Below are 144,179 nucleotides of genomic sequence, written 5' to 3'. Positions count from 1 at the left end.
TTTGTTTTCCTGTCAACTCTTTTTATGTCCATGAGTCGGGAAGGTGAAAAATAAGCGCTCTTCACTTTTAACGGCTATTTCCAGTAAACACGCAATCTAGGTTCATGCAAATTCAATTGTATTAGATAGAGCCTGATTTGTAAAACCTTCCACAATCACATTTGGTCGCATTTGATTGCGACTTACTGCTGCACCAACATTGCCTTGTGTAGCCTTACAATATAGGCTGTGTATAATTCTAAAAACTGAGCACCTAGATGGGTCACAGTAAGCTCAAAAAAACCTTCATGATTTGTGAATTTTTTCACAGATCTGTTTTTGTCTCGTAACCCTTTTTTGAGTTCTGTTGTCAACAGTTTACCTGAAAAATCAGTGTTATAGGCTTTGAGAGGTCACATTTTGCAAACACATGACAATTATGATAGAAAAACACTAGTTTCATACAAAACTGGATTTGTGAAAATGGATTTGTAATGGAACCAAGTCTCCATCATTTCAAAATAGAAGTCCCTGGTGTATTTTGGGATTGTTTATAGTTAAAAGTCCTGCGTTATGCACCATTTTTTTCTTCTTCTTCTGGTTATTATAGAGATTTTAGTTGAACAATAAATTACATTTGGGATTTTATTCCTTTTGGACTCTTGTAGCCTCAATGGTCTGTACCTGTCATTATAAGGAAATTCATTCATTCATTCATTCATCAAGGAAAGATTTAAATTTTTTATATAAATTTTATTAACTAATTTTAAAAACTATCGGACGATTAATCAGTTATCTGCATTTCCCACCAAGTTATCAATAGGGTTACAAAATTCCAGGAATTTTCAAAGTTGGAAACTTTCCATGGTAATTAACGGGAATATATGGGAATTAATGGGAATAAACTGAAAATGTTCTAAATTGCAAGTTAGCCTATAACAGGGAACCTAAATGTAGTTGAAAAAAAACCAAAAAACATCTTGCAGCATAATCTTGGTTAAAACAACCAGATTTAATGCAAATTCAATTGAATTTCTACCCTGCGCATTCCTCAATCACGTGCACACAGCACACTACTTACTGCAGGCTACTTACTACAGCAGGACTATTGAAGCCACACTACTGCATTTGAGCCCAAGGACTACATCCAGTCAAGTATGTTTTGATGATATTGCTAGGGTAAATATATTTGATCTATGTTTTTAAATTTTAACTAGCAAATACTAAATCAAAATGTGTTGATACAGTAGCTAGCCAGCCAGTAAATCAGATATGCTAAATGTAAGCTAGCTAACACCATTTCATTGACAATTTAAGAGGCTAGCTATCATGGTGCTAGCTAGCTCAACTGTGATGCTGTTTCTTCTGCTAGCCAGTTTTCTGTTATCATACAAGAACGTAGGTTATAGTTTGATTTAGCATGCTGACTGAGGAGCGTTCATCTATTCATCTAGCCTATTTCTATTCATTCGTCCAGCATCAATTGTAAAATATTTTTACCATTCCAGAATATTTCAACTGTTTAGCTAACTATTTATATATCTGTGCATGGCATTGCATCAATGTTTTTTACAAGTTTTTTATAATCTTATTCTACAGAACAATGCCACATGCGCCATCTGATGTGTGGATACATTTCACCTCAGCCAATGTAGAAGGAAAGGCTGTGTACATTTGCAAATACTGTGCAAAGACCTATGTTAAGAATGCCACAAAGATGCAGCAGCATATAGCCAAGTGCCCAAAGTTTTTTCCAATATTTCCAAAATTCCCCAGCTTAACTTCCCATGGAAAGTTACTGGAAAGTTTCCGGAAATTTTCCAGCCCTTTGCAACCCTAGTTATCAATAATGGCAAAATCCACTATCGGACGACCTCTAGTAAGTTCCTTACTGTAACCGCGATTTCTGCTTTTATTTTTTTAAATAGGGGAGGGATGAGTTTAAATATTTTTTTTTTATGGAAACCAATTATATGCCATATGTTAGTTAAACTTCACTTGAATTAGACCCAGAATATTCCTTTAAATGTTACAGACTCTGGGGACCCCCCACCCCCCCCATCTTTAAACAGAAAATGCTGGATCAAAAAATTCAGCTGAAAAGGAATGTTTTCTTTGTGCTGTTTATTCTACACTTCTTTACATATTACTAAGATTGATATGTTGAAGATCTGTTACGGCTTTTTAGATTTTCTTCATAGACAATTTAATCATTTAAGTCTTAGTAACTTAATCGTTTACCATACCTTGGAGACATTAGGACTCTTGCTGAGATGATGGCAGGCAGACAGGCCCCCGATCCCCCCACCCAGCACCGCTACTATCTTCTGCATTCAGCCTCAACCACTTCCTCACCTGCAACAGAACGGACCACAGTCTGAAACAACAACAATGGATAAACATTTATCTTACAGGAAGAGCATGTGTCCATGAAAACATGCTCATTCTTACTGGTAAGAAATGAGTCCACGTCTGACAGTTGATTACACTTAAAAGATAAAGTAAAAGAAAAATATTGGGTAGGGGCCCTGCACTACGACTAAAGGGAGTAACAGTGTTGTGTCCCTGATAAGGTGATTGTGCTGTCATTTATCAGTCAAAAAAGGGAGGGAAATGCGTCTTCCCACGAAAACTGGCGAGTATCAAAAGTTTAACTTAAGTCTCACAATAACTTGTGCTAAGTATTAAAAGAGCTGCAAAGACAGCAGAACCAAGTGAGATCTGACAGCAACGATGATATAATAAATCATAACAAAGTATCACTTGTAGCTATCGAAAAAAGTATTACAAAATATCAAGATATTATTGTCATACATATGAATACATGTATATTAAACATTTTAATATGTATGACAATGTTCGCAGACTTCAACACTCTTGACTTTCACATCATAAACTATAGAAAGCAATGAAGACAGTGGCAAAGAACACATTTCCAAAGTTTATCCAGATCAGAGAAAGACTGCTAACTCATTAAGGGAAAATTACACTTATTATAATAGTGTAAAAACACATATTACCTGCATAAAACAGCTGAATTTGGATTGCGCGCACTCTGCCGTTACAAAATGACAATATGGTGTTGAGACGTGAAGCGAGTGAAAAACGGCTTGAGAATTTCAAAATAAAAGTCCGACGTGGGCGCGTTCCATTTAGAAGTATTCATCCCTATGCATTATATCCTCCAAAGTCTTACCATGCACTGTGAGAACATTGGAGGGCTGAAAGTTGTGGGGCGCTAAAATAACAATCATTCGGAACACACAAAGTCACACTCAAAGTACTGAATGTTATATTACTCTGGCATTAATAAATAATGCCACTGGTTACTAGCCTTTAGTGACCACTGCTGCGAAGGGGGTTCTTATACATCTGCATTTGACCACTGGCATCTTACTTTGTTCTGTTCAGACTGCCTTAATCTTATTTTTCCTCCTTTGGAAAGTCATGAAAACATAATTCAGGACATTTTCTTTTGCAATTGAAGCAAATGGTAACGCAAAAATAATATTTGCCAGGTTCTTTCCCATTCACCGCTATAGAAGTTTACCCTGCTATAGTTTACTTTCGCTCAAGCTAAATGTTTGTTTCCCAGAACGGTCTTGGAACATTAGGTTTTGGTTCCCAGAACAGAGCATTAAGGTGCGCTTTTGGTTTTCCAGGAAAGTTCTGCTTTTTCTTTCTTTTTTTTTCTTTTTTTGGGAAATAGAACGTTTGTTTTAGGTTGTACATAATGGTTCCCCTAACGTTCCCTTAATGCTACCTTAACCTCTTAATTTCCAGAACTCTTCTGTAACCATGCTGCAATCTGAATAAACAGACAAGCCATCAATTGATGAATCATTTATGATAAATGAATTGTAATTATTACAGTAATAATTAAAATCAGACACAAACACATTTTGGAAAACTAATATACTCTTTCTGCAACCATGCTGCACATCAGTACCACACTGAAAACTGAGCCTTGATTTTGCATTTCCTAAAACACTGTACCCCAGAACAAACAGACATACCGAGTTAAGCATGAGGACATACTGCTGCTCCTGCACAATTATATAAAATGCAAATCATGCTGCATTGAACATGTATTACATGCTGCTGCACAAATAGACATTAAAAACTATCCTCATGTAGCTGATCTAGACAAGTGGAGCTGTGGTGTAGGTGGGTTTCAGAGAAAAAACTCTTGCAGAGTGCTGCAATGATACTGTCTTATCTGCTAAACTGAACAATTTAAATAATAGACTTTAGCCCTATTCGGATGCAGGGGCGTAGCAGTCATTTAAAAGTGGGGGGACACAGCTGTCAGTAGGTGGCTAGCACAGACCCAACACTTACAGTGCAGTATTTATATATGACAGTATATATTAATATACAAGTATGATATAAGTTTTATATTAATATATGAGTATTATATACAGTGCTGGGCGGATTACTTGTGAATTATATTCCGGTACTTATACAAATTACATGACAAAAAATGCAATCAGTAACGTAATCTCGCATATTACATTTTGGGATTACATTTTACAATTCTATTTTTATTTTATGTCACATGCATTTGATTAGAATAATCATTTTAACATAAAAGTACAAAGAGGAAGAAAATGTATTCCATTCTTTATTACTAACAAAAAGAGCCTTACAAAATGAGCTCCTTATGACATTTTTAAAAAGTGCATTAAACATTACATGAATGAGATAAACATTAAATCTAAATGCAATGACAGTACATGGCCAAAGTTTAGAATTCAAAACAGTGAGACATCAAGTTCATTTTAAGTGCATAAAACAATAGCAACATTACGAACCTTAATGACCATAAAATCAACAGAAAATGATCATAAAATGAACGAAAAAGAATGACCATATAATCAACAGCAACGACGTTGCTAGGTCAAAGCTTTCATCTAAAAACACTGAAACACTTTTAGCCCTTACTGCTTACTGATGGTCCATCACCTATTCCAAAACTGAGGTGCAATATATTATCTTTTGAACAGCAAGAATATTCTAAAAGAGCAGAATATTTTAAAACAGCAGAGTTCCACTGATTCACACAAAGAACAATTGTGTCAAGTTTTATGCAATGGGCTTTGTTCCATATTGCTACACATTTTGCAGCTGAACTATTGCGTACCCTGCGGGCAGGACCCTTAGAGATGGCATCCACTAGATCCTTTGAAGCAATTAAGTTCAATGTGTGAGCTACACACCATTTGTGTAATTTTATTCTTAAAAATGAAATTATCTTTATAGATTCCGTGGTTAAATGCTGAGGTAGACCGCTCCATCTTCACCTGGCTGGCAATTAGTGAGTTTCAGTTCTGAGTGCAATACACACAACCCCCTTCCAAAAACACTTGAAGATTTATCGGACATATATCAGCAGTGTGCTGATTTAGAATGAAAAATGTAAAAGATTGAAAAAAGAGAATAAGAATGATCAATAAATTATAAACAATTTACTGTCATTGCCTTGTTAGTATGTAATCATGTAATCTATAAAAAGTAACTGTAATCTGATTATGAGTATTTAAAAATTTAATTTAATCCAATTACAAGTAATTGACTTTTGTAATCTGATTATGTAATACAGATTACATGTAATCCGTAACTACCCAGCACTGATTATTTACTATTTGTGTTTGTAGTGTTTTAAAGATTCAAGTATTGCAAATTAAGTGAAAAATTTAGCAAAATTAGCTGCAAAAATAAAGGGCATCTTGTGGAGCACTTGCTTCTGTTTCACACATTACAATAAAGACTGAGCACTAGCTGGTCCTTGAATAAATTATTGAATCAATTACAACAGTGCCAATTGTGCATGTGCACAATTGTATTTTTTACTCTGTGCTTGTGCATTGTGGGATTTAAATGTAATCCAAGTGGTTCGAATGTTTAGAATGTTCACCAAAATTTGTTCAGATCCATTTAATGATTCGTTCAGTGACCATTTCTGGTGATGCCACCTGGTGATGTCTTGTGTGAAATGAGTTAGTCAATGAATTGATCAAAAGAATATTTTAATCCTTTAAAATTTGCATGTCTACAGACCTACAAAGAGATTTTATTTTAGGTTTTATGCATTATAAGAAGAAAGCAAATCTATAATTTCACTTCAGTTTGTGAGCTGCTGAGCATGACTTTTATCATAAGACAACAATAATAGTCTTATAATGATTATAATGAGTTTCAATAATGTCCATATTTTTTCATGTATAAAAAAACGTGTCTACATATTCACTTCAGTAAAATGCATAAGTGTTCTAAGAACACAGATCTTTCTTTTTTCCTACACTTTGTCGACTGCACACCAACATAGAGGTAAAAAACAGGAACTGATATTAAAAATAGCTTTACATATTTAACACAGATCTAGTAATCTGCTTAAATTGGCTAAAAGAACAATAATGTGAAAAGCATAACTTAATGAAGACTAAGGCGCTGATATAAACTCCACTTACAATGTGTGCTTAAAAGAAGGATGGTCCTTTGTTTTGTTTTTCTGCAGTGCATTTCAGGTAATGCTGCCAATCAAGTACAATATACCGATAAACAACTCACGTTTGTGTGTTCCTCATCTCTAGATTATTAATTTAGAGCAACATCAATGCCGATAAAAAACATCTATAAATGAGCATTGTTGAAAGCATCTTTGTAGAAATGAATGGAGCTGCATTGATTAGACTGTCTGACTGACGGCCTATTACGAAAGGGTTGTTTCGGCTCATGAAACTCACTGTGATTGGCTGGATGGTCGCTCAATCAGCCCAAAGAAACAAATGCAAAGAATACTGTATACAAATCCACCATTTGGACTCGTTATGGGTTTAGCTTGGAAAAGTGCGGTGGACAAAAATCACCTATTTAAAGAGTGTGGGGGACGTGTCTGCTTTTCAGTAGGCCACAATTATTTATGTGCATTAAAAGATGAAGATCTACTGTAACAGAGGGAGAATGAAGAAAGGTCCACAGAGATATATGTCCATTATGTCCTTTTCTTATTTAGTGTGGTGTTAAAACTTTGTTGTCTTGTCCCCTTAAAGGCCATGGCTGGGTATTCCGATGTAGAGGAGGTTCCATCTGCTGTCAGACAGCAACTTGTTACTGAATGAATGACTAGCCTATACATAATGGGAAAAGTAACTCTAATCTCTTCATAGTTATAAAAGAAGCTGTAAAAGGTCCATATTGAAAGGCACATTAAAAATGTAATTTGGAGAAAGACCATACAGCTCCAAACGGAGTAGAGGAGGCTGGGCATCACAAAGAAACATTTTTCATTGAATTACTTGACCACCAGATAAAAGGAAGCACTATAAGTTACTCTAAATGACAGCATGTCTTATTTATATTTCAGATAATAAAAAGAGTTCATGTCAAGACAGTGAGAGCGAAACAAAGAGACCCAAGAGCAGAGGAACAGTTCAAAGGATTTATTAAAAATAAATATTCACTTCAACTGTGCTGGCGAAGACTGATGATCCCGGTGTTGTGTCGAAGTCTGTTCCCCCTATGTTTCCCCAGTTAGTGTTCTCCTTAATGGCATTAAACATTAAACATAGGGGGAACAGACTTCGACAAAGGGGAAACAGACTTCTACAAAGGGGAAACATATGGGGAACAGACTTCGACACAACCCCCTATGTTTCCCCAATTAGTGTTCCCCTTAGTGCCGTTAAACATCAATCATAAGGGGAACAGTCTAATCCCCCTATGTTTAATTTTTAACAGTGCTGGCGAAGTCTGTTCCCACTATGTTTCCACTTAGGTTAGTGTCGAAGTCTGTTACCCCCTATGTTTAATGTTTAACGACAATACGGGGAACACTAACCTGGGAAACATAGGGGGTTGTGTCGAAGTCTGTTCCCCCTATGTTTAATGTTTAATGGCGCTATGGGGAACACTATCCAAGGAAACATAAGGGGAAAAGACTTCGACACAACACCAGCACAGGCTGTAGTAAAGGGAAGAAGTTTGTGGATGTGCGTGCCATGGCCGCGCAATGGACAGATCCGTGAATAGTGTGTTCATAGGCAAGTGTATGCATCATCGAAGTCAGGAACAGATTCGTAGGAATCCTCAGTTGAAGCGTAGTGAGGTGCAGAGAACAGCGCACAGCAGACTGGAAGGCAATCACTCTCCCGACATGTGAGCAGAGACGAGGAATCCTCTGTTGAAGATTCGTGAGCGCAGAGAACAAGCGTACAGCAAACTGGACGGTAACCACACTCCCGACACGCAGGCAGAGATGAGCAACCAAACAGATATACGAGACAGGACCAACTAGGCAGAGAGAGACGTAAGTTACTTCACACCAAACAACAATCTAGCAAAGATACGTAGAACATGAAGGGATTAAGTAGGGAGTGAATCAGTGGAGAATAGGGGTGTAACGGTACACGTATTCGTACCTAAAATTTTCGGTACGGGTCTTTTGGATCGGCACGCATGTGTACCGAATGAATTCAGTGTTGTTTTAACCACTGCACGTGTGGAAATTCTGTGTGTGCGGAAATTAATTTGAAACTCCGAGTTTCCCCCTAGCAACTTTCGCAAAGGACCAGATGTTGTTGGTTCAGCTACCCAACAAAGTATGCATGAGTAGTTATGGTGAACGCAGTTAAACCAGAACTTGAAGATCCTCCACTATCATTAAAGTCTCCTGTTTGGGAACATTATGGTTTCTCAGTTAACTACAATGACGACGGAGAAAGGCAGGTGGATTGGACAAAAGCTATTTGCCGTCATTGTTCAACTGCAATCGGGTATGTAGCTGGCTGTACATCGAACTTGCTCACTCATTTGATATGACATCACCTGAATGTGAACATCACTGGTACAAGGAAAAACTGAGTGGAGTGCAAACCCAGCTCACCATGGCATTTATGCAGCCTCTCGCTAACAATTCTGGCCAGCCAAAGCTATAACAAAAATTTTATATTCTAAATGCTGCACCTTATTGGATATTTATTTTATTGTATTTTTATTTATTTGAGAGAATATTTATTTTGATTTTATTTAAGTAAATTTTACTTTTTTATTAGTAGATTGCAGTCGGTTGCAGCAGTATTGACAGACTTTATATTTATTTAAGAAAGACAGAGCCATAGTTTGTTCAGTAAACCACTGTTTAATAAAAAAGAAAAAAAGAAGCAATTTTATGTTTAGTTTTTCTCCCCTGCTGTACCGAAAACATACCGAACCATGACTTCAAAACCAAGGTACATACTGAACTGTCATTTCTGTGTACCGTTACACCCCTAGTGGATAACCAGGTGCTAATTAATGGCATGGTGGCTGCGCCTGCGAAACATGAACACACAGAGCAAACCGACATACTCACCTGAGCCATGACAGTTCAATGAACACTGTGCATTTCTTCGTGTCAATTAATTAAAGTGATAAGAAATCAAATCTCTAAACCCTATGCTATACAGTATCTGTGGTCCATGAGATGATTGTAACATCCAAGGTTGTTACCCCTTCTACCAACCAACAGGGGGAGCCCTCTCCTGAATACTAACTCTGTACTGTTTCTTCTTTGGTGATTTCCTGTTTGAACTATATAAATACCATGCTGTTCCATTTTGACTCTGCGAAGTATTGCCAGTTTACCCTACTTTACCAAGTGGTTTTCCCCATTGCTGATTGTTCTCTTGTTATGACCATTGCCTATTTTCTTGGATTTACAGCCTTTGGATACCCCTTTGTTTTGTTTGCCTTGTTGGACTGTATTTTTCGTTTATTGGATTATACTGCCTGTTTAACAACTACTTCTATTTGCCTGCCGATTTGGATTGTTTGCTTGTGTATTTTAATAAACTTCCTGCACATGGATCCTAACACCGTCTCCATGGCCAGTTCATTACAGAATACTTCGCCTAACATGGATCCAACAGAAGTTTCACAGCTCCAGGCCACATTTGCGCACCAGTGCGAGGTATTAAGGGGTTACCAAGACCAGCTGAACAACCTACGAGCTGCCAACGAATGTTTGACACAATACATTCACTCACTGCCAGCTCCCAATGCTAAACCGGTAAGCTTTGCTCTACCTGATAAATTTGATGGTTCTGCTGAAAAATGCTGGGGTTTTTTACGACAATGCAAGGTATTTTTCTCAAATCAGCCTGAATCATTTGATCAAGATGCCAGGAAATGTTTTTATTATGTCACTGCTTACCGGCAAAGCTCTCGATTGGGCCGCTGCTGTTTGGAATAAAGATACTCAAATCTAGGTTTCATTTGATTACTTCGTTCAACAAATCCAAGAAGTCTTTGAGTATCCAGCAGGTGGCCAAGATATCTCTGTTCAGCTACTTCATCTACGCCAGGGTCATCGATCAGCAGTGGATTATGCTGTTCTGTCCAGGACACTAGCGGCTCAGAGTGGGTGGAATGATGTCGCTCTGAAGACTGTTTTCCATGAAAGGCTTAACCTGAAACTCAGGACGGAACAGACCTGCAAGGGTGAAGGTACGAATCTTTCTGAATACATAACTATGGCCATCAAGATTGATAACCTGCTTCAGAATGCTTCACGGCCTCAGTTTCACTTCACCTCGAATTCTACAGTCTTCGTACAGGCCCAGGCATCCACTGTATCACCCGAACCCATGCAAGTTACATTCAATCGTGTTTCCATGGAAGAACGCCAACATCAACGCAACGAAAACCTTTGCTTTTACTGTGGTTCAACAAGTCATTTCAATGCTGCGTGTCCACACAAGAAATCAAGTTCCCCTGAGTCAAGGCAGCACGTGAGTACCATGAACAGTATATCACCCATCTCACATAATTTTCTGTTGCCTGTAGAGATCTCCATTGTTGATCATGTAAGATGTGTTACAGCATTAGTGGATTCTGGGGCTGCTGTTAATCTCATTAATCAGGAGATTGTTCAAGAACTCAACATACCCATCATTGAATGCTTTCCTAAGATTAACGTCACCATTGTTGACAACGCACCTATTGGTACTGGCATAACACAACAGACTGTTCCTATAACCATCAAGATTGGACTTTCATGTAGAGAATATCTCACTATATGTCAAACTCACCCAAGCACGCTCTTATCCTGGGTCATCCCTGGCTGGCCATCCACGACCCATCGATATCCTGGAACCAAGGTGAGCTCACACATTGGTCAAGTTTCTGTCATAAATATTGTCTCCATGTTGCTGTTTCCAGGCCTTGCCTTATCACCAGTATTGAGAGTCCTGAATCACAGAAGGAGACCACAACTCCCAAGGAGTATGCAGAGTTCAGTGAAGTGTTTAGTAAGATTAAAGCTACACAACATCCTCCTCATCGTCCATGGGACTGTGCCATTGAAATTCTGTCCAATACAGCTCCACCGAGAAGCAAGACCTATGCATTGTCACGCCCCGAAACCCTCGTCATGGAGAATTACATTGAGGAAGCCCTTGCCTCCGGTTACATCCATCCCTCCACCTCCCCAGCTGCTGCAGGTTTCTTTTTCATAGAGAAGAGGGATGGAGGTCTATGTGCCTGTATCGACTATCGAGGCCTGAACTGTCACCATAAAATATTGTTACTCATTACCACTTATTCCCTCAGTCCTTGAACAACTCCGTGAAGCCAAGATCTATACCAAACTTGATCTAAGGAGTGCTTATAACCTCGTTAGGATTCGAGAAGGGGATGAGTGGAAGACTGCTTTCATCACCACCGGGGGGACTATGAATGTTTGGTCATGCCGTATGGACTTGCTAATGCCCCCTCAGTTTTCCAGTCCTTTTATCAATGAAATATTCAGAGACTTATTGAATCATTGTGTGGTGGCCTACATTGACGACATCCTCATCTACTCATAAAACATGGAACAACATATCCAGCAGGTCAAGACAGTCTTATCCTGTCTCCAGGAACCCCAACTATTTGTCAAAGCAGAAAAGTGTGAGTTCCATACATCTCATACCACTTTCCTGGACTTTGCCAACTTCTATCGCTGTTTCATTAGGAATTACTGTACCATTGCAGCACCACTCATGTCGTTGCACAAGGGAAAGCCAAGCAAGTTGCCATGGAACGATGCCGCATACCAAGCCTTCATCTCCAAGTCAAGCTTCACGACCGCTCCGATACTGAAACATCCTGACCCCAAACTTCCATTCATCGTTGAGGTAGACACTTCAGATTGTGGGATTGGAGCGGTCCTGTCACAACATCACGGAACACCAGGCAAGCTTTACCCTTGTGCCTTCTTCTCCAGGAAGTTGAACTCCGCTGAACGTAACTTTGATGTGGGGTATAAAGAATTTCCATGAAAGCGGCATTCAAGGAATGGCGTCACTGGTTAGAGGGGGCAGTCCACCTATTCCAAGTTATCACCGATCACAAGAATCTTGAATATATCAAGGCAGCCAAGAGATTGACCATCGTGCTTGACGTGGGTTCATTGTTTTTCACCAGGTTCATTTTTACAGTCACTTACTGTCCTGGTAGCAAGAACAGCAAGGCAGATGCACTATCACGCAGACATGATCCACCTCACCCTGGGTCCATCCTGCCACCATCTGTCATCATAGCACCGATTAGCTGGGACATCATGGAGGAGATACAATGAGCACAACAGCATGAACCGTCACCACCTAACTGCCCCCCTACCGAGCATTATGTACCCCAAGCCCTACGTCAGAGGACTATCCAATGGGTCCACACTTCCCTGAGCACAGGGCACCCTGGTATCCAAAGAACTGTTACCCTGGTACGTAATTCTTTCTGGTGGCCATCGCTGATTCATGATGTGACTAAATATGTGAAGTCTTGTCAGGTGTGTGTGTGCCCAATCCAAGACCCCCAGAGAACTGCCCACAGGGTTGCTTCAACCACTGCCCATACCACACAGACCATGGTCTCACCTGTCCATCGACTTTGTCACAGACCTGACAATCTCCCATGGATATACTACCATTCTGGTAATAATTGATCGATTTTCTAAATCATGTAGACTTGCCCTCTCGAGGGTTTACCCACTGCCATGGAAACCGCTAATGCTTTGTTCCACCAAGTGTTTGGGATCTATGGATTACCAGAGGACATCATGTCCGATCGAGGTCCACAGTTCACGTCCCGAGTTTGGCAGGCGTTCTGCAAACAACTGGACATTAATGTGAGTCTCACCTCTGGTTATCACCCTCAGGCCAATGGACAGGTGGAACATCTAAACCAAGAGATTGGCAGATATCTTCAGAGCTATTGTAGCCGTGAATCGGAGAAGTGGAGCGACTTCCTGCCCTGGGCCGAATATGCACAGAATTCCCTCACTCATACCTCTATGGGTTTAACCTCCTTCCAATGCGTGCTGGGCTACCAACCCCCGATGTTCCCTTGGTCAGGAGAACCTTCTATGGTGCCAGCGGTAGACGATTGGATTAGGCGAAGCGAGAGGGTGTGGGACAGGGCACATTTCCAGATACAGCGAGCGGTCAGAGCACAACGCTTCCAGGCTGACCGATGGAGGTGCCCCCATCTCAACTATCAGCCAGGACAGAGGGTCTGGTTGTCCCCAAAGGATCTCAAGTTGCAGCTACCCTGCAGGAAGCTCAGTCCAAGGTGTCCTTGCTGAAACCCATCCACCCGGGGTCTGGCTCTGGAACCACGGATTCTGAGCCTCCACCTCCATTGGAGGTAGATGGAGCCCCAGCGTATATGGTCAGAGAGATCATTGACTCAAGACGACGAGGGAGCCAGATGCAATACTTGGTGGACTGGGAGGGCTACGGACCAGAGGAGAGATCATGGGTAGCCACCAAGGACATATTGGACCTGTCCCTGATCCAAGAATTTCATCATGCCCATCCTAATCGTCCAGCACCACGACGAAGGAAACGTCCCAGTAGAAGAACACCAGGAGTTGTTCGTAGAGGGGGAGTGTTCTGTAACATCCGAGGTCGTTACCCCTCCTACCAACCACCAGAGGGAGCCCTCTCCCGAATACTAACTCTGTACTGCTTCTTTGGTGATTTCCTGTTTGAACTATATAAATACCATGCTGTTCCATTTTGACTCTGCGAAGTATTGCCAGTTTACCCTGCCTTACCAAGTGTTTTTCCATTGCCATTTGCTGATTGTTCTCTTGTTATGACCATTGCCTATTTTCCTGGATTTACTGCCTTTGGATACCCCTATGTTTTGTTTTCCTTGTTGGACTGTCTTTTTTGGTTTATTGGTTTATACCACCTGCTTAACAACTACCTCTATTTGCCTGCTGATTTGGATTGTTTGCTTGTGTACTTTAATAAACTTCCTGCACATGGATCCTAACACCGTCTCCATGGCCAGTTCATTACAATGATCACATACTATCAAGTTAGTGAAGAATGAGTGATGAATCTTATTGCTTAAACTTTGTATTGGCAGGCATTACCTGCATATTGATACTATGGAACATAATTTAATAATTAACATTAACATTCATTAAAGGAACTGTGAAAATAATTTGAGTTGTTTAATTTCATTATATTTGTAGATATATTAATAATTTTAATGTAATAAAATTATTTATTAGTAGGGCTAAATAAAAACAAACCCTCTCTCCACAGTGATGAGTATGGAGGCCTTTCCAATATTTTGGCAATTTTACAGTATAAAAATATTCCATTTAAAAAAAAAAAAAAAGCACAATTTACTTAATTTGTTCACTTTTGATTGCAAATCGGTGGTGTGTGAAACTGGACAGGCCGGGCAGAAGAAGATTTGTGAGGTAAAGTAGGCTAAAGATTGCTATATATCATAATGCTTTAAAATTATAATATTGTGCATTATCTGAATTTTACACACAATCTGAGTTTTCGCTATCAAAAGGGCACGCAGGTGCCGACAACATCGGGAACTTAATGACATTTAGCCTGTCCACCTTTTTCCTGAACGCGGAAGTGTTCCACGATTCGACTGTTTTTAATTTCCGGTCTCCAGTGTTTTCACTCGCTTCGGCGTATATTCTTAGCGGGTAATGTTTAAGGTATTACATTTGTAAAAATTGTAAAAAAAAAAAAAACATGCCGGTACTTCACAGAGTACAGATGACCATTTTTTTTTATAGACAGTGCCTTACCTGAGTGTGTAGATGACATGAGATGGTCCAAGGTTAGTTACGTTGATATCAATAATTATGATAGCCTTCAATTACACAAGTTGAGCCTGAAATTCATTTTTACACTAAGCAACACTTAAATGGTTGTTGTTCTCCTCTGGATCGCTTGTTTTGGCAGTTTTTACTTGGCGTCTTGAGACCAGAAATACAAAACAGGCAATTAGAATCAACATGGCACCGGCCAGTGGTTGCTCAGGAAAACTGTGGATACCTGAAGTAAAAATAGGTACTTAACCTATTTCGAAACAAGTTATGTTCATAGAGTGTGTTGCTATGGTTAATAACATACTCTGAAAGATAAACCAAAAGTTGAGGTTAACTGCTTACTCTGAGTAAACTTACCCGGTTTAGTCACTAAACATGCTTTCTAGAACAGACCCTTTACGTCAATCAATAGGTTAAACTTACCTGGTTTAGTTGTTAAACCTGCTTTGTTGAACAGACCCTTAATTAATAGGTTATAGTTTAAATGACAAATGGACTGCACTAATAAAGTGAGAGTCTCCTCGCTTCTCTCACTCTAGCACTAGACATTTTTAAATCATTCTTTATATTTAAATACACGTTAAGAAAAAAATTACTTTAACATATGTAATAAACCTTGAGTTAAGAACCTGCATTTTAAATATCTAAAATTATCGAACTAAAGTGCACTGTTTTGACATTTTATTCAGTGTACAAAAGGTAGTGGACAATTATTGTATAAAACTGTATAAAATGAGAGTAGTGTTCATATCCATCAATTCCAAAATCAGGAATCGTAGTCAATTATAATATTTCTGGAAATAATTAAATAAAATGCAAGCAATCACTATATGGCAGGCAGGGGCAGGTTTATGATTTCTGAGGCCCCAAGCAACCGACCAACCCAGGGCCCCATTTTGAATATTTTGCTTAAAAAAATTACATAAAATTGATTTTAAATCATAATTTCGAAATCATAAATCAGCCGAAGTACATTCAAAATGTTTAATGAAATAAAATTCTAGTTCAAAATATTTAATATATATTTTCCAGTTTTTTCGACAATACAGTGATCAAAAAGAAATATATACATATATTTTTACAAAACCTTTTTTTATTTTTTATTTTTTATGAACAGGGTGTGCAAAACCTACTACTTCACTCACTAACATTTTGAAATTCAATTGTTATTTATTATTATTATAACCCAATAATTATTACAAATTGAAACAGAACGCAGGTGTCTCAGCGTGCGTTTTTGAGACCTGAAGTTATTTTTAACTTTAACTAAAAATGTGACGGTCCTGCGTGAGACACTGAAGAAACAGTGAGACGCGGTGCAGCAATCAAGAACATTTGTCCAGCGTGTGTTTACATAGGAAAACAATGGGAAAACAGAGTAGATGCATGAATGCATTCGGTGTGAACGGCCCCTAACTCATGGACGAAACAAGTTCGGATGTCCTGTATATTTTTTTTGTAATTAAAAACCCGAACCCAAAGTCATACTTGAAAAACTGACCCGAACCCGGTGAACCTCTAACGTGAACTGCTGTAAGAGCACTGACAACAGCATGTTCGCATGTGTACCCAGAACATCATGTCACCCCTCAAGCAGTTTTTGCAGAGCATTCCTGCCGGGGGCGGGGGCCCCCCCGATGTCTGGGGCCCTGTGCAATTGCGTGGTTTGTGTAGTGGTTAAAACCGCTTTGGATGGCAGGACCACTCCGTTCACTTGCACTAAAATACATTTTACAGTGCTGGCTTTCACATTCTACATTTCTGAAACAGATGTGTTGCATCTTTATCATATTTAAAAGTATTAAAAAAAAAAAAAAAAGAAAATCCTGAAAGGGATGTCTATCATCCTTTTGTCTGTAATCCCTTGTGCATGTGTAACATGAATTATAATTAACTGGGTGATTTCACCTTGCCAATTACTGTGCCAATATTTGTCACCTTGCCAAATACTAACACTTTATATTTTGACACTTGTATAGTAATAGATAATTAAAACTATTAATAGTATAGAAAATAAGACTATCAGATTTTTTTCTCACCATGGTGTGTGTGTGTGTGTGTGAAAGTTTTGCTTGCAGTCCACTGTGTCTTTTGTGTCACCAATAAGCTAAGAGGCAGCTAACTTAATCCCATGTGGCACAAAAGGGCACTGGAGCTCGCTGTAGTTCAAGACCATCTCCATGGCGTGTGCTTTTGGTGTTGCAGGGCCCCCCTTTGACCACACATCGCTGTTCGCACACACCCTGGCTCTGGGCTTTAAGGGCAGTCAAGGGATAAGTTCAATTATTTGACTATACAGATCTTATTTTCTCAGTTGCAAACCTGTGTACCATCCCTGTTGCTATGCAAAAACAAGAAGAGAACTGTTTCAAAGTTTGATTTATTGTTTATAGAAAAGGGTTTTCCTAAACAATCTGGTAATAAGTTCCCAAGTGACATTCTGAGATATTCTGTTTTCTTAGCTGAGCAATTTCAGAAACGGTGTCATTTTGGAAAACACATTTTTGTGTTTTTTATGCATTATGCCACAGTGCATTTAATTCACATTTTGAGTATGTTATTTCAACAATGTAAAGGGGCCAACTTTATGATATCACTGTTACAATAGATTCAGCTGATATACCTGTACATTTCATAAATTTCATAATTGCCATGTATTTGAACACGTTTCCTACAATACCTCTTGTTTGCTGACTCTGAGAACCATTTTATTAAGCCAGTCTGTATGAAAGTCTCCACTTTAGTGTTGACTAACCACCATGAGTATAAAGAGACCATATGTGTTGGTGGGTGACCCCTTTGGCTTGTCAGAGACTCTGCCTAGAGGGCACTCATGGGGTGCATGGCATGCCCTTGCCCAGTCCTCCTGTGGATGATCGCAGGCAGTGAATGTGTGCTGACGGGGCTGTAAGCCGGACAGCAGGAAAAGGGAGACTCATAAACACAGTATGTACAGTCCTCCCACCTCTCCCTGTGCTTTGCCCTGCCCTGGTGATTTGGCCACTTTATAGAGGAACACGTCATAGTGGATTAACGGAGTGGGGTGGGGTAAGATTTGGCATATTTAGGAAGGGGGAGCTCCACATCAATTGTCTTTTGGCCCTACAAAGAGAACACACTCAAAGACAGGAACACAAAGCACATTTCCATTGGCACACACTGAAAAATTGCACACTCATAAAATTTGTTCTAATAGACGTGAATGTCTTTGGTGCTACATTATTTTCCAACCAAAATGGTGTGTATTGTGAGAGCATGGTTGAATCTCATGAAACCTGTCATGAAAACATTTTTATATACATATACAGTATATATACTGTATATACACTTTGCATATAAATTGTGTATACTATATATATATATAGTATACACAGTTTATATGCAAAGTAAAAACTTTGCATGTGTTTTTATTTTGATACAGTAAAAAATACTCTATAACAATATAAATAATTACTATAAAGAATAATTGTGATTAGAAAAAAATACAAAAAACTTGGATGCATCATGGTAATAAGAATTTTCATGACAATTAATCCTCTCAATTATCAATACTGTAAAGCAAAAAAATAAATAAAAAAAATCTCAATGCAATAATTCAAAGTAAATATACTGTAAAAAATAAATCATATATTAAACAAAATATACATAAAACATCTGGCTGCATTATAGTAATAAAATTAGGTGGGAAATGTGCTTTATTGTTATTACAAGAATGACAATAATAATAACAACAAAAAAGTAAACCAAAACATTCTTAAACAGTAATCATTTTCTTGATTCAAAATAAAATCCTTATTTTTTTATTTTGGATGTGAAATGTGACCTGGATATGTTTTCGTGACATTCACCCTCATACTGTTTCACATTCTTACTGCCTCTTTCTTGCCACTGCACCTGCTACTCATGTGCTGTTCAACATCAAAAAGACATGCCAAACTCAGCAGGACAAATCACACTTTGGGAAAAGGGGGTGTAGGGGTATTTTTAGCTTTTGGGCCATAATCTATTGGGCACATTTCCATTAGAAAGGCTTCTCAGTCCACATTCAAAAGGCCTCATTAATAATCTTAAGCATTCCGCATGTTATGAATTACTCACACAATCCAAATCTCCTAAACCAATGTGTTATTGTGTGTGTGTGAGCTCACATGTGTTGTATATGAAATGACCAATGGTTGAACTCTGTTTGTGATCTGTATGTCATCGTTCCACCGTAACAGTAGCCAATAAGGAAGCAGGGATGCAGCATCCATGTACCCATATAGTAGAGGTGGATGTTGCCACACCTCTATATTCTTTCTCCCTTATGCACAGATGGCAGAGATGAACAGTTTAAAATATAAATATCTTCATTAAATATCACATTGAGGTTGACTTTTCTGGGTTTAAAGTGAAATTCAGAATCAGGGAAAATTGGTGGTCATGGGACAAATGAATTTAGGTGGTGCATTTCAGAGTCTTGAAAGTAACGAAAACTACAGACTGTTTTTTGTTTAGTTTTTTTTTTACATTTGGTGACATGCAAATGAGGGTTTTGCAAATGTAGAATCTCCTTTATATTCTATCTTAAGCTGTTCCACTTCAGTGACGGAAAATGAAAGAGCGGAGAAACTTGCCTCTCCTCAATCTAGCTATAACCCATAGTACCAGACGATTACACCCCTCGAATTGCATTTGCATTAAAGCCAACACACCAGAAAAAGGAATGGGAGGGAAAGCAGTGAAAAATGAGGGAGAGAAGAAAGCAAGAGAGGAAGAGAGATAGGTGAAGGAATCGAGCTGGTTCTGGACAAAAACTTGTTGAGACAAGAGTGCCTGGGGACATTAGCACTATGTCCTTTCTCTTCAGCCAGAAAAATTCACAATGTCTGTGAGACTCAGGGCAACCTCAGGGTACTAATGTTTTTTTTTGTTTTTTTTTTATGTGTGTGTGTGTGTGGGTGGGTGTATACAGGTTTGGCTACACTTGTTAATGCCAAATAGTTGAAAGCTGTCTTGTGAGGACATTTAAAGTGGTCCTCACTATTTGAATGGCTCATAAATTGGCCAAATCATGTATCTAGTTAAATCTAATAATGTCAACAGGTTTCATTGAGGGTTATGGGCAGGAGTAGAGTATATAGTAAATATCAGAATATTCAAAATGTCTCTTTGTGTATTCAGTTAGGGACAAAATTGACTCCAAAAGTGAGCTAAATCTGACAAAACTCCCCTTTGCAGATATCAGTTGGAAAATCAATTTTTATTTGAAGTGTGAAAATTCTAAATGGTTTCATAGGGGTAGAGTTAGGGTTTGGATTAGTCTATAGCTCAATTGGATATAATTATACAATTATACAAAAAATGAACTACATAGAAAATGAATTAACCATTAACAAAAGCCTTCATTGGCCAAAATCAAAGGACAATGCATTTATGTGTATTTCCTCAGCTAATTCGGGATGACTTAAAGGAATTTAACACTAAAACTTAAAGTTCATACAAAATCATTTTGTTTAACCATTGACCCACAACACTTACTTAGTTTACTCATTTTAACCACTAATAGTTCTAAACATAAATAACTAAAATTGGCATTATATTCATTCATTTTCTGTTATAGTATAATTTCATGTACAGCTGCTTTGAAACAACACCTGTTGTGAAAAGCGCTATACAAATAAATTTGACTTGATTTGAATTATCATAAGATTTATATACAAACAATAGAAGTCTGTGTTCTGTGCCCATTGTAAATGGTACTTCGGCTAAATAAACAGTTCTATGCATGAGTGTAACATTCAGACCGTAGGGTTGCACACTTTGTGGACTCTCCCTTGTTTTTGATACTCATGCATATGTGGTTGTCATAGTACCAGGCAGGAATTAGATTAGGAAAAATGCTGTAATAAGTGTAGCTGTCAGATTTGGCCAAAGCTAACCAAAGTGCTCTTGAGTTTTGAAGTAGAAACTAGTGTGCTCTGACTGGAATTGGGCTCCATGTACAAGCAGACTCACATGATTGTGTGGTCTATATGTACCCAGGTCTGATTTCATAGGCATCTGTTGTGCATTGAGAAAGGACTCATGTCTCTGTCTATAAGAGGATGAAGTGGCCTTATTCTTCACTATAATACCAATTCACACAAAGAGACATACCAACCAGGGGCCCTTGTTGTACTGAAAACACAGGATGGGGCCAGATGAAGACAAAGAAATAATAAAATAAAATAGAAAATTACATTAAAATACATTTAAAAATAAAAATAATGGATGACTATGCTATAAGTCAAAATTGTCTCAGCTGTGTGTCTGCTGCCTTTTCGCCTGCGGTCTCATTTGAGCTTGTTATCTATTAGTGTGGTCTAGAGATGAGAAATTCTGTGGCTGTAACTGAAACAAGCCACATTCCCAAAACCCATAAGAGAAAGCCACAATGAAAACCTGTGATCCATTTAATCAAGAAAGAAATCTTGGTGGGTCAGTTTAGTCTTGTAAAGATTAAGAACTGAAGATAAGGAATTATACATTTTAAATCAGAAAGAAGCAAACCTGTATGTTTGGTTAAACAATGTAAGAAAAGCAGCGAATTTTGTTAAAGGAATGAGATGTGTGAAGTGTACCTGAATTCATGTGTTGTACAGTGTTGAGTTTAAAGTCAATATGAAATGGCATTCGCAACCAGGACATTTACTGGGAAAAGAATATGGGGTTGGACTTTTTATCCTTTGGGAATTGATTGGAATATGAAAATTGGTCTCTATAAGGGATGCAAGTTATTATTTTATATATTTATTTTCTTTGAATAATGTGCATCAATGATTCGTAAACAAGAAGCGGAGGAATATGTATTAAGAAAGTATAAAGTAATTTAATTTTGATTTCATGTGGACTTTAAGAGACAAAAACAAGGAGTAAGTGAGTCTCTGGAGCTAAGTGTAAGATATATGGACTAAAAAAAATACAAAATAACTTTGGGTAAAGTTGATTCAATCATGGACAGTGGTTCCTTAAAATAAAATCACCATGCAATTTCAACTTTAATACTCCAAGTAGAGGGAAACTAACTGAATCAAGTAAGCCTAACAAAATGTATTATGTCAAATTAACTTAAATGAAACTCTTAGTAATGTTTTAGCTAGCACATAAAAAGTTAGCATGCTGAACACAACCAAGTAAGAAGCATTACTGAATGCAACCTAATCACTATGCTATACTTAGCAAATCAATTGTCCAATGGTTTATGCAATAATAAAATACACAGAGTACTGATCCTCAAACTAGGCTCAAGCTCCACTCTTCACCATGATGGTAACCCCAAAACTACAAAACAACAGAAATTCTTCTAATTCCTAACAAGTCTCCCCCTTTATATTCATCTTGCACAAAGACCCATAAAATGACACTTAATTTAAACATTCACTCTCCCTGTCAAGTCCCATGCAAAGCATGCTGGGAACTAGAAATTCTCTGCCCAGTTACATTTAACCAAACAAAACATATTTATTTTGTCCCAATGCACATGGATTAAGCTACTTCCGTAGAAGTTCTTCTTTGTTCTTCGTTCAGGGGTAAAAACAAGTTCTAAACAGCCGAGCAATGGTATACTATTCCCAAACATTCAGACACTGGTCACATCGCTGTGGGAAGCATTTAGAAGTACATTTAAATATACTACATGTAAAAATTTATGTAAAAACCTTACAAATGTGTTATCAATGACTTTATGCCTCATTCTGGGTAGAATTCACATGAGGTCAGTAAAAGAAGCTGTTTTAACCACTCGATGATGATTTAAAGTAATAAATATGCAGTAGAAAATGTTTAATTTGTCTTGTTTACATTATGAATTCATGACGCTAATGCGCTAACATGCTACATGTGGCCATATTATGCACTGGCAGAACAAAGATAAAACAATGATGATAGAGGCATATCTTACTTTAGACAGGTGTGTGAATGGCTTTTGCTGCAGATGGCACATGAGTGAATGGGCACTTGAGAGTATTTGAGAAGATTTGATTTCTTTAGTAGACTAAAATAAAATCACATAACTTGGTCTTGGAAAATGTCCCTAAGTGAACGATCATACAGATGTAGGTACATTTGCAAAAGCTCGCTAATAACTCTACATATGGATGTTTTCACGTTGACTGATTTTGACTCAAACCAGCTTGCAGGTGCATTACCGCCACCTACCGGACTGGAGTGTGGAACAGTAGATTAGCAGGACGTAATTTTCCTTACATTTACATCTGGATTCTGTGCTAGAGTATAGAGCTCTTACTGATAAATTTTCAGAACTGTGAATTTTCACTAATGTTTCTGCCAAAAGCTCTGCTTTTTTTATATTACTTACAGCTGATTTGTTGCTGCTTAGCAACACTGGTATTGTATTGTTTCTCTTAATTCCACTCATTCTTCTGATCATTCCCCATATGTCTGACAGCTGTGTCTCTCTCCCTATCCTATTACAATATTGCCTCCAGAATGCATGTTTAGTTGTTCTTATAGCCTTCCGAAATACTGCCTGTGATCTTTTGTACTGAATTAATGTTTCTAAAGAATGGTGTTTCTTTAACTGTCTAAATGCCCTGTTCCTTCTTTTTACAGCTTGCCTACAATTTTCATCCCACCATGGTACACTCTTTTTACCTCTGTTCCCTGATCTCTTTGGTATTGTTTCCTCTGCTGACTGTATAATGACTGCAACCAATTCTGATTTTGACTGAACAATGTAAACAAAATTAGCCATCGGCCTCAAGGTGGGTGGAGCTCCAGGTCACACCTATCGATGACGTGGACCAATGGCAGTGAGAAGGTGTTTAGCAGCCGATAAGAATTTTTCCTAAAAGTTCGCCCCAGCGAGCTGTTACGAACCACCGAAAGGAATGCAAAAACACCTTCTTTTTGGCCAGATTTTGTTCTAAATTACGTCACACCCATTTGTTCTTTGATTTCGTAGGAAATATATCGAGGCCTTAAAGCTGACAAGAATTCACTTTTTAATTGAATCAACTCAGTTAATTAAAGTTCCCTTGGTTACATGATTTTTTTTAGTAATATGAACAAGGGTGGATTGAGTAAAAATTACAATGATTTAGACTGACGATAGTGAAAGTTCAGTTTTTTGAGTGTGGGTCCAATTAAAGTCTTACTTTATCCCTAACACCTCAAAAATCTATGCACATTCCAAGGACTGTTCAAATTCATATTTGTCAGTTATTTAAATGGAGCCAAGGGAAACAGCAGTAAGATAAGTGTAAGCAGTAAGTCTGGGTCACCCACCTGGAATGCATGAGTAATAGGCTTCCCAACTCTTGCAAAGCTTTGTCAGTGCAAAGGTATAAACTGATGCAGAATTCAGTGCACTAAATGGGAATCAAAAAGCCATGCACAATATCAAGCAAAGCAAGAAATGAGTGAGTGAATGCAAGAAAGTAATTGGCTGGAAAGAAGCACAGGCTAGGAAAACACAGGGACAAGGACTTTAATGTTAAAAAGGTTTATTTCAACAGCTGTCAGAATTTTTTCTGTTTGTAGTATATATTTCCAAAAAAGTACAAAATAAAACAAGTACATCAAAGGATTAGAAATCACATCAAAACAAAGACACATTGTTTTTTTTTTCTTCTTAATATCAATCCAAGTTTTTTTTTCATATATTTATACATACTCACTGAATTAGTCAGACAAACATCAAAACCTCTCAGTAGCTTTTTCTTTAATGACAAAGTTTTACATTTTAAACCCGAATATTTTTTTCTTCTTTTTACAATATACACCAACGCATGCCATAATTCAGTTAGGCAGGGGCAGGTGTGTGTGAATATATAAGGGCCGGGTCAGGGGTGGGTCGACTACAGGGCAAAAAGACTGCAACAAGGGGCAGGGTAGGAGGCGGAGGCTGAGTGGGGCGAGGGCGGGGTTTTCAAAGTTTTCTGTCATGTGGTGATGGTGTGTGGTGAAAGTGGCTGCTCGTAGCATCTGTTGATCGATGCTTTAAGTGATTGTGGACGTGGTTGCATGGGGTGTTTTTTCTGCTGTTCTACATCATGTTGTTCTGTAGCGAGTTTACCTCCGAGGAGTTCTCCTCGCCCGGCACCTTATGGTTCTCGTGCTTAGGGGTGAGCGAGTTCTGGATGTTCAGCGACTCGTCCTCTTTGGGCGGGGGGGCCTTCACGGGGTCCTCCAGCTTGTTCTGGGCATTAGGATCATCCTGAGAAATTACAGTGCCATGTTAGCTTCTTGCAACAACCTCTTATTGCTCAGTACTTTATGAAAGCACCTACTATATCAATTTAGAAGAGAAATATCTGCTAGTAATCTTATTTATGGCCTTTTTTCTTTTTTAGAAATGTGTAATTTTGTGGTGTCATTGACAAATAAGGTTGTGTGAGGAGATAAAAATAAGAAATCATTTAAAAGTTTGTAGAAATGTAATCTTTGTGTTCAGTTTGGTTTCATAATTTTTTTTTTTTTTTTTGTAAAAAAAAAAAAGAAAAATATTTAAGGACTTTAAAAATATCACGTGGTGCGACCATCAAGTAAAAGGTATTAAAATATTTATAAAAAATACCTGGGGGAAAACCCCACAACCCCAAATTTCCTATTACCTCAGGATTTCACTATGCAATTACCATAAAAAACAAAAACAAAATTTTGATACATTGTAGGATAAAACCAGAAACAAAATGTATACTTGCCATTCAGTTTAGCAAAGAATGAACAATAGTAATTGTTTACATACACGTAAATTTAAATAATAAAATACATTTATATTAAGGCTGCAACGGTACATGTATCTGCACCGAACCGAAAGGATACACGGCCTTCGGTATGGTACACACAGTCACACAAATAATTACATATCTTAGCTTGCGTGAAACCAATATTAAAACAACATATAACAAACAACACAATCCGCATAGAACTATACTGAAAAAAGATTGCAGAGCAACGCAGGACTGCACGGAACCAAAACTTAACAACAGATCGCCACACGGTACACTAGAAACTGCAGATCAGATAAATGGATGTGAAGTTTATACTAGCTTGCTCGCTATTTTTCCCAACTGTGATGGAACTAAACAAAATATAAATATGTCGTACTTAAACCAGAGATTGAAGAGCCACCACCGTCTATAAAATCTGTTGTTTGAGAGCATTATGGTTTTGCAGTAAACTACAGTGATACTGGGCAATGAGTAGTGAACAGGACGAAGGCTGTGTGTCGGCTCTGTTTCACCAAAGTCAGGTATGTCTCCATGTGTCATAAATCATCCACATGTGTCACTTCAGCTTACGGGAGCAAAGCATAAACAGCCTGTGCAAGTCAGTCTCACCACGGCGTTCAAGCAGCCACTCGCTGCAAGCGACAATGAACGCCATATGAGTATTTATTGCACCAGATATGAGACCATACTCATTCGTCGAGAACACAGGATTTAAGCATCTGCTTAACATGCTTGAGCCCCGTTATAAAGTTCCTATAAGAAAACATTTCAGCAGTTGTGTAGTACCCGCTCTATATAAACAAGCATACGCTGTAATTGTCCAGCAGTGGACATTGTCAATGCTAACAGATCTGCCCTTTCCTCTGATTATGTGGATATTCTGATTTTACTAAAAAAAAAAAAACAAACGTGAAAATTGAGTGATAAGTACAGGTGGTGACCTGAATGGCAAAAGACAGAAATCTGCACTTCTTATGTATTAATTTTGTTACAGTTATTATAATTGCACTTTTTTAAAAACCTTTTATTATTATTTATGTTTTTATACAATGTGCATGTAAGAGGCTCTTAAGTTCTGTATTGTAATTTCGATGAAGAAATATGCATAGTGCAGTCATGTATAAATGAGCCTTCACAATAAGAATTGTTGCCCATCAGCCACTGTGTTTTCAAAATAAATAATTTAAAAAAGATTCTTTGTTTTCCCTGCTGTACCGAAACCGTATCGAACCGTGACCCCAAAACCAAGGTATGTACGTACCGAACCGTGAATTTTGTGTACCGTTGCAGCCCTAATTTATACTGTAGTAAAATGTAATAGAAATTATAACTACAACACTTTAGTGTCACATCCAGATATCTGGAGTGTGATGGCACTGCAGGAAAAGATATTGCAATACATATTTCGATTGAATTCAATCAATGTCAAATCAACGATTGAGGCTGTTTATTCCTCTGGGCAGGGCAGAGGCTGTATGATCCACCCGTCCCGATACACATGCATACATGCAAACCTATAAAAGCTCATACAGCCCCATCCCACACTCCTTTCCCATCACTGAACAGGAGAAGCCATGGACTGAAACAAGAGCTTTGGCAAGATGAGCTCATCTGCCATATCAATTAAGCTTAGGACTCTCTCTGTGGAATAACCATTCAGCGGCCTTTAATTAGTGCAGTAATTGAAAAAATACCTTTGATCATCTCAAGGGAATATTCCTAGTTAAATACAAGTTAAGCTCTATCATCAGCATCTGTGACATGTTGTCGATTACCATTGAACATAATTTTGACTCATTCCTTAGTGTATAAAAGCATACACCAATCAACCACAACATTAAAACCACCTGCCTAATATTGTGTAGGTCCCCCTCTTGCCACCAAAATAGCGCCAACCAGCATCTTAGAATAGCATTCTGAGATGATATTCTCCTCACCACAATTGTACAGAGTGGTTATCTGAGTTACCGTAGACTACCGTAGGCCATTCTCTGCTGATCTCTCTCATCAACATCAAAAAGGCATTTCCGTCCACAGAACTGATGCTCACTGGATGTTTTTTGTTTTTGGCACCATTCGGAGTAAAGTCTAGAGACTGTTGTGTGTGAAAATCCCAGGAGATCAGCAGTTACAGAAATACTCAAACCAGCCCATCTGGCACCAACAATCATGCCAGGGTCCAAATCACTGAGATCAAATTTTTCCCCATTCTGATGGTTGATGTGAACATTAACTGAAGCTCCTGACCTGTATCTGCATGATTTTATGCACTGCACTGCTGCCACACGATTGGCTGATTAGATAATAGCATGGATTATTGTTGGTGCCAGATGGGCTGGTTTGAGTATTTCTGTAACTGCTGATCTCCTGGGATTTTCACATGCAACAGTTTCTAGAATTTACTCCGAATGGTGCCAAAAACAAAAAAACATCCAGTGAGTGGCAGTTCTGTGGATGGAAATGCCTTGTTGATGAGAGAGGTCAACAGAGAATGGCCAGACTGGTTAGAACTGACGAAGTCTATGGTAACTCAGATAACCCTGAGGGGGACCTACACAATATTAGACAGGTGGTTTTAATGTTGTGGCTGATCGGTGTATATAAAAACATGTTTACAGTAATACACTTACAGTACAAGTCTATGGGGCAAGTGTACTGGAGGATTTCAAATAAAAAATCTCGAGCACATATTTTTTGTGAAAGCACTTGCATGGATTATTCTTTAAAAAAAAAAAAAAAAACATTTCTAATTTAATCAGTAAAGTTGAATTTATCATCCTTTTGAAGGACCAAAGGACTAAAAAGGACACATTTTCTAGGTAGATGGACATTTGATTTGGTTACGACCTTGTATCCTTGCCCTGAAATAATGTAAGAGTTTATGGATTTCCATGACCATGATGTGAGTTGAAAGATTGAATATACCGTAACTGTATCCAGTCAAGGTTGGTAAGCTATTTTCCCATTCTAACTTGTATAATTAATTGAGTTGAAATTATTTTCTGTGATAATAACAGAAAAGATGCTATTGAATTTAAGTTGATTTCTATCATCCTAGACACATAAATTCCTGCTTTTAGGGACAATGGAATCTACTGAATCAACAGCCTGACATGACTGATTTTGTGAACGCTTGAGACTTCCCTTCTGTGACCATGGTGTAGTTGTACTAAGGCCCGAATGTGTTTAGTTTCCAACTCCACAGAGTCAACTAAAGAGGATTTACCCATTCTGCGATGACTTAGATTGTAACTTCTGGCAGGACGTGGGGATACGCCACTTCCATGGTTACAGGATAGGGGGCATCCTTTCTTCTGTCGGCATGAAACTGGAAAATTTGCTTTTTAAGTGTGGTTGAGGGGAGAGGGGCAAGAGGATTATGCTACTCTTGAGACTTTCCAAGGATTCTGGGGGGATTTAAGAGTGACATCAAGAGGGCCATGATGGAGATGACTGATGAATTGTGTGTTCTTTGCATCCTTCCTGTCAACATGGGCTATGGTAATGAAACATATTTTTCACCAAGAAAATAATGTTGTTCACTCTGAATGTGTTTTGTGTGTGTGTTTTTCATCTAGAGCTTAAAGGAATAGTTCACCCAAAACTGAAAATTCTGTCATCATTTCCATCATTTACCCTCATTCCACACCCAAAAGGAGATACGTATGTTAACAATGTTGCAATCACAGATTTCTATACAACAACAGTTGATAGTGACTCACTTTTAGGCCACATCCACACTAATATGTTTTCATTCGAAAACGCATCGATTTTGCAATGCGTTTATGCCTCTCATCCACATCGGAAAGGCATTTTCCTCCGCCGAAAACAGAGCATTTCGAAAAATCTCTCCATTACCGCATAAATTGGAAAACTATTACATTAGAAAACTGTAAACAGAGTTCTCAAATGAAAATGAATTAGTGTGGATGTGGCCTAAAGCTTAAAAAAGCACCCAAAAGAGTCAAAAGTAGTCCATGTGACTTGTGAGTCATATTCCCAAGTTTTCTTAAGGCATACGATCACTTTGTACAATGAATAGACAGAAATTTAAGCACTATTCACTCTTAAATCAAAGTGATCATATGCCTTAAGAAGATCTGGAAATATGAGACAAAAGTTGAATGGACTACTTTTCCTAAACTTTTTTTGACACTTTCAACTGCTATTATATGGAAATCATCAACCTCGACACTCTTTAAAACATCTCCTCTTCCAATGGGTTTGGAATAACATGAGGGTGAATAAATGATAACAGATGTTTGTTTTTGTTTTTGAACTATCCCTTTAATTATCCAATTCCTGTAAAAGAGACAGCTTATGCAAATAGTTATTGGCCAATCAGCACAAGATATAATGTGAAACATTTCTAGTTACTTTTGAGGTTTAAGGATGCTGTCTAGGTTGGCAGCTTACTAAATTTTGGAGCTATTGATTATACATTTCTGATATGTATTTAATTATGTATTCTCTGCTTTATGAAAGTGTCTGTTGCTTTAAACTACAAAGTGTTGTGGAAGGACACTAAGAGGATGGGACAGTGTAAGAATCAGACACTCCACATTTTAAAGGCTTCTGTGGTCTTTAGCAAAAAAAAAAAAAAAAAAAAGAGTTTGGACAGGGGCGACAAAGGGAACATTGGAAAAGTAGAGTACATAGGTAGGTCCACACTCACATATATGAACAAATAAAATTTTTTAATTCTGTACATTTCAGACTTAGAAAGGGCTGAGGATAGAGGTTAAAACTGCAGAGATTGGGCGGACAACTTCTTTGTTGCACTAGCATGGTCCATGTCTTGTCTTCTAAAGCCATGAAAAAAATCTCAAAGGGAAGAATATTCAGCTACCACTTCACTTATCTGACCTTTTCATGCCTATTTATATATGGTCTAATCATTCCAAAACATCTGTCAAGCCATAGACTCTGAGGGTTTAGGTCTATGTGTGTGTGTGTGTATAGAGAGAGAGAGAGAGAGAGAGAGAGAGTGAGTGAGTGTGTGTGTGTGTGTGTGTGTGTTGGCAGCTATCCCGAGCTGGGCTCTTTTACTCAAGATGATATCGATTGTTAGAGCAGCATCAACTCTTGGCTGATGGTAATAAAGAGGCCTGACTGTCTACATTTGTTTTTCTCTCTTCTTGTCTTGAGAGATTCCTCTTATTTCATGGCATGCATTTCATTTACAGGAGTGTTGTGATGATGAGCTCCAAGCCTCCGTGCGGGCAGAGGAGACAATCAATTTTCAGTGTCCTGTATTGTCTGAAGGTCATGGAGTGTTTGAAAGGGTTTTGAGGATCTACAGTGTCGTTCTTGATCTAATAATTTTCGATTTCCACAAGGAAAACTATTTTACACAATATACACCCACAGACCTTAATTCCCACAATGGACTACAGGTGCATCTCAATAAATTAGAATATCGTGGAAAAGTTCAAGTGTTATTTCAGTAATTCAACTCATATTGTGAAACTCGTGTATTAAATAAATTCAATGCACACAGACTGAAGTAGTTTAAGTCTTTGGTTCTTTTAATTGTGATGATTTTGGCTCACATTTAACAAAAACCCACCAATTCACTATCTCAAAAAATTAGAATATGGTGACATGCCAATCAGCTAATCAACTCAAAACACCTGCAAAGGTTTCCTGAGCCTTCAAAATGGTCTCTCAGTTTGGTTTACTAGGCTACACAATCATGGGGAAGACTGCTGATCTGACAGTTGTCCAGAAGACAATCATTGACACCCTTCACAAGGAGGGTAAGCCACAAACATTCATTGCCAAAGAAGCTGGCTGTTCACAGAGTGCTGTATCCAAGCATATTAATAGAAAGTTGAGTGGAAGGAAAAAGTGTGGAAGAAAAAGATGCAAAACCAACCAAGAGAACCGCAGCCTTATGATTGTCAAGCAAAATCGATTCAAGAATTTGGGTGAACTTCACAAGGAATGGACTGAGGCTGGGGTCAAGGCATCAAGAGCCACCACACACAGATGTGTCAAGGAATTTGGCTACAGTTGTTGTATTCCTCTTGTTAAGCCACTCCTGAACCACAGACAACGTCAGAGGCGTCTTACCTGGGCTAAGGAGAAGAAGAACTGGACTGTTGCCCAGTGTTCCAAAGTCCTCTTTTCAGATGAGAGCAAGTTTTGTATTTCATTTGGAAACCAAGGTCCTAGAGTCTGGAGGAAGGTTGGAGAAGCTCATAGCCCAAGTTGCTTGAAGTCCAGTGTTAAGTTTCCACAGTCTGTGATGATTTGGGGTGCAATGTCATCTGCTGGTGTTGGTCCATTGTGTTTTTTGAAAACCAAAGTCACTGCACCCGTTTACCAAGAAATTTTGGAGTACTTCATGCTTCCTTCTGCTGAAAGATGCTGATTTCATTTTCCAGCAGGATTTGGCACCTGCCCACACTGCCAAAAGCACCAAAAGTTGGTTAAATGACCATGGTGTTGGTGTGCTTGACTGGCCAGCAGACTAACCAGACCTGAACCCCATAGAGAATCGATGGGGTATTGTCAAGAGGAAAATGAGAAACAAGAGACCAAAAAATGCAGATGAGCTGAAGGCCACTGTCAAAGAAACCTGGGCTTCCATACCACCTCAGCAGTGCCACAAACCGATCACCTCCATGCCACGCCGAATTGAGGCAGTAATTAAAGCAAAAGGAGCCCCTACCAAGTACTGAGTACATATACAGTAAATGAACATACTTACCAGAAGGCCAACAATTCACTAAAAATGTTTTTTTATTGGTCTTATGATGTATTCTAATTTTTTGAGATGGTGAATTGGTGGGTTTTTGTTAAATGTGAGCCAAAATCATCACAATTAAAAGAACCAAAGACTTAAACTACTTCAGTCTGTGTGCACTGAATTTATTTAATACACGAGTTTCACAATATGAGTTGAATTACTGAAATAAATGAACTTTTCCACGATATTCTAATTTGAGATGCACCTGTATATGTTAAAATCAGCCTGATCTCATAAAAATTATGTGACTGTGGCGACTTTTTAGCAAAATTATTTTATATAGTTTAATTACATGCGGCAGTTCTGAGGTGAAATATCCACTGTGTGGTGCTAAAAGCAAGTAAAATGTTCTGCCAAACAGGTAAGGTTTTAAAGGTTAATGCTCTATCGAGTTTAAAATTAACCAAACCAACCTCCCAACCCTAAACCTTAAACCTAACTGGCCCTTTACATCGCAAGTGCAATGCTCTATCAGTCGAGCTACCACACAGTTTGATCACACTCGAACAAGACTGTATATGTAGTTGGTTATTTAATGTAAACATTAAAGGTATATTTCACCCACAAATGCATTTACTCCCCTCATGCCATCCCACATGTCTATGAACACCAGTGAAGATTTTTAGAAGAATATCTCAGCTCTGTTGGTCCATTTATTGCAAGTGAATGGTGGCCAGCTCCAAAAAGCAAATAAAGGCAGCATAAAAGTAATCCATACGACTCCAGTGGTTTAATGTCTTCAGAAGCGATATGATAGGTGTGGGTGAGAAACAGATCAATATTTAAGTCCTTTTTTACTATAAATGTCCAATTCTTTTTCATTGGACTTTCAATTTCACTGCCATATACTTTTTTTAATTTTTTTTTTTATAGGTGATTAGAATTCTTGATGCATATCACCACCTAGTGGGCAGGGAGGAGGATTATATTAAATTATTTCAAATTATATTAAAAAAGATTTGTTTCTCACCCACACCTATCATATCAGTTCTGAAGACATGGATTTAACCTCTAAAGTCGTATGGACATTTTTTTGCTGCCTACTTTAATGTGCTTTTTAGAACTTCAAAGTTCTGGTCATCATTCACTTGCATTGTATGAAACTACACAGTGGAGATATCTTTCTAAAAATCTTTGTTTGTGTTCTGCAGAAGAAAGAAAGTCACACACTTGGAATGGCATCAGGGTGAGTAAATGATGAAAGAATTTTATTTTTGGGTGAATTACTCCTTTAAAATGTATCACCTTACAAGTCATATGCTATAGTAAAAGTGTTTAAATATCATAAGATAGCACTGTGTGAGGAACAGGGCAAAAAGTGTTTATGAACTGATTATCTGCTGTTTTACTCGTGATTTGTGTGAAAGGGAATAAAAGTCATTGTTGCTTTAGTACCTCTAATGTTAATTTTACCAGAAACTGCCGCAATATGTAAAACAAGCCAAGTAAAAATCAGTTTGCAAGTGTATGTATATTAAATCAAATGTTGGTATCGTAACGTGATTCGATGAGACCAGGTTGGTTGAAATATAATAGTATTGTTAGTGGAAATATTGCTGTCTCTTTTAATTTAAAGAGATAGTTCATCCAAAAAAGAAAATTTTGTCATCATTTACTCACTCTCATGTCACTCCAAACCCATTTAACTTTCTTTATTCTGTGATTATTGGACAAAATGTTTCCTTCTGCAGTAACTCTCAAATTTCATTTAAATATGGCACTTAAAGACGCCATCTGGCCATGTTTGAGATCAATGGCGTGACACATCTCAAGGCGCCATATTTGAAAGTACACGAATGAGATTTGAGAGCTTTAGCGGAGGGAAAGATTTTCAGTGAATAATGATCTACATTTCAGTCTGTTCCTCACTCAAGGCTATCGTAGTGATCTTTGCAGTATACAACATGAGTCGTACGGACTACTTTCATGATACTTTGTAGTGCTTTGTTGTCATTTAGGACACTCAGTTTCACTATTCACTTTCACTGTATGACGAAGAGCATGCATTCTGCAAAATGACTCCTTTAATGTCCCAAGTCATATGGGTTTGGAATAACATGAGGCTGAGTAAATGATGACAGACTTTTCATTTTGAGGTGAACTATCCCTTTAAGACGTAAATGGACCACACTGTAGCAAGATCAGTTTGGTTTGGTCTCTCGATGATGACGATGGAAGGGTACGCCAGGATTGGTCATTATAGTTTTTAGGGTATCACTGACAGGATAACAGCACAGTGAAGGGATATTCGCTGTCACTTTGGGCGGAGATGTGGGGTTATAAATCTTACCTCACAGTCGGGCTCCTCTTTGGTCTTACACTCCCAGGTGTATCTGCTCATGGTTTTCTGAGGGGTGGGGGCATGGAGAGGATTATATACCTCACAGATATCATTTCCATTCAGAACCAGTAAGAGATAGAGACAGGAGGAGACAGATGAAGACAAGGAAAGACAGAAATAGACAGTGGAACAGGGAGAGGGCCCTTTGCATAAGATCCTTCAGTGGTGAGAGGTGTTCCCACCCAAGAGCCACTTATCTTGAGCTTTTGCTTTATTTAAGTATCAGCATTGTAGGGTTTAATCTAGGGCCCTTTAAAAAAAAAATTGGTTTTGACCTCTGAGGCAAAAATATACATACTGTGTACTGAAATAGTTCCCCAGTCAATCTCATGCAATTCCAAAGACATGATGTTATTTTCTGTCAATAATGCTAATGACTTACATGGACTTAAATTTTGATCTGTTCCTGACATAAAGCTAGTGGCGTAGCCAAGGGTGGGCCTAGGTGGGCATGGGCCCACCCAGAATATTAGAGATTATTCTTTGGCATAAATATATATTTATAAATAAATTATTTATAAATGCATAAATTCTGATTTCTAAGTGTGAAAGAACTGTTTGAATGTGGCGCTTCACTGTTGGTAAGGAAAATTTGGTAAAATATTTGGGCTCATCCATTTTTGTTTAGGCCCACCCAAAAGTAATTTCCTGACTACACCCTTGCATAAAGCTATCATGTGACTTCAGACATGGTAACTGTGAACTGTCCTTGTACAGAAAAAAAGCTCCTTTTGTGTTCCACAGAATAAATATCAGTTTTCGGGTTTGGAACAGTAAATAATGACAGAATTTAGATTTTGGGGAGAACTATTCCTTATAGTGTCATGAATTGCACTTTAAATATAGTTTAATCACAATTCTCAGCAAAAGGTCTTGAGCTCATGTCCTGAAGACAATGAACTCATGTCCCCCATGGAATTGTTAAAAAAAGAAAGGAAAAAAAACATTAATAAACATTTGAGGTATGATGAGTGTTTTTCTTTTTATTTGATATATTTAATAGGTCCTAGATGGAGCTGATGGCAGTTAACTGGGAATTAGTATCTGAAAGGATGGTTATGCTCATTTAAAGGAGATGTTGTACTTTTTGAGAGTTTTTGAGCAAATCATATGCTGGACTGCAGTGAATTTAATTTGACTTAGGGACTCAAATAATATATCCAGATAAAGCTGAGAAATATAAAAAAATATATAATTGTATTGAAGCTACACCAATAATTGTGATAAAGCAAGAGAGATGTGTTATGGTTATCCCACAGAAGAGAACGACGCCCATGTTAGATCTACCTCTACCCATGTGCAGACATGTTAGCCAAGTGTTACGCCACCTACAGGCAGCAGTGTGACGTTGCATCTCAGATGTTTATCCTTTTATTCTCAACACTTCATTGGTTGGGGAGATTTGTGGATTTTGGAAGATCACCCACTCACACTCCCATCTTTGTGAACCAGGATAAACGAGTGAAACGACAGACAGGTATATTAATGCGATGCAATGGACAAGCAGCAGCAGATCACTTGACCTCTAGCAGGTCCGTGTGAACAGTCAGGCATGCAGAATTGCAGAGGACAGAGAAAGGAGCAGGGTTGAGGGGAGGAGTTGGGTGTGGGTGGGCTCTCTCAGCGAAGTCCAAGGTCTGCAATCAGGTCACATTGCAGGAACATTAAGAGAGGTGTGAATAAAATTACACAATATGCTGATTACTCTGCCTCATAGCTTGCCACTGGCGCTTATGTGCAAAATAAATAGCCAGCATGTGTAGGTGCAAGGGCTGATCGATCTAGTTAAAATAATTATAACTCAATATTTTTCCTCTTTTTTACAATATTCAATGTAGATACAGTATCTCTATATTTATTTGCCTTGAGATGGCTTTGAAAGGTTGATTTTTTCAGTTAGAGGAACCATCATTTCTACTAGCTTTTGTTGCTTAGTAGATTCAAAATGTTTACTGTCTGAACTAAAACACCAAAATCTAGTTTCTAATAGATACTTTATACTAAAACATTTTAAGATATGAAAAATGCTAGGCAAAGATTTCAGAGAGCATTTTTGAGTGATGATGCAAACAAATTGTTGAACGTGTTTTGAATTGATTCATTAAAATGGACAGGCTGAACTGATTTATGGAAATGAGTCAAACTGACCAACTCTAACTCTTGCAAATGAACTAAATCAGGGATGCTATTAAAACCTCTTTGTCTTAACACTCTCATACTCGTGTGTCGCGAGATAATAAAAACTAAAGAACTAAACACGAAACTAACTAAAGAACGAGCATGCTCTTTAGTAAACTTAAAGGAATATTCCGGGTTCAATACATGTTGGCATAATTTTGATTACCAATAATAATAATAAAAATAATAATAATTTAGACCAAAAAAAAAAAAAGAATAGAAAAGCAAAAATCGAGGTTACAGTGAGGCGCTTACAATAGAAGTGAATGGGGAAGTGAAAGTGAATTATGCCACAAATGTTGTCCATTGAACTTAACTTGTATTGAACTCGGAATATTTTTAATGGCCAAATAAAAATGCCTTTAAATGATTGTGATATTCATGATGTTAATTTTATATCCACAGTAAAATCATTGCAAATAAAGCATGAATATTCGACACAGGGGTGGGCGATATAAGCAAACATTTATATTGTGATATTCTTGAAATGTTTCATCGATAGTGATATACATCACAATGTACACATTTTTATATAAAAGTGATTTAAAATTGTCCTTTTTGATTTAAAACAAAGTCCAAAGTATTGTTAGACCTGTCATGTCCATTGGCATGAAACAACTTTCTCAATAATTAACTAAAAATAATATTGGCATCATTTTTAAATCTAAGCAAAAAAAAAAAAACAAAAACAAAAAATAAACACAAGGCTTCTCGCTTCAGTTGAACATAGAAGCATTTGATTTGATTCTGAAAAAAAAAAATTCTTATTTATTTTCTCTTGGAATGTAAAGTTGAGTGCGCATTCTCTTCCATGCAACAGGAGTTTGCATAACAGCATTAGAAGTGCATTAAAAATACACAAAATTTTTAAAAATCATTTAACACTTTTCTACTGAAATACTGATATAACCAGTATATCGCCCACCCCTAATTCGATATATCACCCACACTGGATTGTGCATGTCAATGCATTTATATGTGTAAGGGAAGAATGAGTCTTTCAGGTTCACGTCTGCATTTGCATTGATTCATAGTGTCAGATCAATAAGGCTGACTTCCCATGAGTCTCTCAAACCGCTGTTAAAGAATGTGTCTACTGGCTAGACTATCTGCTCTTCTAAATACACATCCGGGCAGATGGATGGCCAGTCTGACTCAGAGAGGGGCTGACAAACAGTGATTGACTCGGGTCAGTCAAACTGAACTCCACCGTTAATGGAGCATCAAAAGCAGCGGCTTGCAAAAAAAAAAAAAAAAAAAAAAAAAAAAAACTGTTTCCCAGTTACCCTTTTGCTATGGTAACAACTGTTGCCTCATTAACCATGCTCCTGTCTGAGAGCAGACCTTATCAGCAGAGAAAACGCTCCCATCTCTCTGAGCGCTGCGCACCCCCTCCCTTACCAAAAAGGTTACGCTCGGGGCCCATGCAGAGAGGGGAAGGAGAGGGGGGGAAGAGAGAGACGAGAAACACGTTACCTGACAGATAATGTTATCATAGTAAGCCAAAGCACGGGCATGAGGGAGGTTAGGAGGGGTGTCGCAAAGTTTCCTTACATTTGGATGGGAGCCCTCAGCGATGGTGGACAACGAGAAATTATCGTTGTGGTGCTCCGAGGAAGGACGGTACTTACTGCTGTGAGGGTTGGGGGGTAGATAGGGGGAAGAGAAAAGGAAAGTGATGGAATGGAGTGAGCACAGAAATTATGATGGATGAAAATATACAGGGAAGGACAGAAAAGGGAGAGAATAGGGTGAAAAAATATATTAGAATGATGAGGTTTGGAAAGACAGCAGGGAGAGAGAAAAAGCAAGAGAGAAGAGCATTAGTGCAAATTTAAGACTGAGGCAGAATTTAGACAAACACACAACCTGTGATGCAACATACCAGATGATAAAATGGTGCTTTTTCCACCACATATTTAACTGAGAAGAAAACATGACACATTTTTGACACATTTCATCACCACAAAATAACCAAAAGCAAATGAATAAAGCAAATTGGGTCCATGTACATGTTCATCACCTGCTTCTGTGAGAACATAATTGCTTTGTATAGTCCACCATTTCTTACTTCCTAATCAAGCATTCCATTACTCTTCCTAATCTCAAACTAGCACTGCAATATGAATTTAACAACCCGTGTGATTAGCTAATGAGAGTGGATGGAACAGGGTTAGAGAGGTAGAGGAGGTTAGCATCCACCAATGGTGCAGATTCTTCTTTTTCGAGAGCCCTTTTTTCAGATTTTTAGAATACTTTCAGGATTTTTGCTGCTCGTTCAATTTACTTAATTAAAATGAACCAAGGCAACACAATTTTAGAACATTTTGTCACAACATGATTTCATTAATTGATCTATTTATATTTGTAAAATGGAAGTTTACTTCATCCATTTGAGTTGGGACTACATGAATACTTTTTGTGGTTTAATGTAGCATTGACGAAACTAGGCAGTGAACAGGAAGAAAAAGTTTTTGATATTACAGGTGCATCTCAATAAATTAGAATGTCGTGGAAAAGTTCATTTATTTCAGTAATTCAACTCAAATTGTGAAACTCGTGTATTAAATAAATTCAGTGCACACAGACTGAAGTAGTTTAAGATTCTCTATGGGGTTCAGGTCTGGCGAGTTTGCTGGCCAGTCAAGCACACCAACACCATGGTCATTTAACCAACTTTTGGTGCTTTTGGCAGTGTGGGCAGGTGCCAAATCCTGCTGGAAAATGAAATCAGCATCTTTAAAAAGCTGGTCAGCAGAAGGAAGCATGAAGTGCTCCAAAATTTCTTGGTAAACGGGTGCAGTGACTTTGGTTTTCAAAAAACACAATGGACCAACACCAGCAGATGACATTGCACCCCAAATCATCACAGACTGTGGAAACTTAACACTGGACTTCAAGCAACTTGGGCTATGAGCTTCTCTTTGGTCTTTGGACCACTGGGCAACAGTCCAGTTCTTCTTCTCCTTAGCCCAGGTAAGATGCCTCTGACGTTGTCTGTGGTTCAGGAGTGGCTTAACAAGAGGAATACGACAACTGTAGCCAAATTCCTTTACATGTCTGTGTGTGGTGGCTCTTGATGCCTTGACCCCAGCCTCAGTCCATTCCTTGTGAAGTTCACCCAAATTCTTGAATCGATTTTGCTTGACAATCCTCATAAGGCTGCGGTTCTCTCGGTTGGTTGTGCATCTTTTTCTTCCAAACTTTTTCCTTCCACTCAACTTTCTGTTAACATGCTTGGATACAGCACTCTGTGAACAGCCAGCTTCTTTGGCAATGAATGTTTGTGGCTTACCCTCCTTGTGAAGGGTGTCAATGATTGTCTTCTGGACAACTGTCAGATCAGCAGTCTTCCCCATGATTGTGTAGCCTAGTGAACCAAACTGAGAGACCATTTTGAAGGCTCAGGAAACTTTTGCAGGTGTTTTGAGTTGATTAGCTGATTGGCATGTCACCATATTCTAATTTTTTGAGATAGTGAATTGGTGGGTTTTTGTTAAATGTGAGCCAAAATCATCACAATTAAAAGAACCAAAGACTTGAACTACTTCAGTCTGTGTGCATTGAATTTATTTAATACACGAGTTTCACAATTTGAGTTGAATTACTGAAATAAATGAACTTTTCCACGACATTCTAATTTATTGAGATGCACCTGTATGTGTTGTTTTATGAATTTTTGAGCCAGATAGGAAATATTTGTTAATGCTTAATGTTCTGTTATATTGGTTTATAAAAAGAGTGTCTGTTATGCCAGAGCTTTGGGGATTACCATTGTGGTAAAGAATGGTGCTTGTGCTTAGGTTGAGAATGGACTATTACTTTCAAGTGATACTTGATTCGAGTGCTGCATAGCTTTATAAAAATTGCTATTAAATTGACAGTGCAACAGTTTAACGGTCCTAACACTTGCTCACCTGGCATATTCTAATGATTAATAAAATAAATTAAGTTGGTCGAACATATGAAAATGTATTAAATAAACCTTAGTAAATCGATTTTGATAAACCTAATGAAGTTAAATCGACTACAGTACATTAATTTGACCTAATCCAACTCATTTTGAGTGGCAGTCAAGAAATATTTCACCCAAAAATTAAAATTTGTCATCATTTACTCTCATGTTGATCCAAAGTAACTTTTGTCTTTTATGGAACACAAAAGGAGATATTAGGCAGAATGGCCATGTTGTTTGTTTTCATGCAAAGAAAGTGAATGAGAATGGATGGTGTCATGCAAATTTTAAGCCATTATTCGCAGAAAAATTTTGCCCTTCTCTGCAGTTTTTTTTATCTTATTTGCACTTTAGTCACCATTCACTATATATTTTTTTCCATACACTGAAAGTGAATGGTGACTAAGGCTATCATTCTACCTCATATCTCCTTTAGTGTTTCACAGAAGATCGTATGATTTATGTTTTATATGTTTTATTTCCGTAAAGCCCAGAATGTTTTTTATCATCTTGTAGTGATATTTGTACCAGTGCTTGTATCAAGTAGATACTAAAACATATTATATTTTAATATTTTAATAATAAACAATATAATTTAATATTCAGTAATATTAACATTAATGATACCTGTCTTTCTACAATATCGATAGCACCAAATAAAACCATCATCGATACAACACAAATGTACACACGCGCTGTCTTGTTGGCAGCTGCTTTCCAGCATGTATGTGCGCACATGCAAGACGAGTGCTCGCGACATGCAATTGTGGCTGTGTGTATGGTTAACATTCCTGTCATGGTAAGATATTGGGAACCGTGTTGTGTTGGTCCATTCAGATGTAGTAGGTACCAAAATATATAACCCTGAAAACAAAAAGTAATAGACTATATACAGAGGTCACAAGCCAGGACATTTGAGTGTTTTGCAAAAGTTGTTTATTAAAACACAGTGCCATGAACCTCACAAACTCTGGCAAAACTATAGCAACTATTTTTCCTCATAATAAGCACCTATTGTAGCATATTTACAGCCAGCTATCTACGGAAAGCTGAAAGGGACAATATAGTGGGGTTTTTTTTTATCACGTTTTAAAGGAACATACACGTTTTAAGTACACTTTATTACGTGTTAAAAGCACGCAAAATGTTCTAGTGCATCTGAAGTCGAGACAAAAGTTAGTTATTTTTAAAGATTACCTATGTTATAAATTAAACTTTTATTATAAAGTGGATAATATTCTGATATTTCATTAAAGGATGGCCCCATATGTATCCACAGAGGTCTGGGCTAAGCCCTGAATATCCACTGACCCTTGAACCGCCCCTGATTAGGTTTATAGGATAACTAGCTAGACAAATGTAGAGATGTTTTCTACCTTTCTGTAATTCTTCTGTTCTCTTTTGCTCTCTCACCCCTCTTGTTCACAATGTAATAAGCCTCATCTTCTCCTATAGGATCTGCAGAGTGAATTCAAGCATATTTACTTGCAGCAGATGGAGAGGTGGGTGTTTGATGTATTCACAAGCCTCATCTGTAGCACTGCTGCCTCTCCATCATTCTCACCTCCAAACATGGCCACCCTCCTCTGCAGCCTGTTATAAAACTCCCTGCCTCTTGCTTTCCTCCTCTGTTCTCCTCTTTTCCCCACATCACTCTCCTTGTCTTTTATAAAGAGGGTGTGTGCTGTTTAAATCCTGGCCCTTGCTTCCACCCCCCACACCCCCCTGGGTTTCACAGCTGTATGTAGGTCAGCCTGCCCCTCCTCCCCCATTGCACTGCCCTACTTTCAGCTGGAGCTTCCATGACATCATGCAGTCTGCCCGCTGCTAGCGCAGTACGCTAAGCATTAGCACGCCATCTACTCACTTTGACTTTGCAGCATCTTATTAGTGAGAAACAGCTGTTGTATTGCAATGCTAACGCTTTTCAGTGAAATCAAAACACTGAAGATATTACAAAAGCCTGTTTCTGAGTCCTTTCTTCTACAGTCATTTACCATTTACTGCGCTACTATTTTGTCTTTCTCCATTAAACGTTTTATTTTGTATTTATTTTATATTCCACCACAAACAAACACAAATATTTATTTATATGAAATCGCTTGAGAAACAGTTTTCTTCCTAGTGAAACAGGTCGTTTTGGTCGAACATATTAATGGGCTTTTCCCCTTTTTAATTTTTTTTTTATCACCAATTTAGCGTAACAGTCCTGTTCCGGAAGTAAAAATGCCATTAATCTTTCCATCGGGGAATTGTTTTTAAACGATAACTTATAAACCTTTAAAGACAGGCCTACTGTGAGCTCCAAAGTTGTTAAACGATGGAATGCTTCTGTTGACGCCATCATCTGCATTATTACAACTACATTTGTAAAACCAGAGAATCGGGGCAAACAAAGTGCGCCAACAGAGCTGTGCAGCGACCACCCACTCCCATGACACACTGTAAATAACGCAGTCGAGTCCATCTCCCTACACTCTCAAACTACTTATATATTTGCACATATCTGTATATTTGGCAATAAACTAAAAGTATATTCTTTCTATAATAAGAAACAACAACTGTAAATAAATTGTTCTATAGTGTTCCATTGTTTTTTATTAGATTATATCATTCGCAATGCTTCATCGGATTGTAGTTCATTCCCTCAAGAAAGCTGTTAAGTACATAGTCTTGTACCTTTGTCTTTTTGACTGATTCTTAAATTCTTTTTTTTTTTTTTTTGCTTTAATTCAAATCTTGTAATCTTGTGATTCACTCTAGAGCTTGTTAGTTTGGTTCGTGGCTTAGAACTTTTTATGAAGAGTTTAATGAAACAACAAAGGAAGAAATAAATGGGGAAAATACTTCTGGAACCAAGATGGCTGAAAAGGTGGGCGGGCACTGTTGCGGTCTATAGGTTTTAGCCATGAACTTCTACTTTCTAGTCAGTTGCAGATAATATTAGGGGGAGGGACAATCTCATTCTAGACAGCATTTCATTGGACAAAAATCTGTGTAGTGCTAGATCATTAATATTTTTGGACATACAAATGTTACAACTCCTATTTTGGTTTAATGGGATCTTTTAACAGCAATTTTGTTTGGCTAGGTAAGGCAGTGTGCAAGACTAATTCACTCCTAATTCTATCACAGAAACATTAAGTTTTAAGCCGCCGTTTAATCCACGAACCTCCTACGTTGTCTCTCACCCTCTCTAAACACATTACAGAATGGATTCTTTTCATGGATTTGCTATATACTCTCTACCGCCCTCTGTAGGCTGGAGTCTCACCTGCGCTTGCGCAACTTCTTATTCTCAGTCTTGAGCACATGCAGCTTCTTTGCGAAGCAAACAACGATCATGAAGAGCAGCAGCACCATGAGAGCAGTGGCCCCAATGGCGATGCACATCACCTGGAACTCTGTGATGACCGACTGACAGCGGGCACCCTTGTGCCACATGTAGTCCTGAATGTTGCACCTACAAGAAAAAAATTATGTGCGTGAGATAAGAAAATGAAATGGAAAAAGAGGAGGGATGCCTCAACAGAATCATCTGTCCCACTATGAGAGCTACAAAGACCTTAATGGGATTTTGTTAAGTGACAATTTCATTCAATATCATATCACACTCATTTTCGAAATGAGTCACAATTCCATCACACCATATGCAGACAAACAGGGGACATACAGTTAATATCCAAACACTAAGTTAATCCTCAATGACCTCCCAAAATGGGCTTTGATTCCCCAAGTAGTCCCTGATTCCATATGAATTATTCATGGACCTCAGTGCTTCTCCTTCACCAAGGGCGAGTTATTTCACTGCCTTCATCATTTTTACCATTCATTTTTCCAGACACCTGTGTAGATAACAAGTTCACTGCCTTTGTCTTACCTCTTCTGTATTGAAATGGACTGAATTTAACAACTGAACATGTTCCAGAAGTAAAGTCAATGAATTAACCTCAAAGATTGCTGTGTTTTGCAGATGCTGTCATGTTGAGAAGGAAACATGCTACAACTTAGGTCAGAAACATCCTTTATGCACAAGTGCACAAACGCAGACACAAAGCTTGGTAAATGCCATGGACGGTGCTAGGGGTGGACTACTGGGGTTTAAGCCCTGAATGTTATCATTTTAGGGATGTCAAAATTACCAGTACTTTGATATCAAGTTGATGCTAAAATATATATTTAATATTAATATATATCCTAAGTAATGATACTGGTCTTTCAACCGTATCGGTACCCACATGCTGTCTGGCAGGTGGTTGCTTCCTCACACAAATGTTTATTTGCGCGCATGAAAGAAGAATGCTTTCGACTTGCAATTGCAGCTATGTGTGTGAACAGTCAAAATGTCTTGGTGAGGTAATGTGTGTGTGTGTGTGTGTATATATATATATATATATATATATATACATATATATTTAATGGCAAATTATATTAACATTTACATTATATATACATAACTTAAATTGCACAATTAAATAGTCAATAAATAAAGAAAATGGCAGAATACTTACAGATTGCAGCTTGCGATATTACACCTAATCCCTAATTTAAAATTTAACCCTCCCCTCCTAGTTTTCATTGATGCAAAATCATCAATGACTTCGTCATATCTGCCCAGCAATCACATGGTTGATACTAATTTTCTCAAGACCACTGAGGTGATCCTGTGTCATAGTGTACCTATTCTGTTGATCATGGTTATCTTATGTTTGTTCAAAATGTAAGAATGCATTATGAACTTCCATAATCCTAACCATATAGCCTTTAAGGCTGAGGAGCCTGTCAGGAACAACTCAGGGCACCTTTCTCCCATCTCTATTTTGCAAGCTCTGTGTGGGGGTGGGGTGGCACAATTTGGGGCACCTTTATCCCTTCGCGATCTTGTGAGTTCGAGGTGGGGGCGGGGTGGCATGATTTGGTGTGTGGTTGCAAGAAACCTCAGTAATCGGGCCAATACAGTTACCTTAAAATGACTGTGCCATTAAACTGTATGTGTTATAATTCAGGTAGCTAGCTAAAAACATGTAGCTATCCAATGTAATCTATGTTGAATGTGTGAGTGTGTATTAAAAATGCAGCCACCAAAAAGGTTTGCAGAACACTGGGGTTTGCATCTGGGCTTTGTCAGGAAAAACAACCCAGATAGCACACGTACATCTCTGAGATGTCTGTTTTAGATCTTTTCATGTGGAAAGCATCACAATCAAATTAACATCTGCTAAACAGCTTAAAAAGATTTACAAACATTTTAAATCATAAACGTCTCAAAGACATCTGCGGTGTATTTTTTTTTTACATCTGCGAGGAAATGTCTTATAGACGTATTCCAGATGAGCAAACAACCTAATAAATATGTGTATCAGATGTAAAGACACATATAAAATAGACGTCTCGTTGATGTACGTGTGCTATTAGGAAAGCACTCGGGCAGAGCAAGTCAGAACGCTTTTAAGAACAATGTTTAATATACAGTTATGTGTAGAATATTTTTTGGACCAATAAGATTTCACTGTGGGCTGGGATAATCAATGTGAAGTGACAGAAATAGAAGCTAAACAATCGAAAAAACTTCTTGTTGCTTATTACGGCTGTTAGGAAGTGTGTAACTCACCACCTAAATCTAAAAGCTGATTGCTCAATTGCACTGTTGTTCCAGGACCAAAAAGATGGATGTTGATCCAGAAACATGTCCTACTTAGGTAAATCACATTAAGCAGGAAAAGCACATTGTGTACAGTGTTAAGAAGATCCAATGTGAGGGTATCATGCAGAGAAATGTACTAGCTGGAGAATGGAGGAAGCAATTTGAAGACAAAACACATGCACATGGCTATGTGTACTGTGGCTGTGTTCTAAAATCTTGTGAGCTGCCTCGCTAACCTACTGCTTACATAGGCAGCTGCCTTCTATAGCAGCATTCGAACTTAAATGGAACCTCTTACAGTAAGTGACTTATTTGTAACACTCTACATAGGCAGAAACTTTGCATCCCACAAGTAGTGTTCTTCACGCAAAGCGCACATGAGAATCGACTCTGAGTTGATTTCAATAGAGCTTGGTGTATCATGTTGCTAAGATAATGACACAACACTCTAATATGCATAAATATACATAGCACACACACTTTTTGGGAATGTTTTTTTTTTTTTTCATTTTTTTATTATATTAAATTGCAAAATTTAATTATTTTGATTATTTCGTCATGTAATATTTTATTGGTACTTTTCAGTATTGAACACATTTTCAAGATTTTCAGTGAACTTGTCAAAATGCATTCTGGAATTGTCTTCTCTGCAAATTGTATACTGTATGATGCCAACACAGGAAATCGACATATTGCTTCCGAAAGTTCATGTACCCTGAAATCAACCCTATTCAGCCAAATTACTGACAAGTGCCATCCCCCGTTAAACATCAATTCAAGCGTGAATTTTCCTTGAATACTACTGACAGCATGTTGCACACGCAACTGCCAAGACATGGGTTGTAGTCCCATGGGAACCAGGGAGTAATAGTGTTCACATAAACAATATTCAGCTCGATCTGGAGGTGGCATTTTTGGTCTAAAATTACATTTTTACTCCAACGGTTAGGTTTAGGAGTGGGGTTTGGGTTAGGTTGTGGAGTTTAACTATGCATTCCTGTTGACTGTATTACATCATTTACGACTAAAAATATTCACTTTTGGTGCCAATCTGTGGACATTTCACTCGAAAACTGGTGCACACATGTGCCCATACGTTGAACAACACTTCTAGCTTCGGCCACTGGGGGCAGTGATTCGAATTTCGGTAACCACAGACTGATTTCAGCTGTAGAACTTTCAACCTGCCATTGCTAAATTCACAGTGTGATGCTGCCTTAGAATCTGGCCAAAATAAGGTATCTTAAGATGATGCCTTAAAATGTTGCTTACGAAGGCTTCTTACTACATTTTAGTACACAAATCTGAAAATTGTTGAAAACAAGATAAGTGGCAATCCAGTGACATTTCAGAAACAAAACATTTGCAAGCAATCAAACACCAATAACCTGCAAAGACTCTCGCTCTCTCAACCACAAACACACATGCACAAACTCAAATGTAAATGTCTATAATGAAAGGAAGTCATCTTCATTCACAGCCTCGGTGGTCACGGGAGGGGGGTCTGAGGTTTCAGTTCTTTTCATTACAGCACCCTGTATGTCCTTTTGTGCCTGCGCCAATCCAGAGTAAGACGAGTGGGAAAAGGGTTCAGGGGTTGGCATGGTGCCACCGAGGGCATTCAAGCCCAGGAGGCAGTAGTGACAGGCGTGCTGATGAGAGCATGCATTTAAATGCATCCTTACATTGGGCTGTATAAAGCGGCCTCTCTATTCAGCCATTTAGCTGTTTTTCATCGTGCTTTCCAGATCTTAACACTGGTTTCTTTTGCAAGTTTGCATGCTATCTAAATTACATTCTACACCCATTCTCATGCATGTTTGCCAACCCTACCCTCTCTTCAGAGCTTTCATTTCCAGACAGTCTTTCTAGTTTTCTTTGTTTATGCCTTTCTTTTTGCTCCTTTATCTCTCTTCCAACCTCCCTCCCCTCTGTCTCTCTCACTCCTGTTAATAGTTGAGTTTCTCTGTTGCGAGACCATCAGACTACATCAATAGTCAGGAATCTAATGCAGTCTGTCAAATTCATCCCATATAGACTGTCTTTCCAAACAGAGTCAGCAGCAATGAATCCGTTGACCCAATATGAATATTATTTTATGTGAAATGAAAGTTATCATTAAGCTATCAATGCAGCTTAGACCTGCTCAAAGTCACAACAGTTCTTTTACTAGTTCACCCAAAAATGGAAAATTTGTCATCATTCACTCACCCATATAACTTTCTTTCTTCCATGAAACACTAAAAAACATGTTAGGCATAATGTTAGCCTCAGTCACCATTTACTTTTATTGAATCTTTGTTCCACATAATAAAAGTCAATTGTGACTGAGGCTAACATGATGTCTAATATGTTCTTTTGTGTTCCATGGAAGAAAGTGATATGGGTTTGGAACAACATGATTGTGAGGAAATGATGACAGATTTTTCATTCTTAGGTGAATTATCCCTTTAAGTGATGTATTTTTCTGTTTAGTAGATTTGAGTGGCTCCAATGAGCCAGCGTTGAATTTGTGACCTTAACCTCTGTGTGGAAAAATATGGGCAGTTTATGAAGCTGCCGCATGGACAGATGGTTCAGCTAAGACTCTGTTTGTGTGTGTTTGAGTGTGTGTGCTTTTGATAGAGGATTGAGTGTTTTAGATGGATGGATGCCAAACAGCCCCAACTGAGCAGTTGCGAGCAGTAGTTGAAGCAGATGTAGTGATGACATGTCATTCAACCACCAACATCTCTCTTTAGACCAAATCTCCCGTCAGAATATCTCCATTTTACCTTTTCTCTTACAATATTTTGTCCCTCCCTGCCCTGCAATCTCAAATGCCCTCCCATCACAAGAACAACGGAAACATGGACAGTTCTGCCAATAGGCTGCAGCGTAAAGGGCCATTCTTACGCTAAAAAAGCTAGATGAAGCGCAAAAAAATAGAGCAGAACACAGGTGTCTTGAGATGTGTTTTTAACGGTTGAAGTTCTTTTTAACATGTCACGGCTCCTGCGCGAAATGCAGGGCAGTTTAAGACATTCATCTAGCAGTGCGGACAGACGCAAAAATGTGTTCAGTGTGAACGGCCTCTAAAGGGATGGTTTTGCTGTTTTCTGTTACATTTACATTTAAGCACTCTTTAAATCACTCTTGTGATAAAAACATTAGGATCTTCTTCACTACCATAGTTAGATGTAACATGATTTCTATAAAACAAATTATGGCATTTTTGTAATTATAAACAGTAGACCTACTCTAAACACATGTAAAAAAAACAAATACAAAATATAAATATATATAAGTTGTAACAAAAATGTATTATATTCCCTCACTCCCCTAATGTAGCTTTAAATGACAAATTTAATAGAGCGGAAGTAGTGATATGATAATATTTATTATCAATCTATTTCTGCCTAACGTACAGTTAGTGTCACTATAGTAAAGGGTGGTAATGTAGAATTCTGTGCCGAATTCAAATGGTTTCCGCTTCTCACGCCGTGCTTCTCACTGATTCTCGCAAAGCTGCGAGTTTAAGAGCTCGAGCTTTAAGAGCTTTGCGCTCGCGCTGCTCTATCCATTGAGCCGTATCCATCTACAGAGCCATACAGGTGCATTAGCCGAAGTTGTGCCTCCGCCTGTGTATTTGACGCTGCTAAACCAGTTACTTCAGATGCGTCGCTAGACTTCAAATTCAGATGAACCGAGGTACAAATGTGTACCAACCCGTATAATTGAGAACCAACTGATATACTCCAAGTCTAGATAAACGTTTTAATGCAAAGAGGAACTTCACGATAGATTTGATTATTATGACTGATAAACGCCCCCCATTTGTAACCTAACGCCCCCCTCTCTACTAATTTGCTCTCAGCTCCCCCTGACATCCTTGGAACGCCTTCTGAGGAGCGGTACCGCCCACATTGAGAACCCCTGCCCTAGATGGATGTCTTTGACAGTAGCGTCTTTGAGTTCATTTTAGATGCTGTGTCAAGTTGAAAAGAATTTCAAGATTAAGAGCAAATAAACTATTTCAAATCAGCAATAAAATCCGACAACAATCGAATCAACCGTAACCGCTCAGATCAGGCTAAATAACACTAGGCTAGTTTTTAAGGCTGGTCCAGCTTATGCGCACGCATGTTCTCAATTAAAACTGACAATCAATGTCTCTATCAAAATGGTGATTGTCTCTATTAACCAAGATTCCTGAAAATGAATTACCAAGGTTACAGAATATTATTCTGTGCTGCTAAATCTGTGCAATATTTAGATGACTGGGTTTAGAGAGGCTGTGGCCCAGTTGATCCTTGGGTGGACCTCCGGGGGATCCCCAAACAGAGAGCTTCATCACTTGGAGATCCCCCCATAGTAATAAGCTGGGGACTGAGAGGGATCAAGACTGGATTTGGACCAATCATTAATCAGGTCCTACTGTGTCTGTGAAAACATCACTCTTTCTTTCTGTAACAAGCAAGTATTTGCTGATCTTCAAAATCTAAGCAAGCTCATTTAGGTTAAAGAACAGGGTTTTAAAGGAATGTTCTGTGTTCAATACAAGTTAGGCTCTGTCGTCACTATTTGTGGCATAATGTCAATTGCAACAGATAATAATTTTGACTTTTCTTTCTTTTTTTTTTCAAGCAAAAATCACTGTTACAGTAACACACTTACAAGGGAAGTAAACCGAGCCACTGTTCTAGAGAGTTTAAAAGCAGAAATGTGAAGCTTCTACTTTTGTTTCAGCACATTTTGTTACACTAATTATTCTGTAAAAAATGTAATCTATAAAGTTGCCTAAATCCTTCTTTGTCAGGTGAAAATACCAGTATAGTGGATAACTTCTGGTATTGCGTTACAGATTTTATTCCTGTTAGTGGATGTAAACAGTCCAGGGGCGTAACTAGAGGGAGGGCAGGGTGAGCAGCCACCCTAGTGCCCAGGGTGTGAGGGGTGATGAAAAACAATCAAGGCCCCCCAAGGAGGGGCCCTGACAGTTTATTTGCACTGGGGCCCACAAGATCCAAGTTACGCCACTGAAACAGTCCCTTTCTGGTATCCTTGCACTTATTATGTGAAAGATACCAGCTTTACATGGCCATGATATTGAAGTTGACAAATTGGATTTAACTTTACACAGACAAAGCTCAGTAAGGGATTCTATCACACTAACCTTATGTTAACATGCATAATGTTTAAGTCTTGTGGCTATACATTAAAAACAGTGTGTATTTATATGTTTACTGGCTTGTCCGTGTACTTATATTATAAGTGCCTTATTGTAACTGTGATTTTTGCTTTATTAAAATAAAACAATGGAACAAAGTAAAAAAAAAAAAAAGTCACACATTTTCTTTTTTTTTTTTTTTTGTGGTAATCGACAGTATGCCACAAATGCTGTCGATAGAGCTTATACATTATTCAGAGCATATACAGAGCTTATAAACTGAACCTAGAACATTAATTTAACCCTACTATAAATATCTGCCAATTGCAGAATATCCAGTCACAAGGATAAAGGCTTGACTCAATATAAAAGAAGTTGTATTTTCATGGGGATGTCAGGATGAATTTATATTTTCTGACAAGATTAGACTCTACACTCAGTTTACTTCAAGGTTCATAGTCAATGAGTGCTCTGCATGCCAGAGGGACTTGTGGGAGGTTTGAAATCTCATCCTTGTACTTGACTGCAACAAACTTTTAAGATCTAAACAGTCATAACATATACTAACTGGCACATACAGTAAATACATTTTGCTGGGATATTACATTGTCTCAAAACAAAAACACACACACTTTTTATGAACTAAGCCTTACTGGCCTTAATCTGTTTTCATGCTGGCAGGTTATGCGAAGTCTGACTCACACTTAATTATTTTTTTTCTCTCTCTCTTTCTAAACTCTACATTTCCCACTTCTCTGGACTCCATTTTGTGAATTTGTTTTCCAAGTCCACTTGTGGACACCTCATAGGAAAAAAAAATCACAAATTAGATTATCTCATATTTAATTTATTCAAGTCTTCTGTGTCTCAGATTTGTGTGTCTCCTCTAGAGTTTCAGAAGAAATCTCAACAATGTCTCAACAAAATGCTCAGTTTGCCAAGCTACCATTCATCTGCAGTCAAAAGCTTTAAATATGAACTCCAACACATCTCGAATTATCACAAAACCGAATTACCTGGCCTGTTAAATCCACATTAATTGTAAAGCCCTATAATCTTACTCTAAGTCAATAATTGTCCCTTTTCTTCCTATTTTTATTTCCCACGTATTTCAATTTAAAGTTAAAGTTGATACTTGCATGAAGCACAAGTGAAAACTCTATTAAAGCTGTAGTGTGTTATTTCTGCTCCACTAAGCATCACCACATAATAATTGTTTTCAAACCGGTTTGTGCCATTATGCCAAACATATAGTCCTGCCCCAAAATCACACCATTAGTTGTGCTAATGTTGCTGTCTTGGGTTGGTTGGGATGCTCAAACAGAGTGAATATTTGATAGCACCACAGGGTCACATTGTTTAATCTTTTCGGGGAAAATCAGCCTACAAATAGCCAGACTGATCTCACAGTGAAATCATAAACAGTAGCTTAAATTTTCTTTAGCTAAAATTGATCTTTGCTTATTGAAATTCGAAACACTGCCCCCAGTGGCCAAAGCAGTAAGTGTTGTTGGGCATATGGGCAGATGTGAGCTCTATTTTTCAGGAGTAATGTCCACGGAGGGGCGCCAAAAGCAAGTTGTGAAGCAAGTTGTTTTCAGCTGTCCAGCTTCACTGTAATACAGTGAAGAGCAATGCATTTTTTATAAACTGAACCCTCCAACCGAAACCCCAAACCTAAACCTAACCATCAGTGGAGCAAAGATGTAAAGTTAGAGGGAAAATGCAACCTCTGAATCACGCTCATTACTGAGCATGCAAACGTAATGACTCCCTGATTATAATGTGGGATCCGAACCTGGGATTCCCACTATGCTGACACAACTCGCTTCCAGCTGCACCACAGGGAAAGATAAACACAGTGGAAACGATACAAAAATGTCTGATAGGAGATGGCGCTTGTCAGTAAGTTGGCATAATATGGTCGATCCTAGGGTACTGGAACTCTCGAAAACAACATGCCGATTTCCCATGTGATCATGTTGAAATAGCTATAGTTGTCTCCGCATATTAAACTGGGATATGAGAAAGCATTTATTTAATATTGAAAAAAACATTACACACCTTAGCTTTAAGTCCCTTGCGGAAAATTCCCCTTGGACGGTAATAGAAAAGATTGATTTGATTTGATTTAATTAATCACTTTAGAATTAATTAAAAACATGTTTTCAAAATTAAATGAAAACGCTGCTGTCATGCTGTATGTTAACACAAACTCAGAGAAAGCTGTGGACAGACCACTAACAACAGAGGTGCATGGACAGGGGAGGGGGATGGACAGAGCACTGAAAAGATGTCTGAGCCATTAACATTCATCCTCTAATAAGACTGCGGTGGTGAATAAATCAGTGTGTTCAGACGAGCCTCATGTAAACAACGCCAACATGGGACACAGCTGCCCAGAGCTCCACTGACCCACTTTGACTAGGCCTGTTTTGGGGAGTTAGGAAGGGTAACCAGTCCCAAAGGGGGGTTATTGGTGAGGCAAGCATCTATTTACAATACAAGTACAGGAGCACCATGATACAGTTTGGCGCAGTGAGAAATTTAGAAATCCATAGAAATTTACATTTGCATTCATGACATTTAGCAGATGCTCTTATCCAGAGCCATGAGAAATGCAGTTTCTGGGGGGGTTGTAAATTATGTTATGTGTAAATCAGATGTTTATTGTAATTGTCATACTGCTATGTTGCTTGGAACTGCACCCAAGACTTTCACCCACTGTTGCACTTGTGTATATGGTTGAGTGACAATAAAGGGATTTGATTTGATTTGATAACTCTATGCCAACAGTGTCTCAATTGTGTCTATATTTATTTATCCTAATGAAGTTAGGAGAAGCATCAGAAACAAAGTTGATACTTAAAAAATAACTCAGCAAAAAGAAAGGAAAGAGCAACCTTTTAGTTATATTTCCTTTCTCTGGGAGTACATCACAATGAGTTTGAGAAAATTTAACTGCTAACCTTGACTCCTGGGCTTTCGTGAAGTTTGGGGTCACAGTGAGGGCCACTGCACAAATTCAAAAAGAGGGAGGGGCAAAAGATTTATGGCCATGTATAGGATTTTAATGGTCGCAGGTTGGCTAGGGGATCGGCCTAAGGTCACAATCACATGAATTACAACTTGTGGGCATCAGGAAGCATGCATTACACTAATTTTCACCTTCATGTACTATTGAGGGCACCTAAAATTAAAATTTGATAGTTTAATTTTGTAATTAGACAAAGCAGTTCTACCCCACCTAAATTATCTTATTCTGTTCTATTACAATAATGCAAAAGAGATCCTCCACAATATGTGACATTTATGTGGGGAAAAGCTGAAAGATGCTTTTCAGCTAGCAATACGCCCTGCTCTCTGCCATCCCTCCCCCGACATCGTCCTAATCTGTCCTTGAACAAGCTGAATTTCATATTGCCTAATACTTATTTTTACTTTGAGCATAATCCTTACTACGACCTCTTTATAATGACTGTTACTGTTTAGCGGTTACTGGTCGTCCTGGAAAAATGTTATTACTTAGACTTAGGGCTGCAAAGGTACCGTGCCGTGCCGAACCGAACGGATACATGGCTTTTGGTATGGTACACGCAGTCACATGAATGATTACATATCTTAGCATGTGTGAAACCAATATTAAACAATACATAATGAACAACACAAACCGCGTAGAACTAAAATGAAAAAAAAAAATTGCGGAGCAACACGGGACCGCACGGAACAAAAATTTAAAAACACATTGCCACACGGTACACTAGAAACTGTGGATCAGATAAATGCATGTGAAGTATATACTTACTAGCTTGCTATTTTTCCCAGCTGTGATGAAACTAAACAAAATATAAATATGTCGGACTTAAATAAGCCAGAGATTGAAGAGCCACCGTCGTCTATAAAATCTGTTGTTTGAGAGCATTGTGGTTTTGCAGTAAACTACAGTAATACTGGGCAATGGGTAGTAAACAGGACGAAGGCTGTGTGTCGGCTCTGTTTCACCGAAGTCAGGTATGTCTCCATGTGTCATAAATCATCCACGTGTCACTTCAGCTTACGGGAGCAAAGCATAAACAGCCTGTGCAAGTTAGTCTCGCCTTGGAATTCAAGCAGCCTCACACTGCATGCTCAGACAGGGTTAAAGTGATAACGAATGCCATAGCAGTATTTATTTCTGCACATATGAGACCATACTCAGTCGCGAGAACACAGGATTTAAGCATCTGCTTAACGTGCTTGAGCCCCGTTATTAAGTTCCTACAAGAACGCATTTCAGCAATTCTGTAGTGCCCACTCTATATAAACAAGCACGCACTTTAATTGTCCAACAGTGGACAATGTCAATGCTAACAGATCCGCCCTTTCCTCTGATTATGTGGATTTTCCTGAAAAAAAACTTGAAAATTTAGTGAAAAGTACAAGTGGTGAACTGAAAGGCAAAAGACAGAATTCTGCACTGCTAATGTCTTAATTTTGTTACGATTATTACTAATAAGCTTATTTGCACTTATTTTACTTTTATTATTATTTATGTTTTTATACAATGTGCATATGAGTCTTTTAAGTTTTGTATTGTAATTTCGTTGAAGAAATAGTGCAGTCATGTATAAATGAGCCTTCACAATAAGAATTCTTGCCAATCAGCCACTGTGTTTTCAAAATAAATAATTTAAAGAAAGATTATTTGTTTTCCCCGCTGAACCGAAACCGTACCGAATCGTGACCCCAAAACCAAGGTATGATCCGAACCATGAATTTTGTGTACCGTTGCATCCCTGCTTATACTGAGGTTGCTCTTTCAAAGACCTTCATTACATTTCTTTTATGTACCAATTTGTCTCAGATGTTTCTCCTGAAATGGAATAAAAGAAATAAAAACAAAATGATCTTTTTGTCTTCAAAGATTTTGATAAGAAATTTTTGAGTGCATATTGAAATCTCTGACTTCTGATTGCAGATTTTCGTGTCTTGGCAAATCTGAGTACACGTCAGATTACTGGGATCTTTTTCTCAGGAGAAAAAAACTGAAAAGCAGGAAATTTTAGAAAAAGTCTCAATTTGCTCTCGATTTCATTTCATTTCTGTCTAAGAGAAACAACTGTGATATTGAAGAGATCTCATACATAACTTTTTAAAATGTGTCTGTTTGTTGTGATGGTGAAGTTGATAGAGCAAGGGTGTAGATTTGGCTTGAACATTGGGGGGGGTGGGGGGGGGTTACAGTGTGAAGAATTTACATGCTTCCATTGATCATGGTATAAATATTGGGTGTGGGGGGTGTTGTACTTGCTTGTTTTGATTATTGCCATGGTTACATCTCCCCCATCCCCCCTGGAATCTACGCCCTGGAATCTACGCCCCTGTGATAGAGTCTTATGCAAGTCTAAGGGAGAGCCTGATTGTCATTCTTCTACATTAGACTTCTTGGTTATATTTTTCTTTTGAAAGGAGAGGATTGTTGTCATAATGCAAGATATGTGAAAACAAACCAGGTTTGTGAACATAAACAAGATACTTGTGTACATGTGGGTCACATGTTTGGGCAATAACAGTTGTGCTCAAAATAATCTGGCAGCGAGAGGGAAGTTTCCTAATAAACTTTCCTCATAAAGAATCTGGAAAAACATGTGGTGCTTTCTGCTCCGCAGCACTCGGCTTGTCCTTGTGCCAGTCCTCAGTTCCCCTCGTGGCCAGATGCAACATGTGGGTGGGACTCTCTCCTTAAGAGTTTCCCTCTCTTCCATTCCAATTTAAAATGTTCTGATTAAAATTATTTGTAGTGCTTATCCATGCAAAAGCCGCAGACACGATGCTAGGGTGTTGTGGTTAGTTGTCAGGGCGTTGCTATACAGTTGCTATAGTTTTCTGGATAGTTGCTAGGTGCTTGCATATTGGCCCAATTCAGAAGAACCCACCCTCAGGTCTCTATAGTATTCTATTACCTTGATGTGATGTATTACCTTGACATGTAAGGCTAAGGGGCTGTTCACACCGAATGTGCTTTTGCATCCATCTGTGTTGTTTTTCTATGTAAACATGAACTTGATGGACATTTTACTGTTTTTTTTTTTTTTTTTTTTTTAGCATCTTCCACAGGGGTACAGCTTTTTTTAGACACTGTGTCAGCATAAATAGAACTATTAAAAATGTATCTCGAAGTACCTACGATCTGTTCTGTTTGTTGCTCTGCGTCTTGCTTTTTATAATGCAAAAATGTGTTTGGTATGAACGGCCCCCAAAACTTCACCCATTTTATCATCTAACAGGCAAAAATCATAAGTCTGATCACTTAAAGGGATAGTTCACCCAAAAATTAGAAGAATTTTAGGCAGAATGACAGCCTTAGTCACCATTCACTTTTTACCACACAATTAAAGTGAATGGTGACCAAGTGAATGGTGAACGGTCATTCCGCCTAACATTCCCTTTTGTGTTCCACGTAAGAAAGTCATACGGGTTTGCAACAACATGAGGGTTAGGAAATTATGACAATTGTCATTTTTTTGGTGAACCATCCCTTTAATAGCACACCTCTCCTCAACAGGCCACTCAATTTCAGGTATCGCCCCCAGTACAAACATTACAGGTTTAATGCTTAGGGTTAGAGGTTTGTTCCCATGTAGCCCAAAATATGAGCAATAGTAATTGTAGATAGTGAATGATTTTGTCTCAGTGAATATTCTGGTAGTCTACTTCTTAAAGCATACCTGCAGAACATCTGAGTTCCCTCCAGGACATAGCACTGACCTCCGTTGAGGCAGAAGTTGGGCTTCAGGTCACATGGGGACTTGCAGGTGCCGTTGCTACGGACAAAGCCCTGCCGACAGTCCGAGCCATTTACAGAGTCAACCACACCAGGGGGAGCACGGCGTTCCTCCTCTACAGTGGACCCTTTTGTTTGCGTGTTACCAGGGTTGAAGGGCAAATGTGGGCTTAATGTCTTGGAGGAAGGAGTGGTGTAGAGATCATCATCATAAGAGTCAGTAGTACTGCTGTAGGAGTAATCCTCTGTAGTGGGCAACACGCTGTCATCATAGGGCGTCATGTACTCGTAGTTTTCCGATATTGCCCAGGAGGTGGGGTCACGGCCCTGAAGCTCATGGGGGGACAGAGATGGAAGGTCTAGGTTCTTGCGACGAGAACCAGAGTCGAAGAAATCTACGGTGACGTCCACGGGTGAAGGGGGGGGTGTAGGGGGCGGGGTTGTGGGAGATTCATGGTCTTCGTGGTCCAGGTCAAACACAGTGGTCTCCATGTCTCCTTTAGCCTGCCGGGGTGGCTGCGTGGGTACATGCTGTGTCACTTCGTCTTTCTCTTCATGTTCCTCGTCACCAATTAATTTATTGACTGGCTCATGGGGTAGCAAGTGGTCAGTCTCGGCAGAGTCAGGGCTGATCTCTAGGCCTGTCAAGCTGGTCGTGGCCATCTCACTTGTACCAGGAGTTGGTGAAATAATCTCTTCCAGCATGCCACTGCCTACTTCCTCTTCTCTGGGTTTACGTCTGGTTTGAAGAGTCAGATCTGTGGCTCTTGACAAAATCACCTTCTCCTCACCCTCAGTAGGCATGGCGGTCACATTAACAGCAATATAATCCTCAGTCTCATTCCCCACCACAGAGTTTCCTGTTTAAAGAAGCAGATTACAGTTAGAATAACTCAACAAAACATTGAAAACTCTTAAATCATTGCAAACAATAAAAACATAACTTTTTTAAAATATTTTTTTCAGTTATTTCCTTCTCTGTGGTAGGTCTCCCAATGTCTTTATAAATCTTCTTTTGTAAGACTTCAGATGAAGTGCTATTCTTTTACAGATGTATGCTCTTCTCAAAGATGCAGGACTAGGGATTTAGGGTTGAGACAATAGGTTCCCAATGGATCAATGATTAGCTAAAGACCCTGTTTACACCTGGTATTAAGATGCATCTTGTGTGTCTGTATTTGGGTGAAAAACCACCTATGAAGATAGTCAAAAGCGCATGTGACCTCTTCACATTTGATGTGTAAATGCTAATCTGTCCTGGACATGGATGAGTCCAGGACTGCAGCAGAGTGCCACCCCTCCACCTGTCAATCAACCGCCATGATAAGAAAATCAGTTTAAACTTTGCTAGTTGCACGCGGCTTTAAAAGGGAATAACATTCCGTTCAGAAAATTGGAAAAGTGGATACATACTCAAGCACAAGAACTTCACAGATCTTTTTCAGTGTGTCAGATATCAACATGCAAATACACAGATGAGAAGCATGAACATCTAAAACTCCTTTAATAAGATAATCAACTAAAATAATGGACAATTCTGCAAATTATGTTGCGTTTGTGCCTAGATTGAATTTCAGATGAATTTCCCCTTTGCCCAATATACATATAATATAAACACATGGGTGTTTATTCAACTTTGGGCACTTTTTGCACTATGGACTTCTTGAAAATAACCATTTCTAGCAGTGTATGTACATGCATCACAAGAGATTTCTGTAATTATGATTTTTTTTCCTGAAAGTCATGTGGATATCCATCACAGTGTCATTTCCAACACATCTCATGTTCTGTATTGTGTTTAATAGAATTCCATGGTAAAAATGAGGGTAATCTAATGATTTTGGAATAAAATGTCTAATATTTTGCGTATCCTAAATACCCCCAATTAAATAATGTTTTTACACTTCTTGCAATTAATAATTTGGCAAAAATTACAGCTTAGGTGGAAATGATGTAAAGATTCTGCTCTCACGTGATATTTACCTTGAATTTTCTTTGTTTTCTTCAAACAACACGTATCACATATTTGTTCTCAAGCATGCTCTTCAAGTAACATTTGACACTAACAATTAGGGGAAATTTATTAGGGGAAAAATTGTTTGGTATGGAGGAAATGACGCCACAACTGTGGTGGGACATTTGTAATTGAAAAATTAATAGGAATCATTTTCTCACAGTAAACATGGAAAGGGTTATGTTTATTTCACTGTTTTATTAGATTATAATAGTTTAAAACATGTAATATTTGTATTTTTATTATGGATTTTCATAGTTTAATATTAAAAGTCTGTGTCTGGGACAAGGCTAAAACAATAAAAACCTGATAAAAGCATTTGAAAAGTACCCAAAATAAATGATGAAGGCCTGTAAAAAAGTTTCCAAGTCAGTTCATATAACAAAAAGAAAGGTTTAAATCTGTTTGTTTTAATAAAAATTAACCACTGGGACATTTCCCAAAATGTAACAATCACCCATACTGTATATATTTAAAGTAAATATACGTATATTCAGTATACAGTATATACTTTGACCCGGGTTCACATCAACCTAACATACCATTTTTATTTTTTATTTATTTTTTTATTTTTTTATTTTTTTATTTTTTTATAAAACAAGCAAAAACTGCAACTGAACTTGAACAACATTTTCATTGTATGGAATAGAGCAGCTTTGACATTGTGATTTTGAGACATTTCTAACATTTTCTTCAAAATACTTCTCAGGCATTTGGACATGCACACAGGTACTTGAGGAACGAAAAAAATCAAAACTACTGTATGTGCTGTGGCTTCCACTACACAAGAAATTGTATGTATTTGTGGAATGGCAACAGCACATTTTGTGAATAAGTTGTACATGGGCTCAGCCAACGGCGTGTTTTAAAACACAACATCTGAGGTTCTGCTTTCCTGTTCCCCAGAGCAAAAATCTAAGCAAACTAACATGACAGTCTCTTTCATGAAGCAGCCCAGCCTCTGTTTCCAAACATGGCTGTTTTGAGTTGATTCTCCTGTGCCATTATCTTACGTTTGTTTAGTTCTGTCAGGATATTTTTGTCTCAAGAGAATGTCTGTGTTCCTTGTGTTAAAACTAAAATCTAATAAAGAAATAAAATGAAAAAAGTCTGAGACATTGTGTGTGACAGTGGAGACAAAGCTCTTTGGCCCAGAGTCACTCCACTAAAAGCATTCCCAAAAATGGCCAGATGTTCTTGGTCTGGGCTTTATTAGTAAACGTGACTCACTAAGGCAATATTTCTGTGACAAATCTGACAAAGACGAATCTGATAAAGCTCCGTTGTGATAACAGTTGATGTTAGCAAATCTATAATTTGGCATTCATATCTCTGCATTGTGTTCAAGATTAATGCACATTTCAAATACAGGTTTCAAAAAGCATAAACACATAGGGAAAAAAATATATAGAGAGATGGGTTTCAAGTGGTTAGTAAGATTTGTTATTTCTATGGCAACAGCAACTCATGTCATGTCAGAGCAATTAAATTAGGTGAAGAATGTTTACCAATACCTGCAGATTAAAATAAACTTACTGTAACAAAGAAACACCAAAAAAAGAAAAAAAAAAAAAAAGAAAGAAAAAAAAACTGTTTTCTGTTTTTTACTGCATCTTGTCAGCTTAAGGGAGATAAATAAAGATAAACTGAAACAGTCTCGGTAGAAGGCTAAAGAAATCCATACATATCAAAGTTCTTTCCATTAACACAAATATCTTTAGTTCTGAAAAGTGCACTGAGCAAAAAAATACATGTCATGTTGATTTTAATGTCATAAATGTGATGACTAATACAGACCAACACAGGAAGTCATCACCAATCTGTCGGAGCAGGACTAGATAGAAACCAGGTGTGTAATTAAAAAGTATGATATATCTATGCAATTGAAGAAAGTATTTTGCACCATTAGCACAACGACCAGTGCTGAGTAATGAAGCTCTCAATTGAGTAATCTAATCATGTTTGCTGTTTAGTGTATCTGTTAAATTGCATAATTGTGTTTTAGAGTGACTCATGTAGAAAACAGGAGATAGGAATCCAAGCTGTGGTGTGGAAGGCCTGATTTTCATAAGACAGAACGGTAAATGCACAATGACTTTCAACCATTAGCAAACGTGTGTCATGGATACTTGCCGATAACCTAATTAGAACCAGGATTTTTGTAACTGTACGCTTTTTAGAGATACATCTCCACAAGCAGGAACGACCAAGCCAGAGACCAGTCAGTCAAGACTATTTGTACAGTGAAAAACACATTTGACACCAGTTGGAACTCTGGCTTTGTAGATTGTGTGGGTTTAATAGCCAGATCTGGGTCAGATCTTTACAGCCACAGTATTATCCAAGATCTCCTGCCATACGATTTAATGCATCTCCCAGACAGGACGCGTACAGAAGTGCAGAACTGGGGGCCCCAGGCAGAGTGCAGTCTGAACAGACACAAAAGGGTCCTTGTGTTTCCCCCTTTTCTCTCAGATGGTCAATTCTTGTTACATATTACTCAGTTACCCTTTTTTTTTCTCAGACACCCTCAATACAGCCCTATGGGGGGAGGAGGTAATCTGGGAGTATGTTCCAGGATTTGGGGATTGTTTTTTGGTGGCTAGTATAGGAGGAATGATGGCCATTGGTCGTAATTGCATGAATCTGGGGGAAATGCCAAACTCTTTGTGTAGCTCTGCAGACAGCGAAGGGAGGACAGCGATGAGCAGTGACAGTTTGTCTGTACCTCAGATGGTTTTCTGATGGCAGACTGCCCGGGCAAAAACTGTGAACTCAGAAACTCTGGGAACTCAATGTGAAGTCCACTATTAGATGATTACATCTTTTTTTTCAGTATCATGTTTTGATAAGAGGTCAAGTCCAACAACATTTTCAGTTCATAAAAGTCACCATAATATAGCATTCACAACCATTTTATTTTCACAACCGGGCTACACTGGTTGCGCTGTGTTTTGCGCTGTAGATAAATAAAATAAAATAAAAAAAAGTTTCATGAGTAATTCATTCGGTATCAGATTACACTGGTCGCGCTGTACGTTTTGCACTGTTTTCAAAAAGCTCATAAGAGTAGGGATGTCAAAAGTACCAGTATAAGTTTAGATATATGTTTAATTCATTTGAACTGATAACATCGTCAAATATAAATAAAAAATCTTTGTCATATTTTGTTCTTGCAACAGTATATAGACCAACAGGGCCATATTCTGAATTCCTTCGAGAATTTACAGATTTTCTGTCAGATCTTGTGGTTGCTGTGGATAGAGCTTTAATCGTTGGTGACTGCAACATACAAATATATAACGAAAATGATACACTGGGATTAGCATTTATCGATATTCTCAACTCTGTTGGGGTTGGACAAAATGTGACAGGTCCAACTCATCGCCAAAATCATACGCTAGATCTAATTTTGTCATATGGAATTGATGTTGATAATATAGAAATTCTGTCGCAGAGCAATGACACCTCAGATCATTACCTCGTCTCTTGTATGCTGCCCTTAGCAAAGGTAAATCAATCTACGTAACGTTATCTTTTAGGTAGAACTATTCTTTCAACTACTAAAGATAGCTTCACTAATAATCTTCCAGATTTATCTGAAATACTCAGTATGCCAAAAAGTTCAGAAGAACTTGATGTTGTCACAGAAAATATGGATACATTCTTCTCTAGCACTCTAGATAGTGTCGCCCCCCTTCGATTAAAGAAAGTTAAAGAGAAAAATCCTGCACCATGATACAATGATCACACTCATGCTCTCAAGAGAGCAGCTCGAAAAATGGAGCGTAAGTGGAAAAATACAAAATTAGAGGTATTTCGCGGAGCATGGAAGGATAGTGTCTCTAACTACAGATAGGCTCTAAAAACTGCTAGGTTATTTATTGAAAATAACCACAACAATCCTAGGTGTTTGTTCAGTACTGTGGCTAAATTGGTTAGGGAAAAAATTATATTGAACCAGATATTCCATCGCAGCAGTAGTAATGACTTTATGAGTTTCTTTATTGATAAAATCGAAATCATCAGAAACAAAACTGGAATTATGCATCCGTCTGCAACAGCACCCCAAAAGACTAAAATTATTTCCTAAGAGCAACTTCAATCCTTCACTGTTATAGGTTAGGAAGAGCTAATAAAAATGATCAAAATATCAAAATCAACAAAATGTATGTTAGGCCCAATATACAGGTGTTTGTATATCTTTAGGGCATGTCCCAAGAAACTTTAAACTGGCAGTTATCAAACCGCTTATCAAGAAACCATAGCTTGATCAAGGAGAATTGGCAAATTATAGACCGATTTCAAATCTCCAATTTATGTTGAAAATACTTGAAAAGGTAGTGTCCTCCAAACTATGTTACTTTTTACAGAGAAATGGTATATATGAAGAATTTCAGTCAGGCTTTAGGTCCCATAATAGTACAGAGACTGCACTTATCAGAGTTACAAATTACTTGCTCTTTTCATCTGATCGCGGCTTCATTTCTCTTCTAGTGCTTTTAGATCTTAGTGCTGCCTTCAACACCATAGATCATGACATTCTCTTTGATAGGCTTGAGAATTATGTTGGCATTTGTGGACAGGCATTAGCTTGGTTTAGGTCCTATCTCTCTGACCGCTACCACTTTGTCTGTATAAATGAGGAACTGTCAGATCAAATTAAAATTAAGTATGGAGTGCCACAGGGGACAGTTTTAGGGCCTCTGCTTTTCTCCTATATATGCTCCCCCTGGGAACATTATCAGGAACCATGGAATTAATTTTCACTGTTATGCCAACGATACACAACATTATATATTTCTTCGAAACCCGATGAAATTTCACAATTTTCCAAATCAACAGAGTGTATAAATTATATTAAAGAGTGGATGGCTAGAAATGTCCTTCTACTCAATTCCAATAAAACAGAAGTACTAATTATTGGAACAAAAACCTCAAAACATGAGACGCTAAAATATAATCTGACTCTTAATGGATGTACTTTAAATATGTAGGTGTTATATTTGATAGCAATCTAATCTTTGAAAAACACATTTCCAATATTTATAGAACTGCATTCTTCCACCTCAGAAATATTGCCAAGTTACGATACATGCTATCTGTTTCTGATGCTGAAAAACTAATTAATGCGTTCATGACCTCAAGACTAGATTTTTGTAACACATTACTTGGTGGATGCCCTGCAGGTTTAATAAATAAACCTCAGTTGGTTCAAATTGCAGCAGCGAGAGTGCAGTGCATAGCGTATACGGCTGACACGTGACAAAAGAATGAATGACTTGGACAAGAGGACTTGAGAGGTGAACTATTAATTTCTGTTTCCTGTACAGCGCCTATGCGGTTTTCACGTAACAAACGAATGGATGTTGTGCAATGCGCATGCGCGGCCAACACAAAATGAACGAATTACTCTCTGAGACTACTCGTTCTTCTGAGTCACATAAAAGATTAGTTAAAAATGAATGAATCGTTCATGAACGACCCATCACTAGTCTGCATGAGCTACATGCTTGAAATGAATTTGTGAAGCTGACTGCTCAAACACTGGAAACTCCACAGACATTGAGAATCATTCACATTGTATGAGATGACAAAAAAGAGCACTAATCTACTGTGAAGTGTGCAGCACATGTAGACTATACATTTATATGATTAAATCACAGCAATTGCACTTTAACGATCACACCGGGCCATGTAGCAAATTGTTTACAGATCTCTGCTGTTTATTCGGATGTGTGAAGCTTCTGTCAAAAACACACGACAAAATAAAAGCTCATATTAAAATAAAAGCTAGATGCCTGAAATTTAAGAAAATGCAACAGAAATATATTACAACTGCATTGTAAAATTTTATATTCAAAGTAGTAATATTCATAATAATTAAGAATGATTAATACATAATAATAATATTAATAATATTAATAATAATGATAATAAATAAGCAATATATCACAAGCAAGCATGTTGTACTGAATAAAAGTTTGCAACAAAAAAAAAATGCAATGGTATGTTGAAAAGTAATTGTTCTATTTTCACTTGTTAAAAGTTTTAAGAATTCATTTGATTGGTCACCATTTTGATGATAAAATTAAATTATTTTAAACTATAAAAAATGGAATTCTGAAAAAAAAAAAAAAAAAGGAAAGCAGGAATTGGGAAAAAATACAACTGATTTCAGTACGCTTGAAAACACTTAAGCAATGCATACTTATGTGAGATTTATTTTAATGTATTATTTAAATTGAAATGTAACTTTAAATTTGCTAAAGGAGTTTGTTCAATAGCACATTACCATCCTAGCATATTTTTGCTTTGGTATCGAAATTGGTATCGAGAACTGAGAAACTTCACTGGTATCAAAACTGACTACTGAAATTTTGGTATTGTGACAACACTACAGTCATTCAATGGGGAATCAAACTACACTGGTCGCACTCTGAAGATGAAGTTCTTAATAAGAAACGGTTCTCGGTTCCGAACCCTACGATTGGAAGAGAGAGATTGGAAAATAAGAAGGCTTGGTGACATCAGCAGAAAAGGGAAATTGTTTCAGAGGCAGAGCAAGTTATTATATATATTACATATGAAAGATAACGGAGACATTTTTCTTGGAAATAGCCACTAAATCATTTACAAAAAGATTAGTAACGTGTAGCCTATTTAAGAGAGGAAATTTGGGTAGAATTTTTATTTCATATTGACTTCAAGCAAAATGATGCAATCACCTACGGTTTAAAGAGAAAATTAAGTATTGAATCCAATAATGCACAAAGAATGTTAACAGAGAACATACTGCTGGTCTGAGACAGTGTAGATTGCCATGATATCCATGTTAATGAGGACCAGCAGTTGATGTCCATGAGTTCATGCCTAAATTATTGATTATCTGACCAACAATCAAGGAAAAAAGTCCTGATTGCTTCATCTCTCCAGAACTTTGTAACAAAATAAAAAGAATTGTAAGTATGTGTGTGAATTATAAAAATGAGGGATTCAGAGTAAATTGATTGCAATAAAATGTAGACCAAAGCAGGAAAAAAATAAACTCATCTGTTTCTCAACACAATAATGACCTGTTTCCATCTGTTAGACTTTGAAAACGAGAGGAAAGCTAAAATATATAATCTGTATTCTCAGCCTGATTATAGCAAAAGCCTTTAGTTAGACATTATTCTGAACAAGAACAAAGGGAAAGTTTTAATATCCCTGACAACTTAACACTCCATGGAATAGTTTACCTGGGCTAATTATGCAGGAGTTAACAAACAAATCTTTTGACCTTGGAATATATTCAGACAGCTGCCACTAGACGTCTCTATACCTCGCCAAGCATAAATCTTTTCATTTCTGTACTCAACAGGTGGTGGGATGAAGAAGGGATGTGTTGCCATGGGAACCAGCTTTCCCTTACTGTGCAGAGTGAATGCAACAGTGGAGCTTGAATGTGTTGTGCAAGAAAAAAACATCATTACAAATTCATACACTCACACTGAACACATAGAAAATAAAGAAGTGTTTCTAAGCCTTCAACAAAAAAATTATGATATTTAATCCAGACACACCTGCTTGATATTCAAGCATCTTCACAACCACTGATGTTCTATTAACATCCTCTTTGCTGTTGTTATACTTTGACAAGCTAACGTTTTGGTGCTGTAAATTGTTGTTTTTGAGTATATTACACCTGACACTACCACTATAGCCAATTAATCCATCAAAATGCACTAATGTTTCCATGCAGTAACTGTGATATCATGACAAAAATGCAATATGTTAACAAGACCTGACCATATTAATTTGAGACAACTTGTAACTGCATAAATGACATCATGTCCTTGAAACAAAGAACAGCAGCCTTTAAAATTGTCAGATTGGGCAATGTTGCGTTGAAATGTTTTTCTTAAACTGTATGCCTCTGTAATTTGAGAATATAGCACATTTCGAATGGTGGATAACATTTGTAAGGATTATCAGCATGGTCGAAGCAATGATGGCACACCCCAGACATCATTACCTCTATGGAGCGAGGGTTAAAGTGTTGTAGGACAAAGCATATAGCAGATATTCTCCTCTGCAGCTCAAAGGGATTGAGATCAGAATCCACTTGCTTTAAATGTAATCTTTCATTGCTTTAGATTGACACCCAGTAACAAGTGGCACATACATGGTTAAAAGTGCTATTAATCATATATGGGTAAATTTATCCAACACCAAGAGTAAAAGCATTAGTTGAGATCAGAGCAACTTCTGTAAAATGTAGATCATTTGACATAATGGACAAACAAGATACCATTATCAAAAGCTTCAACATTAAGGTTTGATGTTGACGTGGCGGGCAACACCTTTTCTTCTTCACCAGCATCTGAATTCGCCTAGCTCGGAAGAAACCAAATGTGTGTCCGCTGGACTCTTGAGACAATAAAAGGGCAATTCAGCAAATACTGAACGGAATACATTATCAAATCAATTACTGGGATCAAATCATATTTAAAACAGTTTACACAGCACCAATGATGACCTCAAGGATTGAAAAAGCTGCCTTTACTGGCTAATGGTACACTTCCCCGACTTACATTACAATTTTCAAGCAATTTTCTAAGTAAATCATGAGATCTTTTTTAAAGCATGGCTATAATTTCTTCGACATATGCCTTCTCGGTTACATAGGGGGTCTGAATGAACAATAAAAACCAAAAGCAGGTAGGAGAATGAATCTGACAAAGGGCATGATCACCGGTGACATCATCTTCACCTGGCTGGTACCATACTGGTCGCCATAACACCAGCTTTGACAAAGGTGTGTACAGCTGGGGCACCATTGAGTAAAACATGCAATGAATACGTAATAAATATGTAATAAATGGACCTGTACAAAGGCTGATTGCCATGGTCATTCTTTGCCCCCATGCAATTGATTGATTTTGCATAAAGGATTGCAAGAACACTTTTTCCTGTCTTGTTGCTGGGCAGTGAAATGCAGAAATTGAGCATCCAACTGGATGGACAATAGATAACCCTCTATGCATTTCGGTTTGATACGATTAATGGAAACGACCTGCGTAATTACCCAGATAAAGAGAAGACCAAAATGAGATCATCACTTGTGATGAGGGATCTATTGGAATTTTCCCATTGGGTTGGTCCTCCATCCCTCCCTGGACATCTTGGGAAAGGGGGAATATCACAGTGAATTTAAAAATCTAAGCGGCTGGTCATTACAACAATAAAGACATTCTTTTTTTTCCGTGCGTAAAATCAAAACACGATCATAAAGAGTGTGATTTGCAACCAGAGTCGTGCTGTGCAAGAATGTCCGAGCATAAATTATTCGGTGCCGTAATCCTGCCTTTGTGTGCCTCCATCACTGCCATAGTGACAGCTGCTCTTTGGAATAATCACAGCACAGTAACTCTGCACATGCCTTACTACTACTAGCTACTACGACTGCATTGGGGACCAGAGAAAACAAAAATTTGCACATGACATTACGGTCAATATCTCAATGGGAAATTCTATATCAGTGGCTATAAATGTTTTCTTTTTGCGAGGTTTTCCTCTCCTTTCATTGTGGGTTTATTAATGGTGATGTGAATTTTTGGACGAATCCCCAAATATCCCAGTACGACATTTAACCTACATTTCCACGGCGCTGGTCCAAAGCACATCAGCACCAGGCGCGCACAGTCATGATTCAAGCGCACGCAGCAAAACCAGCAGCGGCTGCACTACTGACCGACATTCCCATTTTGCAAAGCTGTTCTTTCATGTCACCTCGTTTTTAAAAGCATGTTTTAATATGCAAGTGTGAAGTAAAATCTTACCATGCGCAAACACCGGTATCAAGAAGACAACCAGAAGGACAGAGAGCATCAGCGCGCTCCAGCATCCTGAACAGAACCTCATCTCTTTTCGGCTCATGCTTGCATGGAACAGTCAGAAATATACCTGGAAAAATGCTATAACTCCTTTAAAACGATTTATTTCAAGTTGAGAAATAAATCCCGGATGCGTCCTCTTGTCCAGTCTGTTATATCTTATCTCCTCTACGCGTCTCCATGCCCATCTATCAGTGAGATATCTTCACGTATTTGCTTACTACCCTTGTCAGTTTTTTATTTATTTAATGCGATGGAATTTTTTTCCCTTTATGGTCCCATTACCATAGACCATGTGCAAGTCCGTTATCTCGCTGAAAGACAGACGGACAGACGCGCGGTCAGTGCCGAATCAACCGGGTTCTGGAACCAAACCGACGCGCGTCCACTTGGAGAGTATGAATCGCTTCCCGGGCTGAGAGATGCGATTCTACTCGTTCTCACACAGTCTGAGAGGGAAAATGATTTCGGCTCCGACTGTCTCCCCACCCCCTCTTCTCCCCACCCCATCCCCAAGTTCTAATTCCTTTCAATAACATTCAACTACTGACAAACAACCTTTCAAAGCACAGGCTCGCCTTTGCTTTGCTCGTCCACAGGGTTTTATTTTGGATAGCTAAAGTTGATGTGATGTGGACTCTACTGCATTGGCACAGTTTTTCATATTCATTGCATATTTCAGTATATATGTTAATATATAGGCTATTAAATACATACACAATAATTAAATATTATAAATTAACTAATAATACACATTATAAAATATATTTTAATCAATTTAAATTATATTAAATTAATTATATTTTCATATTTATTTAATATATCAGCATATGTGTTAAAATATAGGCTGTTAAATATATTAACAAAATAATTAATAAAATAGCAAATTAATAATGTACACGATAAATTATATTTTAATCCATTAAAATTCTATTAAATCAAATTTAGATTAATTTCATATACCAGCATATATGTTAAATGAGCTATTAAATATTTTAACAAAATAATAAATAAAAGTGATAATTTACCAAAATATAAAAAAAATGTTTTTCTTAAATAGATAAAAATATGTTTATAGTGTATACACTATAAATACATTTGTATCTGTTTACATTTTATTAATTACATTTCATTTTCATTTAATATACCAGCATATATGTTAATATATAGGCAACTTAATTAATAATGCATTAACTTGCCTAGTATATATAAATACATATATATATATATATATATATATATATATATATATATATATATATATATATAATCAATAATCAATTTAAATTATATTACATTAAAAAAAAAAATGAAGGCGCCCCCACCCCAATTAGAACAATGTTTATTTACTAATCAATTGTAACATATTTTGAAATGGGGAAGTAAATTGCTACATCTGCCTATTTATAAAGCTACAGCATAAAACTGAAAATCATGTAGGCCAGTGGGTGCCAATGGACGTTTTGCTGCATCTTCCCTAACCTGTTAAAATAACTATTGAAGTAACAACGTCTAATAAAAGCAGATAAGAGGGCAAGAGACGATACATTTGTTATTTTCAAGGCTGTGATATGGTCCAGATTGTTTATGGGTTTAGGTTTAAGATGAGAAGAATGGGACAATAAAGCCAGAGTAGGGCCAGAAGGCATGAGATACACTCCCCTGGTGGCGGTGATGAATGCAGAGCACCACTGAGAATGACAAGGGATGGCAACAGGCGGTTTACCAGTGGCTTGTGTTTGTGATCTATGTGTGGGCTTGTGTTATGAGTGTTCACACCAGCAAAAAGGAAGAACAAAAAACAATTGCATCATAAAGCAAAAATCCACTATCTGCCCTTCAGTACACATAATGGGACAAATTACAAGTTTGATGAAGCAGAGGTATTTAAAAAACCTTGCAAATGCCATTCAGATTTGAGATTAGATTAATTTGAAACATGAAACATGTAACTGAAACAAGAGAATCATGACTCTGTAGTGGTCCTCAGAGGTTAAAAAGGCTCATAAATTGGCCAAATCAGGGTTTGCTTTAAATCTACTCATATTAACAGTGACAGTAAAGTTTTAGGTATACAATTATGGGTAGGGTATAGTAAATATACCATTACATCCATATAAAAACCATTGTGTCTATCACTAAAATAGTAACACAAAGAGTAACCTTGAGAAGTTGTCACATCCCCAGTGCAACCAAACCAAGATTTAACTGTACTGAGAAATTGATCTGTCCTATGCTTTACTAACTGACATGAACACCAAAACTAGGCATATACATCTATTTTGCTTTGAGCATTTGAGTATGCAACACTTATTCAGGGCAGACTGCAATTTTTGTGGTCTGTTACATCACACTTCTAAAGAAAACCATTTTAAAATAAAATCAGCATCTAGTGTCACCAGGTGACTTTGCTTTCTTCTTTCTTTTTTCCACTTCCTGTGTCTGAAACTACAGGGTTCATATACCATATTACTGCATAAATATTGCAAACAGAATAAAGGATTTTTCTCTGTTCTTTTGACAGTTATATTAATATGGCATACATGGTTAAGTAATGTGAGACACAAGAAAAATATTTTCTGAGGGGGTTATAAGGTAATTATGAAGGATTATGTGTGATACACAACATACTGCACGTTGTACAATAAAATATTCTTAACATTCTTAGATGATCACATCATGTCTTTCTGCATCTTTTGTACATTCAGTTAAATGAGGAAGTACCAAATCATTGATATTCTCCAACCATGGACTCATTAACCCCGTCTCTACCACACCTCCTTCTCCCCTCCTACTCGTTCCCACACTGCTCTCCGAGTGCAAGATTTGGTTAAGTGCCAACAGGCTCAGCTTCAAAGAAACTGTACAAGTGAAGAGCCGATGTACTGTGGACCTCCAACCAGTGCTCCTACATTTATCCCAATATACTGAACAACCTTACATATTTCCCAAAGTTGCTTGGGGAAAATAGCTCAAAGTATAGTTCACCCAAAAATTAAAATGAATCCACAAAAAAAACCAAAAAAAAACAAAATCAATGCAATTTCACTGCCATTGTATTGAAAAGGCGGACATGGATAGTCATATATACATAGATGAACCAGAATTTAATATTTTAATGTTTGTGTTTATGCTACAGGCTGCACACAGTCTATTTGGAATTGATGATCCAGTACTGACTTGGCAAAGTGTAAAAGCAGTGGAGAACAGGGCCCCTTGATGGGCACTGCTGGCAAGCCGCCTTCTCCTTCTCCCTTTCATTCTTTGAAAGCTAAAAAACCCAACTGAGAAGACACACGACCACACAACGTAACACACCACACCAGATAGAAATGTCTGTCAGGTATATATCAGGTGTGTCACTTTGTCCTTGAAGCTCAAACCATCACACACATAAACATTTGCCTTCAAAAAAATTCAAAACAGGACTCACACTATGCTTAACATCTACAGTTAACATCTTTTTTAACCCATGTGCTGTGTTTCTGATTAGCTACCACTCTTTGTGTTCCAGGTCAAAATGAAATGACCGACCGACTCCATATTTAATTTTTTTTTTTTTTTTTTTTAAATGTATATGTTTTTATTGATAGAAGGATTAATTCAACTGAGCCTATCCGGGACAGTGGGGGGCACTCCTTGCAGAAAAAAAAAAAAAAAAATATATATATATATATATATATATATATATATATATATATATATATATATATATATATATATATATATACTGTATATATATTAATAATTACGTAATAAATTTATAAGCACTTACTTTATCTGAACAAAATAGATGTCATTTTTAAAGCCTAGAATCTGGACTTTGCAATGCATATAGCTGATCCTTCCAATTCTTAAATAATGCTTTTTAATTTGCTGACAAATAAGAACTGTTTCGTTCTCATCATTTACAAATTTGTTATCACAAAAATTATATTCAGTGTTGGTAAAACCATAAAGCAGATGAGATGTAAAATGTAAATCGGAAAGAGAAGGTCGACTTTTTATTTAAAGCAAAAATCGGTATATGCTAACCGAAATTTAAAGCACTGCCCCCAGTGGCCAAAGCAGTAAGTGTTGTAGGGCATATAGGCACGTGTAAGCTCCATTTATGTCCAGGAGAGGTTGTCAAAAGCTAGTTGTGAAGTGAGTTCTTTTCAGCTATACAGGATGTAATACACTGAAGAGGAATGCATATCTTATGGATTCTTCCCCCAACCCAAACCTAAACCTAACCATAAGTGGAGTAAAAATGAAATGTTGGGGGACAGGTGCAACCTCAGAATCACGCTCGTCACTGATTAACTGAACACGATTACTTCCTGGTTTCAACGTTGTCCGATCCCGGGTCTCTCATGCTGCTGATGCAATGCGCTGCCAGTCGAGCAATGTGGGAAGGTAAACACATTGAAATAGATTCAAAAATGTCTAGTGGGAAATGTTGCATGTCAGTGAGTCGGCATAATGTCGCCGATCCTAGGGTACCGGAACTTTCGGAAACAGCATGCCAACTTCCTGTGTGACCATGTTGATTATATATTATTGGAAAGATCTCAATTAGTAGAATGCAATGAGCAAATTTGTTTCACTCAGAGGCCAAATTTCAGTGAGTATTAGTGTATGAAATTCCCACAGACACACATAAATATTACTAAACAAAAATGTTTTTTTTGTCACGTTTTTCCTTATTACATCCCGAAACATATAATACAGACAATGACTTATCGTAATTTACAGCAGATTATCCCAAACGAGACCAAACGCAACATAATATGATAAGTAGATCTTGAAATATTCTTCAAAGATTACACATGGAAAGACGATGCACAAGAGGGCGCTTCACTCATGATGTGTGTTTGTATTTATGTATGTGTGTGCACATGTCCGAGGACTTTATGTGTGCAAACACACATCCACATATGTGCTCATCTAAAGGATTGGAATACTCCTGAACATTTCAAATTTCTGTATTTTGTAATCTAATCCATTCATTTCCAATGGCCGGTCATTTCTGACCGGGAACACAACAAGTGTAACAAAGTGAAATAAAACCAAGAAAATTAAAAAATGGTCAAAACATTTTGGTGTTTTTAGATATCACATGCGAACAAAGTCAAGGAATTTTATTCCAATTGGATCAAGTAAAAAAAAAAAGTAAAAAAGAAAAAAACAAATTGTCTGTCAACATCAAAATGACCAGAACACAACATAAGGTTAAACACCTGGTTATGGCCACTTTTAACCTTGGGTTAAGAAGAGTTTTATACTTGTTAATTTTGAAACGGGTTCAGCATGTGAGTTGACACGTGAGCCAAAGTGTTATAAAAGCATTACAAAATGACGTGGTTGCTTCAGCAATTGCGTTTTTCATCTCACATTTGCTTTTATGACTCTATCGGTTAGGTTTAGGTTAAAGGTTTAGGGTAGGGAGGTAGGTTTTGTTAATTTAACTCTCGATAGAGCATTATCCTTAAAAACCTCATCTGTCTGGGAGAATATTTAACTCTGCCATGATACGTGTAGGGAGCCACGTAAAATCATTTTGCAAAAATGTTGCCACAGTCACATAATTTTCATGAAATCAGGCTGTGTTTAGCAGACATCTAACAGACAACCAATTATAAACTATGCTAAGATCTTTAGGCATTCATGGACCTTGTACATTCACAAAAACTTTCCACACACTATAATGCAAATTAGAACATTTAACCAGGGTTTACAAATGTACAGTGTAAAATCTCGAAAACCTCACTACCCAGTATTAACTACTAACCCAGGGTACAGTATGAACAGTGTGAAACTGTTAATGTGAAAAAGATAACCAAGGACAGTGTTAATATACATTAGAATGACACTGGGTTAACAATTTCAAATGTGAAAAACCCAAACATAAATACTTTTAATAAAAGCCTACAAAAAATAAGAATGTTATAATAACAGCATGGGCAGCCAACAATAATACTGAGGTTGAGGGCCTCATAATCTTCTCTTCCATTTAGTGTGATGGTGTTGTTTTGATAGCCTGAGCTCCAGTTGGTTTAAATCTAAAGGAACAACACATTATTTAATCCCAAATGCAACAAAAACAGTTGCCTCATGCACTATTATCTTCTCAAATCCAAGCGATCCAAAATACTGAATTCACTTTCTGAGCAAGAACAATGATTATTTATCTCCTGGAAAGCATCTTTCTAGATTTCACCTCTTGACCTGAAGTTCTTATCTTGTTGACAAAAATATAAAATTGGATAAGGAGAAAAAACCCCAATAACAACTTATACTATTTTTGTGGTCATACAATAACAGCAATGTCTTATTTAAACTCTTCGGTCTGCACTGGTGAACTAATGGGTGTTATGGTAAAAACACAGATTAAGCCAGCATACCATATTACAGATAGCTGATCCTCTGTCACCAGGCCATGATAAAACATGAGAAAAAATCTTACAGGCTTATGTTGAAGGAGGGACCTGAGTCATATCTGGGGACCAGAATATCAAAGAGACTAAGACCAAAGTATACTTTGGTTTTTCATGTGCTAGAAGGTCTTGCTCACAGTGTGCGTGACGCATATTTCATCATCAGCACAGTCCAAGCAGACCGTTCGCGTGCAGTCCAGTTTTTCCCAGCCTGGTCTCAGGAACATTACGTGACTGTGGCAACATTTTGGCAAAATGAAATTACGTGCCTTAGCACATGTTTGGCTGCAGTTTCCCAGTGAAATGTCCAGTGGGGATCAGAAGGTAAATTAAGGATAAGTTTTTAAGGTAAATTTTAGATGGAAGTTTTAATGAGTAAAATGTACCTCCCTAACCTAAAACTTGAACCTAATCCTAACCAATAGTGATCTAAAATTAAATGAGAGGTAAACACAAAATATAAATCCTTACCCTTAACCAACACCTCAACCTAACCGATAGCATCCAAAAACAAAATAAGAAATGAAAAACACATTTTCTGAAGCAACCACATCAGTTTGTGTTGCTTATTTACACTTTCTTCACACGTGTCAACTTGTGTGTTTGACTGGTCTCGATTCACATACTTCAGAGTCCAGAATCCAACACTCTATCAAGTGAGCTATTGCAGAAGTTAATTACATTGGAATAAGTGTGTAAATGTAGGAGAGTCTGTAATTCATGCATTCAAATTTATCATTTTTTCAAATTATGTGCTATAGTAAAAGTGTTTCGATATCACAACATAGCAGTGTGATTATAATCCACTTCCTTCGTGGCCACAGCTAAGACCCTTCTTGTTTTCTCCTACGCCTACATCAACGATTTAATTTTCTTTTTATTCAAGTGCCATTAGCACACTGCTGCTATTCCAGGCTCTGGACAGTCTGGAGTTTGGATCATACAGACTTATGTGCTGCCAACCAGAGCAGAACTAAACTGTTTGTGCAGTCCCCACTCCCCACCATTAGCATTGGCCCATCCCCCAGTCTTTGCTCCCTGAATGCTTCATTTCTATACAGCACAGCAGATGCACTGTAACTTTTTATAGCTTACAGTGATGTCTTGTGTGAGTGGTAACATATTCATGCCATATTAATAAGAGATCATGGTCGTTGGTTCCAATATCGATGAGCATGAACTTCAGAGGACCACAAGATCATAGCACTGTCGATTAGCATTGATTTGCATGATGCATGATGAATGCATGATGATCAGTGACATCTCTTTGTTCCATTTATGTACCAATATGCTGAGGAGAATGATTGTAATAATGTAGGTCTATTGGTAAAGCATAGCACTAGCAATGTCAGGGGATCAATTCCCAGTTAACACATGAACCGATAAAAATTGTACACCTTGTATGTGCTGCAAGAATCAGATTTTTGCTGAATCCAATTAAAATCTGTTTAGTTGTTTGTAGTCTAAAGAATAAAAAGCACATGAAATCGTTTGGATGTGATTTGATTAAAATCTGATTTTTGGAGCCTGATCTCATGAAATGTCACAAAATGACTGTAGTGACATTTTTGCAACACAATATTACATGGCTCCTGACACGTATTGCGGCATTTCTGAGATGAAATGTCAACTCAGTGGCACTTAAAGCAAGTTAAATGTTCTCCCAGTCAGATGAGGTTTTTCAGGTTAATGCTCAATTTTGTTTTAAATAAACAAAACCTACCTTCCTTCCCTAAAATTTAACTCTAACCGACAGTGTCATAAAAAGCAGATATGAAATGAAAAACGCAATAGCTGAAGCAACCAGGTCATATTTGCATTTATTACACTTTCGGCTGAAGTATCGACTCGTAAGTAAGTGTTAATGAACTGTTAATCTGCCTCTTTTGATTTGTGTGAAAGAGAATAAAAGTAATTGTTGCTTTAGCACCTCTAGTGTTCATTTCACCAGGAAACTGCCGATATAGGTACAACAAGCCACATAAAAAGTATTTTGTAAAGATGTAGGTATAGTGACATGTTTCATATGAGACCAAGTTTTTTTTTTTTTTAAAGCATCAAATCGGATATCACGTCTTTTTTTATAATTTGGAAAACATCATGTATTTTGACATCACATGCATGATATTGTCTAAATCTGTGTCTGAATTCACCCATTTTTGGCTCTTAAGACATTCTATTAAAGGAATGTTCAGGGTTCAATACAAGTTAAGCTCAATGAACAGCATTTGTGGCATAATGATGATTACCATAAAAATTAATTTCGACTTGTTCCTCCTTTTCTTTAAAAAATGCAAAAATCTGGGTCACAGTGAGGCACTTACAATGGAAGTACAATTTGAATGTTAAAATACTCATTGTTTCAAACATATAGCCACAAGACATAAAGGGTATGCGTGTAAACATGATTTTAGTGTGATAAAATCTCTTACTTGCCTTTTCTGGGTAAAGTTATAGCCAGTTTTACAGCTTTGTTACCGTGACGATATAATGTCAACAAACCCTAAACTGACAAAAAAATATGAAATAATACATGCATTTTAACAGGAGAATTCATGTAAGTGCTTTTATGAAATTATAAGCTTCACATTTCTGTGTTTAAACCGTCCAAAATTGTCCATTGTAAGTGCCTCACTGTAACCTCGTATTTTGCTTTTTTAAATTTTGTGGATAATTTTGGCAATATTATATAAAATATGAAAACATTCTGTACTATTTATCACACTAGTGTGCTTTACTGTTTAACCAGGAAGTTTGTTTTGAAATGCTTTTATTTTGAACAAAATGGCACAAAGGTGATACTTGTGGTGTTCCTGGTCAAAAATGGCCACTGAAAATGAATGGGGGAGATAAAAAATAAGAGAACATTTTAGTGTTCAGGAGCATGTTCATCATGTTCATGTTCACATTTGTGCATGTGTGCATGCAAACATAAAGGCCTCGGACCTGTGCACGCGCACATACACACACATTTGCACTAACACACACACATGCACACGCACATGCACATGCACAAACTCTTTTGAGTATAACATGCTTTCTTTTTCACATAGATGAACTTTATCCTACCCTGAACTGCATCCAACATCCATTCATCCATCCAACATTACCACACACACAAACACGCATGCACACACGCTGCATGCACACACACACACACACACACACACACACACACAGTAGAACCTTCTTTGCCCCATAGTGACCCCTCTCCAACAGAATCTTTCTTTGATGATCTTTCAAATGCAGAGCACACATTTGCAAGGCACATGCAAAAAGCTATTGTCAGGACACAAACCACCAGGTGTTAGTTAATTTAATTTATTGTTGATTAGAAAATATAACAAAGGGGTCCTGGGTAGCTCAGTGGTGAAAGACGCTGACTACCACCCCTGGAGTCACGAGTTCGAATCCAGGGTGTGCTGAGTGACTCCAGCCAGGTCTCCTAAGCAACCAAATTGGCCCGGTTGCTAGGGAGGGTAGAGTCACTTGGGGTAACCTCCTCGTGGTCGCTATAATGTGGTTCATTCTCAGTGGGACGCGTGGTGAGTTGAGCGTGGATGGCGTGAAGCCTCCACACGCGCTATGTCTCCGTGGCAACGCGCTCAACAAGCTACATGATAAGATGCACGGGTTGGTGGTCTCAGACACGGAGGCAGCCGGGATTCGTCCTCTGCCACCCGGATTGAGGCGAAGCACTACTCGACCACAAGGATTTAAAAGCACATTGGGAATTGGGCATTCCAAATTGGGTTTTCCAAAAAAGAAAATATAACAGAAATATGAAGTGTTGGTATTTTTGTTCCATGAAATGTTCTTTATATGACAGTGTTAATGTGTAAATAGGCTTAGGCCAGTTTTCTTTGTCACAATAGTCAGATTTGACAGGGAACACCACAAATGTTACTTTGTGCCCTTTTTCGGAAAATAAAAGCAATTCAAAATAAAAGGCCTGTTTTTGTGATCTTCCCCATTCATTTTCAATGACCGGACATCTTTGACTGGGAACACCACAATTCTATTGATTCTGTTGGAGAGGGGTCACTCTGGGACAAAGACAGTTCATGTGCGTGCATTTGTGTGTGTGTGAGTGTGTGTGTGTGTGGTAATGTTGGATGGATGAATAGATGTTGGATGCAGTTCAGTTTAGGATAAAGTTCATCTCTGTGAAAAAGAAAGCATGTAATACTCAAAAGAGTTTGTGCATGTATGTGAGTATGTGTGTGTGTGTGTGTGTGTGTGCACGCGTGCACAGATCTGAGGCCTTTATATTTGCAAGCACACATGCACATATGTGAACACGAACATGTAAGTTAGCATGTAATACTCAAAGAGTTTGTGCATGTACGTGAGCATGTGTGTGTTCGTGTGTGTGTGTGTGTGTGTGCATGTGTGTGTGTGTGTGTGTGTGTGTGTGTGTGTGTGCATGCACAGATCCAAGGCCTTTATGTTTGCAAGCACACATGCACATATATGAACACGAACATGTAAGACAGCATGTAATACTCAAAGAGTTTGTGCGTGTATGTGAGCATGTGTGTTTGTGTGTGCGTGTGCATGTGTGTGTGTTAGTGTGTGTGTGGTACTGTTGGATGGATGAATGGATGTTGGATGCAGTTCAGGGTAGGATAAAGTTAATCTATGTGAAAAAGAAAGCATGTAATACTCAAAAGAGTTTGTGCATGTACGTGAGCATGTGTGTGTTTGTGTGTGTGTGTGTGTGTGTGTATGTGCGCATGCACAGGTCCGAGGCCTTTATGTTTGCAAGCACACATGCACATACTATGTGAACATGAACATGATGAACATGCTCCTTAACACTAAATGTTTCTCTTATTTTTGATCTCCCCCATTAATTTTCAATGACCGGTCATTTTTGACCGGGAACACCACAAGTGTGACTTTGTGCCATTTTGTACAAAATAAGAGCATTTCAAAACAAACTTCCTGGTTAAACATTAAAGCACACTAGTGTGATAAATAGTACAGAATGTTTTCATATTTTATTTAATATTGCCAAAATGATCCACAAATAATGCTTTTATCATTCAAAAACAGAGGTGCATAAGCTCATAAGCCCATACAACTGTGCAGCAGAAGATCTGCATAATGGATGAATAGGGGAAAAATCTAAATTTAAGCTATGCTTAAGAAACTTGTGTCTTCAGTGCCCAAACGTTTAAGTATTTTCACAAGAAATTGTGATGTTACACAGTGGGAAACATCTGATTTGAAATGAGTGAATATAAAAATTAAAATAAAAAATTAATTCACAAGGTAAAACATCAGATGATGTGTTGTTGCAGTGCTTTCAATAATCCTTTTTATTTTTATTAGTATTTTCTATAATGTCACAACTTTTTTGGAATTGGGGTTGTACATGTCAGATATTGACTACACTGTCTGAACAAACTTATCTTAATTTCATCATTTTCAAAGCAACAGTGTGGACAGTCAGTCCTAAAGATCAGATTTGAAAATCAAATCAGAATTTGGTGCAATGTGAACAAAGTCTAAGTCACTTTGGATAAAAGTATCTGCCAAATTCAACATAATGCTGAAGTAAATATCCATATTTCAAAATCTGTAAATCTGGAAGGTATACTGTAGGCCAGGGGCGGATTATGACTAGCAAGGGCCCCGGACCAATTTTCTTTTAAAGTTGAGATTTACGCAATCTATTTCATTGATTTAAGTCTCTTTTAATACCTGTTATGTTATTTATAGACAGATTAATTCAAACACACAGCACGGATGTGAAAATATAGTGGTCATTGTTTTTTTTTGGAAATTCTGTTTGGAACGACCCTACAGCTTGGCTACCATAATCATTCCTCCATCGAAAAGCCCTGTGAAGGCATCATTTAAGCCTTTTCAAAGTGTCCAAAAATCCCCTAGACTTCATTACACTGACAGAATGTTTAAATGAGCAACAAGTCTGTTTTGGAATGTTCGTGATTTCAAACTTCAGCTGTCAAAACTTACACACAAGACCTTTAATCTGCTTTAAGATGCTCTCTTCTTTCTATCTATCTTTCTTTCTTTCTTTCTTTCTGTAAAACCTGTAAAAATTTATTATTTCAAGCATTTAAAACTATTTTCAACTTTCAGACAAGGTTTTGTCAGACCAACATTATAGTTTGTCTCGACAAACTTTACATATCTAGATTAATCAGAGCTTTTGAACCACACAAAATAAAATATCAATATTTTCTTTTTCCCAACCTCTTAAGCCAAGTTTTTTTTTCTTCTATGTAGGGCAAACTTGCAGTTATAGCAATATAATAGTATAATAAAAGTTTTTGTTCGACAGCCCTTTTATACAAAGAATAAAGCTTAACCATATAAAGCCTAACATATTAAATAATAGTCCAAAAATTATATATTGTTAAACCTGTTTAAACCTTTTTTTGTCTATAAAATAATGTAAGCACATGTTGCTTGAATTCAATAAATACAAATGAAATATCAATAACTTGAAAAATCAGTAACAATATAAACGTTATTGTTCATTTTACTATCAAAATCAGCAAAGATTCCACATAAAAAAGAGTGAATCAAAACATGAAGGTAGCTATTTTGGAAATTATATTACAAGGTCTTCTACTTCCAGAAGAGCATGGAAACTTTCACCAGGTGACAGTAGATATCTCATACACATTGTGTTGATGATGTAGAGGCTTTAGAAAGTCATGTATCAAATATGATATGCACAGAGTTATAAGGTTAAAGAATTGCTCAAAAAATGTCATTAGAAACTGGAAAGCAAAAGGGTCCTATAATGGGGCTTTTCCACTGCACGGTACGGCTTGACTCGACTCGACTCTGCTCGCTTTTTGGGGGTTTTCCACTGTGGATAGTACCTTGTACTTTTGTTAGCACCACCTCGGTTGAGGTTCCATGCGAGCCAAGCTGATACTAAATGTGACGTCAAAACCCTGCAGATCACTAATTGAGAGAATCATCACTACCAGCGGAACTGGATTTGTGACAAGGGCCATCAACCCGCTAGTTTTAAAGTTAGCAACAGCGATAGCAGTATCATTTGTTCACGCGACTTACGAATTGTAAAAAGAAATGGCTGTGCACAAAACCACGCCGTGGTCAATAAACGCGGTGTAGAAGTTCCTCTCGTTAGTAGCCGAGGAGAGGATCCAACGAGAGCTGGATGGGGCGACGCGAAGAGGCGGCAATGATGACGATCAGCCTATAATCCCACCCATGTTGAGGCTGCACTAAACTGCAGTGGAAAAGCAAGCTCAGAAAAGTAAAGCGAGCAGAGTCGAGTCAAACTGTAACATGCAGTGGAAAAGTGCTATAAAAGGGCTGGGGGCCTCATTGTCACAGGGACCTGTTCAGGGGGCCTTGTATAAGCTCTGGGGCCCACATATTTAAGATTATAGTATATAAATATTTGTTTTCAAGGTTTATGGGATGTGAGACCTTGCAGCCTAGGGCTACCCTGGGCCCCTGGTAGTCAAGGGCCCCTGGGCATTGGCCCCATTGGCTTGGTCCCTAATTCACCTATGCTGTAGGCTAAGACTTCATTCAAGAAACAAATTCCTTCTGGGACATGTTGAAGAGAACAAAAGGTGACAGAGCAGCAAGGACAACATATGGTTCATATGAATCATAACAACCAATCAGAAAAAGTGGCAGATCCAGATGTCAGATTTGACGGCAATGGAAACAAGCTGATGCAGCCAGACCAAGTGTGCTTTAGCTGTGGCATCTAACCAAAGATGCTGGCTGGTGAGGAGACAACCTGACTAGATATCAAATATTGGAGAGAGTGAAAGAAAGCGAGGGTTGTGATGCTCTTACCCCAGACTCATTAGGAATAGAACATGGTACACACTGTGAGCTAATCATGGCACATGGTACACAGAGCATTTACTGGATCGACACTTGGCAGAACATTGGAGAGTGGAGACTCAATATTGGACTGAAGGAACATCGCAGCCCAGTTTAAACAGTGAAACAGTGCTAGTGTTGAGCAGTGTTCTTTTCTGTCAATGGTTGGCAGAATGTTAAGGAGGAATATGGAAACAGCAAAGTGTGGTTTAATCACTGCAAAACAGTGAACAGATCGCCAACGGCACAGACCATATGTACATTAAACCAAAAAATACACAGTCGATTCTCCATATACAAATACCACAAAACCTATTAAGCAGATCTTTCCATCCCGCTTGGTGCAGTCTGGTTGCCAGCAATGGCCCACTCAGCTGAATAGATGCCTACATTAACTCTGACCAAGTCACAAAATGATTGAGAAAACAAAGAAGTCCATTGTGATGTTATGCACAAAGGCTTCTAATGAATGGTGCAGATAATTGAAAACAAAGGGAATTAATGAGACAATCAAAATACAATGGCATCTTTGTCACTTTTTGTTTTGGCTAAGGGGCTATCAGGCTTGTGATATGCTTGCACTAATAGTGTTTGAGTGTCAGACAATGAAGGACAGGGAAGAAATGGATGACCAAGGCTGTGTCCGAAATCTGAAATATACAGTATATATATAATTGTACACAGCTTGAGTAACTTTACTCTCACATGATCACATGTTTTGGCCTGTTCAAGCAATGGTGTCTAGCTTCCTTTTGCAATCAGTAAGAAAATCCATTTCAAAACAGCAATTTTACACTCTCACTGCACTTCCTTTACTCTTTCAGTAAGCCAATGTAAATCAAAATGGCAATTTAAAGTTTTAAGCATGCTTGCCATTTTTCTTGTTATAGTTCATTGTTGTAATAATGAGTGGAAAAATATTAGAAAATCACACTAATTAGAAGAATAAGATGTCTTCTACATAAAAAAGTCTTATACTCCAGCTTTGTCATATTTATTTTCACTGGGACAAATCCATGGGACTCCTCCAACCAGAATAAGGCATTAAGTGTACTTTCATTAAATCTACTGCCTTCCTGTCTTGCCTTAACAATTACTAACCAAGAATCTGCTGGAAGAGCCACAGTGAGACGGAAGGTGTTTCCTCCAGAACTCACATATGTTCTCTAGGTCTAGAACCTATGGACAAATGTTGCTGAACAAGTTGAGATATATCAACAAGTAACAACAATAATGGTAATTCAACAATATTAAAGAGCATATATGTACATCAAAGATCAACTAAACTCAAGAAGACTGAAATGGTAATATGGTTAAAGGAATATTCTGGGCTCAATACAAGTTAACCTCAACTGACAGCATTTGTGGCATAATGTTGGTTACCTCAAAAAGTTATTTCGACTTGTCCCTCCTTTTCTTTAAAAAAGCAAAAATCAAGGTTACAGCGAGGCACATACAATGGGAGTTAATGTGGCAAATTTTTGGATTGTATAATGGCAGAATTCTGAAGCTTATAATTTCATAAAAGCACTTACATTAATTCTTCTGTTAAAACTTGTGTAATATTTGAGCTGTAAAGTTGTTTGAATAGTTGTTTTGCGGGATTACAGGGTTTACAGCACTATGTCGCCGTGGAAATGAATTGGATTAAACTTTACACATAAAACGACAATTTATCACACTAAAATCGTGTTAACATGCATATTGTTTATGTCTAGTGGCTAAACTTTTGAAAAAGTTAATATTTTATTGTTTAAATACTGGCCCCATTTACTTCTACTGTGCCTCACTGTAACCCAAATATTAGCTTTTTTTTTTTAAGGAGGAAAAAATTGAAATACATTTTTATTAATATTAATTAAAAAGAAAAACCTTAAGGAGAGCCTAATCTGGATAGAACTTTTAAAATACATTCTGAGCTCCAGCAGACCCATTACTAAACCTATTTCCTCAACTTTCAAAACTGGCTTAAAAATCTGGATAACTCAAAGCAGTAATAAATAATGCAGTGATAGTGAAATCCTGCTCTCTTGTCTTGTCTCAAAGTTTCAAACTATCAGTTTTTTTCCCATTTGGCCAGTGTGTTTGGAATAGTTGGCAACAAAATAATCACCGGAAGTCAACATGTTGCGAATGTTCCGGTCCCCTGAAATCGACCCCATTCTGCTGAGTTACTGACAAAGTGGCATCTCCCATCAGACATTTTTGCATCAATTCAAATATTTTAACCTTTTCCTGTAGCACTATCATTTATGAGCGAGATTTGGAGGTTGCATTTTAAATGTAAATGCCAAAATAGCATAATGTGGCGCTCCCATAGACATTCTATGGTGGTACACTGGCGAGGAGACAAGATGCCGCTCTTTGTAAATGGATGTCTATGGAGGAGATGCCTCAGTGTGCTGAATAAACTGCTTTTGTGAGGAAACAGCTCATCACTTAAAGAATTGACAGTCTTTCCGCTAATCTTCAACATGTTTTACGCTAAACAATCCTTTTGTAATGAACTATTTGTGGAGTTTACTATGATAAATTGATGTTTTATAAGAAAAGTCACAGATGATTTTGTGACAGATGAGTGACAATTTACAGCTCTCCCCATTCATTTGTAAGGTTAAAGAGTTGCTCAAAAAATTGAGAATTTCTGTCGTAACAGAAATGACTGTTATGCTCTCTCCTATGATAGAACCGCGTAGGTTTTAATCTCAGTAATTAAAATAATCTCTGACTGTATTCACAGTGAGAAAATTCTGTGGGCAAGGGACTACCACAGTCGTTGCTTTACAAGGTATATTTTAGTTAGTAAATAGGAAAGTGGGGACACCAACTTCAGAGAATGGACCAAAGGAAAACAATGGTATTAGATAACTGAGAAAAAGGCAATGGAAAACTGGGAACTGCTTCTCCTTTCTCTTTACCCATCGCCTCTAAATTAGCGAACCGTTGGCCTACTTTCACAGCCTCCATTTTTAATGAGTTTCTTCAACACACGAGCTGGAGTTCACCAGTCAACAACCTGTCACATCCATAAGAAACCAACATGAGAGGAACACAGAGTAATTGTAATAAATATTGAACTACTACTGTGACAGTGGCTTCCAGAAATCTCAACAACTGGTTCCCTGCTCCTGGCCTCTGCAACTGTGTGCCATGATTTTGAAATGTATGCACCAAAAATATGATATGAAGGCAGATGTCTCTTGAAAACTTGATGTCTGGACAGGACTACAAAGTAACTTTACTCTGAAATTATATGAAGAAATATTGTTGATCTTCAGTGCTCCAGTTGGCTGGAACGATTAAAGTCAGATCATTATTTCATTGTCCCATATATTCTAGATACAAAATGTCCAACTAACATCAGAGGTCTTGATACAGTAAATAACCAAAAACAGATTCACACCAACATGCGATGGATAGTAACAGGGAAAGTTGGTATCACACTCACCTTTAACAATAAACACTCTGGCAGAAGCTCAATCACACACTGGGAATCCTGGCATTGGATCTAATTTCCTCTCTGCAGTTAGGCTGGAGAAGACAACCGTGCTTGCCTCACGTGTCCTGCACTGAACTTTATGGAAACAGAACCTCTCCAGGAAAACATTACAAAGTCCCAGAATCTCCTTTAGTTTAGAGGGTGTCATAATCTTGCTCTCACACATAACACACATTAAAAAATAAATAAATTGTGTTTGGGAGGAGCTAGACATGTTCACAGAAGATGACGCAGGCAGGGAGTTAGGAAACTAAACTAAAATGAATAATGGCTACATCTTATCAGAGTCTGGCATTATTAAAACACTTGATGTATTAGTGAAACTAAAAGGGTGCAAATCTACAGAGCCCCTTAGAAGACAGGGATGGGATTTATTTTCTGAAATAGTTTTGAATTTAATCGCAATAGTTGCGTTCCCTCGCAATAAGTTTTACATTTCCTTGCAATTATTTTGGGTTCCTTCACAATTGCTTTATTACAAAAATTACAGTAATCATTGTTTTTACTACGGTAACCATAGTTCAGCTATGGTACCACCATAGTAACCACACAATTTACCATGGTTTTACTAAAGTAACTGTTAAACTATGATATTTGTAGTAAAACCACACTAAGCACAAAATTTACCATGGTTTTACTACAGTAACCATACTTTAACCACGATATTTGTAGCAAAACCAAAACTATGGTAATAAAAATCATAAGCATTTTGCAAAAAAATAAAAAATAATCTAGTTTTACTACAATAACAACATATGTATGTACCATAGTTTTTAAAATCATGTTTCCTACCAAAAAAAAAAAAAAAAAAAACATGGTTGCTACAGTTTTACTATAGTGAAACTATTGTTAAATTTTGAGAGGGTTTGTGTTTTTGGTAGAAACAAGGGTTTAAAATATCATGGTTACAGTATGATTACTGTGGTAAAACCATGTTTAAGTTTGTGGTTCCTAAGGTTTTACTTCAGATAACATTGTTGAACTGTGGTTTCTATAGTAAATCCATGGTTAATTTTCAAAAGAGATGGAAAAAGCTATTGCCAGACTGTTCTCACAGTGAAATCAGAAACAGTAGGTTGACTTTTCTTTAGCTAAAATCAGTCTGTGTTTACCAAAATGTGAAACTCTGCCTCCAGTGGCCAAAGCAGTAAGTATTGTTGGGGGCATTTGGCAGGTGTGAGCTCTATTTTCCGTGTGTAATGTGATGGGAGATGGCACTTGATAGTTGAGTCAGCGTACTGTGGCCGATCCTAAGGTACCAGAACTCTCGGACACAACATGCAGACATCCCGTGAGATAATGTTGGAAAGGACCTAAAATAATACGCAAAATTTATTACGAAGGAACGCAAAACTGTTTGTGAGTGAGTGCAAAACTATTGTGAGGGAACACAAAACTATTTCAGAAAATAAATTCCCTCACTGTCCTCTAAGCAACATAATTTAAAGACACCATTTGATGACATTCCTTTGTTAATGTACAGGAAGTTGGGGCAGGACAAACTGAAGGGCCCTAAACTCCCATTTTGATTTTGAAAGGGTTCAGAGATCACTACGGTTAATCAAACTGAACAGGGGGCTTGGTTTCAGCCATTCCACATAATGCAGGTCCCATTCTCATGGTGGCTACCATGTTGAAATAACATGACCAGCCATGTCTTGCTGCTCTACAAACTTCAAATGAACTTACCTCAAACTCTGACATTTTCATCAACTTGTTATATTGCACCCCAGTCAATCTGTGGTATTATCACATAAATGCCACGAGTGCTCCAGATCTAGTGGTGGAAAATCAGTGGTTATACTGTCATTTGGGGTGTTTAGGAAGACGAATAAGACCCAGTGAAAGATAAACCTGTTACTAGTTAGGTAATTTTTGTCAAGACAAATGCTGATGTTGGCTTGACAAAGCTTTATCTGAAAGTTTGAAACTTTAAAAGATATACAGGCCTTACAGACATAGCACACTAAGTCAGAACAGTCTGAAGGTCTGTGCTGAGTTTGGTGGATGTAGCTTGAAAGCTCTAGGAGGAGATACAATTGATCATCTTTATCAAGCCAACATAATAAGTTCATGGTGCAATTCTAAAGCTACATCCAAGGAATACGAATACAGCTTGTGAGTGCTATCCGTGAATATTCCAGTTAATTTTAATCAATAAAGAAACTTATTTTTGCCCCTCATAACAGTGAAATTATGGTATCTACCAGCATTGGCTAACTGCTAATGATGCCCTGGTATAAGTGCACGATGGAAGAAAATTCCAGAAAAGTCCAGCAGCCATGATCATGTTGTGATAAACGTTCAATTCTATTTTAATGGATATCTCCATGTCATTCGTTTGACTTTACTGAAACAGCTCTTTTTATGAGCAGTCATGCTATTGAGACCGAAAAACCACTTTGGGATACCAAAGCCCAAGTTTTCAGCCCATCTTTGTGGAAGACATTACTTTTGCATGAGCAGGATGCCAAATCCCCCTAGTGCAGACATCGGGGGGCCCTAATTGAGGGCTTGCTGAGAGGCATGTGGCAGAGTCCCAAATTTGCTCCATTCAATCTAGAATTCTACAGAACTAATCATAAATCAGAGAATGCAATCTTCTGAACCAGCAAATATACTTAAGTACTCTTAGAATGGAGATCAGAGAAAGACAATCCAGAATCGAGACTTGCAAGTAAACTTAACGACCCTTCGGCTGAATATTCTAGGTCATGGCAGACGGAAATAAAACTGTGGCTCACAATGGATGTTAATTAGTGGTGTAATTAATTGTACATCACAAAGACAGTTGTGGCTCTGTTTGACAGGAGAGCACAGCTACTGACTGTCTCAGACAGTAATTCTCCCGGTAATGGTGTCTCCTCCATTAGATTCCTTTGCTTTAACATTCAATCTTTAAAGCACAATACAGCCCCTCCTCTCCAGCTACTCTGCATGCAGAACCATGAGAACTGTTACCATGGCAACATCCTCAGAGATAGTGCCGGTGCACAAACACGAAATGCTTAAATGCCTCTGTCAAGCACATATCAAATTGAAATGCTGGTGCTTAGATTACAAGGAAAGAATCCTTTATTTTTGATCATGAACACACACACACCGACTGTCTCTGGCAACCCAAGAGATCGAGCCATCTGCACATCACACACCGGCTGTCAATGTTTGTTGTTTTAATTCAAAGTCTTTACATTTTGGGCTTATGTGGCTCTACAGGGAACAGAGCTAAGCAATCAAACTCACAGTACAGAAGATGTTTAAGTACATGCCGTATACTGTATAAATATAGACTTTTATACTAAAGCTCAATAAATAAAACTAAACCAGACAGGATGTACCAAAAGCTGCATTTGCAAAATTCGCATTTGGCATAAGCTCTTCTCTGAAGCAGCGTGTGCAACATAACAAAGCATTCAAGGTATACATTTAATCAGTATGTGTGTGACTGTGTGTTTCCTGGAAATCCATTAGTAAACACCATGCTCTAAAAGATGAGCTCCAGGAAAGGCACATCACAGTAACTGCATATTTTGTCAAAATAGAGGTATGACCAAAATCAGGTCTTTTAGACTATGATCTGTCCTGTGATGAAGAGGTTATGCTCAGCTATGCTCAGATTCAGAGAAAATGGGGTCTGAACATCACTGTAACAACAAAATCTACACTAAAAACTAAGTAACTTCAAAGCAAATTTTCTCAGTTTCATGCGTTATGCCTTAGTAGGGCAGTATTATTTGACCAATTAGGTCAAATAATGCTCCTTATTCTTGAGTGACAGATAAACAAGTAAACAGTGCATGTATATGACAAGCCAAATATGGGCTTTGCCATGCTGTCCATGTTCCTTCTCTGCAGCAGTAGCACCGTAAACTGCACACTGCCAGTGTCATCATCAGGCTGCACTGTGATTTGAGCAGAGCGCACTCTTTTATTCACACATCTCTGGATCTGACGCCATGGTTACAGAGGTGAAGGTTGAAGACTGATGGCAGAACACACAAGGATGAGCAAAACAGGAAGCGAGGGACAGAGACGATGAGAAGCAAGAAAAGGGAAGAGGAGAAACGAACCAGAGTGGAAGAATGAAGACAGATAAAGAGGAAACCTTCTAAAGTGTGTATATATATATATATGTATATATGGGATGGGAACTCCTTCAATACTGTTTAAAAAGCATCCCAGGGTGATACCTCAAGAAGTTGGTTGAGTACATTTCTGCAAATTCTAGGCAAATGGTGACTACTTTGAAGATAATAAAATATAACATAATTTTTATTTATTTGGGATTTTTTTTTTAGTCACAACATAATTTAATAGTTTTGATGACTTTACAATTATTCTAAAATGGGGAAAGAATAAATGACCCCAAACTTTTGAACGGCAGTGTATATATATATAGTGTATATACTGCTTGTGTGTGTATATATATATATACACACACACACACAGCTCTGGAAAAAAATTAAGAGACCGCTGCAAAATTATCAGTTTCTCTGGATTTACTATTTATAGATATGTTTGAGTAAAATGAACATTTTTGTTTTATTCTAAAAAGTACTGACAACATTTCTTCCAAATTCCAAATAAAATTATCGTCATTTAGACATTTGCAAAAATGACCAAAAAACTGGTCAAAATAACAAAAAAGATGCAGTGTTTTCAGACCTCAAATAAAGAAAATGAGTTCATATTCATTTTTAAACAACTCAATACTAATGTTTTAACTTAGGAAGAGTTCAGAAATCAATATTTGGTGAAATAACCCTGATTTTCAATCACAGCTTTCAAGCATCTTGGCATGCTCTCTACCAGTTTTTCACATTGCTGTTGGGTGACTTTAGGCCACTCCTGGTGCAATAATTCAAGCAGCTCGGCTTTGTTTGATGGCTTGTGGGCATCCATCTTCCTCTTGATCACATTCCATTGGTTTTCAGTGAGGTTCAGGTCTGGAGATTGGACTGGCCATGACAGGGTCTTGATCTGGTGCTCCTCCATCCACAACTTGATTGAGTTGGGGAACATTGTCAGAGCAGAAGGAAGCAAGTTTTCTTCCAGGATAACCTGATTCATGCATCCTTCACAAAGACAAACCTGCCTGATTCCAGCCTTGCTGAAGCACCCACAGATCATAACCGATCCTTCACCAAATTTCACAGTGGGTGCGAGACACTGTGGCTTGTAGGCCTCTCAAGGTCTCCGTTTAACCATTAGACAAGCAGGTGGAGGATCGGTGATGACTTGGAGGTGCTTCATCAAGGCTGGAATTGTGCAGATTTGTCTTTGTGTGATAGGGCCACACATTGTCATACCCAATAGGGAAAAAAGGAGGTGAGTCGTATCTCCTAACTCATGTCATCACAAGAATAAGGGATCTTGCAGTCTGTTGTTTGTTGGAGGAGGGGTTAAATAGCATTGGCCGCTGTGCTATGCCTTGGGTGCAGTTTTATGATCGGGGCCTCATCTGGTCTCACACACCAAATTTAAATAAGAGCTATAAATATTAAAATCCACATGGAGGCATTGAGGGGCTAAAAGACCTAGGTGACAAAATACCAATCTATATGAGAAAGTTTTGGAACAGTAATAGGTCACATCTGAGAGTAATTATCCACCCCTTTGTAAAACTGCTAGAATAGGAGCACATCTTGTGTTGTGCTTTAAGATGTTTAGATAAGCTAATCTTTATTAACCACATATTTCTCCATGCATGCGGGTCAAAATTCCTTATTTCGTATCTTTCTGATTGGAGGAGCTGCATTCGAAGCCACTGTAAAATAAACAAACGCACACTTATAACCCTAACAGCCTACGATTAAGCTGATAAATATTTAGTTGGAACAATTAACAAAATTAACATTAAGAAATGTAACAATTTGGTGAACATAGCTGTCTAATATTACTGTTGCCACTGTTTTAGTAAAAGAATAAGCCACTGGAGGCCGTGTGTTAGAGATTTTACCACAGTTTAGCACTCTGAACCCTTTACCTATGGCAAAATCATATTTTATGATTTCATAAGTTTACTATCACTGAATATCTATTTCTTTGTTTATTACAAGACAAACAAGTATCTACATTCATACAAATGACTACTATATCACACTGATTTTCTGTGCAACAATGGTGAATGATCAGAATCTCATATGCGTGTCACGTGTACACATACATATTCTAAACTGCCTGGTCAAAAAAAAAAGTTGCATACTATTATAATATTTTGTTGGACCACCTTTAGCTTTGATTACAGCACAAATTCATCCTGGCATTGTTTCGTCAACCTTATGCAATGTCACAACATTTATTTCATAGTTGAAATCATTATTGGCTAAGATCTTGTATTGTTGACAGGAGAGTCGAACCATTCCCTAAAGTCTTATCCAGCACACCCCAAAGACTTTTAATGGGGTTAAGATTAAGACAACTCTGTGGTGGCCAATTCATGTGTGAAAATGAACCACTGAACCACTCTTTCACAATTTGAGCCCAATGAATCATGGCATTGTAGTCCTGGAATATGCCCATGCCGTCAGGGAAGAAAAAAATCTATTGATGGGATAACCTGGTCATTCAGTACATTCAGGTAGTCAGCTGACTTCATTTTAGTGCTGCATAACGTTGCTGAGCCTAGACCCAACCAATTGAAGCAACCCCAGATCATAACACTGCGTTAAATCCAAGCGGTGACTTTTCTTTATTGGCCAGGCAGTGTACATGCTATTTGTTACTCGAGGTATATTGTTTCAGTAATTTACTTGTTTTACATTTGACATTGCTATTCGATGAAGAAATAACATGGAAGCAAACTATAGCAAGTGTAACACATGAACAGTATGATTATAGGCATTGTTATTTGGATGTACAACTGAAAATTTCAGTCTGGAAGTAATGAACCCTTTTCTATATTTGTTGCATCATCTCAAAATATATCAGAATATTTTCTATTCTATTATTTTCTAACTGTCTTGGAAATATTTTGAAACTTTTACACTATCTGGGCATGCTGTAGATCAATTTGTGATAGATACACGTGTCGTGTCTCTAAAGACCCGAGTATGTAGTGTTTGTTGAAATTTCCATACAGTTTAGTAGTTAACTTCCTAGAGGCCTATTATCAAATTCTGCCTTCATGTGCACCTGAGAAACTCCTACGTCTAAACTGGGCAATTTTTATTGACATGTCACGCATTCAAGTCAGAAGAAAATACAGAAGCCAAACTAAAACAAATACACAGCAATGGCAAAAGCACTTTGTGTTGTACCAGTGCATAAGCATTAGTAAATACTCCTGCATAACTCTTACACAACCTATATATTTTAAATGCATGGTATCAATCAATAACATTAGTTGACTATAAGCTATGTCATACATTAGTTATTATATCATTGAAATAAAGCACTAAAATTTAAATAATTTTTGCAAAATCACTGCTTTTCATCTTTCATGATGACACATGACCCTTCCAATTAGGGCTGATGCAATTAAATAATTGTGAAAAGTGTCAATTACAGCATTCTATTTAGATCCACTCCCTTAGAATGAAAATTCAGTATTTAATTTTTTTTTCAGTGGTTGAGCATTGTAACCAACTGCAAACATGTTCGGAGTACAAAAGCCTATCAGTAATGGTGCAACAAAACTTGAACGCTCCTATCATAAAGATTTAACAGCTGCAATTAAGTTCAATTTTAAGCTCATTTTTGGAGGTGTAGCTTACATAAAAACATTTGGTTGTAATTTACTCCACACAAAAATTGTATTAATCAAAATTAATATTCGTGATTGCAATAATCAAGGGAAACAATAGACAATTAAGATTTGTCAATATCCTGCAGACCTACATCCAATGTCACAACTCAGTAAATTGGACTCCACTTGAAGGTCGCAAAAACAGCTAAAACTGAAACACAAACAGTCGTACAAAAACAAAAACCCACTTTATTTGACAGTGTTCAGGTCTCAGTATCAATGTGCCGGGTTAAAAATGAAAAGAGAAAGCTACAAACTTCCAAGAACAGAGATAACAGAGTCTACACAAACTTTATTTTCTTAAAAATATATTACCATAAAATGAAAGCAATAAAAGATATATATGGGGTGGGATCCAGAGGACAGGGTTTCACCTGTCACCTATGATATATATAGCCTGAAAAGTAATGGAAGCGGAAATGTGTGTTATATGTGTATGTGTGTGTGTGTGTGTGTGTGTGTGTGTGTGTGTGTGTGTGTGTGTGTGTAGTGTAGCAAGGTGGGCCATGTTGAAGTGAGGGTTTGGTTCACCTGAGGAGGAGGAGGACAACAGCCTCCACACAGCAGTAATGCAGCAGTCACATGGGCACACAAAGAGAAAGAAAGAGAGAACAGCCATAACCGGGAGAGAGAGAGAGAGAGAGAGAGAGAGAGAGAGAGAGAGAGAGAGAGAGAGAGAGGAGGAGGAGGTAGTAAAGTGAGAGAGGTAGAGCGAAGCGGGGCAGCTACTCTGTCAGCACCTAAGGGAGGAGCACAAAAGGCGAGCTACACCTAAAATAAGCAGAGTTCCTCCATCACTTCAGTGTGATACCATATTCACCTCTGTTATTCTCAGAGAGAACGAATAGAGGTTTTAATGTGGTGTGTTGTTGTGTATATGTATCTGCAGATCTGCACAGTATCTGAAGCAAACTTGGTTAAAGGGATAGTTCACCAGAATAAAATTTTCAGGTGAACTCTCTCTTTAATGCAAATGTGGGTACATCTCTAAAAACAGCAGTTTGGTGTGTGCTCTTTTTTTTGTGGATACAGTACTTGGGGCACATTTAGGACTGCAAAGCACTCAGCTATGGAGATGGCAGGGTGGCGGTCTGAGTTACACCCCTCTATCATTCTCTTATTGATCTCCATTCTAGCCAGGGGATTATGAGGTCAAAATGTGACTGACCAAGCAGAGAATCATAAAGCAAGTCTGCCGGATGCAGTAAAACCAATGTGATGCTCATGAACACAGACTGAATACAACAGACAATTGCACCAGTGAGGTAGATTCTTAGCTAGATGAGAATGTTAATAAGGAAGCTCAAATAAGCCACCGGGAAACCATGCTGAAATGGATACCGCACCACAAACATGGAAGGCAGAGGAAAGATCTGGTTCTAGTGCACCACTTTCCCGGTCTGCAGAAAAGACAAGACACTGCTGACCGGCTCATAACTACAGTGTGATTTCAAAGAGCGAATTGAACTCCAGCAAGGTGTCCACTCCGTCTGGTCTCAGAGGGCTTAGCTTACATGGATTAGCACAATATACACATACGATTCCATCAGTCACATTACAGGGAGGAGCCGGACGCCAGCAGTGGTGTCACTTCCCATACACAGAAGCCTGTTAGCAGCAGCACTCTCTTAAAAACAAACCCTAACATCTGAGAGAGAGAAAAAAAAAAAAAACAGAAGCCAGTGCTATTACTAGCCAAGAGATGCATGAATGACAGCACTCTCGACTTTGTGCCCTGAGCGCGTAAGAATGTTTCTGGGAGGAGGCGAGTGCTCAGCTGGGGAAAGAGGGGCTTTAGAGATGACCCACCCATCAGCAAGGCAATCAACAGCGCAGGTCTGAGAGCTAGTCAAAAGGACTTGGCTTAATTTTGGAGTCAAGGAGTAAAACTTGTTTCTGTGTGTGAATGTGTAAATGTTTGAGGGGACAGGGAAATATATTTTAGTTTTCAGCAGCACGAGGAAGCAGTGCAGGAGGTCCCACTGGGCCAGGAGGCATCCCATCAGGCTGTGTAGGTTGAGGAGGGGGAGGTCCTGGGACTATAAGACAAGAAACAAAATTAAAAAACAAATTTCTAAAACATAAAAGCACAAAAATGTACTATGCAGCTGAATGAAATAACGGACACAGAACAGGAACAGATACTTACACATGCCGTTGGGTGGTCCAGGGTGTCGAGGTCCCATCATGGGTGGCAGACCGCCCTGTGGGGGGCCAACTGGGGAAGGTCCAGGCATAATTCGGCCTGGCATAGGCTGACCTGGTCCAACCATTGGTCCTGTAACAAGAAACAACAGACATTTGACATTTAAACACATTTTACCCCCAATTCTGATTACCTTAACACATCTGAACAATTTACTTATATTATTCCCATGGTTTTCATTGATGATTCTCATTAACACAACATTATTTTTGCTGTTTTTTTTAAATGATTTCTTTTTTTATTTTATTTTATTAAAATCAGAAAAAATGAAAAGAAGTACCAAGGGAGTATTGCCATGTTGAATAAATACTTTGCAACTTAATATATGATTTAACTACTGAGAATTGGGAGGTAAATGTGTGTAATTATGTCACAATGTAATAATAAAAAAACTAAAACAGGCTTCATTTTGCAGTATTTGTTTATTATAATATATAATTACTTATTTGTTTCTTTTGACTTTGTAGTAAAATAGTACTCCATATATAGGGAGCACAACGATTTGGCCGGAAGAGCGATAAGACAGGACCAACCAGGCAAAACGAAATTGCTCCGCTTTTGAGCAACCTCACAAATATATAACCAGAACATCAGCTAAGTGCTGACCTGTCTGTGGGCCATGGTGGGGACCCATGGCGTGGTGCATTGGTGGATATCCAGGGCCAGGGTGCCCAGGATGACCCGGGTGTCCAGGGTGTATGCCCGGAGGTGGGCCGTGTAGAGGAGGGGCAGGTCCATGGTGTCCACCTGCGTTCTGCTGTGCAGCGGCTGCCTGCTGCTCCATCTGCTGACGAGCCTTCATCTCAGCATACTTCAGCTGCTCCATGTGGAATGCCTGTCGCTCTGTCAGCAGCTGCTGTCTCTGGAGCTCCAGCTAAAGAGAGGCAGAGAAAGAATGAAGAACTCAAGAACCAAATGATCAACTCATCTGCATGGCACAGGACTCCCACACTTTTTGACCAATTTCAATGACTTCTCCAGTTGTTTATGATTTCTGGAAACCACATAAAATATTTGATTCAGACTGATTTGCTAATAAATCATTAAGACGGATATGTGAACAATTCTGACCAATTAACTGAAAACCTCTCTCTCTATATATATATATTTATTACACACACACACACACACACACTTGTGCTCAAAAGTTTGCATACCCTTGGAGGTATTGGTAATATATGTACCATTTTTAAAGAAAACATGAGTGAGCAGGCAAAACACATTTCTTTTATTTCTTATGGGATTCATATTCAACTGTATGTTATAACAGAATGGCACAATCATAAAACAAAACATGGCAACAAAGAAAAAAATGAAATGACCCCTGTTCAAAAGTCTGCATACCCTTAGTTCTTAATACTGTGTATTGCCCCCTTTAGCATCAATGACAGCGTGCAGTCTTTTGTAATAGTTGTCTATGAGGCCCCAAATTCTTGCAGGTGGTATAGCTGCCCATTCGTCTTGGCAAAATGCCTCCAGGTCATGCAAAGTCTTTGGTTGTCTTGCATGAACCGCACGTTTGAGATCTCCCCAGAGTGGCTCGATGATATTAAGGTCAGGAGACTGTGATGGCCACTCCAGAACATTCACCTTTTTCTGCTGTAACCACTGGAGGGTCAACTTGGCCTTGTGCTTAGGGTCATTGTCATGCTGGAAAGTCCAAGTGCATCCCATGCGCAGCTTTCGTGCAGAAAAATAAAAATTGTCTGCCAGTATTATCTGATAACATGCTGCATTCATCTTGCCATCAATTTTCACAAGATTCCCTGTGCCTTTAGAGCTCACACACCCCCAAAACATCAGTGAGCCACCACCATGCTTGACTGTGGGGATGGTATTCTTTTCACTATAGGCCTTGTTGACCCCTCTCCAAACATAGCACTTATGGTTGTGACCATAAAGCTCTATTTTGGTCTCGTCACTCCAAATTACAGTGTGCCAGAAGCTGTGAGGCACGTCAAGGTGTTGTCGGGCATATTGTAACCAGGCTTTTTTTTTCTGGCAACTCAACCATGCAGCTCATTTTTATTCAAGTATCATCGTATTGTGCTCCTTGAAACAACCACACTGTCTTTTTCCAGTGCAGCCTCTATTTCTCCTGAGGTTATCTGTGGGTTTTTCTATTTCTATTTCAATTCTTCTGGCAGTTGTGGCTGAAATCTTCCTTGGTCTACCTGACCTTGCCTTGGTATCAAGAGATCCCTGAATTTTCCACTTCTTAATAAGTGATTGAACAGTACTGACTGGCATTTTCAAGGCTTTGGATTTCTTTTTATATACTTTTCCATCTTTATTTTTTTTATTTTTTTTCTCCCAATTTGGAATGCCCAATTCCCAATGCGCTTTTAAGTCCTCGTGGTGGCGTAGTGACTCGCCTCAATCCGGGTGGCGGAAGATGAATCCCAGTTGCCTCCATGTCTGAGACCATCAACCCGCGCATCTTATTACGTGGCTTGTTGAGCGTGTCGCCACGGAGACATGGCGTGTGTGGAGGCTTCACGCCACCCACCGCGGCATCCGCGCTCAACTCACCACGCGCCCCACCGAGAACGAACCACATTATAGCGACCACGAGGAGGTTGCCCCATGTGACTCTACCCTCCCTAGCAACCGGGCCAATTTGGTTGCTTAGGAGACCTGGCTGGAGTCACTCAGCATGCCCTGGGATTCGAACTAGCGAACCCCAGGGGTGGTAGCCAGCGTCTTTTACCACTGAGCTACCCAGACCCCCCATTTCCATCTTTATAAAGTTCCATTACCTTGTTACGCAGGTCTTATTACAGTTCTTTTCTGCTCCCCATGGCTCAGTATCTAGCCTGCTCAGTGCATCCACGTGAGAGCTAACAAACTCATTGACTATTTATACACAGACACTAAATGTAATTTAAAAAGCCACAGGTGTGGGAAATTAACCTTTAATTGCCATTTAAACCTGTGTGTGTCACCTTGTGTGTCTGTAACAAGGCCAAACATTCAAGGGTATGTAAACTTTTGATCAAGGCCATTTGGGTGATTTCTGTTATCATTATGATTTAAAGAGGAGCCAAACAACTATGTGATAATAAATGGCTTCAAATGATCACTATCCTTAAATAAAAGACTTTTTTGCATGATCAGTCATATTTTCAAAATTAATGCCAAAATTTCACAATTTCTGCCAGGGTATGCAAACTTTTGAACACAGCTGTGTGTATATATATATATTAGTCGCACTTGAATGTTATATTTGGAATTCTGTTTTCATTATTATGTTCCAACCTTGTAAAAATTTTGTGTTAAAAATGTGAATGAGATTTCAAACAATGACAACAGCTTGTATCATTATTATAAATGCAATTTCATGACATCATATAAATTGACAGAATTTGAAATTTGTACATTTTTAAAAAGCTAAAATATGATTAAAAGTATGAAAAGCGAAATATGAAATAAAATATACACTCATATTGTAGCGCGTGAAGTTATCTACTGTGTATTAAGCAAACCCTGCCGGTTTGCTTAATATATTTTGCATAATTTGCATTATGCTAACATGTCGTCAAAAGTCTGGCAAGTAACAACAAAAATTTACAAGCCAATGTCGATTCTTTCTCCAACGTGTCCATAGAGGGTTGCTTAAGTGAATATAAAAAAAATTATATTCACTTAAGAAATTCCCATGACTTTTCGGGCCTGAAAACACGCATTTTAAAATTCCATACTAACAGGTTTTTAATTAACCGTAGGAACCCTGATGAGGGAAAGTTACAATTCAAGTTCACAAAATTCTGATATGTTTTTCAAACTCAGATTTTTAGGATTGAATGTCAAAACTGTTATTTGTAAAGTTATGAAATTGGATCCATTTGTTTAGGAGGTGTAGCCAGCATCCTGTATATCAACATCAGCTGCTATAGTAATGATGTACAGTTGAAGTCAGAAGTTTACAAACACTTAGGATGAAGTCATTAAAACTTTTTAAACACTCCACAGATGTAATATTAGCAAACTATAGCTTTGTCAAGTCGTTTAGGACATCTACTTTGTGCATGACACAAGTAATTTTACCAACAATTGTTTACAGACAGATTGTTTCACTTTTAATTGACTATGTCACAATTCCAGTGGGTCAGAAGTTTACATACACCAAGTTAACTGTGCCTTGAAGCAGCTTGGAAAATTCCAGAAAATGATGTCAAGACTTTAGAAGACATCCTCTTCCCTCATGTGGTACCCTTCCTGCAGGCTCAACCAGACATGACCCTCCAGCATGACAATGCCACCAGCCATACTGCTCGTTCTGTGCGTGAGTTCCTGCAAGACAGGAATGTCAGTGTTCTGCCATGGCCAGCAAAGAGCCTGGATCTCAATCCCATTCAGCACCTCTGGGACCGGTTGGATCGGAGGGAGAGGGCTAGGGCAATTCCCCCCAGAAATGTCCGGGAACTTGCAAGTGCCTTGGTGGAAGATTGGGGTAACATCTCACAGTAAGAACTGGCAAATCTGGTGCAGTCCATGAGGAGGAGATGCAATGCAGTACTTAATGCAGCTGGTGGCCACTCCAGATACTGTTACTTTTGATTTTGTCCCCCACTTTGTTCATGGACACATTATTCCATTTCTATTAGTCACATGTCTGTGAAACTTGTTCAGTTTATATCTTAGTTGTTGAATCTTTTTATGTTCATACAAATATTTACATATGTTAAATTTGCTGAAAATAAAAGCAGTTGAAAGTGAGAGGATGTTTCTTTTTTTGTTGAGTTTATATCCACAGTAAAACGAGTCCTATATCGACATAACCTGAAAGGCTGCTCAGCAAGAAAGAAGCCACTGCTCCAAAACCACCATTAAAAAAAAAGCAGCCAGACTACAGTTTGCAAGTGCACATAGGTACAAAGATCGTACTTTTTGGAGAAATGTTCTCTGGTCTGATGAAACAAAAATTTAACTGTTTGGCCATAATGACCATCGTTATGTTTGGTGGAAAAAGGGTGAGGCTTGCAAGCCGAAGAATACATCCCAACCATGAAGCATGGGGGTGGCAGCATCATGTTGTGGGGGTGCTTTGCTGCAGGAGGGACTGGTGCACTTCACAAAATAGATTGCATAATGAGGAAGGGAAATTACGTGGATATATTGAAGCAACATCTCAAGACATCAGCCAGGAAGTTAAAGCTTGGTCGAAAATGGGTCTTCCAAATGGACAATGACCTCAAGCATACCTCCAAAGTTGTGGAAAAATGGCTTAAGGACAAAAAAGTCAAGGTATTGGAGTGACCATCACAAAACCCTGACTTCAATCCGATAAAAAATTTGTGGGCAGAACTGAAAAAGCGTGTGCGAGCAAGGAGTCCTACAAACCTGACTCAGTTACACCAGTTCTGTCTGGAGGAATGGGCCAAAATTGCAGCAACTTATTGTGAGAAGCTTGTGGAAGGCTACCCCAAAACGTTTGACCCAGTCAAACAAGGCAATGATACCAAATACTAACAAAGTGTATGTAAACTTCTGACCCACTGGGAATGTAATGAAAGAAATAAAATTATTCTGACGTTTCACATTCTTAAAAAAAAGTAGTAATCCTAACTGACCTAAGACAGTGAATTATTTCTACGATTAAATGTCAGGACTTGTGAAAAACTGAGTTTAAATGTATTTGGCTAAGATGTATGTAAACTTCTGACTTCAACTGTAAGTGTCAGCATGGATGCCAAGAGACCTCTTTCTACAACAGCTGAGAGTAGCAAGCTGTCAGTGTGGGGAGGCAACTGGAAAACTGGTTTCTAGGGTGTTCGAGATTGCAAGGTGGTTGCTTACTGGCTCAAGTCAAAAGAGCCCACTTTGAAGACTATGGGTGCTTTCACACTGGCAGTTTAGTTCAAAACAGAGCACGGTTTGTATGAAAAATTGATAATGTGAAAGCTGTTATGCGGACTGGGGAGCACACCGCACTACCGAACCCGAGACTACCTGTAGGAGGTGGTCTGAATTCGGTTGCAATGGAACTGTAGTGCAATTCGCGTGAATGTGAAAGCAACTCGGACTCGGGTGTGTTTTAGCCAATGATGACGACATTAGTTTCGACAACACACGAGGACCATGAGTGGCAGGGGAACGTTGTGGAACACAGAAGAGGTGAGGTGCCTCATTCAAATATGGGGAGAAGAAAACATACAAGAGCAGTTAAAGAAAACTCACAAGAATGCAGACGTTTTTGCATTGAAGCGCAAAACTGACAATGACATACAAGTACAAATCAACACTATAAATACTGTCTGTCTATCTATACACCTTATAAATACTATTATAGGTTATAAATATAGGGTATAATAGGAGATGACATTGGTGATAACTTCTCCTTGGACACGAGCATGAGTAAGCGTGCAGTGTAAACAAAGATGCAAATGAAATCCTTGCAATCAGCTGTCTCCTCAAAAAATGCAGTTTGCGAGCAGCAGCATGCCGCCTTCCCCTGGACATCTGATGAGTTACACCATGAAGCGCACATGTACGCAGTTGTCGTTCATTCTGCTGTGCATAATGGCGCCAAAATAAAAAAAAAAAAAAAAGTATAACGAGTCGTGTTGTTCTCCATGCGTGTTTGCGATGATCAAATAAGATCAAACAGATGGTCCGCAAATGGTTTGATAGAATCAAGTGAGTGTGAAACCAGACCAACGCTGCGGGGGGCACTAAGAAAAAAAATAAAATAAATAAAAAATATATAATAATAATAATAATAATAATGATGATAATAATAACAACTCGCACTCGGAATCAGACCGCAGCAAACGTGCCCAGGTTGAAAGCCCCCTATATTGTTGTTTCAAAATGAAGTCCCTTGCCTTAGCAAGCAGCAATATGACAACAGCTAATCAGTGACGTTCAGCAACGTGCCAAAAGCCTCAGGGGTCACGCTCTAAATGCAGAATGTTTAACTGAAATCAGAGGTACATTTAGCGAATGTGTGGACACTAGGGGAAAATCAAGTGCTACTGTGCTGGACTATATAATGACGCATCCTTCATGCACTATTTACACCAGCTAAATTGGGTTACTATCTTCAGCTACATTTGCTAAAGCACTTTACGGAGCTCTCCGAGTTATAACCGAATCTCTTGTGGAGAACGTCTCTTGTGGAGAGTGCCTCTGTTGTGCAGATACATGACTACAGGATACAAAAGAACATCAAATCTCAGTGTAAAAGTGCACTGTACCAGAACTTCATTAACAATTTGTACTGATATTTCTTGGGTGGCAATAAAGATAATTTTGTTTTAAATATGCCCTTCCCTCCATGAAACCATGTAATAACAAGACTATCAATGGAGGTGTAAATCACAGCCTCAAACTACAACTAATTAGGAGCTTCAGCTGCACTGCTTAAGGAAAAAACACTGTAAAAGGTTTTGAGCAAAGCGGTTAAAGGGATAGTTCACTCAAAAATGAAAATTCTCTCATTATTTACTCACCCTCATGATTAGTGGTCAACAGATATGGGTTTTTAATGGCCGATGCCAATATCTAGAGAACAGTGTGGCGACAGGCCGATATCTCACACAATTTAATATAGTAAATAACAAACATAAAATTGCTAAACAATATATATATATATATATATATATATATATATATATATATATATATATATATATACTCTTATTTAGCATTTACTCAATTTCACACAAAGCTAAAAAAATTATATAGTATTTTAAATGGCAGATAGCAGTTTCTTCAGATTTCTGTTTATTCATCAAATATTTTTAATTTATTTGCACATGAAGAAATTGTTCATATATTAGAAGGAAATAACAGTACACACAGTAGTCCAGCCACCATGGATGTTATGTGCGCAGTAACAATCACATTTACTAAAAAAATACTAAATCAAACCAACTGTACATACAGTGCATAGTGCCTAATCAGTTAATGGCTTAACTGACAGCTGTTTTGAATGAATGGAACACTTAAGGAAACATTTTCCTGGTTTCAGACGCAGCTTTGAAGTTGCTATCACACGCTCATGCGGATCCACCACGAGTCTCAATCTCCTGAAAGCTTAAATGGCCTGGATCACCTGCTTGGATTGTCACAGGTCAGACCATCATGATTTGTGAATGAGGAACTTTTGATCCTGGCTGGTAGAATACACACTTCAGAGGAATATATTTATAAGAGCACTCGCAGGGAAGAAAACACTGGATTTTCGTGAGGTTCATGAATTACATCTGTTTAAACAAGGTATCTACATATTTGCAAATGGTATATAATACAAGTTTTATTGATATTTGCTTTTTATCATTCGAAAATAAAGTTAAAGGTGACGAGGACTGCTGAGGAGAGACTGTTAGAATACATGCTTCAGAGGAAGCTTTATGAGTGCTCCACAGGATGTTGGATCTGCTTAAGTTGTGAGGTTTATTACATCTGTTTTAATGAAATATGTGCATATTTGCAGATGGTTTATGATACTAGTTTTATAGATATTTGCCTTTTTATCATTAGACAAGACAGTTAAAATTTACAGGGAACTGTTGAGGAGAGAGAGAGGGAGAATGAAACAAACGAGCACTTTAACATTATGAGCTCAAACGCATCTGTCGCAGCTCTGATATGCGGATTGTTTAAATGAGACTGTGTTGCACACCGGTCTATTACTGTAGTAACACAATGGCACGTCACAACAAAATTAACTGTGACTGGTTGTTTACATGTCTCGGTCACTCCACATGCAAGCAGGCGATTTTCGGCACCCTCAAGGAAAAAAATACAAAGAATTTTAACAAAAAAAAATATGGGCCAAACGGGAAGTTTTTTTAGCTATATTTATTTCGATTTATCAGCCTCTGCAATATATCGGTCGACCACTAATGATATCCCAGGTGTGTAAGACTTACTTTCTTCACCAGAGGACATTTGAAGAAAAAGTGAATTTAGTTTAGCTTAGTAGGTTCTTAAAGTGCAAGTGAATGGAGATTTCCCTTTGAAGCTCCAAAACTCACAGACAGTCAGAATAAACGTCATCCATAGGACACCAGCTGTTAAATTAACGTCTTCTAAAGTGATACTCTTTTGGTGCGAAAAAGCTAAATATTTAAGTAGTTTTTTTTCACTCTAAATCATGCTTCCGGTCAGCAACGGTACGCTGTAACATAGTCGCATTGGCATTTGAAACACGTGAGAACTGATGCACGTGCATCACTGCCGGAAGAGTAGCACTGTTTACAAGTGAGAAGGAACACTGTACAGTACAATGGCGTGTTTGTGTTCTTATCCTGGATGTTTCAACCGAGTGGAGAACGTGAGACTACATCGGTATCATGGCAACGCAAATACGTTACACGAGAGACCGCTTGGACTCCACCCTCTCGTGAACCTTACCCTCACGTTGGATTATAGTTAAAAAAGTACGTAAATATTTATATTTTTCGCACCAAAAGTGATCGTATTGCTTCAGAAGACATTAATTTAACCACTGGAGTCGTATCGATGATGTTTATGCTGACTTTCTGTGATTTTTGGAGCTTCTAAAGAGAAATCTCCATTCACTTGCATTTTAAGGACCTACTGTGCCAAGATGTTTTTCTTCAAATGTGTTCTGGTGAAGAAAGTCATACACACATGGGATATTCTGAGGGCAAGTAAATAATGAGAGAATTTTCATTTTTGGGTGAACTATCCCTTTAATCTCAAGAAAACATTTCACATGTTACCCCAAAATCTTCCCAAAAATATTTTACACAAGAAAATATTTTTTCAGAACAATAAAAAAAAAAAAAAAATTCTGAATTGTGACATTCATGACAATCAAGCAAAATTTTCCCTTAAATCTCTGTACTGTAATGCATCCAGATGCATGTATTACAGTAAAAGTACTGTGATACAATTGTTTTATTTAAATCAACATAAAGGCAGTACAATAAATACTACCATGATGCCTAAACTTTTATGGAAGAGGTGACGTGCATAATTGTCATGAAAATGTCACAATGTAATAGATCTAAAACATGTAGTAAAATATAGATTTCCAATTTCTTTCGTTTGATTTTGGAATGAAATATGCCTCTGACATGTTCCAGACAGGCTTCGTGAGATTCACCCTGATAATCAACAACACTCACTGCTTCCTTTTCACGGTCCATGATGGTCTCCAGCTCCTCAAAGTGTCGGAGTTTGATCTCCAGCTTCTTCATCTGTGTCTCCACCAGCAGAGCCACAAGAGACTTGATCTTCCTCTCTTCCACTGCAGCCAGGTGCTGAGTTGTAGAAAAACATAGAAAAAGAGAGTGAACTGCCATAATGAACATTTCATTGGAAACAGCTGCACAAAGCTCAAAATGTCTGTTGGTGCCAAGGGGAAGTTAAAGGATTCGCAAACAGCAAATCAACTCTGTCGCAGATTGAGCTGTTCCTTGATTGGACATATTACCTTTGCCTTGGTGGCAGCAGAAGCCAGAGCAGCAGCGGCAGCAGTGGCAATGTTGCCCTCGCCGATATCCAACTCCAGCTTTTTTTTTCCTTCCTCCTGCTCCTCCTCTCCCTCCTTCCCTTCTTCAGTGGTCTCCATGGGCTCCTCCTTTTCTTTCTCTAAAATATGACATTTCAAAATGAATATGTTACATCTTCACATTGCTACAGTCATTTTTGAACAGCTTGGGTTTGACTTCATGTTATCAAATCTTTCGATAGCGCTGTTTGTGGGTGACTGTTCCAACTCTATTCTAATCTTGCATGGCTTGCCAGAGCAGTGATCGTATTGTGGTACCCAAGTCACGATACACAAAAAAAAAAAAACATTAACTCATTTATATGCAAAAATGGTTCAAACTGCATTGCAATGCTGCATTAGTGAAGAAATTACCAAATATATCATTGTACATTTTTTTTTCACTTAAAATGTTAAAGCCCCTGTATACACTGGTCAGGTATTTGAGGTATTGTTTGAAGTCTTACAATCTTTTCAGAGAATTACATCACTATTGCATTAATGTTACACAAAATAACAAAATATGGCCTGAAAACATTTGCATCGTAATTTAGCGCCTCCTTGAGGTACTGGTGTAGAAATATTCATTTGAATACAAGTCTTTCACATGACACTTATGGACAAGTCATATATCAAATGAAAGCAAGGCTCGACATTAAGCATTGTCATGTGCTTGTCCTCCAGACAAGTAAACTGGTCATTCACTTGTCAGAGTAAAAATGTTACTTGTCCGGAGAGAAAATTACATTTTACAATTACATTACATTAATACTTTTTAAAGCTACTAAAAGTTACCCATTCAAGAACAGTGAGTGTTTTCTCGTTTTCTTATGGCTGTTTGATTATTATAATGACACACTAGACAGCAGCAGGTCTATTAGCATACATTTATACTTATAAGTCCGACATTTTAATACAAATCCACTTTTTTCTCAGCTGTTACCTTTCACTTTAGATATCACTCTCTGTGTTTAAAATGAATACCTCTCCAAGATTGTATTGACTGTTCAGGCGTTAGCGCGAGCATTTTCGGAGCACACGCGCTTGTTCAGCACACACACACATACGCCGCCTGTCAATCAAACAGGGCGCAGTCGTTACTAGATCGCTAGCGAATTATAAAATGATGTGCTCTGGAGAGCAGCAGAATAAGAATATGAACTTTCTAATACAGTGACACAGGCCTAGGCTATCACAAATATAGCCGGTTATTTTTTTGTTATTGATGTTTTAATCAGTCTGATTGTCCTGTCAGGCAAGTACAATTCTCCTTCACTTGCCCCTTCAAAAATCCACTTGTCCCGGACAAGCGTTAATTTCGAGCCTTGGAAAGCTCTCATTCTCAGGAATGTGACTGTTTATTTTGTTGCCCTAATACCACAGTTTGAAAGATTCTAAAAAATGTTTTTGCCATTTTATACTTGTCTGGGAGCTTCCTTAGCTGAATAATCCAATGTTTTATCTTAGATGTCCAGAACAAAATATACCACCCAGCAAGAAAAGCATGCTAACTAAGCTTCATAAAGCTATGTTTTCGACTATTGATGATGAAATGTTGAAAAGAGGGCTAGATATTCAATGAAATGATGAGGGTGGTGCATAAACTGAAAATTAGACTGAATGTCTATGGACCAGCAAATCAGTGAGGGCTAAAATACGTTAGAGCGCCACCTACATTTCAGATCTGTATATTGTGATGGAATGTGATAGAATTTTTTTTTTTCCTAGTACTTGCTTCCATCAAGTAGCACAAAATAAGACTTTTCAAAGTGAGATAATGTGATGAGAACCAGAATTACAAGCTTACAAATTTGGGACAACAAAAAAGTTAAAACAAAATGAAAAATTGGTCTTTTTATTTTTTGTCTACAGTGTGTGTGAATGGTGAGCTTTTAAATTTGAATGTGAAAAATCAGAGCTTAACGAGTTATTACTGAAATTAAAGTTGTTTTACAAGAATATTAGAATACTAATACTTATCCAACACAACATGAGTGGTATGGCTATACTTTGTTGTATAAGCGCCATGGCTCTATGTGCAGTTACTACTAGGCTATATAGTAGGTGGTCAGCCTGAATTTTGATGCCGAATCTTTTTTACATTTATTAGGTGTTATTGTGATTCTACTGAAATAGTATACAGATGGCTTTAGACATGAAGAACCAAACAGCAGTCAAACCCATGAGGATCTTGTGTCGATGCAGCTGTCAGCATCTGTACCTGCAGTCTTTGCGCCTCCTGACTCATTCTCTTTCTCCTCCTCCTCCTCATGCTGTGGCTCAGACTTCTCTGTAGTCTCGTTCTTTTCCTTCTCTGCCTCTGCTGGCTTCTCAGCAGACTCGCTGGGCTTCTCTGCTTCATCCTTTGACTCTGCCTGAGATGGGGAACGTTGAGAAGTATGCCAGACCGTATGAGAACATTGAAATGTAAATCAACTGTATGTACAGGTGACTATATAAAATGTGAACTTGGAAGTACTAGGTTTACATGAAGAGAGAGACTTGGGGGAAAAAAAGTGATGGAAAGTGACAATCACTTCTGAACGTTTTTTTAAACAACTCTCAAACTTGACTATGATGTATCTAGACAAGGAGGTAGAGACAAACCTGACCTTATCAGGCTGCTGGGAGTCAGAGTCTGATTCCATCTTCTCTGTCTCTGTCGTTTCTGGGAGGAGAATAAAACAAACTGATCATTGAGAACATTAAATATAAAGTTGGTAGAGTGCAACTCACAATAACACAATACAATGTACGAACAATGAGTAAAGTGTTAAATTCCAATTTTTCTGAACGCTTACATTTGATTTACATGATAAACAATCCAAAATTGTATTGTATTAATTTTCAGGGAAATCTTGAAGTCCTTTACTCATTCACGAGAGAAGCTCATTCACAATAGCTAGTGTTCACATGCGAACTTGAGTCCTTTTGCTACAGTGCTAAACAATGTGTGAATGCGAGACAGCATGTTCTTCCAATTTCATTATACCACGTAAAATACAGAAGTTAATGGAATAGTTAACCCAAAAATGAAAATTCTTTCATCATTTACTCACCCTTATGCCATCCCAGATGTGTATGATTTTCTTTCATCTGCTGAACTCAAATTAAGATTTTTAGCAGAATTTCTCAGCTCCTTCGGTCCATACAATGCAAGTGACTGGGTGACAAAATTTTGAAGCTCCAAAAACCTACATTAAATCTACATTAAATTATTATTTCTTTTTTTACAAAAAAGTCTGCATTAAAGTAATCCATAAGACTCCAGTGGTTAAGTCAATGTCTTCTGAAGTGAAATGATAGGCGTGCATAAGAAATATAAATATTTAAGCCCTTTTTTACTATGAATTCTGCTCCCTACTCAGACAATCTCCAATATAACTTTCACATTCTTGTGATTTTGGTGATTCACATTCTTCATGCATATCGCCCCCTAAAGGGCAGGGAGAAGAATTTCTAGCAAAAAAGGACTTAAATATGATCTGTTATTTATTAATTCTCTGTTTCTCACCCACACCTATCATATTACTTCTGAAGATATGGATATGGAAGATATGGAAACCATACGACCATTCACTTGCATTTTATGGACCTAAAGAGCTGACATATTCTTCTAAAAATTATAATTTGAGTTCTGTAGAAGAAAGTCATACACATCTAGGATGGCATGAGGGTGAGTACATGATGAGAATTTTAATTTTTGGGTGAACCATCCCTTTAATTACATTAAATTTGTAGAAGCTAATTATAAACATACCAGGGTAGGGTGTTTTACACAAGCTGGCCAGTTTAAGAGCATCACCCATTTAAAATTGCTTTTAATTTAAAAAGTCATATAAACAACTTGGGGGTTTGTAGGGACACTAGTTTGAGCAGAAACAGAATTGGGCACTTTTGCCAAGAAATTATTCTTAATTCTCTAAACAATTGCTTTGCCATCTGCAGTAGTAGTAGTAAAATGACATGACCAGTGTTGTGTGTTTTAGCCTTTAGTAACAAGGCGTGTGTGTGGCAAAGCCTACACTGGCACACTATGCCACACTAGGTCACGCTCAACTGACCCAGTTTCAACCCCTCCCACATCTGTGTCCCATCTGCCAGGGCTGCATTAAGCCATTAGCTACCATTGTGTCCAGACACACAAACAATGACTCTAGTGCTGTAGTGCCTAACACAGGCTGGATCAGATAGGTGTGAAAGTGGGAAACTTAAAGGAATAGTTTAACAAAAATGTGAATTTTGTTCTCAGTTTCACCCCTCATGTTGTTGTGAGCCCATATGACTGATTTTCTTCCGTGCAACACAAAAGATGATGCTAGGCAGAATGACAGGCTCTATCAACATTCATTATCATTCTATGGAAAATTAAGATGCAAATAAAGTGAATGCTGACAGACTGCCTAATGTCTCCTTTTGTATTCTAAGAGGGAAAGTCATCTGGATTTGGAACAACATGGGAGTGAGTTAATATCAGTTTTCATTTTTGGGTGAACAATCCCTTTAAAAGGTTATTTTTAGCCAATCGTTGCCTTTCTACTGCCTTAGACAATTTCTATATAATGAAAGGCCCATCCACAGCTGGTTTGTTTCCAAAGACAGTCCATGAATGTACTGATTTTCTGCCACCTGGTGGCAGCAGTTAGATTAACACACCTATGCTGTGCCTGTGATTCACACACTAGTCTCACATTGACCATGTTTTCATGCACTTAAGAAAACAGTTTATTCCAGGGATTTAACAGAAAGCGGTGTGCTGAAACATCATGCAAACAAGAACGTTGATTTCCTTTCACCATTTATAGGGCAAGTTAACCCAAAAATGAAAATCCTCTCATCATTTACTCAACCTCATGCCATCCCAGATGTGTATGATTTTCTTCTGCAGAACACAAATTATCTTTTTTCACAAAAGATTTTTAGAAGTATCTCTGCTCTGTGGGTCCATTCAATGCATATGAATGGTGATCAGACCTTTGAAGCTTCAAAAAGCAGATCAAGTCAGCATAAACATAATCCATCAAACTCCCGTGATTACATCAATGTCTTCTGAAGTGATCCAGTCGGTTTTAGGTGAAAACAGACCAAAATGCAACTACTTATTCAATTTAAATCTTGACATCAGCAGTCTCTTTGGCGATCATGATTTCAAGCTCTTCCGTACTTCCTATAGCGCCATCTAGTGCTCTGCGCATGCGTCAAACACTAGGAAGTGAAATCGAGGTTGAAATCATGATAGTGCCTAGTGACTGCAATGGCAAGATGTATGGTTTAAAAAAAAGTTACATTTTGGTCTGTTCTCAACCAAAATCAACTGGATCTCTTCAGAAGACACTGATTAAACTACTACCTTATGGATTACCTTTATGCTGACTTTATCTCCTTTTTGGAGTTTTGAAAAGCCTGATCACCATTCACTTGCATTGCGAGGACCTACAATGCTGAGATATTCTTCTAAAAATCTTTGTTTGTTTTCTGCTGAAGAAATAAAGTCATACACATCTGGGATGGCATGAGGAGGAACCTCATTTAATGGATTAACAACCATGTTTCTCTTGGAAAACACAGCTTAATATGGCCATGTAAATGCATAAGCGGTGTTCTGACGGGTGTTTGAAGAGTGCATGTGTGTGGAACTAAACAGGATAACAAACGTCATATAATGGAACCCAACAAGTCAACACAGTGAAAAAAATTCAACATTTCTGGGAGTCCAGTGGGAATCACATACACTATAAACTACACCCATTTATACACACCAATGTAAAATATTGACGGCCCCTCACGTTTGCGTATGCGCTCATACATTGGGGAAATCCCAGAGTCTTCCATAAGAGGGAAACTCCACTATTGCAGTGCAATTCTGTTGAAGGTTACTGGAAATAAAGCAAGCAACGGAGAATATAAAAGCAAAGTCTTCCTAGTATCCTATGCTTGTTATTTACACAAGCGTCACAGGAAAATTACATTGCTGTGGAGAAAGCCATTTACTGACTGAGCCACATATATACGGTAGGGCTGGGCAATATGGCAAAAAAAAAAAAATACAACCTCAATTTTTTTCCAAACTTAAAGACGATTTAAGATTTTCCTACATTTAAAAGGTATTTAAAAAAAAAAGTAACTCCAACATGATTCAAATAACATTCCTTATTAGCATGCAAGGCAACCTGGTTAGAAAAATCTACAGTTTTTTCATTATAGAAAACAAAAGTGTGTAACAGAAATGTACAAAAAAAAAGTGCAACAAAGTTGTCAACAGCGTAAAAGTAAAATAAATTACAATCTAATTTATTTAAAATAACACTGATATTCAGAAATAATAGTATAAAATAAGAAAACTACAAAATACCTAATTTAGGTATTATTTCAAAATCAAGTCCATCTAGAAAGTTGCCTAGAAAGTCATGTTTATCTAGAAAGCATTTTTAGTATATCAGTCAATTTGTATGTATAACCATAAATACCTGCAGATAGAGTCCAGATTTCAGAAAAATTTCAATGTAGTTGAAAACGCAAGAAGCTCAGTTTAAAATAATGACGTCAGTCAGTGCTGTGAGCACGCGGTACACACTGAGCAGAGCAGCAAAATGAAATATTGCTGTTTGTCAAAATTATCACTTTGCTTACTAAAGGTTGGCTATAAATGCAGTACATTTGAAACACGTCACAGAACAAAGCACTAACTAGCAAGCTATCTGAATCATCATGGTAAAAGAAGATGTGGATGATTCTCCCATTTATAGCCTATCCATTATATGATTTGATATGAAGCGCCCATAACTGTCACGTATGTTCTAACACTTTATTATAAACACAAATTTCTGTTGAAATCTCAGAAAATGTAGCTTAGTGCTTCATGATTTCACAACTTACACAGAGCATGGTTATTGTTTGATTATGCTGGTGTAAACATGCATGATGGGCGAAGTCAATTACACTGTACAATCGTACTGGAAATATTACTGGCTTTTATATCGGTCTCCATGTTGTTAACCTGTTACACTGGAGCGGGCAGTCGCGCATATTTCCACACGTTCAGCGTATCAGATTGAGGGCGGCATCAAGCCAAGTGCTGTGAACGTTTGTTTTTCTCTTTTATATTCAGCCATTGGTGGACTGACAGTGTATCCACCTACAGCATCTGCAAATATTTTATGCAAAACCTTGATTCTACGATAAAAAAATAAATAAAATTGTCAAAAACATAAATTTGAATTAATCCAAAAATTTAAAAAAATAATATACAGGAGTAAAGTGTAAGCCACTTATACAGTGCTCGTAAACAGGAACGCTGTTTTATTGCAATAATCGCTTTCTGGTGTCCATGTAAATGTAGTCAATGTTAGACTTTTGACTAGTTTAGTCTAATCCATACTGCAGCTTGTTATGACCAAGAGCCACCCACTTAGACAAGAAGGGGTCATCTGAGCTACAACCACAGTTTGCTTTTTTACATGATCTTGTTCATTTGTCCAGCAATGTACATGTATCAGAACAATATTCATTAAAATGTTGTTTTTCTTAGAAAAACGAATTAAATTAATCTTGCAAACTAACTGAACAGTTCACAGCATATATGTAACTTCAGGAAAACTAGAAATATTTAAAAAAACAAAAAACAAAGGCAGCATAAAAGTAATTCATACGACTCCAGTGGTTAAATCCATTTCTTCTGAAGCGAAATTATACAGGTGCATCTCAAATTAGAATGTCGTGGAAAAGTTCATTTATTTCAGTAATTCAAATCAAATTGTGAAACTCGTGTATTAAATAAATTCAATGCACACAGACTGAAGTAGTTTAAGTCTTTGGTTCTTTTAATTGTGATGATTTTGGCTCACATTTACCAAAAACCCACCAATTCATTATCTCAAAAAATTAGAATACATCATAAGACCAATAAAAAAAAACATTTTTAGTGAATTGTTGGCCTTCTGGAAAGTATGTTAATTTACTGTATATGTACTCGATACTTGGTAGGGGCTCCTTTTGCTTTAATTACTGCCTCAATTTGGCGTGGCATGGAGGTGATCAGTTTGTGGCACTGCCGAGGTGGTATGGAAGCCCAGGTTTCTTTGACAGTGGCCTTCAGCTCATCTGCATTTTTTGGTCTCTTGTTTCTCATTTTCCTCTTGACAATACCCCATAGATTCTCTATGGGGTTCAGGTCTGGTGAGTTTGCTGGCCAGTCAAGCACACCAACACCATGGTCATTTAACCAACTTTTGGTGCTTTTGGTAGTGTGGGCAGGTGCCAAATCCTGCTGGAAAATGAAATCAGCATCTTTAAAAAGCTGGTCAGCAGAAGGAAGCATGAAGTGACTTCCAAAATTTCTTGGTAAACGGGTGCAGTGACTTTGGTTTTCAAAAAACACAATGGACCAACACCAGCAGATGTCATTGCACCCCAAATCATAACAGACTGTGGAAACTTAACACTGAACTTCAAGCAACTTGGGCTATGAGCTTCTCCACCCTTCCTCCAGACTCTAGGACCTTGGTTTCCAAATGAAATACAAAACTTGCTCTCATCTGAAAAGAGGACTTTGGACCACTGGGCAACAGTCCAGTTCTTCTTCTCCTTAGCTCAGGTAAGACGCCTCTGACGTTGTCTGTGGTTCAGGAGTGGCTTAACAAGAGGAATACGACAACTGTAGCCAAATTCCTTGACACGTCTGTGTGTGGTGGCTCTTGATGCCTTGACCCCAGCCTCAGTCCATTCCTTGTGAAGTTCACCCAAATTCTTGAATCGATTTTGCTTGACAATCCTCATAAGGCTGCGGTTCTCTCGGTTGGTTGTGCATCTTTTTCTTCCACACTTTTTCCTTCCACTCAACTTTCTGTTAACATGCTTGGATACAGCACTCTGTGAACAGCCAGCTTCTTTGGCAATCAATGTTTGTGGCTTACCCTCCTTGTGAAAGGGTGTCAATGATTGTCTTCTGGACAACTGTCAGATCAGCAGTCTTCCCCATGATTGTGTAGCCTAGTGAACCAAACTGAGAGACCATTTTGAAGGCTCAGGAAATCTTTGCAGATGTTTTGAGTTGATTAGCTGATTGGCATGTCACCATATTCTAATTTTTTGAGATAGTGAATTGGTGGGTTTTTGTTAAAAATGAGCCAAAATCATCACAATTAAAAGAACCAAAGACTTAAACTACTTCAGTCTGTGTGCACTGAATTTATTTAATTCACGAGTTTCACAATTTGAGTTGAATTACTGAAATAAATGAACTTTTCCACGACATTCTAATTTATTGAGATGCACCTGCAGGTGTGGGTGAGAAGAAAAAAAAGAAAAAAAAAACATTTAAGTCCTGTTTTACTATAAATTCTCCTCCCTGCCCAGTAGGGGGTGATATGCATGAAAAATATGAATGCCCAAAAACAAAAGATGATTAACTATTAGGAGGGCTGTATGAAATTGATTTATATTAAAAAAAAGACTTCAATATTGATCTGTTTCTCAACCACACTTATCATATCGCTTCTAAAGATATGGCTTTAACCACTGAAGTGTTATGGATCACTTTTATGCTGCCTTTATGTGCTTTTTGTGCTTCAAAATTTTCGACCATGCTGACTTGCATCTTAAGGACCTTCAGAGCTGAGATTTTGTGTTCAGCATAAGTCAGTCATACACATCTGGGATGGCATGAGGGTGAGTAAACGAGAGAATTTTAATTTTTGGGTGAACTACTCCTTAAAAAAAAAACACTACAAGACCAATGAATGTAAGATTTAATGCCAAAACTGGCCTGATAAGGTAAGTGACAGTTCTGTCAACAGGTTGGAAACACTCTCACACTAGCTCCAGTCCAGCAGGCCATGCTTCTTGTTAAGCCCTGCCACACAGTCTGTGAACGGTATTTGGATTCAGAATCCCATTAGAGATTCCAGACTTCACTGTATGCAAGTTGTTACCTGTCTTCTCTGGCTCCTCAGGTGCGGTGCCAGCAATGCCACTGCTCTCAAGGCCAAATGCAGGGTCCACTTTTCCTGTGTTGCGTGCTGCCTCCTGCACCTTCTTTACATGCGCCTCCACCAGCTCCATTGGCACCTCCTCACGCACACGGGAGAACTCCTCTACAAGCGCAAATGACCCAAAATGCTATCAAAATACAGGCATCTACGTACATAAACGATAATTCTGAATATACTTTTGTCTAGCAGCTATAAAAGCAACATAATTGGCAGAGAATACTGTAAAAACATACCCAGAGCTGCCTTTGCAGCAGCAGCTGCCACACGTGGGTCGACCACAGAGGCGAGGAATGCAACAGTGCTCATGACAGGATTTCCTGATTGGCTGAAGGGTATCGGCTGGTAAGCCAGAGGACCTAGCGAGGCTTCAGAACTCTCCAGGTATGGATCCTCTATGGGCAGCCGCAGGAAATGCAAGATGCACTCATCCTGCGTACGGCTGCCCACGTGCTCTGAAACCTTGTTCCAGTCATCCTTATACATCTCCAGAGCCTGGAAATATCAGTACAATTTAAATATAAGACTAGACAGAAGGAAAAGGTACAAAAAAGGGATTTGCAAAACCATACATTTTCAATATCGATGCCTGAATGACTAGTTGACTAATCTGTCTAAAGGCAAGCCTGTGTAATTAGGCAGGTTTCGTGAAAAATGTTTCCTTTTACAAAATGCTAGATTAAAAACTAGACGGCACGCAACCGAACAGAACAAAATGCAGGGTTCTAAAAACATTGTTTTCCAAAAGTATGGCTAAGAGGCAGTGTTTTAAAGGGGAAGAATTTAAAGTTGCAATTTTTCCAAGACAGGTTTTATCATGCAAACTGGCAAGCTGTCAGCATGCCAATTGAACAAATGCTCAAAAATAAATAAATAAATAAATAAATAAATAATAATAAAAAAGATATGAAGGAGTCTGATCTCACCTCCAACAGAAGCAAAGTTTCTTGTTCAGTCCACTCTCTGCCACCAGCGGCTCCTTTACCCTGTAAAGAAAAACAGCATAAATTATCACATCTTGAACTATGATAGATACTAAAGTAATGATAACTTTTATAAGTAAGGTTTGACAGCAGGCAAGAGAATCACTGCCACTTACCTTGGGATTCTTCTTTGTGTATACATCTGAACGGAGGCCGAAGTTCTGCAGGTCAGTTGGCTTGTCTTTGTCCTTTTCTGGGAAGTTCAGCATCTGCTGTGCAGAGGGAACCTGGAGAGAGCAGCTGAGACTTTATTGCACTGCAATCATTTCACTAGAAAACTTATTAAAATTATGTGCTTCTGGGAACCAAAATGGAAGTTGTCCCAGTCTCACCTGAGGAGGGCGGTGGTGCAGCGGCACCAAGCCGGAGGGAGTATCAGCTAGTACGTTAAAGTGTGGGGTTGGTGGAGGGCCCATAGGGAGGGGTCTGCTCTCTGCATCAACCTGGTAGTTTACCAGTCCCCACTGCTCCAAGAAAGCATGCACCCTGGGAGAAACAGACAATATGCAAGATAAACATACTTGCATGTACATAAGGAAGATGTATTCTATAGAACTAAAATCTAAACATTGCAAATTAAATAATCCTGGTTTGCGTAGTTATGCAAGTCTCTCGTTTTAATATTATTAGGGCTGCACAATCGATTATTTTTTTTATCGATTAATCTAACGATTCTTTTTCCGATTAGTCGATTAATCTATCGACAAATCTGCTGATTATTCTAAAGATTTTTTATAATTATTACTTGATTAATATAACAATTAATTAACCCAAAATTAATAAAAAACTTGTCTCATTAATATTTCAATATTTTATTAAATCATCTTCTCTTAAACACAAACAAATGTACAAGAAACTAAGTGTGCACTGCAGGGCATTATTCTGCAACAAAAAAACTGTGTTACTATGAATGCAAACATTAATACAGTGAAAAAGACACTTGGCATAACATAAATATATAAAAATTTCCAACATTCTTTTGAATGTCCATGTACTAAAATAAAATATTTGATGCCATGAGTGTACCTTCATTTACTATTAGTATTATTTTGAATGGCCATGGAAAATGAAGCAATGTGATAATTTTATCTCGTCGCAAAAAGTAGTCCATTAATTTACCTGATGAACTTTCACCTTTTGCTGACCTTTATGCTTCGCAGAGCTAATATGTGCTTCTAAAGCACTTGCACCTTTATTAGCAACTGACACATAAGTGCCAGCTTTACACGTCATACATTCTGCTTCCCACGGATCACGACCTGGACGAAAGCATGGGAATTTTTTGTGCAAATCTTCTGCAAATTTGCACTTTCGTTTGGGCATTGTTTCCACTCAGCTGTCATTTGCTGCTGCTGTCAAGCAACTGCTTGATGCCGAACACAACAGCGCTTTGCACGTTCGCGGAGAGATTGACAGGCAGGTATTTGGCCAATAGTTGCTGCAAGCCTCTTATAATTGACCAATTGGTGTGCAAGAAGGCAGGACTTACAAAGAGGGGTTAAAGCAATGCAAATATGCGCGCACACACAATGAAGTATTAGACCAGACGCACATCATAATGCAACTAATGCCGAATCCCGGACATTTTCGCAAATTTAGAAATCCCGGCCAGACGCTTTTTTAAAGTCCGAAAAAGAGGACATGTCCGGGAAAAAGAGGACGTATGGTCACCCTACGTTAGCAGCGGAGAAGAAATTACTTTTAACATGGGGGCGATAAGGAAACGTTTAGAAAATCAATTTAAAGCGACTACTACTAACAGAAACACGTGTTGTAATACTACTATGTCATACTTGGGTGGGGACAAAAAGTAAACAGGACTTATGGTGCTGCCTTGCTGCCGTCTTGACAAAGTGCTCCGGGATGCTTTCGCTTCAAGTGTTCGTTCATGGTGGTTGTACTGCTGTGATAAGTCATTTCTAATTTGCATAGCTTCCACAGCACCACATTGTCGGGTCTCTGGCTAAAATACTCCCACGCTTTAGATGACCATGGGCGAGTTTTTTTTTTTAGCTGCAGCTTGTTCTTCAGGGGAATCCATACTTAAACCGGGCGCTGCCATTTTAATTACTCCATTGCGACGCGCCGACGCATGTTATGCAAATCGACGTATTTCTGTAATCGATGACGTCGATGAATCGTCCCAGCCCTAAATATTATAACAACTAATCACAGGGCAGATTGTAAGTAAGAACTCTCACCTCATGACAGCACACACATCTCCAGTGAGGTTCCTCCTGCAGGAGGTGGAGGTCAAGTACTCTTGAGGATTCAGCCGGTATGTGTCAATCATGAAGTTCCGATAAGCCAGATATCTGATCAAGAGTTAAACAGAATGAAAGTGAAACAAATGTATAGAAGATTTGCAAAAAAGCAATAAAGGGATCATTAGACCATAATCGTGTGAAAATGTAATTCATGTTTTGAAGAGAATTAAAGGTTTATGCACAGTGAAACTAAAAACTTACATCTCTGGAGTCTTAGATTTGTTTTTGCCATTGAAGAACTCTGGCAGGGCACGCCTCTCAATTTCATGTATACTGGAAGAACAATGATGCAAAGTTATGGGACAGAACACAGAGCAAATGCTTGCACAAGGTAAGATGAACAATGTGGAAAAATCATGTTGGCCTTTAAAATTAACAGCTCATAGGAAAGCAGTAAAACAGTCACACGCCCAGAGGGATTTAATACCTGTTGTAGTCGAACCATGCGGCATAGCTGGGGATAATGATGTGATGAGTTTGCTCAGTCACATTGTCCTCCGAGTCGATCAGACGATTGACCTCTGTTTTGCCCTGTTCTTCATCATCCTGTCAATTGTAAGTTGTACAGTCTTTCAGAACCAGTCAAATTACAACAGAGACAAAAACTATTTTAGAAAGAATTATTGGTAAAAGCCTGGGCTGTTACAATACGGCCATGCATCTTTTTTAATAAAGGAGAGAAACTGTTTAAAAACAATTATTGGATTAAAGTGCAAGGACAGTCTACCTTGCCACCAGATGCTACAGAATCATATTCCTGGTCATCTAAGACAGAAAACAAATACATTTATTCATTGACAGCATCTTTAACAACGTGTATTTATTTCATAAATAAGAGGAAAATTACTTACCCAAATCAGCAACTGTTCCGCCCTTTACTGGTGTGTTCTCATTGTCCTTTTTTTGATTGACTGCAGACAGACAGGAAGAGAACATCAAGCAGAGCAGTGGAGGGAGGGCAGACAGACAGACCATTCCAATGCAATAACATCTAAAAGCTTTCAGTGTAAATTAGGACAATGAAATTAGGGCTGCTGGCAGTAAGACCCAGAGTGTCTATTTTAGCCATGCGCTGAATTTAGCGTACCTATATTCAAACTGTTTTGGTAGACATTAACCAGGCACTTTTATCCAAAGTGACTAAGTATGTTTAAGGCCCATGCACAATTTCTACGATATCGAAGAACAAACGTGTGTGACGTCATTTACAACAAAATCTGGCCAAAAATTTGTTGTGGATATCCCAATGTGTATATTGGATTTGCATTTTTCAGAGAGCTCAAAATATTCAAATTAAATTTTGGTTGCATTTGTGAGATAATAAATGTAATTTATTTTGTAAAATAGGCACATAATATCGTAATATCGATTGAATCGAAATCGGATCATGGCAGACTATGAGGTATTTGCAAATATCGGATAGCTGGCTAAGATCGAGTTGTGACGAAACTTGCGATTTACACCCCCACATATATTAGTTGATGTTTTATATGTACAGTTAAAGTCAGAAGTTTACATACACCTTTGCCAAATACATTTAAACTCAGATTTTCACATTTCCTGACATTTAATCGTAGAAAACATTCCCTGTCTTAGGTCAGTTAGGATCACTACTTTATTTTAAGAATGTAAAATGTCAAAATAATAGTAGAGAGAATTATTTATTAAAGCTTTTATTTCTTTCATCACATTCCCTGTGGGTCAGAAGTTTACATACTTTTTTTTTGTATTTGGTAGCATTGCCTTTAAATTGTATAACTTGGGTCAAACTTCACAAAAAGTTGCTGGAATTCTGGCCCATTCCTCCAGACAGAACAGGTGTAACTGAGTCAGGTTTGTAGGCCTCCTTGCTCGCACACGCTTTTTCAGTTCTGCCCACAAATTTTCTATCGGATTGAGGTCAGGGCTTTGTGATAGCCACTCCAATTCCTTGACTTTGTTGTCCTTAAGCCATTTTGCCACTTTGGATGTATGCTTGGGGTCACTGTCCATTTGGAAGACCCATTTGTGACCAAGCTTTAACTTCCTGGCTGATGTCTTGAGATGTTGCTTCAATGTATTCACATAATTTTCCTTCCTCATGATGCCATATATTTTGTGAAGTGCACCAGTCCCTCCTGCAGCAAAGCTGCCACCCCCATGCTTCACAGTTGGGATGGTTTTCTTCAGCTTGCAAACCTCCAAACATATTAATGGTCATCATTATGGCCAAAAAGATAAATTTTAGCTTCATCAGACCATCAAGGACATTTCTCCAAAAAGTAAGATCTTTGTCCCCATGTGCACTCGCAAACTGCAGTCTGGCTTTTTTATGGCAGTTTTGTAGCAGTGGCTTCTTCCTTGCTGAGCAGCCTTTCAGGTTATGTCGATACAGGACTCGTTTTACTGTGGATATAGATACTTGTCTACCTGTTTCCTCCAGCATCTTCACAAGGTCCTTTGTTGTTGTTCTGGGATTGATTTGCACTTTGCATATCTAGGAGACAGAATGAGTCTCCTTCCCGAGCGGTATGATGTCTGCGTGGTCCCATGGTGTTTATACTTGCGTATTATTGTTTGTACAAATGAACATTGTACCTTCAGGCATTTTAAAATTTTATGACTTCAACCTAAGTGTATGTAAACTTCTGACTTTAACTGTAGTCTTGAGTGTTCTCATATTTAAATGTACTTCTAATGCCTCCCCAAGTAGTGTGGGTGGTGTCTCAATGTTCGCAAACAGTATGTCATTGTTTTGGCTCTGAGCAAAGAATGAAGAACTTTTCCATGAGTGTGTTGGGGCCTTATTATGGGACAGACCTCCTGGAGTAACCTGCAGTTAAAGCAATAGCTCACCCAAAAATGAAATTTCTCATCCTCATGTTGTTCTAAACCAGTCTGATTTTTTTCTTCTTCTTTGAAACACAGGAGGATATGTTAGGCTTTGACAGCCTCATTCACCATTCACTTTCATTGCATGTTTTCTACATACAATGCGAGTCAACCCTCTACGGTCATGTTGCAGAAAGAATCGCCATTGGCTAGTAAATTTTAGTTTTTACTCGCCAGACTTTTGATGACATGCTAGAGTAATGCAACTGGAAAAGATATGAAGCAAACCGAGAAAGGGGGCCTCTTCATATATATGACTTCACGCAATATAGTGTGCAACACTGTACGTATTATTTTATATTTAGCCTTATTTTAATCACATTTTAGCTTTTTACAAAAAAGTACAAAATGTACAAATTTCACATTCTATCAATTATATGATGTCAAGAAATTGCATTTTTAATAATGATACACTGTATAAAAATTCATGCACATTTTTACAAAACATTCACAAGGTTGGAACCTAATAATAAAAAGAGGGCTGCCACAATTATGAAATTTGGCTGACGATTAATTATCAAACAAATAACTGACCCTTCACTATGCCCTGCCTTAAAAGTGCTTCTGACAACCCTGTCAATTCAATCCTGTCTTAGCAACTGTTGCCCTGCCGCCATTACTCTGACACACGTTAGCTGTTTTCCAATGACAGCCTATAGGAGTAATATGTGTTTGAGTACTTTTAAGCGAGATTTTACCAAAATAATCCAAAAAAATGTAAAACACGTTGTTGCTTGGTCATTTGTAATAGCGACAACAGTTACCCACAGAGGATACACGCAGTGTTTTTCTTTCTCTTTTTTAAATAATCTTTAAATAAATCTGGAGAAGAACATGTTCTGGATTAAACTGTCAGCCCTCATTCCCAAATGAACATAACATCTGCAACGACACCTACATTTGCTCCAAGGTGAATTAAAGCTAATAACTGAACGTTAATGTATTTATTTATTGATTCAAGACATAGTAAAAGCGATAGCCATCTTTTCAATCTCTGATTCACATTATGCACAGTTTTCAATCAAATTATCGTGTAATTTAACAATTTATTTTACAAAAAGAAAGATAAATATGCATTACAATGTCACTCTTCATACCAGCCCATGTGAAAATACTATCCTATCCTTTCCGTTTGAGAATATTTTGCCCAAAACCGCATAGTTCATGGCATTCTCCCATTCACTGTGTGTTTCATGTACACAAAATCATTTATTCAAATTTAGCTTGGGTCATATAATAAAATAATGGTATATGATTTTCTTTTAAAGCTTCAAAAACGTATGAATGACAATTAAATATAAAAGCATACATTTTAAAATAATTAAATATTATAGGTATCAAAAAAAAAAATATTTCTTTTGTGTCAGATTTTGTAACATTTTCAGTTATCTACCATATTATATTACATATTATATTATGCAATAGTAAAATATTTCTGCCTTAAATTCTTCACCTTTCACACATTATTTTAAGGCTCTCTGAAAAAACCACAAGCTTTTACTTCACATGAAGGAAGACTTTGAGATTCTGTTTCTTGCATTTTATCATCTCCACAGAAAAAGAATAGGTGGGCATCTTATCACTGCGTGAATGAACCCGCAATGACCATGGACATTTGCCATTTCATAGTCATTAAATTAAAGTGAAACTGGAGAGCTTTGCATTCACTATTAAATTAATAAGTTTATATCTCGTTTATATTTTCACAGGAATTTGGCACGAGCCTCTGTAGACGGTGCTCACATCAGAGCGTTTGAGAAGCGGTTCATCTTCACGCACTCTCAAGAGAGCTGCTCCGGTGACACTTGTGGTGCAGTTCCATGAGATGCTCAGAGTTCAACTGAATGAGACACAAACGCATTTCCTGCGCGCTCATGAGACAGCATGCAGGAAAAAGATCTCTGTGCTTTGACACTACACAACTCAATCACTGGCAAGTGAAATGTTAATATTTACTCACCAGTGGCTAATAACAGACATATTTTAGCTGAATATCCTGAAATTTACTTGCATATGCGAGTGTTTTACTCGCAATGTAGAGGGCTGTGAGTAGTGACTTAGGCTGTCAGCACCCAACATACTAGCTAACATCACTTTGTTTTCCAGGAAAGCAATCAGAGTTTGGAACAACATGAAGATGAGGAAATTACAGAAATTATGTTTTTGGGTTAATTGACCCTTAAGTAGCTTGCTCATTTGCACAATGATGATAGCTCATGGATGATTTTTTGTTAGGTTCAAACATTCAACATTTCAGTTACCAGCCCAGATCTAGGCTGCAACACGCTACCAGCAAAGTTTGTGGGACTTGTCAAGAGATCCAATTAATCAAAGCGACTGACCATTTTTTGACAGTGTAACCTCTTCCATTCCTGGCACAGGGGAGGGATCTTCCAGGTCCTTCGTGAGGTCTTCATCTTGCTCATCATCATTTTGATGTCCACGGCGCCTCCACTGTGATCCAGGATTCCTGTTTGATGAAAAGTGGTAAGCCTCTAAACCTAACTAGTCCCTATAATATAAGAGACCAGGACTAACTTTGAAAAGATTAAGTATGATAATTTCAAACTTCTTATACCAGACTTTACACAACTAATATTTGACAAATGCCCATAATTATGTTTTCAGAGTTAGGCCCAAATGCTATATATGCAAGCAGCGATGCAATGCAAGAAGGTATCAACCAGGGTCAGTAATTAACTTTTTTTTAATAAGGGGCAATTTTTGCCCTCTGGATTTGATATTTATGGGCATTTTTTACCTTTATGAGGGCATAAAAAAAAAAAGTGTTGCCCTTTAAGTAAAATACTTTCACAAATTAAAAAATACTAAATTAAATTAGTATCAAGTCATATTTTGTGATAATATGTAGGCTATTAGGATTTAAATAAAATAGAAAAATATCTGATGTTTAAATGGAATTCATTACCAAATATATCCAAGTATATATTACAAAAAATAACATACTCTTCCAAATTTTCCAGGAATTTGTCATCACACTAGTAGGAGAGACAGTTACCCTTTCTTGCCCTTTTTGCGAGACTCCGCAGGGGTGCTGGGTGGGGAGGGAGAGCGTCTCCTCTTCTTGCCAGCAACCAGGGACTTTCGTTCCTTGCGATCGGGTGTACGGGAAGACTGATCAGAACCATGGAGGGTGAAGGATGAGAGAAAGAGCGAGAGAATGAGAGAATGGAACGGTCTTACACAAGGGGGAGGGAGGTGCTGAGGGGATTTCTGGGTGGGTGAGGCAGTGAGGGTGAGGTACATGAGGGTGAAGCAGCTAGGAAAAGGTTGAAAGGATGACTGACAGACACAGACAAAACAAACCCTGCCAAGAAGACCTCAGAGATCCGGCTATAAACGGACATCTGGATGAGTACCATATCTACTTAATAAGTGGGCTGCTCATTTCTTACCACTTCTTCCCCTGGGAAGATCCGCTGGCGAAAACTAACAGGCTTTTTGTTTTCATCCACCTCATAATCTTCCTCATTCATCCACTCGTTGAAAGCATCTGTGTCGACGACCCATTTAGCATGCACCTGAGGGCATCACAGAGCGTAGTGAGCGAAAATCTGGAAAATGTAATCCTGATGATGGGCTGCATCACTTCACATTGTAAGGTTTTTCGATGAATGAAAAAGGACGTAATTTAGGAACTTCTCAGTCTGTCTCTGAGCTTGACGATGCAAATTGTTTACTGAAACACCCTCTCACCCTCCATGGTTTCTCAGAGCTTGGTGGATCCTCAACATCTCCATCAATGTCACTTGTTGATACCCATGTGTCATAACTGCAAAAATATAAAACAAAGCCATGTGCAAACAACCTTGATCAACAACAGACAGGAACCATTCAGTATAAAAGCTTTTCTGCTCTTAAAGGAAGTTCACCCAAAAACATTATTCAGTCTGTTTTGCACACAAAGTTATTGAGGGATATAGTCTCACATAAACACCATTTTTATATGTATGATTTTGTCGCTTTTGCTCTCCTCAGCATCCACTTTTGCTGTATGGAAAACAGCAGTTTGGACATTCTGCTAAATATTTTTTCAAGGTTTAGAAGGCAAAAAAAAAAAAAAAAAGTGTTTTATGGTGTTCAAGCGATTGCATGTCAGATTATTTTTATTTTTGTTTGGATAAACTATACCTCTAAAATCATGACGCATTAATATTATGGCAGATACATTTTTAAAATATTTCAATTGCAGTATCCTTTTTTTTTTTTCACTTCCTGAAACTACACTCATTCCTCACTTCCTGTGGCTAACATTGGCATATATACATTTCCAAGAGGTACAAGCTTAACTCGCTGAACATTCTAGCACAGAAACCGATTGTATGGAGCAGTGCATACTTATTACATGCAACACATGTCCTGGGCATAAAAAAAACCTATAGGTAATGGTTTATTTTCAAATATGATTATTATTATTATCTTTACATTTAGAATTTACTTTAGTTCTTAATTTTTAGGCTATTAGTAATTTCCCACCTGCTGTCATAGACGAATACTTGCGTGATGGCAAATGGGGCTGTTGGAGACAGTAAATGTTTGGATTTGGTGGTTATATAAGAATTTTTTTATCACTTCATTATTTTAATTGCTTTTTTTTTTTCCGCTTAAAGTGCAGTTTGAATTTAAATATCCTTTAAGTTTTTCGTGTTTCAATAAATTTAATGTTTAAAGCAAAATCAATAAAGCAAAAATATTCAATGACCCTCAGCAGGGGGTTGACGATATAATCGATATCATGATATTATCGATTAAATATTTTTTACATCCCTACTTGCTTCCTAATCAGTTAATGGCTTAACTGAGAGCTGTTTTGAATAAATGGAACTCTTAAGGAAACTGGTCTCCAAACAGTTTGAAAAGCACCTTATTTTCATCTTGTCTCTGTATACAGCCTCCAAAGGCAGTATTTTCATGTTTTCGGATGCAGCCACTGTCGTATAAATGGAGAAGGAAGGCAGAGCGCCTTCTCGTGAGACTGAGAAAATGGAAGAAACAGGGTTTTTCAGGGACTGACCATTTTTCGGCAGCCACCCAATCAAACTTTCGGGCTGCCTAAGCAAACTCAATGACATTCATCTCGCTTTCTCAACATACTTCTCATCTGACACATGCAGCTGTGTTTCACGTGATTGTCTTGGAGCAAGAAAGTGCGCGTGAGTCTAGCAGTTGGCCCGTTTGCGCTCTACAGGAAGTAGAACGCAGTGCGGGATCACTTGTGCTGTATATCGCGGCACAAACTTAAAAACTTGCGTGACCCATTTGAATTCTACAGAGTTTTATTTATACCTGAAAGCACTATGGAGAAATTCAAACATATGACATTCTAACCAACACTGAGGAAGATGGCTAAAATAATGTGTCATGCGCCAACAATGTCTCATCTGCCACGCGAATTATTTAAACTACACTTCATCACCCTTAATAAAATTCAGTTCGAGTGATGTTAGATATTAGGAAACAAACCAGCTTTGCTTTCAGATATTCAAATATTTTTTTACTGAGATGATAAATCATTACAAGCCTCATTAAGTTTTTTTTTTTTTTTAACTCATGGATTCCTTCATTTGTTGCATTGCTTTCAGATGTCGTGTTTCTTGAGGAAAGTTTATAATAATAATACCAGTCAACAACATCAGACTGACATGTGCCATAATGTGAAATTTAGCATTATAGTAAGTTTGATTTAAAGCCAAATTTATTTAATTTTTAACTTTGACTATGTTTGTCAAGTTCCAAATAAAGAGAAAATTACATAAGAGTTAGTAATTTTCATTTATAAAGTATTTAATTAAATGACTGGATTATTAAATAATAGGCATTACAATATAGTTATTTAATATAAGCCAACTTTCATTGATTTTTTAAATGTATTTATTTTAATTTAACTATATTGTGATATATATCATTATCGTAGGGCTAGGCGGTTTTTCCGATTAATTCAAATTTGCATTTTGACACAAATTTTTTTTTATCATCAAGAAATCCACCAAAGGCTGAATAAGGAAGAGAAAAATAATTCATAGCGCTTGTCTTAATTCCGCTCCCGATCTGATCAGTTGCACGTGTGTGGCGCTCTCCAAATGAACGTGACAGGTTAATAACATGGAGACTGATATAAAAGACAGTGGTAAAATTCCCAGTACGATTGTACACAGTGTGATTGTAGCTCAGATTAGTCCATCATGCAGGCATACACATTTACACTCTGTTGATAACTTCCCCTTGTGGTGCATTTGTACATTTTTCTTGCACACCTTTGTTTCTTATAATGAAAAGAACCAGGTTGCCTTGCATTCTAATAAAGAACATGCAATTTGAACCATGATGGAGTACATTTAAAAGTTGAAAAAAAAAATAAATAAAAAAATAATAAAAAGAAATCGAATCATGAATCTTCCATAAGTTTGATAAAAATCAAGATTTTATTTTATTGCCATATTCCCATACCTATGTTATCGTGATATAAAAAATGTAATATTGTGATGTAAGATTTTGGTCATATCGCCCACCCCTAATATGCAGCATTACCAACCTGTCAGGATAATTGCCCCAGTGAACCAGCACCTGCTTGTCTTTGCGCATAACAGGACGCAGCCATTCCTCTGAAAGACAGAACCAGAATTATGTTTTCTTCAAGGAGACCTCCAATTATAAGCTCAATTGAAAATAAATAGTAGAGGAAAGACAACATTGGTGGCTGACGTCATTCATAACATACAGTTGGTTTGTTTACTATAAAATTTAAAAAAAAAAAAATCAAACACTAACCTTCTTCCAGCTGGGCTGGGGAGGGGTAAATGATATGAGTGGCCTTCAACTTATCTTCAGTGATGGTTCCCTTGAAGAGAGAATGAAACACAACATCAGGGAAATAGTCTACAAATAATGTAATACAAACGAACCGGACGATTCCGGACTGTTTTTTTTTTTTACCTGATGTCTCTTGATGATGTCTTTGAGTTTACTGACTTGCTTTTGCTCCACATCAGACACAATATACACAATTGGTCGAGTCAAAGAGTTGTTCTGTGGATAAAAATGAGATATTGCATTCATCACATACAGGGCAAGACTCTAAACCAACATTTTAAAAAATGCAGTTACAATGAATCATATTCAAAATGGGCAACTTCTGTGAGGTCCTCAGCAGAACGATCTCTACCTGAACAAGAGTCTTTTCAATAGTCATAAACATCTCAACATTTCTGTCCATTCTGGACGGGTTTTGCAGATCAAACCTCCTCCTGAAGAAACACAGGTAAATAGTTTATAGGTGATGACATTAAAAAAAATTTTTTGCATCAACTTCTTCGGCATACAACTGATCCAAAAGCTGTCGGTGTTCATCATCCCGCCCCTCTTTCACACCCATCTTCACAAGATTTCACTCACCAGCCCTGCTCGCTCTTGAACTTATAGGCAGATCCAAGAATGTGGCAAAGTGCTCCTCCAGGTTTGAAATCCAGAAAGATTTTGGCCTAGAATTGCAGATAACATAAATATTGAAACTTGCCATTGGTGTGCTATTACACTGTATTTTGATCAATTGAACAATGTGGCATTATCTATCATGTCACTTGTAGCACAGAGCAGTAAGATCAAGACCACATTTATAACAGCTAACCCCGCAGGAACTGCTTAAAATGCACATGCAGACTTACAGGTAGCTTGGTGAGAGCAGGATTGCTGACCCTACGCCCAAATGCATCCTCCTGAAACTGCAGCAACTGCACCACCAGTGCAGTCAAAGATTTGCTTGTAGGAGAGTCAGTTTGGACATACTGCAGAACAAGACAAATGCATGCGTACATTAGCTTCAGATTAATCAAAAAACGTATTAAGGGGCACTTTTGTTAGACACTTATGCGGGCAGATGAAATTAACCAGCTCATCATATCTACCTAGACAACTATCATCCACTATTCGCGATTTGATTTACACAACGCACACGTGCGTTTCGAAATTATGGACGGAGAAACGATGAAATATTTAAGCACCTTGTTACTAACAATGAGTTTTGAAAATGTACCATGTCATTACCATGGATTCTTCTACATGTTGCATATGTTAGTACCATGGCGTATTTTTTTTAACTTTGATAATAGACAACGTTAAAGATAACGTAAACAAACTTTAGCATAAACAACAGAGAAAGACTCAGGGTCACTAACTCCTCAGGTGCCAATGACACAGTTGTTGATCAGATGATTTTGTTAAGAGGGACAAATATGCCCCAAAAAATGATGCCGAAAACGCTTTCTAGGTAGGCAGCTCACTAGATTCTCAAACACAGGCATCGTCACCAGCTCGCGCATCTCACAACACAAACGTTAGCCATGGGCTAACACGACAGCCCAAAACATTGACACTTAAAACATCCCAAGAGCAAAGGTTCTTGACCATAACTCCAGTTTGGAGCCTAGACATTATCTAGACGACTATTCCGGTTCAATAGCTTCGAATAATTAACTGTAATCATGATTCAACTATAAACAAGAGCGCGTGCCGCTTCTTGGAGCCATTGTGTGACGCGCGCGCCCCATTCAACGGACACCGCGCGAGCTGCAGACCTTCTTGTAATGTTTCCCGATCCACAGGCGAACCGTCTCCAGCTGGGACACCGTTTCCGAGCTCTCCCAGAATTTAGAAGAAGGTCCTCCATCTTTTTTCCGTCCGATCGAAGCACCTGCGCCCGCTTGGCCGGCTGATGGTCCTCCGGAGCCCGTTCCGCCCGCTGCAGTCGCCGCCGTCGCCATTGTTTCTTTATTTGCGATAGAGGCTAGTCAGTGCAAAATGTTTTAAAATGACACTGCGGCTGCGCAACGGTCGACGCTAGAGTCGTTGGCTGAAGGAAACCTCGCGAGATGCCCAAGGGTTAGGAAACGGGACGAGACAACAACACGAGAATGTATTTCTATTTGGCAAAACTTACAGAAAGACTGTTAAATAGGTTTAAGGTACAGTCAACAAAATTATTATTTTTTTTTTCATTTAAAAACTTGCAGATTTCACATTTGTTTTTAAAGAAACTGATTTTTGTAAAATAAGAAATCTTGATTTTAAAAGCAGTTCAAAATAGCTTAAAACAAGGAGCAATGCGCATAATGCACACAAGGTTTAATTGCCTTTTTTATTTTCATAAGGCTTTGTGTAAGTTACATTTTCTGTAAAGAGCTAATCATTGTATAATGTTCAGTACACAATATCGTAGGCACAAAATTAGACGGGCAGACAGTTACAGATCTAGGAAAAAGTCGTAGTGCCATCTAGTGACAACAATGTGTAGTCTATAAATGTTTTTAATGTTGCATTTAGTCATTTAGCTGACACTTTTATCCAAAGTGACATACAAATGAGGAGCATAACAAGCCAGAACAGTACAGAAGCTAGAGCAGAAGAATATTTATTTATTAAGTGTGGTCCATTATGCTTGTGGACCGGTTAAAGGGATAGTTCGCCCAAAATGAAAATTCTCTCATCATTTACTCACCCTCATGTCATCCCAGATGTGCATGACTTTGTTTCTTCTGCTGGACACAAACAAAGATTTTTAGAAGAATATCTCAGCTCCCTCACAATGCAAGTAAATGGGTACCAATATTTTGAAGCTCCAAAACCACATTAAGGCAGCATAAATGTAATCTATAAGATTCCAGTGGTAAATCTATATCTTCAGAAGCTATATGATCGGTGTAGGTGTGAAACAAATAAATATTTAAGTCCTTTTTTACTATCAATCTCCACTTTAACTTTCACTCTCACATTCTTCTTTTGTTTTTGGTGATTTACATTCTTCATGCATATCACCATATACTGGGCAGGGAGGAGAATTTATAGTAAACAAAAATATTATATTAACTAAAAATTTTATATTGCAATATCTGTTTCTCACCCACACCTATCATATCGCTTCTGAAGACATGGATTTAACCACTGGAGTCTTATGGATTACTTTTATGCTGCCTTTATGTGTTTTTTATGAAGGTAAATCAGTAGCAAAACTCGAGAGCTTGCACATTTGGATTTGAGAACTTGTACAATAAATATTTGTACGTCGACTCTTACGGAGTCAGTTCTGGTGATAGTTAAGAACATGAGACCACCTTCCATGGTGGAAGGACAAGGCATTCGTGAAATGGTTTACGCATTCAACCCTGGATATATCCTGCCATCAAGAACACACTTTATAAGTTTAATGGAACAGAAATATGAAAAAACTTTTCAAAAGGTATACATACACCTACACCTGAGGACACAATACGTGTTTTAGGAACATATTAGATTTTAAAATAAAGACAATAAAGATGACTGAACAACAATTTAACCACTGAAAGAGGTGAAATTGATCATCTTAAAGTAAAATTCAAAACTTACAAAGCTTTTCACTGGAAATTTCTGGTTGTTTAAAGGTAAAAGAAGCCATTCAAGATGCAAGAAGCTTCTTTGCATTGATGGCTGACATTTGGGCGAGCATTGCTACAGAAGCATACCTTGGTGTCACATGTCACTTTATCACTGAAGACTGACAAATGAAGACTCTCACCCTTGCAACAATGCCTCTTGAAGAAAGACATACTGGTGCCAACATAGCAACATGGCTGGAAGAGGTTGTTGCAAAGTTCAACATTTTACCAACCAACATAAAAGCAATCGTTCATGACAATGGATCCAATGTTGTTGCCGCAATGAAATTGCTGGCAGACAAACATAATTGGGTCTCTGTCTGCTGTACTGGACACACACTTCAGCTTCTCTTAAAGAGCCCAGCATCTGCAAAGCTTTGGGAGCTGCAAGGAGCTTGGTTGAAGATTTTAGGAGAAGTGAACTGGCCAATATCAAGCTTTAGGAAAAGCAGCAGCAGATGAACATGCCATGAGCATAAGCTGATCCAAGATGTCAGTACCTGGTGGAACAGCACCTATTATATGATGGAGAGACTACTGGAGCAGCGCTGGCCAGTTACTGACACGTGTTCTGATCCTGAGTTGACACCAAGGGGCAAACACTGCTTTGACTTGAAGCCTGATAAGTGGTCACCGCTTGAAGAGCTGACACAGGGCCTGCAAACTTTTCAGAGTGCCACTGTTTTCCTTAGAGGTCAAGAGTATGCAACACTGGGGGCCTGGGTAGCTCAGCGAGTATTGACGCTGACTACCACCCCTGGAGTCACGAGTTCAAATCCAGGGTGTGCTGAGTGACTCCAGCCAGGTCTCCTAAGCAACTCCTAAGTAAATTGGCCCGGTTAGTGGTTCTCGCTCTCAATGCGTGGGATGCGTGGTAAGTTGTGCGTGGATCGCGGAGAATAGCATGAGCCTCCATATGCTGTGAGCCTCTGCGGTGTCATGCACAGCGAGCCATGTTATAAGATGCATGGATTGACTGTCTCAGAAGCAGAGGCACCTGAGACATGTCCTCCGCCACCCGGATTGAGGTGAGTAACCGCGCCACTACGAGGACCTAGTAAGTAGTGGGAATTGGGCATGCCAAAATGGGGAGAAAAGGGGAGAAAAAATAAATAAATAAATAAAAAGAGTATGCAACATTGTCATGCCTTCCTCAACTTGTTAAAGGGCTACAGAGGTTTTGAAACAACACCAGGAATGGTTTTTTAGCCAAAGCTGCCAAAGATTTAACAGAGAGGTGGGGCAATGTCAACACTGTCTTTGAGGACAAAGACAACACAGTTGTTCTGTCAACTGCCCTAGACCCAAGGTTTAGAAAGCTTAAGTTGATGACTGCTGAACAGGGAATAAGGGTACAAAGCACTGTCAAAGTCCTTGCTATTAAAGCAGCAAAAGAATCCTGGAAATGTGCAGAGGAGAGAGGAAAATTCAGTGCTAGATAACCTCCTCCAGTCTGACACAGACAGCCTCAGTGAAGAAGAGGAGTCCCAGAATGACCAAAAGATTAAGTTGGTGAGAAATGAAGTACAGATGCACTTTTCAGAATCACAAATACTCAAAAAAGAAGATCCCCTCAGTTGGTGGAAGGAAAATGAGGGACGTTACCCTACACTATCAAAGCTTGCATGATCCTTTCTTTGCATTACTGCCACATCCACTCAAGCAGAACGGATCTTCTCTGCCACAGGAAAAATTTGCTCACAAAAAAGAGCAAGTCTGTCATGTGAGCATGTTGATATGTTGACCTTTCTTAATTTTAATTCTGTGCTTATGTGGCAATCCAAAAATAGCAAAAAATGCAGATCCAAAAAATGACATTGCTACTTAATGTTTTTCATTAACAGAACCTTTTGTCTTTACAAATGAATCTTTTAATGCTACTGCCTTATTAAATGTAGATTTTTTTTTATTTTTATTTTTTTACATTCAAACATGTACATTTTGTTTTTGTCTGTAATGCAGCTGATTTATTTATTTTGAATTTATTTGTATATTTTACTTCTATTTAAGGGAACAAAAGGGTTAAAAATGGTAAAAGAGCATTTGTTTGTGATTTTGAGTTGGACAAAGTCAGAAAAACATAAAGCAGATTGATCTATTAATTTGGCTCGAAGTTCATTAAAAGACATTTTCAAAAGCTGTAGTGATTTTCTTTTTTTTTTTTTTTTTTTATTAGTTAAAATATGTATAACACAACCTTTTTACTCACTGCAAAAGCTGAATAATCCTATTTAATACTATTTAATTATTATTAAAAAAGGTACCTTCGGATTGTTAGATCCCTCCATCAAAATTGTTTTGGGTGAACTATCCCTGTAAGTGTTCGCTAATGTGCTTGTTAAAATGTAAAATGTGTTGAAAAACACATAATGCATATCCACACATGTGGATCATCTAATATGTTGATGACACCTCAGTGGTAGGCCTCTTCATCAACATCTTCATCAGCATGGTTTAAAGCTAATACCTGTTTCTTCACCTAAGATACTTTATTGATCACTCTAGGAATTATGGTGCAATAACAGCAATACAGTCAACAGCAACCACTTTCTTCTTCAGGTTTAATGAATGTACAAGCAAGAGCATTTTTGCAGATTGTACATGATGGCTCCCCCCTTGGTTTACGATTAAATGCAATAAATTTTGCAAAATAGGTCTCACAGACTCTGACACATGGTGGTAAAGGAGCAGAAAGAATTGGACACATTAATTTGTGCATTGCCAACTGGAGAATTTGTGAAGATCATTTAAATTACATTTGCTTTGATAGATATGCATTGCAATTTCATGCCTTATTGTACGTTATCTCTAAGCAGAAAAATAATCTATTTCCTGATGTTATTGCAGACCTACTGCAAGCGCATACATTTGCAAAACAACGGTCATACATTTTATTACAATTGCGTTAAAACATTTATCTCAGATGACCTGTTTCGATAAAGTATCAGTGCTTTTAAAAGTTGCATTAAAAGCTGACCCACTGTTGTTTTCTGTTATAAAAAGGCTGATGAGAACCTGTTATCCAGTAAACTTCGTGTCATCTTTGAGAAAACATCTGTAGCTTTTAAAGCTTTTTACAGGTGAGTGAGTTAAACTTGTCTTAGAAAATGTCATTCATTTGCTACTATTATTATATTATCCTTGTCGTTATGCTTTCTTGTGCATGCTTTCATTTTAATTAAAATTTGTACTTAATTACCCACTAATTAAGTACAATTAGAATAAAAGACAAAAAATTCAATTACATTCTATTAAAACCTAAAACAAACTCTAATAGTAAATTCATTATCAAATCAGATTATAAATGATTTTACTCTATCAATAAATAAAATTAGTAAAAAAAAAATAAATAAATAAATAAAAAACAGTAAGAAAATGGATAACACTAATCAGATTTTTTCTTAATTTTCATTTGTAGGACAATGGAAATGTACATGTTTTTCCTGCTTTGTATTTTTGCAATGCCTTATTTAACAGATACAACTACTGCTAAAGGTACAGTTTAAAATTACACAAATTATTTTAATAATCCTTAAAATGTTTTATACATATCCGCTGTAGCCTATTCTACATTCAAGCATTTCACAGAGCAGGATGTCACATTTATATAAAAAGTTTTTGTAATTTTATTGCTAGGGTTTGATTCTTTTGTATGTTACCGTTTGCCTTTTCATAATTGTTTTGTTTTTCGTTATTGTACATTTTTCATCATCATGCATTTTATACAGATATGGTGTAGAAGATGTTTTTAGAATGTATTTCATATTTTTAAAATCATTGCCAATATAAACCCATTGTTATAATCGTAACAATTATGTTTGGCAAAAATAAACCGACCTTTTACATTTTAAAATATGTATTTAGTCATTTTGTTAAGCTCTGCATTTTTACTACAATGCTTTTTGATTTCAGCCAAAAATCTCCCTTTATATGGCAAGGCAACACAAGCAGACTTGGTTGAGAATCCTTGAGCAGCATTTGGTGATGCCAGTAACGCCACTCATGACCCAAATTACGATCATGGATCCTGTACTGCAACTAGGCAATGGTATAATACATGGTGGAGGGTAGACTTACTTGACAAGTACGTAGTGACCTCCATAACTATCACTAACAGAAAAGACTGCTGTCCTGAAAGGCTTGACAGAGCTGAGATATGCATCGGCAACTCTCTGGAGAACAACGGCAACCAGGGGTGGAGCTAGGGGATGGCTGTGGCCACCATGGACCGAAGCCTGGCCACCCCATTGGCCACCCCACTCGCAATTGCCGTTTTGGTTATTTTTTTGTCTTGGGCACAATTTAGTTAGTGTTGCTACACCTACAACCCCCTGCTGGGCAGGGAGGAGAATTTCTTGCAAAAAAATGTAAATATTGATCTGTTTCTCACCCACACCTATCATATCACCTCTTAAGATATGGATTTTATTATTGGAGTCATATGGATAACTTTTATGATGCCTTTATGTGCTTTTTGGTGCGTCAATATTTTGGCACCTATTCACTTGCATTGTATGGACCTACAGAGCTGAAATATTCTTATAAAAATCTTCATTTGTTTTCTGCAGAAGAAATAAAGTCATACAGAGCTGGGATGGCATGAGGGTGAGTAAATGATGAGAGAATTTTCATTTTTGGGTGAAATATCCCTTTAAGGGATTTGATCAGCATGGAATTTGAGTTAATCAGTGGAAAAGAGAGACAAAGCATAGTGTCAAAACCATCTTCATTCAACTTACATATTGACCAACACAATTTCTTTATCCAATAACCACAGAGGCAATAAAGTAATACTTTATATTTGAGCAGTTTTACACTGCATGTTACAGTAATGTTGCAGTTTATTTAAAATAAATGCTAGTTGGTTTGATATTTTGTTACAGTATCTACTGCAACTGAATTCATTCATTTTTGTGAGTGAAGTGTGACTTAAGTGTACAAATACTGTATTTAATTTCCAGACTGTAAAAGACAAATTGTTTATTCAAAACTAAGTTCTCATTTGGCACCCATACAATTATCTCTTTGTTGTAGGGGAAAATGTGGCTTTAAGGGGAGTAGCTACACCAAGTACTCTCTATGGGCAGGACGTTGCATCCAATGCCATTGATAGGAACAAAGATGGTGTCTTCCCTCATTGATCCTGTTCCTGCACTGATAATGTCCTCAATCCCTGGTGGAGAGTGGACCTACTGAAAACACACAACGTGTTTCGAGCTGTAATTACAAACAGAGCAGATCATTTTCCTGAAAAAGAAATCAGAATTGGAAACAGTCTGGACAACAATGGCAATGATAATCCCAGGTAAATTAATCAGTTTTGATGTGTGTTAATGTATCACATCTTGTATCTCATATTTGTAATCCATTTGATTACACCTACAAGTGTAACACTAATGGCTCTGTGGCACTATCAAAACATTCATCTGCATAAAGTAACATTTAACTTCGCCAGATGTCCTGCTTTTGATCAGTCCTGTGTTTTGGTCTGGATATGGATTGTGGTTAAAGATTTCTCTCTCTCCCTCTCTCTTCAGATGTGCTGTGGTCTCTTCAGTTGCTCTTGGTTTTTCCACCTCATTTGAATGTAATGGGATGGATAGACGTTCTGTCAATATTGTTATTCCTGGACAGCAAGAATATCTTACACTCTGTGAGGTTGAACTGTATGGATAACCATTGGATTGAGAAGCACTTAAAAAAAATCTTACTTAAATATCTAAATCAAAGTTCTAAGACTAAATATCATTGTAAGGCTTTACATTAACTAAACAGAGCTCAGAATGAAGCTAATAAATACATTACAGATCAATGTAGAATATATACAGATTTATGTGACTCTTGATCAAAGGAAACATGAAAATGGACAATACAGCACACATTTTCTTACTATGTTAGACAGCTGTGAGAACTGTAGCTAGCACCTGGCTGCTTGTTATTTGACATGAAGTAGTGAATGTATGTTGTGAAATGAATAATACTTTGGTGAGTAAGTCTGGAGTGTCTTGGAAAAAAAAAAAAAAAATTCAGAGCAACACATAACACAAACTGTAAAATAGATCAACTTTCTTCACTGTGGCTTTGTATTACCCTTCTGGTAAACATATCAGTTTATAACATGAAAGCATTATAAGCTAATAATAAATGTCAGTATGAAAAAAGTTTTGAAGTCTATGAACAAATTTCAATGTCAGTCTATGTCAAGCTCCTACATTCAAGCTTTCAATCAGCTAACCTCATTCCCTTTCACCAGGCTTGTGTTAAAAAATGTAGCACTCTTTTCCAAACAGAGAAGTACAAAGAGAGCTTAATACTGAGATGCTGAGATATGAGAAACGGCAAAAAAGTATAATCGAGACAGAGACCCAATAGCAGTGGAACAGTTTTTATTTAAAGAATTTATTTACAGTAAATGCAACTTCAACCAAAACGTGAGGAATCTACCGTTGAAGCATAGTGGAGTGCGGAACAACGCCCAGCAGACCTAGACGATCTTTTCACCTGACACACGGGCAGAGACGAGGTATCCTCCGTAGAAGCCCAGCTGACACGCAGCAAACTGGAAGGCAACCACACACCTGACATTCGGGCAACCAACAGATACACAAGACAGGACCAACTAGGCAGATAGATTGAGGTTAATTACTCAACATCAAACAACAATGCTCAAACACTCAGTCACCACTGAGCAACATTATACATTCAACATTTAACAATCCAGCAAAGGACATGACACACAAGGGGATTAAAATAGGCATGAACAAACAAGGAACATGTGCCGCTCGCCAGCTGAAAGTTAGCATGATCAGCGTTCCCATGGAAACAATCATGGTTCCCATGGAAACACTGATTTCACGTGCCAGAGGCACCTGAAATACATGAGGAAGAAAATGTCAATACGCTTGAAACAAAACAAACAGGGAACGATAATGCCATGGTCCTCATCAGACAAAAACCCAACCTGACAAGGTGACAGGACCGTGACATTACCGGAGAGCGCACGGCGGTAACTCGCGCATGGCGGTCACTAACAACCGGACCCGTGCGCTCATACAAAGAACATACACGAAACACGAGACAGACGGGACGATAATGCCATGGTCCCATCAGACAAAAACCCAACCTGACAAGGTGACAGGACCGTGACATCACAGGAGAGCGCACGGCGGTAACTCGCGCATGGCTGTCACTAACAACCGGACCTGCTCACACAAAGAACGTACACGAAACACGAGACAGACAGGGGATAATAATGTCATAACAATAATACCATGACACATTTATAATCTGAATTTCTCAAAACCAATATGTTTTTTTTACTCAGCTTTTAAAATATTCCCAGCAATCCGTGTCATCGTAAATTGTCTTGTAGAAGAGAATCATCATGATTTGTTTTCCTGGTTATTGACAATGTTTTGCCACTAATCCAAATGGCTTAATCAGATTACTTTTAGACATATTCTATTCCTCACTTTAATGTATGATAATGTTTTCAAGAAAACTTTTAATCATGCTGTGCATAATAAGAAAGTTTCAGTAGAGAATTGTAGCTATTACTATCCTGCTGAGAAAGTATTATTGTTTGCGGATTGACTTAATTTATGATCACGGTGCAATACGCAGTACTGTTGCAGAAAATGCTGCCACTGGTGGTGGTCTTGTAACTCAGTCCTCAACACTGGACCATTTTAAAGAAAATCAAGCCTATGGTTTCAAGACCAATATGAGTGTTAATGTCTGGTTATAATTCCACTACCAATAAGTTTTAAAAGTGCACTCAGCACATTTTTGTTCATGTCGTCTTGGACCTAAACTGACACCTAGGGGTGTGGATGCAACATCATTCAAATGCAATAGATTTCAGGTACCAATGCCATTGTAAAAAATACTATTCACTGTCAGCCATGATTAATTTAATCCATAAGTGAAAGTGTCCAATAACAGGGTGGTTACTGAGATTAAGCAAGTAGTATGTGTCTGGTCATGTGATCCTCCTAACATGGCTGCTCCCATAAGGGGACCCTCTCCATGTAGAATGATGTCTGGAGTCTTAATCTCATGTGAGTCACCATACTTATGTTTCAAAATACAATTAATTTCTATAGAAGTAAAACTTTTTTAAAAAGGAACAAATTACCGAGTGCACCTTTAAAACTTTTTCAGTTGTAATTTGTAATTTAAGATTATGATTAATTATATTAACCAATTTTTCTACTAATTTAAATGTCTAGAATGAAGAAGGAATGTGAAGGACTAATACTGAAAGCATGTGGAGCAAAATCTCTGCAGACTAGGGGAAAGACTCAGATTCAGTCCTCAACAATCAACCATTTTAGAGAGGCCAAAAATGCATTAAATCAAACCACTAATTTAAATTAAATAACTATTTTTAGAAACCCTTATTTGGAGTGGTCAGATTTTACACCACAAACACATTAGCCAGCAAGTGACTGTAACATTGAAACCCATGTGGTCTCAAGTTTTCTTTCTATTTGAAGAAAATGAAGCCTAGTTTAAGGACCAATTAAATCTCCAAAGCTCCATATGAGGGAGGCAGATTTAAATGTGCTTAACTTTCATAATAATAATTTCACATTGCAAACAAATCTTAAACAAACCTTTCTTTCTTTCTTTCTTTAGGGGTGAAATATGATTGGGACATTTCGTGACGATTTTGGTAAGCTTCACCCTTCTATAGACTACATTTCCCAGAATGCATTGTCACACACGCCGGAAGTAGTATAACATCGTCGTTTGCCGAAAACTTTTCACCTCTAGATACATAACGTAAATGTAAACAAGGTGTCTCTCAAAGACAGCATCTTTCTGATTATCAGATTACTTCTTTGCTTAAGATATTAGATTATATATATTAATATATATTTACTTTGACCTGATATTCATTCAATTACCACAAAAGCCTACTATTTATTCAGGCTCTTCCTAAATCATCTCAGTTGTCATTGTAGCCCA

The 144,179-nt window shown here is 37.9% G+C and overlaps 4 protein-coding genes across 13 annotated transcripts in view; 1 reads left to right on the top strand and 3 right to left on the bottom strand.

The window, feature by feature from the left end:
* Window positions 1–3,066, bottom strand: part of ppox (protoporphyrinogen oxidase) — a 36,544-nt gene extending 33,478 nt beyond the window's left edge. The window contains exons 1-2 of one of the 2 annotated variants that reach the window (XM_051719854.1): window positions 3,000–3,066; window positions 2,226–2,356 (exon numbers count right to left, since the gene is read on the bottom strand). In XM_051719854.1, coding sequence (XP_051575814.1) covers window positions 2,226–2,312 — 87 coding nt within the window. In that variant the 5' untranslated portion in view covers window positions 2,313–2,356; window positions 3,000–3,066. The remainder of the gene's footprint in view (window positions 1–2,225; window positions 2,357–2,999) is intronic. The other variant, XM_051719853.1, reaches the window with a different exon arrangement.
* A 21,493-nt stretch (window positions 3,067–24,559) lies between these two features.
* On the bottom strand, window positions 24,560–88,360 carry LOC127453465 (chondroitin sulfate proteoglycan 5-like). Of its 8 annotated transcripts, none has more exons than XM_051719839.1 (6): window positions 70,429–70,946; window positions 58,535–59,450; window positions 44,309–44,497; window positions 38,634–38,712; window positions 34,851–34,907; window positions 24,560–25,289 (listed from the first exon to the last, which is right to left on the bottom strand). In XM_051719839.1, exons 1-6 carry the CDS (start codon window positions 70,523–70,525, stop codon window positions 25,119–25,121), a joined length of 1,509 nt encoding a protein of 502 aa, XP_051575799.1. In that variant the 5' UTR covers window positions 70,526–70,946; the 3' UTR covers window positions 24,560–25,118. The 8 variants fall into 8 exon arrangements, with proteins under 8 accessions (XP_051575799.1, XP_051575801.1, XP_051575804.1 ...); XM_051719841.1 differs by having other exon boundaries at window positions 38,634–38,709; XM_051719844.1 differs by lacking the exons at window positions 34,851–34,907; window positions 70,429–70,946 and adding an exon at window positions 88,204–88,360 and having other exon boundaries at window positions 38,556–38,712.
* A 7,810-nt stretch (window positions 88,361–96,170) lies between these two features.
* Window positions 96,171–133,599, bottom strand: LOC127453446 (SWI/SNF complex subunit SMARCC1-like). 2 transcript variants are annotated; one of them, XM_051719785.1, is made up of 28 exons: window positions 133,374–133,599; window positions 132,465–132,584; window positions 132,196–132,281; window positions 131,966–132,047; window positions 131,737–131,829; window positions 131,572–131,641; window positions 131,336–131,405; window positions 128,500–128,575; window positions 128,199–128,324; window positions 127,802–127,917; window positions 127,125–127,252; window positions 122,763–122,822; window positions 122,639–122,676; window positions 122,339–122,457; window positions 122,113–122,184; window positions 121,846–121,959; window positions 119,977–120,130; window positions 119,761–119,871; window positions 119,588–119,647; window positions 118,898–119,156; window positions 118,605–118,766; window positions 111,288–111,343; window positions 110,897–111,050; window positions 108,619–108,776; window positions 108,311–108,445; window positions 98,814–99,081; window positions 98,151–98,279; window positions 96,171–98,040 (listed from the first exon to the last, which is right to left on the bottom strand). In XM_051719785.1, the coding sequence occupies exons 1-28, from the start codon at window positions 133,557–133,559 to the stop codon at window positions 97,943–97,945; spliced, it is 3,300 nt and encodes a 1,099-aa protein (XP_051575745.1). In that variant the 5' UTR covers window positions 133,560–133,599; the 3' UTR covers window positions 96,171–97,942. The 2 variants fall into 2 exon arrangements, with proteins under 2 accessions (XP_051575745.1, XP_051575746.1); XM_051719786.1 differs by having other exon boundaries at window positions 127,802–127,893.
* A 5,584-nt stretch (window positions 133,600–139,183) lies between these two features.
* LOC127453380 (fucolectin-like) lies at window positions 139,184–141,243 on the top strand (the record flags this gene model as incomplete). Its single annotated transcript, XM_051719710.1, has 3 exons — window positions 139,184–139,401; window positions 140,353–140,511; window positions 140,744–141,243. Coding segments are annotated over 3 exons (516 nt in total), but the record flags the coding sequence as incomplete, so codon positions are not given.
* Between the last annotated feature and the right edge of the window lie 2,936 nt (window positions 141,244–144,179).

The sequence above is a fragment of the Myxocyprinus asiaticus genome, chromosome 15, assembly GCF_019703515.2.
Source record: "Myxocyprinus asiaticus isolate MX2 ecotype Aquarium Trade chromosome 15, UBuf_Myxa_2, whole genome shotgun sequence".
Taxonomy (NCBI): Eukaryota; Metazoa; Chordata; class Actinopteri; order Cypriniformes; family Catostomidae; genus Myxocyprinus; species Myxocyprinus asiaticus.
Note: the sequence above shows the minus strand (reverse complement) of the source record. Positions and strands in the feature narration are given on the sequence as shown.

Coding starts and splice junctions, on each gene's coding strand:
- LOC127453465 (XM_051719837.1), bottom strand. CDS start 70,525: ATGAGCCGAAAAGAGATGAGGTTCTGTTCAGGATGCTGGAGCGCGCTG. Junction 38,713..44,308: donor AAGAAGTTGCGCAAGCGCAG/GTGAGACTCCAG, acceptor CAACCCTCACAG/CAGTAAGTACCGTCCTTCCT. Junction 25,290..38,555: donor ATGATAACATTATCTGTCAG/GTAACGTGTTTC, acceptor GTAATTTCTCAG/GATGATCCTAATGCCCAGAA.
- LOC127453446 (XM_051719785.1), bottom strand. CDS start 133,559: ATGGCGACGGCGGCGACTGCAGCGGGCGGAACGGGCTCCGGAGGACCA. Junction 122,185..122,338: donor GCATGGTTCGACTACAACAG/GTATTAAATCCC, acceptor TTGTTCTTCCAG/TATACATGAAATTGAGAGGC. Junction 98,041..98,150: donor TGGACCACCCAACGGCATGT/GTAAGTATCTGT, acceptor CTTGTCTTATAG/TCCCAGGACCTCCCCCTCCT.